Here is a 144,179-nt window from a genome sequence, read left to right on the forward strand (position 1 = left end):
CATGGTCTACAACTTGGCCATAAAGGAAGACTCCAAAGACAAATTGCCTTCTGGATGGGAAATAATTTACATTAAAAATATAGTCATAAATATTTAGAATAAAATTAATATATAGGATCAACAGCATTTATTAGGTGAACACTAGGTCTGAGTAATATTGGAATTTGAGTACATTTAAAGTAAACTAAGAAATGTATTTTTTCACAGGTCTATCATATATGATTTAGTAGCAGTGTGACCATAATATGTCTATAAGTGGTATAAATGCAGCTGATGCCATGTACTAAAGTTAATTTTTTGAGTCATTTTACTTGGGTGACACAGGGGTGGTTCTTACTCTGGTGAATACATGTTTTTCTCTATTACTTATTTCATTTTGGCATTATATTGGGTACTTAGTCAGAGGAGGCCTTACAAATAGCTGAGGGGGAAAAAAAAAAGAAGTGAAAGTCAAAGGAGAAAAGGAAAGATATGTCCATCTGAATGCAAAGTTCAAAAGAATATGAAGAAGAGATAAGAAAGCCTTCCTAAGTGATCAATGCAAAAAAAACAGAGGAAAACAACAGAATGAGAAAGACTAGAGATCTCGTCAAGAAAATTAGAGATACTAAGGGAATATTTCATGCAAAGATGGGCACAATAAAGGACAGAAATTGTATGAACTTAACAGAAGGAGAAGATATTCAGAAGAGGTGGCAAGAATACGCAGAAGAACTATACAGAAAAGATCTTCATGACCCATATAACCATGATAGTGTGATCACTCACCTAGAGCCAGACATCCTGGAATGCCAAGTCAAATGGGTCCAGAAACATCACTACGAACATAGCTAGTGGAGATTATGTAATTCCAGTTGAGCTATTTCAAATCCTAAAAGCTGATGCTGTTAAAGTGCTGGAGTCAATATGCCAGTAAATTTGGAAAACTCAGCAGTGGCCACAGGACCAGAAAAGGTCAGTTTTCATTCCAATCCCACAGAAAAGTGATGCCAAAGATTTGCCCTCATCTCACACACTATCAAGGTAATGCTCAAAATGTTTCAAGCCAGGTTTCAACAGTGCATGAACCATGAACTTCCAGATGTTCAAGCTGGATTTAGAAAAGGCAGAGCAACCAGAGATCAGATTGCCAACATCCATTGGATCATAGAGAAAGCAAGAGAATTCCAGTAAAACGTCTACTTCTACTTTATTGACTGTGCCAAAGCCTTTGACTGTGTGGATCACAACAAACTGTGGGAAATTCTTAAAGAGATGGGAATACCAGAACACCTTACCTGCCTCCTGAGAAATCTGTATGCAGGTCAAGATGCAAGTGTTAGAACCAGACATGGAACAACTGACTGGTTCCAGATGGAGAAAGGAGTATGTCAGGGATGTATATTGTCACCCTGCTTATTTAACTTATATGCAGATTACATCATACAAAATGCCAGACTGGATGAAACACAAAGTAGAATCAAGATTGCAGAGAGAAATATCAATAACCTCAGATATACAGATGATACCACCCTTATGGCAGAAAGCGAAGAGAAACTGAAGAGCCCCTTGATGAAAGAGAAAGAGGAGAATGAAAAACCTGGCTTAAAACTAAACTTTCAAAAAACTAAGATCATGGCATCTGGTCCCATCACTTCACGGCAAATAGATGGGGAAACAATGGAAACAGTTACAGACTTTATTTTTGGGAGCTCCAAAATCACTGCAGATGGTGACTGCAGCTATGAAATTAAAAGACACTTGCTCCTTGAAAGACAAGCTATGACCAACCTAGACTATATATTAAAAAGCAGAGATATTACTTTGCCAAAAAGGTCCACCTAGTCAAAGCTGTGGTTTTTCCAGTAGTCATATGCGGTGTGAGAGTTGGATCATATAGACAGCTGAGCACCGAAGAAATGATGCTTCTGAACTCTGGTGTTGGAGAGGACTCTTGAGAATCCCATGGACAGCAAAGAGATCAAATCAGTCATCCTAAAGGAAATTTTCCTGAATATTCATTGGAAGGACTGATGCTGAAACTAAAACTCCAGTACTTTTTCCACCTGACTCATTGGAAAAGACTGATTCTGGGAAAGACTGAAGGCAGGAGGAGAAGGGGACAACAGAGGCTGAGATGGTTGGATGGCATTACTCACTTGACGGACGTTAAGTTTGAGCAAGCTCTTGGAGTTGGTGATGGACAGGGAAGACTGGCGTGCTTCAGTCCATGGGATTTCAAAGAGTTGGACACGACTGAGCAACTGAACTGAACTGAACTGAACTGATTGAGTGACAAGGCACCAAACACAATGAGATATCAGAACACATATCTTGACTGATTTCATGTGAAGTTTGAAATGTGGGTTCCAGCACTCAAACTGGTCTGTCAGATATCAGATGCAACCACAAGGAAGAGCCATTTTTGCTTAAGAACAACATATTATCTCTCAGAGTCTTGAGAGTGTTGAAGGTATGTGACACCTGAACATCTGACAGTTCAGTTCAGTCGCTCAGTCGTGTCTGAATCTTTGCGACCCCATGAAGCGCGGCACGCCAGGCCTCCCTGTCCATCACCAACTCCCCGAGTTCACCCAAACCCATGTCCATCGAGTCAGTGATGCCATCCAACCATCTCATGCTCTATCGTCCCCTTCTCCTCCTGCCCTCAATCTTTCCCAGCATTATAATGGGTCTTTTCAAATGAGTCAGCTCTTTGCATGAGGTGACCAAAGTATTGGAGTTTTATTTTATATGGTTTCTCACACATAATGACATTTTGAAATTATAAGAGAAGAAGACCAGAGAGTTGGCTTATTCTAGAGACAGCTCGACTGCATCCTCCATGACCATCCATCTAGTGGGGAGAGATCTCACCCTCTAATGCACTATGTATTATTAAGCAACTTCCATGTGACTGCCCTGCAAGGGAAGTTCATGATTGAAGCTGTGATCTCGTTAGAAAAGAGACTTAAAGTTCTAAGGGTCTTGAATCTGCCTATTCTGTAGCTGATAAAACTCAGACCTGCTAAGTCAGGACTACATTAAGTGACAGTTATGGGGAAAAAAAAAATGAGCCTCAGTGGATGTTTCTCTTCAGCTCAGAAGCCATAATCAAAGATACAAAGTAGCTTTTTAAAAGAAGGCCCTCAATATAGCAGATGTCCTTCTTAATCTCTCAGTAAGTGGCAGGCAGTAATTTACATATAGCAGTTGATCTCAAACATTTCCATTTTAAGTATTGTACTGATGTAAAAATTACGAGGAGCTCTCATCCTTAGCCCAGGCTATTCTATTATTTTACTAATATCAGTTGATGACCACCTTCCTTCTGCTTCCTGTTCCCTTCAAGCTACCACCCAATTCCTCCACTTTATATGCAAAATTCCTCAAAAGACACATTTATATTTACTCTCATTCTTTTTGCTTCAGTCAGTTTGTTAGCATCACCATACCATGGAGATATCTGTTGACCTCCTCAGAAACGCTTTTGACCTATGCAGTCTATCAACAGCATTTGATATATTGTTTTGTTTTTCATTTGACACTCAAGACCCGGCTCTTTATTAACTTCTTAAAACTCACTGGACACTTTTTCTCAATATTTTTCTAGTTCTCACAGTATTTCTAAATGGCCTTGTTGGAGAGCTCCAAATTCCCAGGGTCTCTTTTCTTCTTTAATATAAGAAAATACATCCAAAATTAAAGAAATGGGTAAGGTCGTCATAGCTTGAAAATAGAGTGAAGGACCGCACTAGATGAATCATGCTTTGCACACTATCCACAGGTCATCTACTTTTTCTCTCCTTCTGTTTCATATGCCAGCTTTCCTCCTGGCAATGTGGTGATAAGAGTTGAATTTGAGCATGGAGTAAGGAGGCTCAAATGATGGAAGGTACCTGGGACTAACACATATACTGTATTTATCAGAGACAGGCAGGGACACACACACACATGCATTTAATGTAATGGGCCATTTAGCAGGTATTTTGTTTGTGTATCTTGAATAAAAGACACTTCAGGAAAAAAATAGATGCCACCTGGGGAATGATTTTAAACATCAAGTATTAGGAGTACCTCATGTTCCTCATATATAGTGAGTACATGATGAATACTGAGGCTGTGGTGTTTCAGATATACTTAGTGTATAATCAATACAATATACTTTATTAGTTTTTTATTCTCACTGTATCTATGCTCAGCACAAATTCATATTTTACTTACTTTATCTAGTGGACCAGGTCTCAATAGTTACTACTTCATCTTATCTTACATCCTGTATAAATTATTCCAGTAACTCATAAGATACTTGCTTGCTTTAGTTAGGTCCATCTACCCTTTTTACTAATTTTCTTCTCTTCTAAAGAAATTAATATTGCCACAGAAAACAGTAAGTGCATTTTAAATCCAAATTGCATAATTTCTCAGATACAAACAAAATATAATTCCAAGGGTGATGCTTCCTTTTATCTTTCAACTCTTTTTCTATTTCTTTTATTACACTTTTTACATTTAGGAGCAATAGGAATAATTGTTTTGAAGTGCTGTTAATATATTTCAGGCAGTGAGTTTGGCAAAGTAAATATAAATGATGAACATTTCAGGACCCTTAGCACTGTTTTTGCTTTGGGTCCTTATCTTCATTCTTTCTGGAGTTATTTCTCCACTGATCTTCAGTAGCATATCGGGCACCTACCAATGTGGGGAATTCATCTTGCAGTGTCCTATCTTTTGCCTTTTCATATTCTTCATGAAATTCTCAAGGCAAGAAACTGAAATGGTTTGCCATTCTCTTGACAGTGGACCACATTTTGTCAGGACTAAGTGGTCAAACAGGAGATGTAAGAGTGAGCATTGACATTTTAGGAATCAGTAAAGAACAACAGACTGGTTCCAAATAGGAAAAGGAGTACGTCAAGGCTGTATACTGTCACCCTGCTTATTTAACTTACATGCAGAATACATCATGAGAAACGCTGGACTGGAAGAAACACAAGCTGGAATCAAGATTGCCGGAAGAAATATCAATAACCTCAGATATGCAGATGACACCACCCTTATGGCAGAAAGTCAAGAGGAACTCAAAAGCCTCTTGATGAAAGTGAAAGAGGAGAGTGAAAAAGTTGGCTTAAAGCTCAACATTCAGAAAACGAAGATCATGGCATCCGGTCCCATCACTTCATGGGAAATAGATGGGGAAACAGCGGAAATGGTGTCAGACTTTATTTTTTTGGGCTCCAAAATCATTACAGATGGTGACTGCAGCAATGAAATTAAAAGACGCTTACTCCTTGGAAGGAAAGTTATGACCAATCTAGATAGCGTATTGAAAAGCAGAGACATTACTTTGCCAACAAAGGTCCGTCTAGTCAAGGCTATTGTTTTTCCAGTGGTCATGTATGGATGTGAGAGTTGGACTGTGAAGAAGGCTGAGGGCCGAAGAATTGATGCTTTTGAACTGTGGTGTTGGAGAAGACTCTTGCGAGTCCCTTGGACTGCAAGGAGATCCAACCAGTCCATTCTGAAGGAGATCAGCCCTGGGATTTCTTTGGAAGGAATGATGCTAAAGCTGAAAGTCCAGTAGTTTGGCCACCTCATGCGAAGAGTTGACTCATTGGAAAAGACTCTGATGCTGGGAGGGACTGGGGGCAGGAGGAGAAGGGATGATAGAGGATGAGATGGCTGGATGGCATCACTGACTCGACGGACGTGAGTCTGAGTGAACTCTGGGAGTTGGTGATGGACAGGGAGGCCTGGTGTGCTGCGATTCATGGGGTTGCAAAGAGTCAGACACGACTGAGCGACTGAACTAAACTGAAACTAAAATGGATTGAAATGGGTGATTTAATTCAGATAACCATTATATCTCCTATTGTGGGCAAGAACCCCTTAGAAGAAATGGAGTAACCATCATAGTCAACAAAAGAGTCCAAAAATGCAGTACTTGGATGCAAGCTCAAAAATGACAGAATGTTCTCTGTTTGTTTCCAAGGCAAACCATCCCATATCACAGTAATCCAAGTCTATGTCCTGACCAGTAATGAAGAAGCTAAAGTTGAATGGTTCTCTGAAGACCTACAAGACCTTCTAGAACAAACATCCAAAAAAGATGTCCTTTTCCTTATAGGGGACTGGAATGCAAAAGTAGGAAGTCAAGAGCTACCTGGATGAATAGGAAAATTTGGCCTTAGAGTACAAAATGAAGCAGGGCCAAGGCTAACAGAGTTTTGCCAAGAGAATGCACTGGTCATAGCAAACACCCTCTTCCAACACTTAAGAAAATACTCTACACATGAACATCACCAGATCGTCAGTACTGAAATCAGATTGATTATATTCTTTGTGGCTGAAGATGGAGAAGCTCTAAACAGTCAGAAAAAACAACATCAGGAGCTGACTATGGCTCAGAACATGAATTCAATATTGCCACATTCAGACTTAAATTGAAGAAAGTGGGGAAAACCACTAGACCATTCAGATATGACCTAAATCAAATCCCTTATGATTATACAGTGGAAGTGAGAAATAGATTTAAGGGATTAGATCTGATAGACAGTGCCTGAAGAATTATGGACAGAGATTCTTGACATTGTACTGGAGACAGGGACCAAGACTATCCCCAAGAAAAAGAAATGCAAAAGGCAAAATGGTTGTCCAAGGAGACCTTACAAATAGCTGAGAAAAGAAAAGAGATGAAAGGCTAAGGAGAAAAGGAAAAATATGCCCATTTGAATGTAGAGTTCCAAAGAACAGCAGGGAGAGATAAGAAAGCCTTCTTCAGTGATCAATGCAAAGAAATAGAGGAAAACAATAGAGTGGGAAAGACTAGAGATCTCTTCAAGAAAAGTAAAGATACCAAGGGAACATTTCATGCAAAGATGGGCTTGATAAAGGACAGAAATGCTATGGACCTAACAGAAGCAGAAGATATTAAAAAGAGGTGGCAAGAATACACAGAGGAGCTGTACAAAAAAGATCTTCATGACCCAGATAACCATGATGGTGTGATCACTCACCTAGAGCCAGACATCCTGGAATGCAAAGTAAAGTGGGTCTTAGAAAGCATCACTACAAACAAAACTAGTGGAGATGATATAATTCCAGTTGAGCTATTTCAAATCCAAAAAGATGATGCTGTGAAAGTGCTGCACTCAATATGCCAGAAAATTTGGAAAACTCAGAGGTGGCCACAGGACTGGAAAAGGTCAATTTTCATTCCAATCCCAAAGAATGGCAATGCCAAAGAATGCTCAAACTACTGAACAATTGCACTCATCTCATGCACTCATCTCACACGCTAGCAAAGTAATGCTCAAAATTCTCCAAGCCAGAATTCAACAGTACATGAACAGTGAAATTCCAGATGTTCAAGTTAGATATTTAGAAAAGGCAGAGGAACCAGAGATCAAATTGCCAACATCCATTAGATCATAGAAAAAGCAGAAGAATTCCAGAAAAACATTACTTCTGCTTTACTGACTATGCTAAAGCCTCTGACTGTGTGAATCACAGCAAACTGTGGGAAATTCTTCAAGAGATGGGACTACCCAATTGCCTTACCTGCCTCCTGAGAAATCTGTATGCAGGTCAAGATGCAACAGTTAGAACTGGACATGGAACAACAGACTGGTTCCAGATTCGGAAAGGAGTACATCAAGGCTGTACATTGTCATCCTGCTTATTTAACTTATATGAAGAGTACATCATGAAAAATGCTGGGCTGGATGAAGAACAAGCTGGAATCAAGATGCCAGGAGAAATATCAATAACCTCAGCTATGGAGTAGATAGCATATTCAAAAGCAGAGACATTACTTTGCCAACAAAGGTCTGTCTAATCAAGGCTATGGTTTTTCCTGTGGTCATGTATGGATGTGAGAGTTGGACTGTGAAGAAGGCTGAGTGCCGAAGAATTGATGCTTTTGAACTGTGGTGTTGGAGAAGACTCTTGAGAGTCCCTTGGACTGCAAGGAGATCCAACCAGTCCATTCTGAAGGAGATCAGCCCTGGGATTTCTTTGGAAGGAATGATGCTCAAGCTGAAACTCCAGTACTTTGGCCACATCATGCGAAGAGTTGACTCACTGGAAAAGTCTCTGATGCTGGGAGGGATTGGGGGCGGGTGGAGAAGGGGATGACAGAGGATGAGATGGCTGGATGTCATCACTGACTCGACGGACGTGAGTCTGAGTGAACTCCAGGAGTTGGTGATGGACAGGGAGGCCTGGCATGCTGCGATTCATGGGGTCGCAAAGAGTCAGACACAACTGAGCGACTGATCTGATCTGATGGAGTTGACACCACCCTTAAGGCAGAAAGTGAAGAAGAACTTTAGTTCTTGATGTATCTTGAGTAACTTGATGTATCTTGAGTAACTTTAGTTCTTTATGTATCTTGTAACTTTAGTTCTTGGGTATCTTGATGAAAGTGAAAGAGGAGAGTGAAGTAGTTGTCTTAAAACTCAACTTTAAGAAAACTAAGATCATGGCATCCAGTCCCATAACTTCATGGCAAATAGATTGGGAAACAATGGAAACAATGACAGACTTTATTTATTTGTTTTTGGCTCCAAAATCACTGTAGATGGTCAACATCCACATGAAATTAAAAGATGCTTTTTCCTTGTAAGAAAAGCAATGGCCAACCTAGATAGAATATTAAAATGCAGAAACATTACTTTTCAACAAATGTCCACCTAGTCAAAGCTATGGTTTTTTCCAGCAGTCATGTATGGATCTTAGAGTTGGATCATAAAGACAGCTGAGTGCCAAAGAATTGATGCTTTTGAACTGTGGTATTGGAGAAGACTTGAGAGTCCCTTGCACACAAGGGTATCCAACCAGTCCATCCTAAAAGAAATCAGTCCTGAATATTCATTGGAAGGACTGATGTTGAAGCTGAAACTCCAGTACTTTGGCCACCTGATGCGACGAGCTGACTTATTTGAAAAGACTCTGATGCTGGTAACGACTGAAGTGGTAGGAAAAGCAGACAGCAGAGACTAGATGGTTGTATTGCATCACCAACTCAATGGACATGAGTTTGATTCACTCTGGGAGTTGGTAATGGACAGGGAAGCCCGGCATGCTGCAGCCCATGGGGTCACAAAGAGTCTGTTATGACTGGATCCACAGAACTGAACAGAAACTGAGCATTGTAGATACACTGAATCATCCAGTCAACAAATAGCAAGTCCTCCAATCCTAAAATTTGGCCTAGATACTATGGAAGAACGAACAGTGAATTATACATATTCTCCCAGTTCAAGTTTGGGAGAGGTGAATGTGGCCTGAATTAACCACATCATTTCCTCTTCCTAGGAATATAGGAAGTCTTCTTCTTCAATCATATTGAGAACCAAATGACCCAACACTGACCAGTAAGTTTTGAGTGAAAGTGATATAAGCTACTTCCAAGCCTTGACTTAAAAAATATTCTGAAAACATTCATTTTCTTTCTGCCACAAACTTAAGTCAGTGAAGTTTTCCAGAAAGCAGAGATGCAAGACAGAAGCAACCTGGATTCTTCATCTATGCTTGGAGGTGAGCTAAGCTGTGCAAAAGCAAGAAATAAGGCCTCCCATATTTAGAAAAACCTAGTGTAAAATGCAATCACTAATAGATATTGTAATGCAATGATAAAATTGATATGCAATGATTCCTGTTGCTAGAAAATTGGGATCAAGGAGACAGACCTTCAGCATGGGAATCAGATATAGGTACATTAAGAAGGTGTCATTTAGGATTGTATTTGACAGACTTGGACACAGAAATAGGTTAAGAAGCATTGCAGACTGATAACACTATGAATTAAAACATTATGTTGGAATACATGAGGCCTTATATTGAAGTTTCTAGGAGCCCAATTAGGCAATTGCAAGGATATACACATAGAAGTTGAAAATGTAGTATAGAATTCTGGAGAGTATTTTTGTTTAGCATTTTCTAAACATGAATTTTTGCATGGAGAATTTTTGAGAAAAATAGTGAGGATAGAATTTTCATTAGTCAAAATAGTCTAATACCCTCAGAATGATTTTTTTTTTACTTTGTGAGACCCAGTAAAAATGAAACTATTGGGCCTTTTGTTCAAACATTGTTAACAATTTAAAGATGGCTAGAGCAGAGTATTGCATCAAAATATTGCTTAGTCACTCAGTTGTGTCCATTCTGTGACCCTATGGACTGTAGCCCCCCAGGCTCCTCTGTTCATGGGATTTTCCAAGCAAGAATACTGGAGTGGGTTGCCATTTTCTCCTCCAGGGGACCCTCCTGACCCAGGCATCAGACCTGAGTCTCTTGCGTTGCAGGTTGATTCTTTTTTTTTTTTTTTTTTAATTTTATTTTATTTTTAAACTTTACATAACTGTATTAGATTTGCCAAATATCAAAATGAATCCGCCACAGGTATACATGTGTTCCCCATCCTGAACCCTCTTCCCTCCTCCCTCTCCATTCCATCCCTCTGGGTCGTCCCAGTGCACCAGCCCCAAGCATCCAGTATCGTGCATCGAACCTGGACTGGCAACTCATTTCATACATGATATTTTACATGTTTCAATGCCATTCTCCCAAATCTTCCCACCCTCTCCCTCTCCCACAGAGTCCATAAGACTGTTCTATACATCAGTGTCTCTTTTGCTGTCTCGTACACAGGGTTATTGTTACCATCTTTCTAAATACCATATATATGCGTTAGTATACTGTATTGGTGTTTTTCTTTCTGGCTTACTTCACTCTGTATAATAGGCTCCAGTTTCATCCACCTCATTAGAACTGATTCAAATGTATTCTTTTTAATGGCTGAATAATACTCCATTGTGTATATGTACCATAGCTTTCTTATCCATTCATCTGCTGATGGACATCTAGGTTGCTTCCATGTCCTGGCTATTATAAACAGTGCTGCGATGAACACTGGGGTACTCGTGTCTCTTTCCCTTCTGGTTTTCTCAGTGTGTATGCCCAGCAGTGGGATTGCTGGATTATAAGGCATGTCTATTTCCAGTTTTTTAAGGAATCTCCACACTGTTCTCCATAGTGGCTGTACTAGTTTGCATTCCCACCAACAGTGTAAGAGGGTTCCCTTTTCTCCACACCCTCTCCAGCATTTATTACTTGTAGACTTTTGGATTGCAGCCATTCTGACTGGTGTGAAATGGTACCTCATAGTGGTTTTGATTTGCATTTCTCTGATAATGAGTGATGTTGAGCAGGTTGATTCTTTATGACTGAACCACCAGGGAAACCCCTTGCATCGAGTGCAGGGTCCTTCTAAGAAAGGGCCATTGCTCATGAAGCCTTGTCTGTAGTGGATGGGAAAAAGAATATGATGTGTTTGGGTGGAGTTGCAACTAGGGGTAATGCGTTAGATAGACACCACCCACAGTCCTCAGAGAGAGGACAGTGTTTTCAGTAAGAAGTTTTTATAGTCACTGTGAATGGAAGATACGACCATCAGTATAAAGGGCAGTGTCTAAACATGAAAAGTGCTGGTGCAAAATGAAAATTTCTGATCCATGTATATATAGTATCTGTACAGTGGGAATAAAAACCATGGCTTTAGTAAGAGGGAAAAAAGAAGAAAAAAAAATATTCTGCAGGAATAAAATAGAACCTGCAGCTTCAATGTATTTGGGTTTCACATTGAATTACTTAGTTGATTGATTACTGAAATCCATTTCACTACTGTTTCCCATGAGTGTCTCAACTGTGTTCTAGTAAATGGAAATTCTATAGCATTTACAAGCATTCTACAACACTACAAGTTCCTAAAGATAACCCTCTTATATTTTGGATAAAAGCTTCCATTATTATCCCAATAAGGATGAATCTGTGGGGCTAGTCATCCTAACAGACAAAATCCACCATCACTAAGAAAACAAAGTATCGAGACATTAACACACATATCTTTAAGAGTTTCTTTTGGGCTTTACAAGAAAGCATTTAATTCATTATTTTCTGTATTAGTCTTGCCAAATTGTAGTTAGTATTAATAATGCAATAACTTTACAAATATAGCTTGAGGTAAAATAAACATATAGCTCTTCCATATGTCTTCATTCAATCATAAAAACAAATATAAGATTGATCATATAAATTTTTAAATGAACAAAATCAGTTTAGAGGAAGCATGCTTTGGGCAGACAAAAACATTATAAATATTAATATTTGCTATAGCCATATTGAAAAGTCTTACATTAGCATATGGTCCCTTCTTTTTACATTTTAATTCAAAATATACTTACAATACTTTTTGTTTGCTCATCATGACATCTTTCATTCTGTCTCAATCACTAATATAATCTCATTCTTTGATAGTATCATGGGAGAAATCAGAGGAAAAAAAAAAGAAAGGGAAGGACAGAATAATTCTCATGATTTTTTTCCCCCAACACAAAAGTTTATGACATGTAAAAATAAACATCTAATACAATGTAAAAGTAAGCTTTGCATTTTATTAGAATTGGATCCAAGGAACAATAACTGACATGATTTCCCACATCTTGCAAGATTTCTAGATGCAACTTGATAAATTTGCCATAATAGATAATACAGTAGTCATTTCAGTGCTTTAGCTTCGAGTGTGACAAGTCTGCTTACATACAGAAGAGATTCTACTCATGCAGGTGGGTATATTCTCCAACAGCCTCTGAGGGGGCACCTTTATTTCACCAAGTGGGCAGCATAGTATTTTTCTTCTGTCCCTGATATTGAGTCTTTTGTTACTTTGTTTTATTCTTTCAGACTCTTTTTAAGCAATTTCAGGTACTCCCCCAGATATGCAACCTCCATTATCAGCATCCTGAGAGGGGCACACGCGTCCCAATCAATGACCCAACACTGCCACATCCTTATCACCCAAAGTCCATGGCTTACAGCAGCACCCAGCCTCAGTGTTGCACATTCTGAGTTTGGGCAGATGTATAATGAATGACATATGCCTCTCATTATGCAATACTATCATAGGGACTATTTTGGAAAACTTTTTTACCTTCTTAGGGTGAATTAGAAGAAATTATGAAACACAGGACTATTTCTTCCTTAAAGTTTTTAGTCCTTTTGTATTTATAGGGTATAAATTATTTTACTGTGAAAGTTAATTAAGGAAACAAAAAAACACATTGCTTTTTGTTCCTCCTCCACTATTTTATTTTTTAAACTTTTAGGACACTGTTTGCTCAGTGTTTTTATCAATATTTGCAATTAATTATAGCAGTATATTATCTTCTGCCATATTTGGAAGAAGTGAGGACACATTCTTAGCTTAATGTTTCCTTTCCATTTCTAGTGTCTTATTACAGTCTTCTGTAAAAATACAAATCTTCCTGAGAGGATTAATTTTTTTTTAAAGTGAATGAGTTTCTCCTTTAAGGAAAAAGAATATTTTGTTCTCTTTGAGGAAAAAATATACTATACAAAACACTGACGAGCTGGATGAGAGAGATATATTAAAATCCAAGAAATGCTCAGAAAGGAAGTTAGAAAGCAAAGCAATGGCATCTGCTAATAAGTCAAGGCTTCGGATAGACACGAAGCTTGTATTCTTATGCCGGATAGGGTAGAACTTGGATTTAGATTGTCCAGTTAAAAACAAATCCAAACTTAGATTAGGGAAGACTGCATCCAGAAGTATGACTTTTGTCCTAAGGTTGGTTGGTTAGTCATTCAGTTGGGTCTGACACTTGAGGCCCCATGAACTGTAGCCCACCAGCCTCCGCTGTCCATAGGATTCCCCAGGCAAGAACACTGCCGTGGGTTGCCATTTCCTTCTCCAGGGAATCTTCCCTCCCAGTGATTTTCTGCAGTGCCGATGGTCTATTGTAGGGAGCATGCTCCAACTTCAGAAATATGCCCCCGTCTCAAAATCAAACCGATAAACGCTTTTAAAAGACAAAGTTGAACAAGAAGGGATAAGCAAAAATTGACAGATATTTTTCAGGAAAAGTTGGACAGCCACATGGTAATGACCTGTGGAGTCCGACGGGAAACACATCTTACTGTGGTCAGTGGATCTTTAGAAAAAGCTGGAAAGGGAGTGTGCTCCACCCCACTTAAGGAAAAGCTGGTAAGGGGGTGTGCTCCAGAGTCAGCGACCTGTAGGTAGCAGAGGAGTCTGACTGAAGTTTGGTTGAGACAGAGTAGAGGGCAATAAACGGACGGTTGCAAACAGTGACCACCGCTATTTCATCATTTTAACAAAATCACTTTTTTTAAGAAAGAAAATGAGAATTCTTGGAGTTGAAGAGCTATCACTGCTGTGACCCTCTCTCATAGTACCCCTCTCAGCCACCTGTCCAGACCTTTTAATCTCTAGGCCTAAAAAAGGATTGTCGTTTCGAGGGTCTTTCGAACTATTTTACCTGCTAAAATTGTATTGTCTTCAATTGCTTTTATTTCTTTTCTGATATTGATTTTGCACATAATATAATCTATCAAAATAATCATGAATGATGTGTTTTTTAGAGGAAAGTGTTTAAAAAATAATTCCATGCTTTGGTATTTATGATAAGGGCTAGCATTAGCATTTGATGGCAGAGTTCCATACAAAGCTGGTGGGGTCTATTCAAAGAATATTAATGTAAAAGTGCCCCCAAAGTATTTATTACACAATGTAAGAAACTGTATGTGGTAGCTTAGCATTAACCATAGACATAATAGAGGGAAACTGTGTGTAAAGCAATAAGACTGGTTTCAGATCTAAGTACATAAGTATGCCTATTTATTATCATTATTATGTTATTTCTTATCATCCTATTAATCATTATTTATTACCCTTCTGTTGTTATTGCACAGTGTATTAGTCACATATATTATTAACATCTGTATACAGATTTATTGTCTATCTGATAACCTAGTAAAGAGAAACCTTTCGAAAACAAATCACTTGTGTCTGCCACTCACTCTTGCCAACTCAAGCTCATTTCACACTCTTTAATAACCCTCTCAAATCACCCTCTCAACAGTCCCCAAAGGTAATAGTGAAGATGACAGGGACTGTTATTGTACTTCATAAGCTTGAATTATAATTCTATCATTTACTCTGTGTATAATTTTCAGGAAGTTACTTGAGCTCTCTAACCTATAGTCTACTCAATCCTAACATGGGAAAACTGTCTACTTACTGGGGTTGTTATGAAGATTAATTAAAATAATTATGGGAGGAATATATAAGAGTAGTTGAGGTATTAATGAATAAATGTATCTTCCTTATCTGTAGGCTTATATCATGTAGTATATAAATATAGGGAAATTTAAAGTGTTAGGCTTCCAGTAATTTAATCCAGAAATTCAGTCAGTTCAGTTGCTCAGTCATGTCCGACTCTTTGAAATCCCATGGACTCTAGCACACCAGGCTTCCCCATCCATCACCAAATTCTGGAGCTTGCTCAAACTCATGTCCATCGAGTCAGTGATGCCATCCAACCATCTCATCCTTTGTCCTATTCTCCTCCTACCTTCAATCTTTCCCAGAATCAGGGTCTTTTCCAGTGAGTCAATTCTTTGCCACAGGTGACCAAAGTATTGGAGCTTTAGCTTCAACATCAGCTCTTCCAATAAATATTCAGGACTGATTTCCTTTAGGATTGGCTGGTTGGATCTCCTTGCAGTCCAAGGAACTCTCAAGAGTCTTCTCCAACACCACAGTTCAAAAGCATCAATTCTTTGGCACTCAGCTTTCTTTATAATCCAACTCTCACATCCATACATGACTGCTGGAAAAGCCATAGCTTTGACTAGATGGACCTTTGTTGGCAAAGTAATATGGTTGGGCAAAATCTCTTGCAAATAGCAATTATAAATTTTAAAACTAGAATATAAAGCTATAAGTATGTTTCCAATTTTTTTATTGCTTGCACATAAGATATTAAAATATGCAAGTGTGTATGTGTGTGTATATGTTTTAAATGTTTACACTGAAAAAGGTTGAAGGTCTAAAATTAATAATGTAAGTGTCTTACTTTAGAAGGCCCCCTCCTAAAAATGGCAAACCAAATAAATGGAAGCAAAGAATAGTAAATAAGAAAGATGAAAAAGCAATAAATAGAAATAATAAGTAAATCAATAGAAACAAAGCTACTTTTAAGTAGTGAAATTGATAAAACTTTATTTATAATGAGAGAGAGGGATCTAGTCAAATTATCCTTTCCTCAATGACTTTAATGCATTCAGAACTAAGTCAAATACCTCCACATTCTTGTTCTGCCTGTATTTTTATGCTTAACTCTTAACATTTCTCAACATCCACCTTAAGATCCAAGTATGCCAATTTTCTGGAGAAGGCAATGGTGCCCCACTCCAGTACTCTTGCCTGGAAAATCCCATGGATGGAGGAGCCTGGTAGGCTGCAGACCATGGGGTCACGAAGAGTCGGACACGACTGAGCAACTTCACTTTCACTTTTCCCTTTCATGCATTGGAGAAGGAAATGGCAACCCACTCCAGTGTTCTTGCCTGGAGAATCCCAGGGACGGGGGAGCCTGGTGGGCTGCTGTCTATGGGGTTGCACAGAGTCGGACATGACTGAAGCGACTTAGCAGCAGCAGCAGCATGCCAATTTTCTATGCATTCCATTAAGATGACATTCTTTCTCCTCTTCTTGCACATACGGATACCTCCTTGATGTAAGTAGACCTAATTTCTCATCGAGCTCAACATGAGCACCATGCCTTTTGGAAAAGTTTTCCCAACTGCCTCCACACTTTCATCTGTAAAATGTCAGCAGAGTAAGCCACATCCTCCTGTGGTCTGCTGTTATAAAAATATCACAGGATTTATTAAGGTATAAGAAATGCAAGGTTCTTTAATAGATGCCATGATTCTTGCAGGAAAAGGCAGTAGGGTTTTTTTGTTTTGTTTTGTTTTGGTTTTGTTGTTGTTTTCATCTATTTCTAGCCTAGTGCATCACACACAGTAGTACTCAATAAATTCTTTGAATGAATGAAAGCTGTGTATCCACTTGCATTCCTAAATATAAGGCAGTGTGACCAAGTGGAAGAATCTGCATCATTTTTGGCATCAGATAGAAACTTGAGATTTGGCTGCAAAATGTTCTAGTTGCATGACATTTTCAGAGCTTTAGTTTTCTCATGTCTTATATGAGGATGAAGATAATACCAACCAACATATATTATGATGCCTGACAATTGTGTATCACCTAAGAGTCACAGCATCCCTCACCTTACTGCCACTGGAAGGCCTGCCCTGAGAAATTACCATTTGTCACACACAACACCATCTACTCCCTTTGCCAATGATATTAGGCAAGAGATGTGAATCCAAAAAATAAGAGGCTATGGAATCATTGCTGATGTACATAGAATACTTTGACCCCTTAGAAGTTTCAACAGGAAAATAAGAATAGGCCTTTACTCAGTGGAAGTTGAAAATCTGTCACTAAGAGTTTATAGGTGTTAACAATCAGCCATAAACAAGATAAATTATAAATAAGCAGAAATTCTGAGTGAAAGAAACCAATACACAGAGACAGGAGGTTAATGACATAATCTAATATTAATTGGAAAAGGTACAAAGAAAGAGAAAGTAGCCAGGTCATTTCTGGAGACCTATGAACTCCCATCACTGCCATCACCAGATCTATTATAACCCTGCCACGGCTCTTCTTCCCTTATTTCCATAAAAGTCCATTTAACATAACTACAATGAATCACTTTTCCTTACAACCCAAATTGCCTGAGCAATCACTAACTGCTTCGTAAATTTGCTATAATCCAGAGGACACTGAGTTTTACAATAGTTATTAATATGTCTCCCTTTTTCCAGTCATCACCCCTGGCATTCTAATCTCAGCACACAAACTAGATCAAGTCTTTAAAATGTAAGTAAAGTCACATTGTTTCTCATTAAAACTGTCCAATACTTCCTGTTTCATCCTTGTAAAAGCCAAATAACCTGAAACTGCCAGCAAGATCTTTTATACTCTGCCGCCATGTGTACAAGTAAACACACAGGCCACTTGCGATCTTTGTCATCATAATCACCATATCCTTTTCCTTCTCCTTCTCCCCTCGCGCTCCTCTGCCTTCCCACCTCCCCCTTCCCCTCCTTCTCCTGCTTTCCACCTCTCTGCACTGCAGCCACGAAGGATGCCTTGTTGTCCCTTGAGCATTTCCGGCTAACAGTTTTGTTTGACCTAAGCTTTTCTTTGGTTTGATAACTTCAGGGCTCACTCTCTCATCTTAGTGATATATTTCCCCACTATCTCCTCAGTTGGACTTTTTCTGAACATTCTGTATAAAATTTTCTACTTCCTGCCCCATGACAATACTAACTACCCCCCATTCAGTTCAGTTTAGTTCAGTTCAGTCGCTCAGTCGTGTCCGACTCTTTGAGACCCCATGAATCGCAGCACACCAGGCCTCCCTGTCCATCACCTACTCCTGGAGTTCACTCAAACTCATGTCCATCGAGTCAGTGATGCCATCCAGCCATCTCATCCTCTGTCGTCCCCTTCTCCTCCTGCCCACAATCCCTCCCACCACAATCCCAATTTCCAATGAGTCAGCTCTTCGCATCAGGTGGCCAAAGTATTGGAGTTTCAGCTTCAGCATCAGTCCTGCCAATGAACACCCAGGACTGATCTTTCAGATGGACTGGTTGCATCTCCTTGCAGTCCAAGGGACTCTCGAGAGTCTTCTCCAACAAACAAAGTTCAAAAGCATCAATTCTTCGGTGCTCAGTTTTCTTCATAGTCCAACTCTCACATCCATACATGACCACTGGAAAAACCATAGCCTTAACTAGATGGACCTTTGTTGACAAAGTAATGTCTCTGCTTTTTAATATGCTGTCTTGGTTGGTCATAACTTTCCTTCCAAGGAGTAAGCGTCTTTTAATTTCATGGCTGCAGTCACCATCTACAGTGATTTTGGAGACCAAAAATATAAAGTCTGACACTATTTCCCCATCTATTTACCATGAAGTGATGGGACCAGATGTCATGATCTTAGTTTTCTGAATGTTGAGCTTTAAGCCAACTTTTTTCACTCTATTTCACTTTCATCAAGAGGCTTTTTAGTTCTTCTTCACTTTCTGCCATAAAGGTGGTGTCATCTGCATATCTGAGGTTACTGATATTTCTCCCAGCAATCTTGATTCCAGACTGTGCTTCTTCCAGCCCAGCATTTCTCATGATGTACTCTGCATATAAGTTAAATAACCGTGTGACAATACACAGCCTTGACTTACTCCTTTTCCTATTTGGAACCAGTCGGTTGTTGAATGTTCAGTTCTAACTGTTGCTTCCTGACCTGCATATAGGTTTCTCAAGAGGCAAGTCAGGTAGTCTGCTCTGGTATTCCCATCTCTTGAAGAATTTTCCACAGTTTATTGTGATCCACACAGTCAAAGGCTTTGGCATAGTCAATAAAGCAGAAATATGTTTTTTCTGGAACTCTCTTGCTTTTTCGATGATCCAGCAGATGTTGCCAATTTGATCTTTGGTTCCTCTGCCTTTTCTAAAACCAGCTTGAACATCTGGAAGTTCACGGTTCATGTATCGCTGAACTACCCCCCCCCCCCATACCTTCTTTTATTTCTATTTAGCCCTTTTGTTTATCTAGTATACTCTGCTGCTGCTGCTAAGTCGCTTCAGTCGTGTCCAACTCTGTGCGACCTCATAGACGGCAGCCCACGAGGCTCCCCCGTCCCTGGGATTCTCCAGGCAAGAACACTGGAGTGGGTTGCCATTTCCTTCTCCAATGCATGGAAGTGAAAAGTCAAAGTGAAGTCGCTCAGTCATGTCCGACTCTTAGCGATCCCATGGACTGCAGCCTACCAGGCTCCTCTGTCCATGGGATTTTCCAGGCAAGAGTACTGGAGTGGGGTACCATTGCCTTTTCCGCTAGTATACTCTATGTTCTACTAATTTACCTTGTCTATTCACTATGACCCATTACTAGAACATGAACGTCATCCAGATAGAAGCTTCTTTTCCTGGATCATTCCTAATTGTACCTCCAGCACTAAGACAGGTTCCTAAGAAATAGTATATACTCAAAAAATTCAAGGACAAAAAAGGGATAAATAAAGGAAGAAAGGACCCTAGTTTAAGCCCTTATATGGTTAGTTTTATTGCTTTACAAATGATGCTTACTATAACACTACTAAAATTGCTGATCATATTTTTTAAAAGTTTCTTTTAAAAATTGTAAGTTTTCTTCAGTAAAGAGGGAGTGTGTTGTAGTGAGTACAATATAGACTCTGTCATAAAAAAAAATCCTCTGACTATTCAAGACCTTGCTTTGCTATTTGTCTCATGTTTACTCAAATGTAAAGGGAGCTGATGACTACCTGCAGAAGTGTGGTAGGTATTAAATAGCTTCTATCATAGCACAGCCATGTTATGTGTGCTGTAAAATGAAATAACTGCAGCTTTCCATTTCTTCTGCAAAACAGAACCCTCTGAAACTGCCATAATACTCTCTAACATATGAGCACATGTTCCTTTCAACCATGAAAATATATTATTACAAAAAGCCAGCTTTGTTTGTTTGCAAAACTATTTATGCCAGGTTTTCTAATTATTAAAAACATGTATTTACAGAATATAACAAATTAAATGTGTCTAAAAAATAGAAACCATGATTTTTCTATTAAATCTAAGATACATATTCCAGAAAAGATCATCTGTTAAAAAAGATCAGGTGTTTAAAAAGCTGTTGAAGGGTATGAATAAAAGCATTTTTAAAAATAGATATGAAAAATTATAGAAAGCAAGTAGGAAAAATTTATGTCCACATGAAAACCTGTACATGGATGTTTATGGCACTTTATTCATGGTTGCTAAAACTTGGAATCAACCAAGATGTCCTTCAGTGGGTGAAAGGGTAAAGTGTGGAATATTATTCATGAATTAAACAAGTAAGCTATCAAGTCATAAAAAAATCAGATCAGATTAGATTAGTCGCTCATTCGTGTCCAACTCTTTGTGACCCCATGAATCGCAGCACACCAGGCCTCCCTGTCCATCACCAACTCCCAGAGTTCACTCAGACTCACATCCATTGAGTCAGTGATGCCATCCAGCCATCTCATCCTCTGTCATCCCCTTCTCCTCCTGCCCACAATCCCTCCCAGCATCAGAGTCTTTTCCAATGAGTCAACTCTTCACATGAGGTGGCCAAAGTACTGGACTTTCAGCTTGAGCATCATTCCTTCCAAAGAAATCCCAGGGCTGATCTCCTTCAGAATGGACTGGTTGGATCTCCTTGCAGTCCAAGGGACTCGCAAGAGTCTTCTCCAACACCACAGTTCAAAAGCATCAATTCTTTGGCGCTCAGCCTTCTTCACAGTCCAACTCTCACATCTATACATGACCACAGGAAAAACCATAGCCTTGACTAGACGAACCTTTGTTGGCAAAGTAATGTCTCTGCTTTTGAATATGCTGTCTAGGTTGGTCATAACTTCCCTTCCAAGGAGTAAGTGTCTTTTAATTTCATGGCTGCAGTCACTATCTGCAGTGATTTTGGAGCCCAGAAAAATAAAGTCTGACAGTGTTTCCACTGTTTCCCCATCTATTTCCCATAAAGTGGTGGGACCGGAGGCCATGATCTTCATTTTCTGAATGTTGAGCTTTAAGCCAATTTTTTCACTCTCCACTTTCACTTTCATCAAGAGGCTTTTTAGTTCCTCTTCACTTTCTGCCATAAGGGTGGTGTCATCTGCATATCTGAGGTTACTGATATTTCTCCCGGCAATCTTGATTCCAGCTTGTGTTTATAGAGGAATCTTAAATCCATATCATAAGGAAAAGAAGCCAATATGAAAACGCTACCAACTATATGCCATTTTCTAGATCTGTAGGTAAAACTAGAGAAAGAATAAAAAGATCAGTAGTTGCCAGGAATTAAGGGGAAAGGTGGGATGAATAGGCAGAGCACAGAGGATTTTTAGGGCATGAAACTACTCTACATGATACTCTAATGATGGGTACACGTCCAAACATTTGTCCAAGTCAACAGCGTGTAAAGCACCCAAGGGTAAATCCTAATGTAAACTATGAACTTTGGGTGATATTTACATATCCCTGTAGGTTCATCAATTATAACAAATGTTCTACTCTGATGGGGGACGTTTACAGCGGAAGAGGCTCTGTGTGTGGGGGTGGGGGGGGCGGTGAGGAGAATATGGGAACTAGGTGCATTTTCTATTCAATTTCACTGCAAACCTAAAACATCTCCTGAAAACTACACTATATGTTTATTACACAATACACTATATACCAGACACTATATGTCTATTAGACTATATGTCTTCACAAGTTTGTTTAAATTCCTTCTTTATTCTTCAAAAGCAAACTAGGAAACATAGCTACTTGATTAGCATGTTTTATAGAGATGCAGAGATCCATTCTGAGGATAATATAGCAAAAAAAATCCTTAATACTCTAGGGGAAAATATATGTATAAAATTAACATGAATGTATTGGCAGTTGGTCAAAACATTCCTTCAGATTTTCCGTAAGACATTCAGTTTACTTCAGTTCAGTTCAGTCACTCAGTCGTGTCCGACTCTTTGTGAACCCATGAATCGCAGCACACCAGGCTTCCCTGTCCATCACCAACTCCCGGAGTTCACTCAAACTCCCGTCCATCAAGTCGGTGATGCCATCCAGCCATCTCATCCTCTGTCATCCCCTTTTTCTCCTGCCCCAATCCCTCCCAGCATCAGAGTCTTTTCCAATGAGTCAACTCTTTGCATGAGGTGGCCAAAGTACTGGAGTTTCAGCTTGAGCATCATTCCTTCCAAAGAACACCGAGGGCTGATCTGCTTTAGAATGGACTGGTTGGATCTCCTTGCAGTTTAGCTAAAAGTTCATTCAGATGTTTTCATAAGATATTAGGAGAAAATCCAAATGAACTTTTTATGCCAACCTAACATATATTTTCGGAGAAGGCAATGGCAACCCACTCCAGTATTCTTGCCTAGAAAATCCTATGGATGGAAGAGCCTTGTAGGCTGAAGTCCATGGGGTCGCGAAGAGTTGGACACGACTGAGTGACTTCACTTTCACTTTTCACTTTCATGCATTGGAGAAGGAAATGGCCACCCACTCCAGTGTTCTTGCCTGGAGAATCCCGGGGATGGGGGAGCCTGGTGGGCTGCCGTCTATGGGGTTGCACAGAGTTGGAATCGACTGAAGCAACTTAGCAGCAGCAACAACAACATATATTATAAGTAAATAAAAAGTATTTAAATTCTCTTGAGACTTCCTTGTTGTCCAGTGGTTAAGACTCTGTGCTCCCAATGCAGGGGGTCCAAGTTCGACTCCTGGTCAGGGAACTAGATCCTACATACCACAACCAACAATTCACACACTGCAACAAAGAACTGGTGTAGCCAAATAAATAAGTAATTAAAAAAAAAATTTAAGCTGTCTTTTGATAAAAAAACTAACATTTTAGTCAGCCATAGCAATTTATGACCCACAGGTAAGCAAGATAATGTAGTGTAAGATGACTGCTGCTGTGTAGATTTTTGTATATTTGTGTGTGTTTATTCATCTATTGATCAAATACATGTAATTTAATTTTTAAGTAAAATGTCCTATACATATTAATTAAAAACACTACACCACATGAATATAAAGCAGATAATTGTAAACTTTTCCTGTAAATGACAAGGTAGGAAATAGTTTTTATTTTGCAGGTCGAGTCTCTTGCAATTACTCAGTCTGCCTTAAGAACTTGAAAACATCCGCAATTTGGACAATATGTAAACAAGTTAGTATAGTTGTGTTCCAATGAAATTGATTTTTTTTTAAACAGAAAGCTGGATTATTTGACATGTTAAATGTCTTATTTTACATATGTGGATAAAATATCATTGAATTAATATTTAAGCACTATTAATTTTCAATGACTAGTTTTTATTAATTTAAATACATGCCATTTAAGAAGAGTCTTTCTTTGTATGCTCTGTCCTCAGTCACTCACTCAGTCATTCACTTTTGTCTGATTCTTTGTGACCCCATGAACTGTAGCCCACCAGGCTCTTCTGTTCATGAGCTTTTCCAGGCAAGAATACTGGAGTGGGTTGCCATTTCCTCCTCCAGGGGATCTTTCGGACCAAGGAATCGAACCCACGTCTTTCTACAGAAAGAATCTGTAGGCAGATTCTTTCCCACTGAGCTACCTGCGAAGCCCCTTTCTTTATAAAAATATATGAAAAATCTTTCATTAAATGTCCCTCAATTTATACTTGAGGGAACTTAAAGGAAATGGCAACTCACTCCAGTATTCTTGCCTGGAAAATCCTATGGACAGAGGAGTCTGGTGGGCTACAGTCCATGGAGTCGCAAAGAGTCGGCCGGGACTGAGTGACTGAGCACAAACAATAGGCCATCTCCTATGGTGTGGCTCAGTCTGCAAAGAAGTTTTTTTTGTTCTAAAATTCTTTCCTAATCAGCTCTTGATTAAATACATATATCTCACATATCATCCCAGAGTCTCGAAGTTATCATTCCTCTTTTGCAAAGTGATTTTATTGGACTTTCATTTTGTTATATTTCATTTGGTTAAACATCTTGTTTGATGCTTAAAAATGATGTGTGCTTTTTATTTTCAAGAGATGGTTGGTCAGAGTGTTATTTGTCTTTGTATAACTGTAACCTCTAATGAGATGTCTTGCAAAATGAAAGATATGGATGACTGATAGATAAATAGATAGTTCAAGAGCCAGGGTTCAAGGGTGCTAATGTTACATTTTGGGGGTTGTATTTCTGAATTCTGTTATTTTAAATTGTTTATGTATTACCAACTACTAAATATATATATTTTTATTTATGCATTATTCAATCATTTTTCTCTGTCTTGGAGTTTATGTTGTAGTTTAACCAGACAGAATTATTCCTTAGATACAAACCTCCAAAGCAAGGTCTTCCCACAAAAAAAGAAAAAAGTAACAAAACAGAAAATAAAATAATAAAATGTGGGTATTTATGAACAGATACATTTTATTTATTTGTTGGTTTTCTTTTTTATTTAATTAATTTTTATTGGAGTATAGTTGCTTTAAAAAGAACACATTTTAATTGTACCAAACCTATGGCTACTGCAACTAGAATTTAAAAAATAAATCTTCTAAGACTATGCAAAATGTTGCCATATTCAATAGAATGTTTCTTTATTAGCAGCCAAGTTTTCTGTTCAGTTCAGTTCAGTTCAGTCGCTCAGTCGTGTCCAACTCTTTGTGACCCCATGAATCACAGCACGCCAGGCATCCCAGTCCATCTCCAACTCCCTGAGTTCACCCAGACTCACGTCCATCGAGTCAGTGATGCCATCCAGCCATCTCATCCTCTGTCCCATGAAGTGGTGGGACCGGAGGCCATGATCTTCGTTTTCTGAATGTTGAGCTTTAAGCCAACTTATTCACTCTCCTCTTTCACTTTCATCAAGAGGCTTTTTAGTTCCTCTTCACTTTCTGACATAAGGGTGGTGTCATCTGCATATCTGAGGTTATTGATATTTCTCCCGGCAATCTTGATTCCAACTTGTATACTTCCGGTCCAGCGTTTCTCATGATGTACTCTGCATATAAGTTAAATAAGCAGGGTGACAATATACAGCCTTGACGTACCCCTTTCCCTATTTGGAACCAGTCTGTTGTTCCATGTCCAGTTCTAACTGTTGCTTCCTGACCTGTATACAAATTTCTCAAGAGGCTTTAACACAAAAGGATTGATGTTTTTTGAAATATATGGATTAGCTAGTGTTTTAGTGTTTATTTTATCTTCTCTTATTTATCGTTGTGATATATGATCATGATTTTTTTTTTTGAAAAAAGATAAAATACATCAAACTGGACTATTAGAAAAGAATAACATCTAAAGTTCACTCTAGGAAAGAAATTACTTTTATTTTCAGCTTTTTGAAAGGCTATTTTACATATTTGTCTATTGTAAACACTGTTGATTGTCAAACCTGATTCAACAATCTAAATTTTAGTTGTTTGCATTAATCCATTTCTCTACCACGTAGTTCTTCCTCCCACGTGCAGTAATGGCTTTAATGGTTCTAATCTTTTCTCTTTGGCGTAAGTTTTTCAGATATGGACAAAAGATTATATTAGTCAATAAGACAAAAATGAAGTTTTGGGGACACTCTTGGGGTGATAAATTACTCTTAAGCACAAGATGAGAGCAAATGAACTTGAATAACTGATTGCAGGGTGAAACCACTGGCTCCAACTAACCCTAAGCCAACTTCATCTTTTTATGTATGTTCCACATTTCTCCGAGGTTTATTCCCTTCTCTTAACTTTATTTTGTATTGTTGTCTCTATGGCAGCCAAAAAGAATCCTAATTGACACAATGATTGACAGTTAATATATTTTAAAATATTTATATCAATATATATATGAGTTTTTCTAAAACCATTCATGAATATTATTTTTTATATTATAATAGCAATATGTTATTATACATAATAGTGTTCTCCATGACTGCGGTGATCAGGAGGTAGAGCTTTAATTCTGTCGACCAGACCACAGCTGATTGAAGCCTTAACATCTTATTTAAGTCATCTGGATCATCTATGCTGAGATATATGTACAGCTAAACTTTCTGACTGAAGTTTTATCTCCAGGGATTGAGCCTGAATAACATTTGAATTTGTCCTCTGCCTGCTGTTAGGTCTGAACTTCATTAGCTGCTCCATTCTGCAGCTAGTCATTAGATTTACATTTCTTAATTATATTTTTTTAAAAAAGAAATTGGTGGCTCTTCAGAGCATTAATGAATTGTAATATGTTCATTTAAATCTTAGATTAACTCAATTCAACCCTAGTTTGAATTCTTCTGAAACTACACACTCTTTTCAACAGCCTGCTGTCAGATGACATTTGTAGAATTCTCCCGGACTGCATGTGAAAGCTGATGATTGTTTGCTAGAATGTCTCTGTGTACTTATGAAGCAGTATCTGTGTCTCAGGAATGGCCCACCCTCCCTACGTTTGTTCTATGATGTGGAGACCTCCAGTAACCCGTAGTGTACCAGTGGCTCTGTCTCTCCTATGGATAGTGCTGTACTTAATTCTGAGCTCTTCCTTCTGTGTAACAGTCATGTTCCACGCCCTATTTCTTTACTCTCCCACTCCTAGATGTAAGGAAAATGTGGTAGAGGTAATCCGTAAGCTTTTTTGATGGCCAGTCCCATCAGTCCCGTCAAGTCTACATTCTTGGTTGTGATATACAGACTTGCTGGATTCCCCAATGTGGTATTAAGAAACTTTCTTCTTCTAGGGACTATAAACTCTTAGACATTTGGAGCACTTTTTGCCTAGATTAAAAACAAATCTAGTTGGTCACTTTGCATAGGTGTTTTTTAACAGATCTTTAGTTAACGAAATAAAAAATTGCCATTAATGGTATTCTACATAAAACACATAGTTTCAAACTGTTCACTATTTAGAAAGTTTGTTCCTGTCTCAGCAGATTTTCTACAGTCCTGATTGCCCCTTTAGTGGTTTTATAACAATCAGTGTATAAAACGCTGACCCACACTTGCTCTCTTTTGCCTGAAGATAAGCCCTCGGGACATCTTGTTGAATAGGGCTATTGGTTGAAAAAGTATAATTTCAGTTCAGAGTGGAGCTGGAGACTGTATCAATGCAGGAAACTATACCCCATAAAATATTAGATTCGTAGTCCAAAACTGGAATATAGATGAATTGGGAGTTCATTACACAAGTGAAATAAGGCATTCACAGAAGGATATGCTGACTGAGTCCACACACATGAGGTGTCTAAAGTCGTCAAACTCAGAAGCAGGGGGTAGAATGTCAGTTGACAGGGCCAGGGACAGGTGGAAATGGGGAGCTATTGTTCAACAGGTGTAACATTTCAGTTAAACAAGAGGAGCGATTTCTAGAGATCTGCTGTCCAACATCATGACACTAGTTTACAGTCCTGTACCACGCACTTTAAAGAAGTTGTCAAGAGGGTAGCTCCTATGTTAAGTGTTCTCACCACAATTAAAAAAAAAAAAAAGCTAACAGGGGAAAAAAAACATTTTTTGTTTGGTTTTGCTGCATGTTACACAGGCCTTTACATTTCTTTAGTAAATGGTAACCAGAATTGTTTTATATGAACTCAAAAATGAAGTAAGCATGAATCAGATAACCTATATCACATAATCTATATCGTTCTCATTAGCATTGGTTGTAATCCCTTTCCCCCTCTGCTTCCATTGTTATGGTAAAAAGAATGAACATGCATATCCTCCAGATAGTGCAGGATTTGTCTATTTCTCAATTTGAGGCTGTTTCCTGCAATGCTTGCATATGTAAACCATAAAAGTGTTAAAATTTATAGACATCGATCATGGTGTTAAACACTGTTCATATTCTTTAACCTTTCTCTGATTTGGTTCAAAATGATTTTTAATTAAAAATAGCTTGAGTAACAGTATAGAGTGTAAACAGTATAGAGTGTAATATTATATAGTTCACTATAAACAACAGTAACTATTTATAACAAAACCTAACTATAAATTTGATAAAATAAATAAATTTAGGTAGTTCATTTACCAAGGGAAAGAAGAGGATTATAATTTAGACATTGCCCTCTCTTTCTGTATTTTACTTCATTCCTGAATTTAGGAGCAGCCAGAAGTCATAGAGACAGAGTTTAAAAGCTCTTCTCTTTTTAGCAACGTTTGTGCCTGCTTTAAATTGATCATTTGTTTCATCAGCTAATCCTCAAGTAGAGGGCATGTCCTTTCCACTTGCAGAATTCTCTTACATAAGTTGAATTCCCTCCTTATCACCTCAAGCCAATAAGCACTTTATTTTCTTTTTTGTTTGTTGTTAGGAAAAAGAGGGGGAAACAAATCAGCTCATAGCTATTTGCTGGAGCTGTCTGCATTTTAATCACAGACTATGAACGGACATCAGAGTGCCCTTATGATATTTTGCACAAAGGCTCAGTGTTCATGGCTCTACTCAGAGAACCCAAAATAGCATTCAGTAAGCAGTGACATACTGAGGGCTTGGTACTACAAGCACAAGTGCCTGTAACTCGGAGCAATGTGGCACATGTAAGGCTCGAGGAGAAGCCTGTGAAGCAAAATCGGGGCAAACTCTCCTACTATTCTTTATGTGCTTCACGTGAATTTTGAATTTCAGTCTCTTCAGACCTTATTGAAGATATACAGGTAAGAATGTGATCAGCAGGCAAGTATTAATTATATAAGCTAACTCAAAGAAAATAGAGCAAAAAAGTAATTGAAAAACTAATTTCCACTTCATAAGGAAAAAATTTCTAAAAATCTCCAAACTTGGCGTGTACATTGAACATTCTCTAAAACAAAGATCAATTTAGCATCTCTGCCATTCAGATTCAGGAAAATAAAAGTTCTTTATATCTAGAAAATTTAAAACAAGTTTCTTGGGAGGAACGTAGCATCTTTCTCCAGGATTTTGTTTCTTAATTTTTTTAAAAATATTTACCACTCAACTATCAGATGCCATGTCAAGGTTTAAAGTTATAAACCTTAAAGATATGTGGAAATATTTATTTATAGAATAAATATTTTAAATAATAAATTATTTATTTCTTAGTAAATGATATTCATTGTGGAGATTTCCACATATTTGAATAAAATTATATGTTTCTTTGGAGGATAATTTCTTATTAAAGTTGACATATACTTATTTTATTTTCTTTCTTTTTGTCAGGTTTTTTTGGTTATCCAATTTTTCATTGACTTTCAAAAATTCTTAAAGTGAAAAAGCTTAAGTAATTAAGAATGTTACAAAAATAATAATAATAAAAGCAAATTATTGAGCACATTATGAATATAAATACATACATATTCAAACATGTACACATATTAGATTTCAATCTATTATATCCATTACATGAAGGTTAATTCATCAAATATGAAATACACAAAACTAAAAATTAAGAAAATGCAAATTGTGAAAGGGATTTATTATTGTCTCAATTCTGATTTGTTGCAAGCAATTTTAATTGGGTTATTAATTTTAATAAAATATTTCAATGTAAATTTGCCAAAGCATTTAGTAAATCTATAACTAGCATATGAGATAACATATTAAAAAGTTAACAAAATGTATAAGTAGAATGTCAAAGTTTTTCTCAGATTATGTAAATTTATAGTTCAGTTCTATCAATCAGTTTATTTTTTTAATTACTATATCTGGAGAGAAGACTTTTTATTTGCATAAAATATTTGCTAATTTAGAATTATAATTAAGATATATCTATATATTAGATCTATTTGCAATATCAAATAAAGTAATAAAATAGTATACTTTCATATAATATTATTTATTTCAAATTCAAAGTACTTTAAATGTCTAAATATCACTAATATGCAAATAAATATTTATCATTTTAAATTTGAAAATATTTAGATTTAAATATAATCTGAATATTTTTGTTTACCAAATATTTTTAACAAAATATTTAAAAATATTTCCAATAAGAATAAACGTACAAATTGATAGGTCTAGAATTGCTTAAATTTTCAAATAATGAGTTTATGAAATCTAGAAATCATTTGCTCTCATCTTCTTTATATGTGTTTTCTTTTGCAACACTTTTACCGATGACTGAAATGAATCAGATCATTAGGTAAATTATATAAAATTTTTACAGTTTCAATTTAGCATGGTTTTTATTTGTTTCCTTTTTTGGTTAAACACATACACTTTCACACAATTTTTAGAAATCTTAAAGCATAGATTATCTACTTACACATTTTGTTTTATTTTGTTTTCTCTTTTAAAATATTTCTAAGGTACTTATCTCCAGAAAATTTTTAAAAATTATTCAATTAAATTATCATAAATTGAAGTTGCTTTAAACTGACGTGTACAAATTCTTCCCATGCATTCATAAGAAATCTATTGCTAGAAATTTATCATAATATACTACATGTAATTTGATAAATAATAATCAATAACTAATTATGAACTTTTTGTCAGTCATGCTCTTAACATTATTTTATATGTAAAGTGTTACAGTATAGTATTTGACAAGTTATTGAGTAGTAATGCAATAAGAATAAATGCATTACACAGTTTAAAAGAAGATATTAATTTTCATATCCCTTTCTTTAGATTAGGATTTATTGATACTGACCATAATATTTGAGGACTATGCTGATGAACATGAGGAACTGGAACTTTTATATTTTGTTGTCATGATGACTTTCCTTAAAAACTATGATCATCTAATACCTGTATCTTTGTTTTGGTGTAACAGATTAAGGATAAAACACAAATACAGAACTTCATAACCCATATGAATCCTTTCTTTCTCACAGTGCTGATAACAACTCATAATTTGAGAAATGAATGAGTTACTTTTGCCATACTGACCAGAAAGATGTTTGACCTTTCTTTTAAAGGCTCACAGTGTTAGAGTTTTGTTGCCATCACTCAGTTAAGAGAATTCAGCTCAAAAGCTCTAAAAATCTACCTTTTCACAACTTCTAGAAAACCAGTTTCTTTTTGAGACAATGCATGCCCTTTTGAAATAATGCATGACTATTCAGAAGTGATCCAGTCAGACAATTCTTGTTTCAAATTAAAAAAAAAAAAAAAAGTGGCTCTAGAATTAGTAAAGTAGAAATATTTTTGTCAGAAGTTTGTCTCATTAATTAGTACTCAGGAAAAGACATTCAGGATCATCAAAAAATGTCTTACAGTTAAAGGAAAGCATATAATTTTTCAGAGACTCTGCTTTGGCATCTGAAATCAAGTTTGAAATGTTATCATAGAACAGTGACTTATCAACATACAAGATCAGTACATTTACATTTTTTTCTGCTCCTTCCTTCTAAGAACTTACATGATAAATGAATTTCGTAACTTAGTAAGATAGTATATTAAAGTGGGAGTACTCTTGGCACATCAGTTATGGCTAAAAATAACCTAGGTAATTTTCTCTAAGTGCAAAATTTAGAAATGTCATTCCTGTGGAAATGAGGAAATTGTACATAAATCATGGGAAAGGAAAATGCCACCGTTTTTCTGCCTTCAAGTTGAATTATAACTGAATTGTTTTCAAGAGTTTGCCATCTATTTTATTCTTAAAAATCTCTAGTGGAGCATCAGTGCCCTCCTTTTTTAAGAGGTTTGTTTTTTTTGTTTTGGTTTGGTTTTGGCCACGAGGCTCGTGGATTGTTAGGTTTGCTGAACCCAGGCTCTGAGCAGTAAAAGCGCAGAGTCCTAACCACTGGACCCCTAGAGAATTCTCATTACCCCTTTTTTTGTTTGTTTGTTTTGAAGTTAGTTGATTTACAATGTTGTGTTAATTTCTATTGTACAAAAAGTGATTCACACACATTCCCTTCTCTATTCGCTTCTCCAGAAGATCTTCCTGACCCATTCTGTATTGCAGGTGAATTCTTTATTGTCTGAGCCACCAGGAAAGCCCTCTTTTTCATATTATTTCCCCTTAATGGTTTATCAAAGGATATTGAATACAGTTTCCTATATTATACAGGAGGACTTTGTTGTTCACCCATTCTCTGCATGATAGTTCACATCTGCTAATCCCAAACCCCCAATCATCCTTCCCTCACCATCCTCACCTGGCAGTCACAAGTTTCCTCTCTCATATCTCTGAGTCTGCTTCTGTTTCATAGATAAGTTCATTTGTGTTATCTTTTATTTTTTATTGTATTTTTTGAAGCATCTTTACATATCACTCATTTAATTGCCCTACAAATGAGCTCTCACTGTAATTTCTATGTTAAAAATTGTTTATTAATTCCAAATGGGCAGAGACACATATCTGCTTTCCTGTCATTTTCAACTACTTCGAGAGACACATCTACCATTGGAACTCATCTCGACCTTTAGTCACTCTTCAATTCACTCTTTTCTAATTCTTGAGAAGCACTTATAAAATTCTTGAGCTATTCATCACGAGGCACCAGCCTTTGTTTTTTTTTTTTTAATTAATGCAAAGAAGCCAAATCTGGACACTTCAGGTACACATTAGCACTTGTTATGGACTCCTCTGGTGATGAGTTAAAGAAGATATCTATTTTTCATGTTCATTTGTAATACTGATTTTTCTTATTAAATATAACTCACTATCAAACTCTACTTTCTGGATAGCATATAGTTTCTCTACCAAGAAACTATGTAACTATCACTGTCATCAGTTCAGTTCAGTCGCTCAGTCGTGTCCAACTCTTTGCAACCCCATGAATCGCAGCACGCCAGGCCTCCCTGTCCATCACCAACTCCCGGAGTTCACCCAGACTCACATCCATCGAGTCAGTGATGCCATCCAGCCATCTCATCCTCAGTCGTCCCCTTCTCTGTCCAAAACCTCTTTAAACATTGACTGGTTGTATATGTCAAAAATTGTTCAACTAGCTTCAACAATTAGAACTGTCTTTTGGACTCTGTGGGAGAGGGAGAGGGTGGGATGATTTGGGAGAATGGCACTGAAACATGTATAATATCATATATGAAACGAGTCGCCAGTCCAGGTTCAATGCACGATACTGGATGCTTAGGGCTGGTGCACTGGGACAACCCAGAGGGATGGTACGGGGAGGGAGGAGGGAGGAGGGTTCAGGATGGGGAGCATGTGTATAACTGTGGTGGATTCATGTTGATATATGGCAGAACCAATACAATATTGTAAAGTTAAAAAATAAAATAAAATAAAAAAGATCTCCAAAGTTTTTACACAGTAAACAATGCATCACAATAATGCATTGCATTTCTAAATGTCAGTTTATTTCTGTAGGATAGAGTTTTGGACCTGAGTTTAGTAGATTAAACAGTCTGAAATTCTTAACATTCTTGGAAGATATTTTCTAATTTCAAAATATCATTCCAAATTATTTTGCTGGTATGAATAACAACTAATAACAAGAAGCTATGGATTAGGAATTTAGAGGTCACAGGAGATTAGTGCATATCTTTGAAAGATTTATGAGGTAGAATTGACCATAGATGAAACTTGAATATGCATGAGAGGTAAAGGAGGAAAACATTAAACAGGGAATTTTTATTCAACTGAGAGTTTCTGAGTGGAGGCTGGTTTTATTTGGTGAAAGAAACAACATAATCATGATGTGGAGGGCCCACTCCAGTATTCTTGCCAGAAAAATCTCATGGACAGAGGAGCCTGGTGGGCTACTGTCCCCAGGGCCAAAAGAGTCAGACACAACTGAAGTGACTGAGCACACATGCAAGCAATGATATGGAATGAAGAATAAAAGATGATTATTGAGGTGCCTCTTGGAAAATAGGTTTGTAGATTAGGAAATAGATACGTACAGACTATTCAGGAGATTGCTTTGTGATGCTTCAGTATATAAATACTAACTGAAGCTGGAAAACCAAGAGATAAACATGTACTGAATGAGCAAAAAATTTTTTAAGAATGGACCTTCAGAATTTAGGGCAAGAAAATGAGATGGAGATTCTACAGGCAAAAGAGAAACACAAATGTGTACGAAGATTTGCAAACCAAAAAAGGGAGCATTTTTAAAAGGAATGTGGTTATTGTGAAGGCAACAATATGTTATACCACTGTTAAGTTAATCTTACAGTAATAAATAAAAGTGGTTTTTAGATTTTGTTAAAATATAATGGAAAATCCCTTTTTCTGTAGACTGAATGAGAGAACGTGAAGACAGTGAATGGACATTTATTCTGTCATATTTCCCCTCCATTTGCTTTAATATTTACTTTTGGATGTTGTGCCTTTTGAATTAGTGTTCTAATTTCCTGATCTTTTCTATCCAATTTTATATATCTATGCATCAGTATTCTAGTACCTAAGAGATTTTCTCATATTTATCTTTTAACCACCCCTCCCCCCAGCTTTTAAAAACTAGTCACTAGATTCAACTTCATTAGATGGTTTTTTTTTTTTTTTCTGGCAATGACTAAGGTGATTGATTTAGACCTCCCCAAATATCATTCTGGGCTTCCCTGGTGGCTTGGTGGTAAAAATCCTCCTGCCAATGTAAGAAATGCAGTTCGATCCCTGGGTCAGAAAAATTCCCTAGAGAAAGACATGACAACTCACTCCAGTATTTTTGCCTGGCAAATCCTATGGACAGTAAGTTTCTACTCCAAAACCTGACTTTTCACATAATAGAAACTGTGTACATTAGCCTTGGGTGTATAAACCTGCTGTGTGTGCTTAGTGACTCAGTTGTGTCTGACTCTTTGCGACCATTTGGACTGTAGCCCACCAAACTCCTCTGTCATTTGTATGCAGTCTGCAGCAAATACTTCCTATTATTCTTGTTCTGTCTTGGAAGGAGTTCTTTTCTCTACGATTTAAGCAGCATTCATATTGACAGTTAACTCCTTTGATTCTTTATTCCTGTGGTAATGGGGATTTACTACTGATTCTCTTATACACTCTAAGGATGGATTAATTAGAGGGTTCTGAAGAAATCTGGGATTATAAACGTTTAATGGCTTGTTTTGTGGCCTAATACTACCTTTGTTTTGCATTTGGCATGTTCCAGATGCAGTCCCAATTCTTTTTACCTGACTTATCACAACATATACAGAAGTCAGGTATATTATCTCATTTTGCAGTTGGAGAAACTCAATCTGAGAGTGTTTAAGTACCTTAGTTAATGCATGCATGCTGACTTGCTTCAGTCGTGGCCGACTCTTTGTGACCCCAGGGACTGTAGCCTGCCAGGCTCCTCTGTCCATGGGATTCTCTAGATTAGAATACTGGAGTGGGTTGCCATTCCCTTCTCCAGGGAATCTTCCTGACCCAGGGATCCAACCAGTGTCTCTTACATCTCCTGCATTGGCAGGCAGGTTCTTTACAACTAGAGCCAGTTTGGAAGCCATACCTTAGTTAGTACCATGCAACTATTATCTATAGATGTACAAGTCTTTACATTTTATTTAGATTCTTCTTAATAGCATTAATTTAATGTTACTAAATGAGAATTTAAATAAATAATATAATTAAGAAAAAGAATCAGTTGAAAATTACACAGTTGATTTAATTATTTACTTCATGTCATACCTTTGTCTACTATTACACGTTCTCAGTTATTCATAATAACTATCCATTCTAGATATAATTTGGCAACCAGAAGGTTACTGCTACATGATCAGAGCCATACAGTAAAAGTCAAGCTGAGAACTAGAGCAAATCGTTCTCTTGAAGAGAGAGGAAGCAGGATAAGGTGGGAAATGTCTGCTTGGAACATCCACCCAACCACGTAGTGCACCTCTATCCTAAGAACGGTCTCCAGACAGGTGCTTAGATAACACAGGGCATACACAAGACTATCAATCCAGCTGTGGGAAAATATAAGAATTTCTATTTTTGTTGATGCTTTATCTCCTTCTTTTGCATTTCATTTTTCCGTGTGTCTTGTGAAATATCTGTATAGTCATAGAAGTTGTAGAAGTAAATGATTAGTATACACATGCATGGCAAACGCTGGAGTCCACCTGAAGTGTTTTTCTTTTCCTGATAAGAGTGTAAAACATGAAAGTTGGGAAACCACTGCTCTAAAAATAAACCCTGGCCCATATCTACACACATATTTCTTTTCCAAAATATTATCCATATTCCAAAATCCTTCAAGCACATTGGTTAAAGGTACCCACTCAGAAGGAAGCAAGTGCCCTGAGTTTAACTCCAACCCCACCCCACATGGCTAAGCAAAGTTGTTAACCTACATGTGCACATTTTCTTCATTCATAACATAGCATATAGAATGCATACTGTAGAAATGTTGTAAGACAAGTCATTTAAAAAGGGCATAGTATTTGTATAGTTATAAGCATGGATTATGCATTCAATATTAGTTAGATAACATGATGATAATAATGATGAAGGTGATGATGGTGGTGGTACTGTCCTCAGTCTACTTGCCTTAGAATCACCTTTAGAGACTGTTAAAAATACCTCACTGAATCGGAAACTGTGGAATGGAAAATTCACATTTTAAAACAGTTTTCATTTCAAACTAATGTAGAGTAAGTGTGTAAATCATTTCCCTCAGCTAGAGGGAACGAACCAAGCAAGTTACTGTGTACTTTACACACAAAAAGATTAAGGCATTATCTTCATGAGAAGTAAAAATTTTTCAACTAGATAACATGTAATCAGGTCCAACCTAAAATAATAAAAAAATTGTCACATAAGTTCACAGTTTAGTGTAAAAACCATTACTACCATTTTCAAAAAAGTATTTTTGCTTAAATGGTTTTAATATTTCACCCAGTTCACCTGAGTCCAATACTATATGGTTCTATGAAACTATTTTATGAATTTTAAAATTTTGCTTTGATTCTACACACACAGATACACATACACACATAGACACACACACACAAGCAAAAGAGCAGAGTCTATGACTTTAAACTTTCTTTTCATTCACTAAGTTTTGGGTCTTTAAAAAATCCATGTTTATATTATGCCTTTTTCAATAACAAAATCATATTTTCCACACCATTTGGCAGTGGTGCTTACTAAGTATTGCTTTTGATGGTAGAATAAATTTATAGATATTATAGTTATAAAGAAGATGTACTGAAAAAATCGATAATTGAAGAAAAGAACATTTGGTTGATATATTTGACTAGGCTTTATGTAGCTACTAATACAACATCAGCAAAAATTGTCAGAGTACAACTATGTCTTTATTTACTATAGTAAGAAGTGGCTAAAAAAATTTCCAATAAGTGGAAGACAAAATAATATATTTACAATGGAAATTGAGGACTAAATAATAAATGTTGCAATAAATTCTTGAGAGACTAAAATATATTGTTGATAAGAAATAAAATATTTTTTACTTTATCTTGTCTTTGTAGAGATATATAAGTTCAAATCAACAGGTGGTATTTATGTAATGAAAATAATTAGCCAATAATGTCATATAATCACACAAAACAATGTTTTAGGCGAAAAATGCCTCATTTGCATGGTTCTATGATTGTGGAATTCCCAACTCTTTAATTTATGGGCACAAAGCTTTTCATTAAACATTGATGGTAAATAAATAAAGAGAAAACAACTCAAAGCTCCCTCAATAGGCAATGAGTATATAATTGAGATTTCTTCATATGTCAGTATAATCCTAATCAGTGGCAATGAATGGACTGGGTCTACATATATCAATACAGATGAGTCTAACTCATAGATTAAATATTCAATTTGAGATAGGCTTTACATGATATCTCATTCATGAAGATTTTTAAATGCTGAATATATGTTATTTATAAACATCCATAGAGTAGATTGTTTTATCTATAGAAAAAATCTCTTTATATTCAAGATAATAGTTATCTTTTTGGTGGAAAAGGAGGAAGATTCATAATATTTCATTATGTAAATATTAACATTGAAATACAAAAAGTTAATACTTCAAAAGTTTTATAACACTCATTTTGCTCAAAGAAAAAAATACTTATCAAAGTAGACTAATAAGTAATTGCCAAATTTTAGATGGAATTCCAATGTTTTTTAATATGTTTACATGTGTGTATGTATAGATATGTAGTATAATTATGTATACATATTTTAATTACATGAGAATATAATATGTATTATAAATAATATATTATACACATATTGCTTTAATATGTGTGAGTGTGTGTGTTTTGTGTGTGTGTAACAAATTTTTGTGTGTGTAACAAGTTATTGTGTGTGTTTGCATCTTGGGATTTGATATACAATGTATAATTGAGAATAGTTCATGGATAGGTACATTTTCTTTTTGAAAATTTTAGACCCGCCACTATTTTATGAATGTATGAATGTAGATTTATCTTTACTTATATATTTCTTTTTATATATGCTGCTCTCAACTACCTTTTATCTTTGTAATCATACATAAAGTAAAAACAATAGTAAAATATTTAATTATTTATGGTAAAATTTTATGTCTACTTTTCCTGTTTTAAATGTTAATTAATATCATAGAATATAAACAGACAACAAAGAAACATTTTCTGCTTGCCACCTCGAATCATAGGAATCGTACCAGAGGGAACATCAGTCTATCTATCTATATCAAATATAGCTCCAAACAAAAAAATTATTACCTTATTTAAATTATGTCAGAAAGTAAAGATATATATTATACACTCCCCGGGGGTGGAAAGAGGGTGGGGGGAAGACTAAAATCTGTTATTTTCCAGGAAATTCATTATCCTAGCTAACCTTAAGTTTAAAAGTCATTCATTATAACTTTGATGAAATGAAGTTTCCTTTCAAGTTTTTGTTTTTAATGGAATACCCCAAGTTGATTTTAGTATTTCATAGATTGCAGCCATGCATGTAAAATATCCTGGTATTATGTGTTTGAGAGTTGTACCCAAATCAGAATGCACCAGATAGATGAGGAAATACCAAAGAAAAACATACTCAGTATAAAATATTTTAAGCATATGCTTTAAAAATACTGAAGAAATGGCAGAGGAATTAATTCAGGACCTAATATAGTGGAGAAAATATCCCAGAAAAATGCAGACTGAACTGAACTAGAGAAACAAAGATTTGATATAATGCAGAAGAAGTTAACTGAATTATACAGGCTATGGAGATTTGTGGCCCGTTTGACTACGCTTAATATCTTAACTTGGAAATTACTTAACTTGGGCAGCCATTTGAAATAATGTTTTTGAAATTAATATGCAAATACACTTGTCCCTGGGCACATCATATTTCTCTCCATCTCTGACCCTATTCAATTTCTTGTATCCTTTTAGCTTAGGCATTTTTATCTCTTCTGTTACTCTGACAAGTCTTTATTCCAGCTATTATCTATAGCTGGCCTCTGTGACCTCCTTTCTCTCATTACTTTCTATAAGCTCACTTTCATCTTTCTTCTCTTTTTAATGGGAGATAATAATTAGTATCTCATTGAATTAAAGGAATATTAACTGGAAAATACAGGGAGTACTTCCTATGGTGTTAAGAATCTAGTTGGTGATTTTATTGGGGTGCTAAGCTAGGTAACCAAGTTCTCAGCAATCTCATACCACAAATGCTTGAGTCAGTGGGCGGTACAGTCACTCATTGTCTCAAGCTTGATTGAAACTTCATCCTCTCATACTACAGCATCTGGTTGCCTAAGAAAGGAAAGATAAAGACAAGAGAACTATTCAAATGTCTTTTACTGCTTCTGTTCTGAAACACAGATGTATGGTTTCTACTTATATTTCATTAACAAAATAAAATGCATCAGTTCAGTTCAGTTCAGTCGTGTCCGACTCTTTGTGACCCCATGAATCGCAGCACGCCAGGCCTCCCTGTCCATCACCAACTCCTGGAGTTCACTCAAACTCATGTACATCGAGTTGGTGATCCCATCCAGCCATCTCATCTTCTGTGGTCCCCTTCTCCTCCTGCCCCCAATCCCTCCCAGCATCAGGGTCTCTTCGCATGAGGTGGCCAAAATACTGGAGTTTCAGCCTCAGCATGAGTCCTTCCAAAGAACACCCAGGACTGGTCTCCTTTAGGATGGACTGTTGGATCTCCTTGCACTCCAGGGGACTCTCAAGAGTCTTCTCCAACACCACAGTTCAAAAGCATCAATTCTTCGGCACTCAGCTTTCTTCACAGTCTAACTCTCACATCCATACATGGCCACTGGAAAAACAATAGCCTTGACTACACGGACCTTTGTTGGCAAAGTAATGTCTCTGATTTTGAATATGCTATTTAGGTTGGTCATAACTTTCCTTCCAATGAGCAAATGTCTTTTAATTTCATGGTTGTAATCACCATCTGAAGTGATTTTGGAGTCCAAAAAAATAAAGTCTGACACTGTTTCCACTGTTTCCCCATCAATTTCCCATGAAGTGATGGGACCGGATGCCATGATCTTCGTTTTCTGAATGTTGAGCTTTAAGCCAACTTATTCACTCTCCTCTTCCACTTTCATCAAGAGGCTTTTTAGTTCTTCACTTTCTGCCATAAGGGTGGTATCATCTGCATGTCTGAGGTGATTGATATTTCTCCCGGCAATCTTGATTCCAGCTTGTGCTTCTTCCAGCCCAGCATTTTTCATGATGTACTCTACATATAAGTTAAATAAGCAGGGTGACAATATACAGCCTTGATGTACTCCTTTTCCTATTTGGAACCAGTCTGGTGTTCCATGTCCAGTTCTAACTGTTGCTTCCTGACCTGCACACAGATTTCTCAAGAGGCAGGTCAGGTGGTCTGGTATTACCATCTTTTTCAGAATTTCCCACAATTTATTGTGATCCACACAGTCAAAGTCTTTGGCATAGTCAATAAAGCAGAAATAGATGTTTTTCTGGAACTCTTGCTTTTTTGATGATCCAGTGGATGTTGGCAATTTGATCTCTGGTTCCTCTGCCTTTTCTAAAACCAGCTTGAACACCTGGAAGTTCACGGTTCACGTATTGCTGAAGCCTGGCTTGGAGAATTTTAAGCATTACTGTACTAGCGTGTGAGATGAGTGCAATTGTGTGGTAGTTTGAGCATTCTTTGGCATTGCCTTTCTTTGGGATTGGAATGAAAACTGACCTTTTCCAGTCCTGTGGCCACTGCTGAGTTTTCCAAATGTGCTGGCATATTGAGTGTAGCACTTTCACAGCATCATCTTTCAGGATTTGAAATAGCTCAACTGGAATTCCATCACCTCCACTAGCTTTATTCGTAGTGAAGCTTTCTAAGGCCCACTTGACTTCACATTCCAGGATGTCTGGCTCTAGGTCAGTGATCACACCATTGTGATTATCTGAGTTGTGAAGATCTTTTTTGTACCTTTTTTCTGTGTATTCTTGCTACCTCTTCTCAATATTCTACTTCTGTTAGATCCATACCATTTCTGTCCTTTATCAAGCCCATCTGTGCATGAAATGTTCCCTTGGTGTCTCTGATTTTCTTGAAGAGATCCCTAGTCTTTCCCATTCTGTTGTTTTCCTCTATTTCTTTGCATTGATCGCTGAGGAAGGCTTTCTTATCTCTCCTTGCTATTCTTTGGAACTCTGTATTCAGATGCTTATATCTTTCCTTTTCTCCTTTGCTTTTCACTTCTCTTCTTTTCACAGCTATTTGTAAGGCCTCCTCAGACCTTGCTTTCTTGCATTTCTTTTCCATAGGGATGGTCTTGATCCCTGTCTCCTGTACAGTGTTATGAACCTCTGTCCATAGTTCATCAGGCACTCTGTCTATCAGATCTAGTCCCTTAAATCTATTTCTCACTTCCCCTGTATAATCATAAAGGATTTGATTTAGGTCATACCTGAATGATCTAGTGGTTTTCCCTACTTTCTTCAATTTCAGTCTGAATTTGGCAATAAGGAGTTCATGATCTGAGCCACAGTCAGCTCCCGGTCTTGTTTTTGCTGATTGTATAGAGCTTCTCCAATTGTGGTAGGGATATTGGTAAGCTATGATAATGTCTACCATAGCAATCAAAAGATTTTAGTTCCTTTTTTACTCTCTTATTTCACATGCCAGTCACAGCCATTTCTGCTTACTAATTATTTAGATGTTAGAGATGGTTAAGGAAATCCTACAGAACTAAAGGTAGGCTTTTCTTAGAAATAGGATGAAAGGGAAGATACCTTGTGGACAATTACAATGGTCTCTGAGACTGGAATCACCTCATGCTATTCAGAACCTTTGCCTATAATTTTTGCAGAAATCTCAACCTCAGTATTTCCAAACCGACTAATCTCTTTTGAATTCCAGTTAGACATCAAGTTTTGTTAATCCTGTTTCCATATTATTCATTGTGGTCCTCATTCATATTATCTATTTCTGGGAACTGTGATTGACCTGACTGTTGGAATGCACTGAAGCCTTCAATTGGGCAACAAACTGTCACGGTGGATGGGAGAAACAGAACAACCATTTCAAAGTCCTGGAATTGCAGATGCCTTTCAGCACTCTTAGAGAATTAACATTATTTCTTGAAAACTGACCTCATATTACTAATGGTTAAAATAAATAAATATAAATATGAAGGAAGACATTGAGCTGGGAAACAATACAATAGGTAATAATAGAGTCCCCAAGATACTTCAACTGAAATAGTTTAAGAACTTAACACTTTTATATTATTAATATCTTTGATTCTGCATTTAAGTAAGTAGTGGTTGTGGTATAATTTCTGTTGTGACTCCATGGACTGAAACCCTCCAGAGTTCTCTGTCCGTGGGATTTTCCTGGCAAGAATACTGGAGTGGGTTGTCATTTCCTTCTCCAGGGGATCTTCCGACCCAGGGAACAAACCCCAGTCTCCTGCATTGCAGGCAGATTCTTTAATGACTGAGCCACCAGGGAAGCCCATTTAATTAAGTAGAGAAGCTTTTAAATAGATTCACACAAATGCAGAGTATCTTCTGAAATGTATATCGAGGCAGTTCCACAACCTTGGAAAAAATGAACTTCAAGGCACAGTTCAGTAACCTTCTCCCAACCATCCTATAAGGAATGATAAAGTTGCTTATGGAATAAGGGGGGTTGTTAAGAGGCATTCCTTGTTTTTCTTTTATAAAAAGATCTGTCAAATTAAAAAAGAAAAAGGAAAAGGATTTCAAACTACTTCCTCTGTGATAATATTACCATTCACATCCCCCAGAGCCTCATTTTACTGCCTGTCCAGCCCTAAGATTTTATAGAATTTGCTCGCTTCACATCTTTAGATCCTAATATGAAACATTAGACATGCTTCTTTAAATTAATAAAGGGAAATATGTTATTTTATTTTTAAGTAGCATGTTAGAAACTAGGACTTTAAGAGTTTATTTTTTTTTAAGCTTTGGAACTTCCTGACCATTGCAAAGTGTGTCTTTTGGTATGCTATTTTGGCCAAAATTCCTCAGTGATTTTCTGAAGACAGAGACATTGTATTAACTGCATTCTGCTTGTCTCTTTGAGGAGCTGGCTAAGTTGAGCTTAGTTTTAGCTTTACACAAGCCTTTCAGAATACATTATATTTTATAAGTTTTCACAGATGGAATAATTATCTTTATATAACCAGGAAGAGGTCATAGAAAAGACAATTTGTAATTAGATTCAGTAACAAACTGTATAAGTGCATAGATTATCATATTTTTCATCCCTTAAGTCATAATTAGTCTTCTTTGAAAAAGTAATTGTTCTGAGTCACAGTGGGATCATTTTCAGCCCATATATGCCCATCCAATATCACACATTGCTTCAAGCATGACAATGTTTATCTGTCAAGTCACTTAGCATTCTTGGAAAAAAATAACGATATTCAAATCCTTTGAAAATACTTGTAGAACACATACATTAGGACAATGTATCCTACACTATGTTTGCAATAGTCATTTATAAAGATTTTATATGTGCATGAAGTTTGCAGAAATAATAGTAGTTGACTACTTCAAAGTTTAGAAATAAAGAAATCATTAGGTGTTTACTACCCAGGTATAGGTTGCTATTTTTATAGAATTACTTTAAAATACTTACATAACATATAGTGTGCATCAGACAGTATTCTGTGTACATTGACTCATTTAATCAAGATAACAACCCCAAGTGATATGCCTTATTTTCATTGTCATTTTTCATATGACAAAACTGAGGTATGTAGTGTTAGTCGCTCAGTCGTGTGCAACTCTTTGTGATCCCATGGACTGAAGGTCCCCAGGTTCCTCTGCCCATAGGATTTCCCAGGCAAGAATAGCAGAGCAGGTATTGCCCAGTCACACAGCAGTGGGTGGTGGGGCTGATCTTGTCATAGACATCTTTGCTCCACAGGTGACGTTCTTAACCCCATTGAGCGGACTTAGAACATCGCATTTCAACATATTTAGGAGAATCACCTCACTTAGGAAATAGTAAAGTCTTGATCTTCATTATGGTACTACATAACCTTACTTTATGTAAAATAGCTTCATAATTCATTATAAAACTATGTGTATATCTGTATAAACTAAATAAATATTAATACTAAAAAATAGAAATGCATATTCTTTTACTCCATTTATAATTCCTCAATTCAGAGATGATTTCTATTTGCATTTGAGTGCATAGTCTTCCAGGCTTTCTTCTCTGAATTTGTCTACATTTATGGTCAAATTAATGGAATCATTTTCTAAGTAATTTCTTTCTTTCACCTAGCAAAGTGTTGCACCATATTTTCATTTCATTAAGTGCCTTTACAGCATAAGATTTAGTAGCTGAATAGCATTATATTAACATGAATTTCAGGCCTCCCTGGTAGCTCAGTTGGTAAAGAATCTGCCTGAAATGCAGGAGACCCAGGTTTGATTCCTGGGTTGGGAAGATCCCCTGGAGAAGGGAATGGCAACCCACTCCAGTGTTCTTGCCTGGAGAATCCCATGGACAGAGGAGCCTGGCATGACCTCACAAAAGTTAGACACAACTTAGCAACTAAACCACCACCAACACGAATTTTGAAACTTATTTTTTATTCACTTGTTTCTTTGTCATCTATGAGAGAAATTTTTTATATCTTCTCCAAATAATTAGATACAAGGTATTCAGGGATTTTTCCAGTGTTTTGAAATTACACAATGATAGAAAAATATAGAGAAAAATATATGAGTTTATCTTCCAAAATACTGTATTAGAATATCTTTTTAGGTATTAGAAATAGAACACTGTTTTATTCATCTATATTACATGTTTTCATGAGAATGTTATATGAAAAAAATTTTTCAGAAAATAAAGTTTTTTGACAGTAGTCACACAAGAAAATACATATGAGAAGTAGCTGGTGGACCTGCAATGGCTAAATTAAAATTAGATTACAAAATTCATAAAGACATAGTTAAGTTTTGTACATATTAATTGCATTGGCAACATGTAGTGAAGAATATAGTCCAAAAGGAGTTCAGGTGAACCTTCAGTAGAGAGTTATACAAAGATTTAGCCTTGAAGTTATAAGAATGAATCCCATTTTGGAAGCTTGTGGAAGGGAAAGAAAAGGTGGGATACCAGATTTTTTTAAATGAGATTTTGCCAATGTGTATTTCATCAACTGAAATCTGTATGTATTTGCCCATTGTGGAATATTTTGCATGGGCATTTTCAATCTTATCAATGTACAGCCTTCACATGGGGCTCACTAATCCACAGCCCTCCCTGAAAGTGAGTGAAAGTCGCTCAGCTGTGTCTGACTCTTTGTGACCCCATGGACTCCCCTCCCTGCTGCTCCAAAACAGAGCTCACAACAGCCAGCCCAGGAATGAATTGACTCTACATTTTAGGATACCGCACAAGTAGTGTTGGAGAAGGCTATAATGTCAAGAGGGCTTAGGCGATTTCAGCCACAACATTGCTTCATCTGTAGCATACACTCTCAATTCCACAGTAAATGAGTAAAATATAAGTCTAATGAGAATTCATAAACAGACCAAAGAAAAAGGTCTTTTACATCTAACTCTCTTAAGAAAGAGTTAACACGTGCTTAATTATAATTTTTGGTTCAAAAATTGTCTTCCTTCTCACTTATATCTGCAAGCTATATCCACTCATTTCTTATTATATTCCTATTAGCAGTTCTGAGAAAGCCATTTAAAAGCCTTTATTTATAATGTCACTCTAAGAGACTGCCAAGTTTCCCTTGATTTTTAAGAGATCACAAATAGGATTAAGTTTCTATATTTATCTGATCCACACTTCCCCAGCTCCAACTTTTATCTTTCCCCACACAGCCACCAAATCCATCATTCTGACTTATTCTTTCTTTGCTTTGTGACCTCAAGAATCTTTAGAGTAAGAGGGAAAATGTTGGTCTAAAAGGAGATAATAGAAAACATTTTATTATGTCTAGTTTCAAGACTGGTCCAAAAGTTAAAATGCAATTTAGAGAACTTTATTCAGCTTTAATAACATGAACTACCCAAGACAGATGTCATACACAATGTTAGAAAGCTATGCATTTCCTTTCTTCTATTCAGGAAAACGCAAAGTATATTGTAGACTCTATGACCTTAAAATTAGATATACAATCCTACCTCTATTTGCTATTATGTAGATCACTTAAAATTTCTCAATAGACATCCCTTCATATGTGAATATAATATATTATATGAAATATACTTTTCTATATTAAAATCATGTGATTCTACTTGGATATATTATATTGATGCTTATAATGTTATTCAAATATATTAATAACTTTATTAGATAATATTGTGTTAATGGCAATGCCACCTTATTTTAATATATTATATATTTTGAAAAATACTATACTATACTCTACATTTTATTTAATATTTATACATATATCTAGATACTGGCACTGATATTAAATCCAAACAAGCTAACATGATTCAGAGTAATGGCATGTTTTTCTCTATATTGACATATTATGCATGGGGGATAATATAAGTATATGTATATAGTGTATAATATATACAGTATTTATACTGTATATAGTATAATTATACTAATATATAATTATTATATAAATATAATAATAATTATATACATATAATATAGTGTATGTATATACTGTATATAAAGGGGGATAGATGTAAGTATATGTATACTTATAGCTGATACATTAACAACACAACACTATAAAGCAGTTATCCTCCAATCAGAAATAAAAATTTAACAAAGATAGAAATATTATACAGATTCATATCCCTGTATTCACCTGATTGGAAAATAAAACCAGGATTGCCGAAGTAGGTCAGAAATGTCACTGGTTATTTCTCTAGGGCCCATTTCAGACATATTAATTGATAACAGTTTTCCTTATTAGCCTGAACTCAGCTCTGGGTATCTCTCTTCTGACACCTCTGACAGCTGCCAACACTCTTCAATCAAAAAAGGACCATTATTTGCAACAATTTTTCCATTCTCCTGAAATTATGACCACTATAGAAAATTTGGAATATGGAAGATAGCAAACAAAGCCACAATAGTTCATCATTCAAATATGCTTACTGCCACCATTTCATTCTATTTTTATACTGAGTTTCAAACGACAGGGTATTGTATTCCTATCTGTTTTGTTATGATACAGATGCATGAAATAGTGATAACTTAACTTTTAAATATTTCTGTCATATGCTTAAGCTGAAAAAATAACATAAGGTAGAACAGTCATTCAAGTTTAATAGATATTATGCTTTGATAGCTTTAGGTTGTATCAGAGGAGAAAAATGCCACAGATATTTCTAAACTTCAACTTAAACCGGTTTCTCTTTCTCCTATCATCTTAACTATCATAATAAATTCTGTGTATTATTTTTCTTTTCCTAGACTTAGTTTAGAAAGCCAATTTATGAGAATAATTTATAATGTATCATCTTATAATTTTGAAACATTTGGTAGCATATGGTCCCTTAATTTGAACTTCAATTTTTTATACATTTTTTCCTACATAATTCGGTTTATATTTACCTCTAAGTGGACAAATTTAAAATTTTTTTGAGATATAAAGTGGTAAAGAAAATAGCTGTTAGTTTATAGATTAAACTAGCTTTTAAATATATACTAAATTTGGACAAATTATCACCACCATGTCCATGTATGTGCTCAGTTGTGTCCGATTCTTCGTGACCCTGGGGACTGTAGTCTACCAGGGTCCTCTGTCCATGGAATTTTCCAGGCAAGAATATTGGAGAAGGTTGCCATTTCCTTCTCTAGGAAATCTTCCCAATGAAGAGATCAAAGCAGAGTCTTTTGTGTCTCCTGCACTGCAGGTGAATTCTTTACCTTTGAGCCATCTGGTATGCCCATTTAGTGGTTGCCCAAATTTTTAATTTCATTAACTTATTATGGAGTTCTGTTTTTTGTATATTTTCATCAACTGCTGGTACTAAAATATTTAATACTTTCTGTGCATCATATTGATTTCACAAATATAAAATAAATCATTGTTATTTTTAGTGTTGAAAATATGTTTTAAATACAGTTGAAAATGCAGTGCAAATACTCATTAACCAATTTCAAGAATATTAATTATCAGGAGGACCAAAAATTATCAGTTGACCAGGAAAACGATGACTAGCAAAATTAGCAATGTTTTTATCACCTAGTAACCAATTCATATTAAATATTACAGATTCATAAAAATGTAAGGATAAGAATGTGTTTTACAAATCAAGGTCTACACAATGTCCTCACTTTACACTTGTTCTTGTATCTTTTAATCTAGCACAATATCTTCTTTAAAACCCCACACTTTTTTTGTCAAACTACTAACATGTTGAAGCCTCCCCAGTCCCATCCCTCTACATTGTCACAGAGCACACAGGCTTTGGGTTCCCTGCATCATATAACAAATTCCCACTGGCACTTTACATGTGGTAATGCATATATTTCAATGCAAAAGGACAGACTTTTGGACACAGTGGGGGAAGGGGAGAGTGGGGATCTTCCCCAACCAGGGATTGAACCTGGGTCTCCTGCATTGCTTGTTTATTCTTTACTGTCTGAGCCAGCTGCTGCTTCTACGTCGCTTCAGTCGTGTCCGACTCTGTGTGACCCCATAGATGGCAGCCCACCAGGCTCCCGTGTCCCTGGGATTCTCCAGGCAAGAACACCGGAGTGGGTTGCCATTTCCTTCTCCAATGCATGAAAGTGAAAAGAGAAAAGTGAAGTCGCTCAGTCGTGTCCGACTCTTAGCGACCCCATGAACTGCAGCCTACCAGGCTCCTCCATCCATGGGATTTTCCAGGCAAGAGTACTGGAGTGGGGTGCCATTGCCTTCTCCGGGAAGCCTAATGCATATGTTTGAGTGCAAAAGAACAGACTTTTGGATGCAGTGGTCGGGAGGAAAACGTAGGAAGATTTGAGAGAGTAGCAATGAAATCATATTTTTTTAGCAGCAGTAATAAGATCCCCTGGAGAAGGAAATGGCAGCCCACTCCAGTATTCTTGCCTGGAAAATCCCATGGACCGCGGAGCCTGGTAGGCTACCGTCCAGGGGGTCGCAAAGAGTCGGACACGACTGAGCGGCTTCACTTTCACTTTCACTTTCAATGAGGGATAACTGACAGAACAAACCACACATATTCAAATTGATGTGGGTTTCTTTGGCATATTTATACTCTGTGAGACCATCATCACAGTCAAGATAATAAACAAAGCCATCACCTCTTGATTTTCTCTTACGCTATGCTAAGTCACTTCAGTCGTGTCCGACTCTGTGTGACCCCATAGACGGCAGCCATCAGGCTCCCCCGTCCCTGGGATTCTCCAGGCAAGAACACTGGAGTGGGTTGCCATTTCCTTCTCTAATGCATGAAAGTGAAAAGTGAAAGCGAAGTCGCTCAGTCGTGTCCCACTCTTAGCGACCCCATGGACTGCAGCCCACCAGGCTCCTCCATCCGTGAGATTCTCCAGGCAAAAGTACTGGAGTGGGGTGCCATTGCCTTCTCCGGATTTTCTCTTAAGACTCTTGGTATTCCCTCCTTCTTCTCCTCCAGCTCCATGATCTCTCAAGAACTTATCTGTTTTCTGTCATTGTAATAGGTTTGAATTTTCTAGAATTATATACAGATGGAAACATGCAATCTGAATTATCTTTTGTCAAGCTTCTTTCATTCAGCATAACTATTGGGGATGTTACTTTGTGCATCAATAGTTCATTTATTTTTACTACTGAGCACGATTACACCCCATGGATGTACCACACTTAATACATTGAACTGTTGCTAGGCATTTGATTTGTAGTCAGTTGGGCTATTTTAAATAAAGCTGCTTTAAACATTCTGATAAATATCTTTGCATGGATGTGTAATTTTATTCATCTGGGGCAAATACCTGAGAATAGAATTGCTGGGTCATATGGCTGGTGTATATTTAAGTTTTAACTTAAAAACCTGTTTTCTACACCGGTTGCGCCAGCTTCCATTCTCACCAGCAGTGCATGAAAACTATATCCCATTTGGTACTGCAATCTATAGTATTAATTATTTTATGTTGATTGACTGTGCTTTTAATTTTTTTTTTTAATTTTCAGGGATTTTTATTGTTCAATTTGCATTTCAATAGAGGAGACCAGTGTTAACTACTCCACAATTAAAACTATTTACTTCTCCTTAGTTCTATTGATATTTGCTTCATGTATTCCAAAGCTCTGATATTAAATTCACTTATGTTCGGGAATGTTAGGCCTATTTGATAAATTTCCTTTTATAATCTTTATAAATGCTCTTGTTATGTCAGATGATATACCTCTTATCTTGAGGTCTTGTTTCTGAGATACTGATACATCATTTCAGCTAACATGATTATTATTTTATGGTACATTTTTCTCCTCCTTGTCCTTACAACCTATCTGTGTATTTATAATTACATGATTTGTTTAGTACATTGTTGGGTTAAGTTTTTAAATTCCAAACTGACAAACACTGCATGTTATTTGTAGTGTTTTATTAATCTCATTTTACTGCAGTGACTTATTTGGTTGAATTTGCTATACAATCTTGAGTTTACTTCTTCTCCTGCATTCTCCTGTTTATTCTTGCACTAATAAAAAATTTCTAGAATCTTACTTTTCCCTTTCTTGGTCACATGATACAGCATTTTGTTTATTTTTAGTAATTGCTCTGGTGAATTTGGTGTGCATCCATCATTTCTCACAGCAGCCTGCTTGAGCAATTGCTACATCACTTTATCTATAATGTAAGAAGTTGAATAATAGATAGTGTAATTTCCCACATCCCTTTATTTTCATCATTATCAGCATTGATTTTATTCTACATGTTATATACCCTGTAATATTGTTATTAATTTCTAAATAGATATTTTTTAAAGTATTAATAAAAATACAAAATAGCCTTTTATATTTACTATACATATTTAATATTTCCTTCTAACTCGTTATTTTATGTTGGTCCACGTGTCCTTCATTCTGAAGAGTTTCCAGTTAATAGTTTTACAGTGCAGTTGTGCTGTTGGTTAATTCTAATGTGTTTTATTTACCTTGATTTTGAAGGATATATAATTATAGGTTGAAAGGTTTTCTCTCAGAACTTTATATGTGTCACTCTCTTTTCATCAGTTATTTCTGATGAGCATTTAATGGACATTCTCATTGTTTCCCTTTTTATTCTAAATTTTAATTTTTAATAATTTTACAATAACATGATTTTTCTCTTACTTGTTTGTTGAGTGTCTTTTTAAATGTGATATTGTTCTGCACATTTAAAAAACCATTGGTTATTATTATTTTCTCTCCTTTCTCTTTTGGACTCCAATTATATAGATGTTATACTACTTGAAATTGTCCCATAGTTATTGAAATTCTCTTTATTGTTAAAAATAATTTTTTCTGCTGCTGCTATTATCTCTCTAATTTGAATAATTTAAAAAATAATCTTTAAAATCAATGGTATTTTCTTCTATAATGTTTGATCTTTTGATATAACCATTTTGGTTTTAAATATTATATCATTCAGTTCTAGGAGTTTCTTTTTTTTTCTTTCTTTGTTGTGTTTCATTATGTGATCACTAAAATATTTGATTTAGACAGTTATCATCAATAACTGGCAAAACTTTAAAAGGAAGAGTGATGAGGAAATTCATAATAAATAATTCAAGTGCCAGTACATGAAGCTAAAAATGAAACTTAGGAACAAGAACACATCAAGACTGGAAATAAAATGTGACAAAAGTAAGAAATGTTTGCCTTAAGATATGAAGCAATATGAAATGTAGAGTATCAGTTATGAGTATTGTTGACAAATATGTAAAATTGCATCTAATCAAGATATATACTAATTTAAAGTAAATTAAGAAACACATTAAACCACACTGTGGGGATGCAGTCAGAAAAATCCATAATGTGCGAAAATCCATAAGATCAATAACTTTTCTCAACACATAAATGGAAAGAAAAGTTAAATTTAGAGTGATGAGACTTGTGGATTAACTGAGATGTAACAAATGTCTCAACAAACTACATGGTGTGGAAATAGCTGAATCTTGACTCAAAGATGTTTAAATAATTTTACTTTGAGTATTGTTTGAATATTTGATTGTATTGAAGACATTCTTAATTTTTAGTAGTCAACTTTGATTTTTAAAAAGGGTACATACATACACACACACACATATATATATATATGCCATGTGTGTCCAAGTTTGCTTGTGTGTGTAATGAATCATTAAAATGATAGGACATTTCAAATTTTTTTTCTTTCTTTTTTTTTAAATTTTATTTTATTTTTAAAATTTACAAGATTGTATTAGTTTTGCCAAATATCAAAATGAATCCGCCAAAGGTATACATGTGTTCCCCATCCTGAACCCTCCTCCCTCCTCCCTCCCCATACCATCCCTCTGGGTCATCCCAGCGCACTAGCCCCAAGCATCCAGGAAATAGGTGTGTATACAGATTAAGCAAGACTGATCATGTCTTGATAATTTTGAACCTAAATGATGGTGTTCGTTATACTATTCTATGCTTAAATGTATGAAGATATCATAATATAAAGTTAACTTTGATGGTATTTACCTGACATTTTATTTTTTTAATTTTTTTATTATTTTTTTTTACTTTACAATATTGTATTGGTTTTGCCATACATCAACATGCATCCGCCACGGGTGTACACGTGTTCCCCATCCTGAACCCCACTCCCTCCTCCCTCCCCATACCATCCCTCTGGGTCATCCAAGTACACCAGCCCCAAGCTTCCTGTATCCTGCCTCCAACCTGGACTGGCGATTCGTTTCTTATATGATATTATACATGTTTTAATGCCATTCTCCCAAATCACCCCCCTCCCCTCTCCCACAGAGTCCAAAAGACTGTTCTATACATCTGTGTCTCTTTTGCTGTCTCGCATACAGGGTTGTCGTTACCATCTTTCTAAATTCCATATATATGCGTTACTATACTGTATTGGTGTTTTTCTTTCTGGCTTACTTCACTCTGTATAATAGGCTCCAGTTTCATCCACCTCATTGTAATACATATCCCTGCTAGTGATAGTTTTCCAAATTTATTCAAAATATCTTTTCATAAAGAAAACTGTACTTGTTCCAAATGTTTTCATTTTTCATTGCTATCAGAAATATGCGTTTTATCCATTTCTAAGCAACAGACATAATTAAAATTTCAAATATTGAACATAAAGGTAAAATTAATCTTTAATTTTTACCTCAGGTGAATTTTTTCTTGATTTTCATTAAATAAACATAACAAAGAATATATCTTCTTAAAGGAATTAGAGAGGAACCATGGAATTCCCATTAACAACAGTATGTTGTTTGTTAATTAGCCTTTTTTAACAACTCTTACTAACAGGAGTCAAAGACCTAAGAAATCTGTCAGGAACAATCACAGATATGTGGAGAAAATTCAAACAAGGTCATATGAAAAACTCCTAACTGAAAAAGATTTTATGACTTTTCTGTTGATTAGGGCATTGTTAAATCTGACAAAACTATTTTTTTTTTCTTGAAAGTGAAAGTGAAGTCGCTCAGTCATGTCCAGATTTGTGTGAGCCCGTGGACTGTAGCCTACCAGGCTCCTTTCTCCATGGGAGTGGGTTGCCATTTCCTTCTCCAGGGATTTTTCTTCCTTAATCCCAAACAACAGACTGGTTCCAAATAGGAAAAGGAGTAGATCAAGGCTGTATACTGTCACCCTGGTTATTTAGCTTCTATGTAGAGTACATCATGAGAAATGCTGGGCTGGAAGAAGCACAAGCTGGAATCAAGATTGCTGGAAGAAATATCAATAACCTCAGATATGCAGATGACACCATCCTTATGTCAGAAAGTGAAGAGGAACCAAAAAGCCTCTTGATGAAAGTGAAAGAGGAGAGTGAAAAGGTTGGCTTAAAACTCAACATTCAGAAAACGAAGATCATGGCATCTGGTCCCATCACTTCATGGGAAATAGATGGGGAAACTGTGGAAACAGTGTCAGACTTTATTTTTTTGGGCTCCAAAATCACTGCAGATGGTGACTGCAGCCAGGAAATTAAAAGATGCTTACTCCTTGGAAGGAAAGTTATGACCAACCTAGATAGCATATTCAAAAGCAGAGACACTACTTTGCCAACAAAGGTCCATCTAGTCAAGGCTATGGTTTTTCCAGTGGTCATGTATGGATGTTAGAGTTGGACTGTGAAGAAAGCTGAGCGCCAAAGAATTGATGCTTTTGAACTGTTGTGCTGGAGAAAATTCTTGAAAGTCCCTTGGACTGCAAGGAGATCCAACCAGTCCATTCTGAAGGAGATCAGCCCTGGATTTCTTTGGAAGGAACGATGCTAAAGCTGAAACTCTAGTACTCTGGCCATCTTATGTGAAGAGTTGACTCATTGGAAAAGACCCTGATGCTGGGAGGGATTGGGGGCAGGAGGAAAAGGGGACGATAGAGGATGAGATGGCTGGATGGCATCACTGACTCGATGGACATAAGTTTGAGTGAACTCCGGGAGCTGGTGATGGACAGGGAGGCCTGGTGTGCTGCGATTCATGGGGTCGCAAAGAGTCGGACATGACTGAGTGACTGAACTGAACTGAACTGAACTGAATCCCAAACAAATCCAATTTGGTTATATGGAGACTATTTAAATATGGGAAATGCAAAATTATTCTGTTTCATTTAAAGGTGAGAATTACCAATCATGTCATGGAGAGTTGGTATGAACAGTATCAGGTAAATGGAAAGTTCTTAATGGAAAAGTCTCTAGCTTGTTTGTGTGTGTGTGTCTTAAATTATTTTATTCATTTTTTAAAATTTATTTATTTTAGTTGGAGGCTAATTACTTTACAATATTTATTGGTTTTTGCCATATAGATACGTGAATCAGCCATGGGTGTACACGTGTTCCCCATCCTGAACCTCCTCCTACCTCCCTCCCCATCCCATCCCTCTGCGTCATCCCAATGCACCCCGCCCTGAGCACCCTGTCTCATGCATCGAACCTGGACTGGTGATCTGTTTCACATATGATAATATACATGTTTCAATGCTATTCTCTCAAATCATCCCACCCTCACCTTCTATTTAAATACTGAAAAATAGCTTTCATCTCCATTTTACTTATTATAAACATTCAGCCATGTTACCCAAGCACTGTAATTTTTATTTTATTTTCTATAAATGGTTTTGTTTCTTTGTTAAGATGAAAAACATTTCTTTGGTATATATTTGCAATATAAAAATATCTTAGAGTTTCTATTCACAAAGTATTTCATAACATCAATATTATGAATCAGTATAAAATTTTAAGTCCCCCAGGTCTTAAGCTGAATTTTCTCTTTTTTTTCTATTTAATTAGCTATGTAAAGTATTATAATTTGAGAAATTGAATGAGAAAACATTTCTATTGAAAAAGAGAAATGTCACATTTCACCTGGTTTGATAGTTGATGTAATAGAGTTTGAGTTTTACTGAAATAGAAAAAAGTAAGCGAGTTAAACTTTTAAAAATTTATCAGTGCCGGTTATCCGTCAAGGAGATTGGTAGGGCAACTTTTCCACCTTCAGGCAGATTTATGACAATAACTAAGCAGAAATTTGTAATTGTTCCTTTCAAATTATTTCTACAAAATATGATTAACTAGCTTACCCGGAAAATAAATGCATATTTTGTCCCATTTTTACAGATGCAAAAGTTTTATCCTGCCTTCAATAATTCTGTGAGAAAGTGTTTGTTTTGTTTTTAGGTGATTCAGGAGAATTTATTTATTTATTTACTTATTTTAATTGGAGGCTAATTACTTTACAATATTGTAATAGTTTTTGCCCTACATTGATATGAATCAGCCATGGGTGTACACATGTTCCCCATCCTGAACCCCCCTCCCAAATCTCTCAGGGTCATCCCAGTGCACCAGCCCTGAGAGCCCTGCCTCATGCATTGAGCCTGGCTGGACTGGCAATCCATTTCACATATGATAATATACATGCTTCAAAGCTATTCTCTCATATCATCCCACCCTCACTTTCTCCCACAGAGTCAAAGTGTTATTTTTTAAATGTCAAAATATTGTTTTATTCTGTTCTCTAGGAATATGGAAGATACGAAAGAGTCGAAAATATTGCAAGAGAGCTTAAGAGTTTTGTTTGCAGCACACTAGTTCCCCTGAAGAGTACCAGTTGGAATCCAGAGCAAAATGAATTGTTGGTTATTGCTGCCTTTTATGTTGGGAATTCCTCTCCTATGGCCTTGCATTATAGCAGCAGAAAACTCTAAAACAGAGGAGGTGAGGCACCCAGCGGGATCTCATTTGAGAATCAGGCGTGGCTGGATGTGGAACCAGTTTTTTGTACCAGAGGAAATGAATAAGACCAGACATCACATTGGCCAGGTACTGATTTTCTGAAAGTGCTACTGGAAATAACCTTGTAAATCTAATCGAATGAGTTGAGGAGGCTTCAGTATTTGATGAATTTTTCATTTTCTCAGTGGAACTATTAGAAAGGCTCAAACAACAGCATAACTGATTGTTTCATATTTGCAAACACCTGAAATATTCTCAAAACTTGAAGAAGAAGGAAAGCTCTGCTTTTCAAATTTCACTTTAGTCTCTCATGTGAAAAAGCAGCATTTATCAACATCTGGAAATCTGATGGTGTTATTTTTGGTAATGGATCAAAGCAACAGTAATGTTTACCAACAGTATTTAGCTGAATTTTCCATTATGCTAAGTGGGTGTTGATTTACCGCTCATTAATTTTTAATGAAATAGATTAATACCAAATCCTTTTACAGTCATGTAGCTTCAAGAACCTACACACTTCATTTGATTAGTGAAGTGAAGTAAAATGAATAATTATTTCCTTCTCTCTATAAAAACATTTTAAGAAAATGCCCTTAATGACACAAAACATTTCCTATTCATGTTTTCAGTTTTTATTCTTATTTGATTTTCTTTAAACAGAGGTAATTATAATATCATGTCCTTCTTCTCTGTAAGGCTCTTTCTCTGGATGAATGAACTCAAATAAGTTTAACCGCTAATTAACTAGCACTAAAATTTAATTGGGCCCAAAGGGTGAAGCACTCAAAATTCATTAACTCCCTCCTTCTAGCCCTTTCAGGAGAACTTCTGTGTTAGTGTGTTGTCTGGATTCCGCATGAGTTCATCTAGCCCATCAGCCAAATATATGAGTACATTCAACCAATGACCTCGGTTAGGATTTTAGGCCAGTTTCAGTCATTGGGGTGTGTGTGTGTATCTGGTATAAGGAATATTTCTCATGCCTTTTTTGACTTTTAGTGGTAAGGCTCTAAGGGAAGTGCTACAGTGCAATCAGAATGAGGACTAGTGATGTGATTAATTCACACTTTCTTGTTTCTTTTTTAGCTTCTGCTCACTACAGATAATTATTTCCTCCTTTCATATAGCATTTAGCTTTGTTTTTCATTCTGTAAAAATATTTATGAAAATATTCTAACAGATATCTTTCCTCTAAACAACCTCATTGGGCTTAAACAGCATACAGGTAACTGTTTAAAAGAGAGTAATAGTGAATATTTACAGGTTTGTAGTGACAGAGCTGGTAAAAAGACAATGTAGCTGATATGTCCAAAATCACTTTGTTTTTGATCAATTTGTTAAAAGCAGTTAAAATTTGGAAGCACAATTATGTAAAGATTTCGTCATATTGATTTGCCAAATTGATAGTAAATACATAATTGAAAAAATGGTTTTGAATGGAAATATAGAAAATGTATACTCATGAAAATGAAATGTGTTTAACATGCATTTTGTGACATAAATAGGAAGATGTTGAAATTATGGTTTTTTAAATTAAATCTGAATCCTAAAAAGATGAAGCTCACTAATCTATGACAATTAAACTGAATATACTAGAAATACATTTATTCATAACTAACTCTGACTTTCCTTCATCCTGATATTCAAAGTATATTGAAACGATATTGGAAACCAGGGGCTGTGATTCTTCTCACTTCTAATACTTATTTTAGAAAATACACTTGTTTTCCTTAATTTCTTATCATCAGGGCATGTGGACTTCATTTTTATGAATAATTAAGGACTTTCAAAATTTAAAAGCTGTAATTGTTTTTTCATTATTTCCAATTTGTTTCTTTTATTGTAAAACAATGATTCAAGACAACATTATAATATTAAATTGTTGATTTTGATATCTTGAGATATTCTCCCCACATAGAAAAATGTAAAAATAATGACACATTGTACCTTGAGCTGTCAGAAAAATTATGAAATTAAGCTTGTGTCTATTGGTTAACTGTATAAATTTTCAGAGAAGCTCTTATTTTGAAGAAGGGCATATTCATAAATAGTGCTCCCCAGCTGGCACAGTGGTAAAGAATCCACCTGACAATGCAGTAGATGTGAGTTCTATCCCTGGGTCAGGAAGATCCCCTGGAGGAGGAAATAGCAAACCACACCAGTATACTTGCCTGGAAAATTCCATGTACAGAGGAGAACATGCACGCACCAGTATTCTTGCCTGGAATAAGATGGACAGAGGAACCTGCTGGGCTATATTCCATGAGGTCACAAGGAGTCATACATGACTGAGCACACACACATATTCATAAATTGGAATATGAATAAGGAATCAAGAAAACCATGGATTCACAATAATTAGGAGGTTCCTGTCTAGTGCTTCTTCTCTTTATGTAAAATAAGTTAGATATGAAAAAATCATGTAGTATTATCTATATCATAACCCTTTTTAATATATAAAATTCAAAATTCCATTAACATTATGATGAATAAGCTATTTAGTGAGAGCCAAAAAATAAGTATATTTGAGAATTAAGTGGACTATATTGGAAAGAAAGAATTAGATCTAATTTGGCTTAAATTTGAGGACTAAAAGACCATGTTACATAGTGATTTGTAAGAGGGGAGGGGCTGTGTAGGCGAGGGTCTGGGGTCAAACAGGGCTTTGGTCCAAATCATAATTCGACCCCCAAACCATACAACTCTGTGAAAGTTTTTATATTTTTAAATCTCACTTCTCTTCTCTATTCAAAGCATTTATTAAATCAACAATATGTATTTCACAATATTAGTATGAGGATTAATTGAAAAAACTAATATAAAGCAATTTTCAGATTTTATGGATGATTGAGATTATTATCATAGTCTCAACATGCTCCCTAATTCTCTTACTAATATTTCCATGTCTTCTATGTGTTTTTAGCCTAGAGATAGAACATCACTATTTAAATTTATGTAAGTCATTATCTCTTTAACTGTCTCTAGATCCCGATCTAATATAAATATTTGAGAGTATGATTTTAATGACTAAAAATGTAATCATCTGAGTAAACATGAACCGACTGTGTTGTGCATAATGTATAAAAGAGACTTTGTTTTTCAATCATTATAGTTTCTAATTGGAATCATCTATTTAGAGTAATAAAATTTGTATATTGCTTTACAGTGAAATTTCAGAGTCATCTTCCTGGTGATAGATTTTAATCTTAAATTTAACATTTCACTTCATTTAATACAATATGGGAATTATATGAAGTTATTAGTTTGGAGAATAATTAACAAACATGAAAATGAAACAGTTAAAATATATCTATTTTAACATATGTAGATAGTAAATTATCTCTCTTTGCACTTGCAGCTAAGATCTGATGTAGACAATGGAAACAACTCTTTCCAGTACAAGCTCTTGGGAGTTGGAGCTGAAAGTCTTTTTGTTATTGATGAAAGAACAGGTGACATTTATGCTGTACAGAAGCTTGATAGAGAGGAACGGTCCCTCTACACTCTCAGAGCCCAGGTAATCGACACCACTACTGGAAGGGCTGTGGAACCTGAGTCTGAGTTTGTCATCAGAGTGTCGGATATCAATGACAATGAACCAAAATTCCTAGATGAACCTTATGAGGCCATTGTACCAGAGATGTCTCCAGAAGGTATTGCATATTAATTTACATCAAAGATGTACCTGTTAACAATGAAAACAGATTTAAAATTTCAAGCATATGTTTTGAACATGAATTATTTAAAGTTCTACCTGGGTACTTCCTTCTGCAAATCTGTTAAGTAAAATATTTGAAAAATTTGACTATACAGTAAAATTTTATAAGCAATGATACTATTTACTATTAGGTAATTTGTCTTGTTAAAATATAATTTCAGTCTTCAATAAAAAATGGTTAAACATGTTTCAGTGATACATGAAATTCTTTAACTTGTTCACTTATTACTTTCTTCAATACAAGAATTTACTTTCCAAAATAAACTATACTTTTGAATTTCAAAAAAACATATAAGATCATCTCCATTTAAAAACAGGAGAAACCATTTTATAAGACAAAACAATCTATATTCATCCAAACAAGGGATCATGAAAACTAAAAACAAAACAGTTGAAGATCTCTGTGTAGCCTCATTCATTTTTAATTTCTTTTTCAAACCCAATATCACTTTAATAAATACTTTAAGTATAAATACTTGTAAAGGAAAATGCTTTCCATGAGATATAATAATTGACTGCCTTGGAAATCAGACTTGTTTCCAATACGGGGAAAATTATCATACAATCATACAAAATATATCCAATCTTTCTTTGTCATAAAATTGTAACAAAACAACCAATAGTATATAAATTTTACTTCATAAAATGTATTTAATTGTGATAAACTTGAATTTATGTGTGATTCAATAATGATGATTTTTAAATTATGCTAAGGTGCTTTAAAACTGCCTTATCTGAACATTTGATTCATTATCCAGCTTGTCTAAAAATGTAAATTCCATAATATACTTTCCTGATTCTTCACCCTTTAACAACTAGCAATTTAAAGACCCATTTCTACATGTATTCAGAACATAGATTTTTAACACCAGCATAAACTAATTTAGCTGTGTAATATACATCAAGGCCAATTATCCTTAGATATAAATGATGAATTAATATTGTCCTGTCTGATCACTAGGCAGTGATATATTTCTTTTTTCCTTCCATCCTTCTCATCCTCCTCCTCCTTTTCCTCCTAGCTCTTTTCTTTTCCTTCTTCAGCAAACATATGTTATAGATCTAACATGTTCTAGGAATTTTTTGTGAGACTAGGGATTTGGTTGTAAAGGAAACATATGAAGTAATTGCTAGTTAACAGAGCTTATATTTTAATTATAGCATAAAAACTGTAAGCAACTATTTTAAAGAAGCCAGGTAATATTTGACCTTATATGCTATTAAACTGTTAAGTATGAGCAAAATACGATGATGGCTAATTGACTGGACAAAGTGGGGTCATTTAGGAGGTAATATTTAAAGAAAATGATCCAAAGAGGCCAGCCATGCCATGTTCTGGGAAAAAAATTCCCATGGCACAGTGAGGAGAGCTGCAGAGGGCATGGCAATGGATAAGATCTCCTTGGTGAAGAATGTAGCTAGGGAAAAGGAAAAGATACAGGGTGACTGAACTGCTAGATATAAAGGAGTTGACTGGTGAAGGAGAATCAGTGGAATTAGACAGTCATGTAAGAAAAGAAAGACATGAGAAGCGATGTTGCAAAAGAAGAGATCCTCCAACTGCATGGAAGCTGCTGTGAGGTTGAATAAAATCAACAGAGAAGAGTGATTTTTTTTCAAGCATTTGAACAAGTTTACATGTAAGTTTACATACACAAAATAAGTTTTTGCAAGACGATATGTCTGATAAAGTGGGCAAAGTCAAATATCATCTTAAATTTTATTTTCATAAAGTCCTTTGCAAAAACTACCTTTAAGATTAAGAGGCTATTCAGAACAACAAAGTTGATTTAAATTTTCCATATTTGAGAAAATCTCTAAAGGATAATATAGGAAAACAACATCAACTATCAATGTAATGGATAGAATGCAGACTTACTATATTAAATATTTTATTGTTATAAACTGTGCTTCCCAGGTGGCATAGTGGTAAAGAACCTTCCTGCCAATGCTGGAGACATAAGAGACACAGGTTATTGTATTACATGCTACGTTGTAAGTTTATTAAAGGAAGAAGTAAACTGAGAAATTGCTCTTATTAAAATCTAAGAAAATGATTTTTTGTAATTATGCTTTCTTCGCATAAGAGGATAGATAAAAATCAATTTAAGAGTTCTTTAGACTTCAAGAGTCCAATCATTGGCTCTTTGCATTTACAAATAGTTTGGTCATCTGTGACCAAGCTGTGGTGACAGAAATTCAGTGACCTTTAGCTCTGTCAGTCACCAGGTGAAGGCTTTCCCTCTCTCTGGTATACATTCCTTGCTAATTGAACTTTAAGAAGTTATTCAATTTAATTTTTTAAGAGTTGCCATAAATTACCCAATTCTAATTACAGGATGGTGTCATAAGATGGAATAATAGGAACTAAGGGTGAGAGAATTCAGTGTACACATATACAGGTTTTTGGGTTATTGCTCCTTCCCTTAGCACAAAATTTTCATGATCATTCTGCATTGTCATAGTGGTTCTAAGCAGGGTAATCAGCTCTCCAGTTCTACCAAGGACCATCCTACCCAAACCTATATATATATTTGCAACTTGTACTAGAAGCATTTGTCATTGATTTTTAATTTTTTAAAAAATATTAATTCTTGTATTACAATAAGCCAGAGTGAATTTTGTAGACATCTATTGTTTTACTTCCAGTTTCTTTCATAATGTGTGAGACATATGGGCAGTGAATGCAGTTCTTTTTAAGACATGATTAAATCTGAATGGGGGCTATATGATAAAACACAATTAATCTGAGAAACTGATCAAAGGATGCAAATGTGGACAAAGGATATCCTGATGATACACTTCAGGTTAAAATAGTCTCCGTAAGATATCTTTCATTAATGTACATATAGGTCATTTATCCTTTAGAAATATATTTCTTTCTAATATAATTTAGAGAGAATTTAATTTTTGACCTATTAATGTTGTAGAGTCAACGTTATCAGTTTTAGTGAGAGTACATTAAAATGATCAATAGAATAAATAGAGGCTAAACAGGTTAGATTATATATATGACATATACCATGCTTCATACACTGATTGACTAATACAAATTAAAGATGATACTCAACCACCAAGTGTCTGTTATCTATCTTTACTGGTATTATAAGGAAAGGGACTCTTGAAACAATCATTGATTGTTTCCATGAAAGACACATCATTGGCCTCGTGATGATTTTGTCAACATTCTATGTACTGTATAACATTCCTAACTGCAAGCTCTTCATGACCCAGATAACCACGATGGTGTGATCACTCAACTAGAGCCAGACATCCTGGAATACAAAGTCAAGTGGGCCTTAGGAAGCATCACTAGGAACAAAGCTAGTGGAGGTGATAGAATTCCAGTTGAGCTATTTCAAAACCTAAAAGATGATGCTATGAAAGCACTGCACTCAATAGGCCAGCAAATTTGGAAAATGTACCAGTGGCCACAGGACTGGAAAATGTCAGTTTTCACTCCAATCCCAAAGAAAGGTAATGCCAAAGAATGTTCAAACCACTACACAATTGCACTCATCTCATTCGCTAGCAAAGTAATACTCAAAATTCTCCAAGCCAGGATACAACAGAATGTGAGCCATGAGCTTCCAGATGTTCAAGCTGGATTTAGAAAAGGCAGTGGAACCAGAGATCAAATTGCCAACATCTGCTGGATCATCAAAAAAGCAAGAGAGTTCCAGAAAAACATCTACTTTTGCTTTATTGACTACAGCAAAACATTTGACTGTGTGAATCACAACAAACTGTGGAAAATTCTTCAGGAGATGGGAATGCCAGACCACCTGACCTGCCTCCTGAGAAATCTGTATGCAGGTCAAGAAGCAACAGTTAAAACTGGACATGGAACAATAGACTGGTTCCAAATAGGGAAAGGAGTACGTCAAAGCTGTATATTTTTCCCCTGCTTATTTAAATTATATGCAGAGTACATCATGCAAAATGCTGGGCTGGATGAAGCACAAGCTAGAATCAGGATTGCCAGGAGAAATACCAATAACCTCATATATGCAGATGATACCACCCTTATGGCAGAAAGCGAAGAAGAACTAAAGAGCCTCTTGCTGAAAGTGAAAGAGGAGGGTGAAAAGTTGGCTTAAAACTTAACATTCAGAAAACTAAGATCATGGCATGCAGTCCCATCACTTCATGACTAATAGATGGGGAAACAATGCCAACAGTAACAAACTATATTTTGGGGGGGCTCCAAAATCACTGCAGGGTGACAATATACAGCCTTGACGAACTCCTTTTCCGATTTGGTACCAGTCTGTTGTTCCATGTCCAGTTCTAACTGTTGCTTCCTGACCTGCATACAAATTTCTCAAGAGGCAGATCAGGTGGTCTGGTATTCCCATCTCTTTCAGAATTTTCCACAGTTTGTTGTGATCCACACAGTCAAAGGCTTTGGCATAATCAATAAAGCAGAAATAGATATTTTTCTGGAACTCTCTTGCTTTTTCCATGATCCAGCAGATGTTGGCAATTTGATCTCTGGTTCCTCTGCCTTTTCTAAAACCAGCTTGAACATCTGGAAGTTCACAGTTCATGTATTGCTGAAGCCTGGCTTGGAGAATTTTGAGCATTACTTTACTAGTATGTGAGATGAGTGCAATTGTGCAGTAGCTTGAGCATTCTTTGGCATTGCCTTTCTGTGGGATTGGAATGAAAACTGACCTTTTCCAGTCCTGTGGCCACTGCTAAGTTTTCCAAATTTGCTGGCATATTGAGTGCAGCACTTTCACAGCATCATCTTTCAAGATTTGAAATAGCTCAACTGGAATTCCATCACATCCACTAGGATGTCTGGCTCTAGGTGAGTGATCGCACCATCGTGATTATCTTGGTCATGAAGATCTTTTTTGTACAATTCTTCTGTGTATTCTTGCCACCTCTTCTTAATATCTTCTGCTTCTGTTAAATATCTTCTGCTTCTGCTTCTGTTAAAAAGCCTCTTAATGAAAGTGAAAGTGGAGAGTGAAAAAGTTGGCTTAAACCTCAACATTCAGAAAATGAAGATCATGGCATCTGGTCCCATCACTTCATGGGAAATAGATGGGGAAACTGTGGAAACAGTGTCAGACTTTATTTTTTTTGGCTCCAAAATCACTGCAGATGGTGACTGCAGCCATGAAATGAAAAGATGCTTACTCCTTGGAAGGAAAGTTATGACCAACCTAGGTAGCATATTGAAAAACAGAGACATTACTTTGCCAACAAAGGTCCGTCTAGTCAAGGCTATGGTTTTTCCAGTGGTCATGTATGGATGCGAGAGTTGAACTGTGAAGAAAGCAGAGTGCCGAAGAATTGATGCTTTTGAACTGTGGTGTTGGAGAAGACTCTTGAGAGTCCCTTGGACTGCAAGGAGATCCAACCAGTCCATTCTGAAGGAGATCAGCCCTCGGTGTTCTTTGGAAGTAATGATGCTAAAGCTGAAACTCCAGTACTTTGGCCACCTCATGCGAAGAGTTGACTCATTGGAAAAGACTCTGATGCTGGGAGGGATTGGGGGCAGGAGGAGAAGGGGACGAAAGAGGATGAGATGGCTGGATGGCATCACTGACTCGATGGACGTGAGTCTGAGTGAACTCCGGGAGTTGGTGATGGACAGGGAGGCCTGGTGTGCTGCGATTCATGGGGTTGCAAAGAGTCGGGCATGACTGAGCAACTGAAATGAACTGAAAATCACTGCAGATGGTGATTGCAGCCATGAAATTAAAAGACTCTTGCTCCTTGGAAGGAAAGTTATGACCAACCTAGACAGCATATTAAAAAGCAGAGACATCACTTTGCCAACAAAGATCTGTCAAGTCAAAGCTATGGTTCTTCCAGCAGTCATGTATGGATGTACAAGTTGGACTGTAAAGAAAGCTGAGTGCCGAAGAATTGATACTTTTGAACTGTGATGTTGGAGAAGAGTCTTGAGAGTCCCTTGGACAGCAAGGAGATCCAACCAGCCAATTCTAAAGGAAATCAGTCTTGAATATTCATTGGAAGGACTGATGCTGAAGCTGATGCTCCAGTACTTTCGGCACCTGATGCGAAGTATGAACTCATTGGAAAAGACCCTGATGCTGGGGAAGATTGAGGGCAGGAGGAGAAGGGGACGACAGAGGATGAGACGGTTGGATGGCATCATCGACACGATGGGCATAAGTTTGAGTAGGCTCCAGGAGTTGGTGATGGACAGGAAAGCCTGGCGAGGTGCAGTCCATTGGGTCTCAAGAGTCGGACACGACTGAGCGACTGAACTGAACTTTGAGTCAATGTACAATTTCTCTTATACATGACAATTCCTCACAGAAAACATAAATGTACAAAATATTATCAAATGATTTGTATTTCTTAATTGCTTCAGTGGGGGAAAGCAATGGCACCCCACTCCAGTACTTTTGCCTGAAGAATTCCATGGACAGAGGAGCCTGGTAGGCTGCAGTCCATGGGGTCACTAAGAGTCGGACACGACTGAGTGACTTCGCTTTCACTTTTCACTTTCATGCATTGGAGAAGGAAATGGCAACCCACTCCAATGTTCTTGCCTGGAGAATCCCAGAGACGGCGGAGCCTGGTAGGCTGCTGTCTATGGGGTCGCACAGATCGGACTTGAATGAAGCGACTTAGCAGCAGCAGCAGCAGCAATTTCTTCAGTGCTTATTTAATATTACTATTTATGTTACTTTACTATTTTTGAAGATTTCTACAGTTTTTAAATTACTGATTAAGAACGTATACAGGCTTACTTCTCTTCACTGACTTTTTTAGAAAAAAATTTAGAAAATATTTAAAGGTTTAAAGTTAATTAATCTGTATTTAATGAAATGTTATGTCAATAAAACTGAAACAGGAAAAAAGAAAGACAGAAACTGAAGAAAATAAAATCAGATAATTAAAGTGATGTTAGCATTGACCATTCCTAAAGTCCTTCTAAGTTTTATAGCTGATATTTACAAATTATGAGTAAGAGTAAAGCAAGACTTTATGAAATTTATTTTAGAAGTTCTGCCTCAAATTTGAATCATCTTAATTTATTTTACATTTATTATTTTCATGGTAAAAACACAGAACATAGAGCTACAAAAATATGTGTTTTCAACAAGACTCATAATGCTAGATTCCATATTTACATAAAAATCCTTAGAAAGCACAATTAAATAAAGATATTTAATTTCACCATTGATTTTAAACATACAAGTATTTATTTCCCATGAATTTTATTGATTGTTACTAAATTAGATTAAGAATGGTTACCTTATCAAGCTGGTAGATTTTTACATTGCACTTTAAAAGAAAATTCATTAAAGTAGGCATTTTGTTAAAGGGAATGATGTTAGCCAAATCTGCTTATTTTCAGCTTGACACTATGTCAAAATTATTTTAATAACATTTATTAATATTTTTAATTCTATAATTTTTTGAAGAACTGGTTACAACATGGTTTTTGAAGAAAAACTGCTTTTAAATCTCCCTTTGATTACTCCACTAATGGAGTATTATTTGAATAATCCTTAATTATATATTTTATTAGGTTATTTAATATGTAGGTTGCATTAGATCTACACATTTAAAATTCTATATCGTATTTGGGAATAAGGGCTATTTTTTATAAGGTTATATTTTCTTGTCTAAACAAAAGTATATTTGTTTCATAATTCAGGAAAAGGAGGGCAGGTCTTTCTTGCTAAAGAAAGAATCTTAGAGAACTAGGATCCATTTCTCAAAAAGACCAGAGCCTTAATTTCTTGTAACTATTTATGTTCTCTTCAGGAACATTAGTAATCCAGGTGACAGCAAGTGATGCTGATGACCCTTCAAGTGGCAATAATGCTCGTCTTGTGTACAGCTTACTACAAGGCCAACCATATTTCTCCATTGAACCAACAACAGGTATTCCTGGATGAAATAACGTGCAATTCAACATGATTCTAAGTTGGCAAACATCAGAGCAAAAATTCCCTACCTACAAATGTGTTGTAAAGTGGACCAAATGTTTCCATAAACAAGGAAGTTGTAATGTAATCTTAAGCATTTAATTAGTTTTAATTTTTAGCTGATTTTTCTAAGGTTGGGAGATTAGATTTTTAACATCCATACCACAAATGATTTGTGTATGGGCTATAAAGCATACCTAAGGATTATTAGGTATTTATTTCCCATATTTTAAAAATATGGGAAAGAGACATTTACAAACAATTGACAAAAAAGTTGGTACAAAGATAGCCTGCAAGCATATTAAAATTGTGCAAGATTACTAGTCATCATGGAAATGTAAATTAAAATCACAGAGTTCCACCTGTACACCCAGCCAGAGTGAGGTTAATTCTGACTTTATGGCTGGGTGTGGGAACTTAAAAATAATAACTCTGTATTTTATGTACTTTTGATTTACATGAATATAGCATTTGATTTTTCTACCCTTGCTTCTTCAATTTCTGTTAATCAATTGAATACTTTATAAAATAAATAAAACAAAAATTTCTCTATATCTACTGAACATATAAGAATTAAATAACATTGGTCATTTAACAAGTATGATTTCTTTGGTCCCTGCAAAGATTAAATACACATAAAGAAGCTTATAGTCTCTAAAGATGAAAAAAAGAAATACCTAACTAACCACCCAAAAATATGGCAAGTGCCAAAAGGAGTAAAATTCTATGGTTGTTAATGAGACAAGTATTATATCCATCTCGATGACATGAAAAGCTTTAAGCAATTAAAGCATGTGTTGGGTCTTTAAGCATTTTTTATTGATTCATTCATTTAGCAAATACTAAATGTCTCAGCTTTTATCAATCAGGTCTCTTGTGAGAATCAGATTTTGAAAAGTATGATTTGAGTGACTATATTCTTAATTCTCCCAGAATAATACCTAGTTTTTATTATCCTGAATGTACAAGTTAAAGTTATTTTAATACATGCAATGAATAGATGCCTTAAGACATTAGGTTTTCATTCTCTTACATGATCTTGGTTGAGAAGGGTCGAATATGTAACAGCTGTTGTGTTTACAACATACTGTGTTTACAGCAGTACAACATGGCAATATTTAAAAAAAAACAATAACAAAAAGGAAGCAACAGGAATTCTTATCTCTTGGAATTTAAATATAAATTTTAAACATTGGCATATTGATAAATACATGCATTCAGTTTGTGTATATCATGAAGTAAAATAAACAAGGTTCAATAGAAGAAACTAAGCACTATTTCATATTGTCTGGCAAGGCAGAATGCACTGAAAACAGGATGCTGAGCTGAGCCTGCAATCAAAGTGAGGAGAGGAAGGCATTCCAGGTTATAGGAAGAATGTACAGGAAATCCCTGAGAAGGGGAACTGTTGAAGCTCTTAGACTACCCAGGCACCAGGGTGAGAAAACAGAAGAGGAGGAAAGCAGAACGTGGGTTTTCTGTGAAGGAAACGTGTGCCGGGTGGCACTCGATCTTCTTGGCCATTTCGAGCCTTGTCTTTTTCCCTCCTACTCCTCTCTGGCTTCCTAATTATTATATATTGAACAAATCTGCTAAAGCAATTAATTTCATTAGCGGAGGAGCAGTAGAGTGAGCAGCAAGGCAAGTGAAAGCCAAAACACAGAAGAGGTAAGTTTTGGAGTGTGTAAGAGGATCTAGGAATATATTTAAATTTGTTCATTTTGAAGGTGAGAAGAAAAGAAAAGGAAGTAGGCAGGGTTAGTTGAAGCCTCCACACATGGGAAGTGAAGGTCTTTGTGTTCCTCTCAGTCTCTACACCTTTGGATATATAATTCAGAAGGTCTAATACTATTCACCTTTGCTAATAGCAAACACAATTCTTTGTTGAGTCACATCTAGGGAAGACGGTAGGAGCATCTGTTTCATATATTCTATGGATTCCATATTGATTACGTATCAGATCAGATCAGTCGCTTAGTCGTGTCCGACTCTTTGCGACCCCATGAATCGCAGCACGCCAGGCCTCCCTATCCATATACTAGAATATAATTGTGAAACACCGGTCCACAGTTAAAATATCATGAGAGTGCGGTCCAATTTATCCTTCTTTTATTTTTGTTCAGGTATCACAGTTTTAAATAAATACCTTTGCCCAGATATTGTTGAAGATTAGCCATTCCCTTTCTTATATTTGTATTATGTGTTCCCCAATCTTTAGGATTGCATTTCACCCTCCTATGCACCATCTTAAGTTTCTCCTAGGTTTCCTCAATGATGAATAACTTTTTATTGAATAATTTTATAGAAAGTGAACACTTAACACAACAATTTCATGGTCAAGTGTGGGTTTGAATATCTCTGTTGGTGGATTATGAGTAACTGGTAATCAAAAATCAGCCCTTCTTCACATGTTATGACTCAAAATAGATTTTAATATCACAGGTGCACAGTATTTTTTGCATAAATTTAGCATTTTAATTTACACATGTATCTATAGTAAATCAACTCCTTCCAAGTTTAGGGGAACAGATAATTGTAGCACCCTAGTATCAGGTGAGAAAAGAAAGCAGAAAAATAAGACTTTCTTTTTCTCTCCCTGTGGTTTATCTTAACATAGTGTTTTATTAAGGATATACTACTATTAGTATTGTGATGACTAAACTCTAGGCAGAGTTGGTAAATAGTTTATTTTCATATTTTAATCTCCGGGGCAGCATCTGGCACGTTATAATGATTCAAAATGTGTCAAACAAATGATCTTATGTTCAAATTCTTAAGAAATTAACTAGGGAGAAGCCATGGTTAATCATGAAATAATAATTGTATTTTGTTACATTTTTAAAGGAAAAATAAGAATATCTTCTAAAATGGATAGAGAACTGCAAGATGAGTACTGGGTGATTATTCAAGCCAAAGACATGATTGGTCTGCCTGGAGCACTGTCTGGAACAACAAGTGTATTAATCAAACTTTCTGATGTCAATGACAATAAACCCATATTTAAAGACAGTAAGTAAGAAGTACCCTAACAAATGATTTTTGAAAGTATGGGAAACAGCACAGACTAAGTCTTGATTTGGCAATGTATTAAAGCATCTGCTTTCAGATTTAGGATAGTGTCACTCTCTCCTCAAGAGTAATTTGTTGGCAATTTTTAATTTGTGCAATCGAATAAATGATTCTTTTAACTTCCCCACAATGACAGATACATGGTAGCACACTTAAAGTCTTACTTCCTGAAAACAGCGAAATATTACCAATTTTAAAGTGACATTTCTCCCACTTAAAAATAGAGAAAGATCTCACAAGGCAGTCTATGTAGTGACTTGCTATGTGCTTCTAAGGAAATCAAGAATCCCTTTAAAGAAAAATTATATTGAATGTGCTCCTTTTTTAAATTTTAAGATTTATTCTTTAGGATGTTATCATTCCTGATGATTTTTTTACATTTCAACATAAATTACAAATGATATATGAGTGACTAATTTTAATAAGTTTTATGCAAGTTACTTCTGAAAAGTAAAGAAAGGAAGCTTATTTATTTTTATTTGTGTCAATGTATTTCAAATATAACTGCCATTATATAAAAAGAATAGAGTCATCTGATGCCAGCATGGTTTTTCACAACCAACCAACTATTGCAGCTCCATCATTTGTTTCTTTTAAAATTATTTTATTGATGTATATTTTGGGCTTCCCTGGTGGCTCAGATAGTAGAGAATCCGCTTGCAATGCAGGAGACCTGAAATCAATCCCTGAGTTAGGAAAATCCCCTGGAGAAGGGAATGGCTACCCACTCCAGTATTCTGGCCTAGAGAATGACATGGACAGAGGAGCCTGGTGGGTTACAGTCATGGGGTTGCAAAGAGTTGGACATGACTTAGTGACTTTCACTTTCATAACTGATTTACAATGTTGTGTTAATATCTACTATACAGCGAAGTGATTCAGTTATGCACATATATACATTCTTTTTCATATTCTTTTCCTTTATTATTTATCACAGGGTATTGGATATAGTTCCCTGTGCTCTACAGTAGAACTTGTTTATCCATTGTCTGTATAATAGTTTTCACCTGTTAGTTCTGAACTTCTAATCCATCCTTTCCCCCACTCCCCATCCCTCTCAGCAACCACAAGTCTGTTCTCCATATCAGTAAGTCTGTTTTTGTTTTGTAGATAAGTTCATTTGTGTCATATTTTAGATTCCACATATAAGTTATAGCATATGGTATCTGTCTTTCTCTTTCCAACATACTTAACTTAGTATAATGATCTATATGTCCATCCATGTTGCTGCAAATGTTCTTATTTCATTCTTTTTTATGGCGGCATACTTCACATCTTTCTGTTTCATTTCAACTATGGTTAATGCAATCCAAGTTCATATTCTCTTAAATCAAACTGCTACACTTAGAACTCAAATATTTGCTTTTAGATGCTGCTGCTGCTGCTGCTGCTAAGTCGCTTCAGTCATGTCCGACTCTGTGCGACCCCATAGACGGCAGCCCACCAGGCTTCCCTGTCCCTGGGATTCTCCAGGCAAGAATACTGGAGTGGGTTGCCATTTCCTTCAGATGCTACTATCTTTAATTCATACTTATATTTATTGGTAATTTTAGGTATCAGAGAATGCCTGAGTAATATTGAAAACCTTTGTATCAAATATAATTTGGCACTGTTGAAAGATACAACAGAAACTAAATCCATGAATAGTGAGAAGGTATGAGTATGAATGGGCTTCCCTGTTAGCTCAGACAATAAAGAAGCTGCCTGCAATGCAAGATACCAGGGTTTCATCCTTAGGTCAGGAAGATCCCCTGGAGAAGGAAATGTCTATCAATTTCCCTGGAGAATCCCATAGACAGAGGAGCCTGGCAGGCTATAGCCCATGGGGTCAAAAAGAGTTGGACATGATTGAGTAGCTAACACACACACACTGTGCACACACACACACACACACACACAAATGTGTATAGAAATTTGGAAATTATATGTAGTGGTGAAAGAACTTTCTAAGATATATTTAAAGAGAAAATAATAGATATTAAAAAAGGTATGAGGGAAATGTTTAGACTGCAAAATATAAAGGGAGAGAGAGAGAGGTGTATTTAGAATAAGCAATTAGTGAGAGTGGGTATGTTTTTTTCTGACAGCGTATTAAATAAAAGGAGGGTGCTATATTTGGAAGTTCTTTATGTTAATTATCTGTGCAAAATATCCTGAATTTTGTTTTTGAAGGTTTATACCGCTTGACTGTCTCTGAATCTGCACCTGTTGGGACATCTATAGGAAAAATCATGGCATATGATAGAGACATAGGAGAGAATGCAGAAATGGACTACAGCATTGAAGACGATTCAAGAACATTTGACGTCATTACCAATAATGAGACCCAAGAAGGAATAATTATACTAAAAAAGGTAGATGCATTATTTTTTTTGCTTTGCATAATAATGCAAAATCAAATCAGAAATACATATAATTATTTTGTGTAACCACTTAGTGTTTGTTTCAATTAAGTAATTAAATTAAGATCTTGTGATTTATAGTTTACAGAAAAAAGGAAAGATATGTGTGCTTTTAAAAAAATTCTAAGATGTTTAATTTTTTAGAATATTAACATATATTGCCTACATTTTAGCATAAATTACAAAGCATAATTTTAAAATAGCTAATTATCAGTTTTGTGCAAGATACTTCTGAAACAATTAAGAAAAAGTTCAGTTTTTTATATTTCTATCTATATATTTCAGATATAGCTGATGAGAGAGTTGTTAGAGAGCTCCTTGAATTACACTGTAGGAGAGTTTTTGAAAAATATTTTAAAACAGAGGACAAACTTTTCAAAAATATCTTAAATAACAGGAAATTAATTCTCAACTCCCTAAGATATTTATACTCAGAAAAGTATGGTTTTAATCCTAAAAAAACTAGTTATTAACCAAAAACATTTTGTAATAGTTGTAAATAACAAAATACACATAACATAGGGATTTTCTTCACAACTACTATATTTAATGACAATCTCATAGGGATCCAAGAACATAAATAGTAAAAACCTAACTGGAAAGCACCTGAGACTTAATTTATCAACAAAACCTTTTTTTTCCCCCTAAGTAATTCCTTGGGTTTTCTGTGTACACTGTATTACTTTGCAGAAAGTGAACTTTGAGGACCAGAACCACTATCGTATTAGAGCAAAAGTTAAAAACCCCCAAGTTGATGAGCAACTCAGGGAATACCACACTGAAGCTTCCACCACTGTCATCAAGATCCAGGTGGAAGATGTTGATGAGCCTCCTGTTTTCCTCCTCCCATATTACATCTTTGAAATCTTTGAAGAATGCCCTCATGGATCCTCTGTAGGCACGGTCTCTGCCACTGATCCTGATCAGAGGAAATCTCCAATTGGGTATGTCTGGAAGCCCAGCTTTGCATTGATAAATGAGGGAACACAGATTAGCTTGAAAATAAAATTTTTTATAAGTGGAACAAGGATATATCCAGACCTATATTTCTCTCTATGGTCACTTATAAAATTTGCAAAAGTTTAAACAAATCAAAACAGGAAACCTCACTATTGGTTAAGATGCAAAGAAGTAAGCTCTTGCAAACATGGACAAGAGAGAGGCTGTGCACCAAAACTCGATGCAATCAACTCTATTAATTGGGATAGGGATGTTAGGGAAAAGAAACCCTTGATTATGCCAAGTGAGAGGAGAAACAAAGTTGATGACATTGTGGTTCATACAAATACTATTTGATTAAGTTAAAGTAAAAGTCACTCAGTCGTGTCTGACACTTTGCGAACCCATGGACTTATATACAGTCCATGGAATTCTCCAGGCCAGAATACTGGAGTGGGTAGCTGTTCCCTTCTCCAGGGGATCTTCCCAGCCCAAAGGTTGAACCCAGGTCTTCCACATTGTGAGCTGTTCTTTACCAGTTGTGCCACCAGGGGATGATATTCAAAAGTTAACCAAGCTTTTATAAGGTACCATTAAAGGCATAAAAATGAGTCCAATCGGTTAGAAATAAGTTTTTTTGTTGCGATTAAACTATATTTACCATCCATTAAATTAGTCTGTTACATTCGGGTAATATATTTTCTGCCTTTTTTAAAAAAAATTTTTATTCTCCTTGTATTTCTTATTAAAGATAAAAGCAAAAGCTGTTATTATATTTGGCTGTGGTCACATTATTCTCATATATGTTACATAATATTTTGCATATAATCATCAATTTTAATGCTTTTGTATTTTTTTAAATGTCATATTTTCAGCTATGTTTTTACTCATCATTATTTCTGATAGCTCAGTTGGTTAAGAATCTGTCTGCAATGCAGGAGACCCTGGTTCAATTCCTAAGTCAGAAGATCTGCTGGAGAAGGGATAGGCTACCCACTCTAGTATTCTTGAACTTTCCTGGTGTTTCAGACAGTAAAGAATCCTCCCTCAATGTGGGAGACCTAAGTTCGATCCCTGAGTTAGGAAGACCCCCTGGAGAAGGAACAGCTACCCACTCCAGTATTCTTGCCTGGAGAATTCCTTGGACAGAAGAGCCTGGCAGGCTACAGTCCATGGAGTCGCAAAGAGTTTGACATGGACTGAGCGACTTTCATGAAGCATTCATCATTCATTGCCTTATTTACACAAATGAGATTAGATATTTAAATTGTTTCTACAATTTGTCATTATAAATGATAGCATGATGAAAACTTTAATCATGAAAGTATTTATTAAGTTATGTGTTCTTTACTATTGTCAGAAAAACTAGTAGGTTAATAGACATGCTATTTAAAATTTAAACAATGTATTGTGCTTTGATTATATACACACACACTTATATTGGAAGTCTCCCTGGTGGCTCAGACAGTAAAGAATCTGCCTGCGATACAGGAGACCCAGGTTGGATCCCTGGGTTGGGAAGATCCCCTGGAGAAGGGAATGGCAACCCACTCCAGTATTCTTGCCTGGAGAATCCCATGGACAGAGGAGTCTGGCGGGCTACAGTCCATGGAGTCGCAAAGAGTCCGACACGACTGGGCAACTGATGCGCACACACACACACACACATATACTACATATATACTTATATTCATTACTAAGTTTACTGCTAATAAATAGGAACTATATCTACATGTTAGAAGACATCATTTTGTGATTAGGAATTACAGTGGGAAACTGGAGCATCGTCTGTCTTAAAAATTTAAAGATGCTTCTTCTATATCAGTAGCCCTTCCAAAGAGCAAAGCAATACCCAGCATCTTAGTATATGGAAGCCTGTGTAATTCTCTGGACTATAAATATGGAAAATAGATGAATAAGGGAAGGTGGTGGCATAAACATGTATTAATAGTTGTTTTAAGGAGTCTAGTGTGCTAGGAATTAGAACCTCAAAATTATCTGTAATAAAAACCCCATCATAAAGTTATAAGAAACTGCACAAGAAATCTTCCCAAAGTTTTTCATCTTATCCCCATTCTCTATATTACTGCATTGTTTAGATGACAGATAGAGGGAATAAATTCTTTTGCCACTACTGTGGATGATTTATTCCTTGGACATTTTTAAAATTTCCTTTCTAACTAAAGCTAGAGTCAAATTTTATAATTTTTATAAATATGGGAATGGCACTAAAATCTTTTCTGTTATTAAAAAAAGAAAGAAAATGAAAAACTTTAGAATAGAAGCTGTGAAATTGAAAATAGAGATATACAATGGAATGATAGCTGGTTCTTCCAAAACACCAGTAGAAGTTATCCATCTAACCAGACTACCAAGGGGAAAAAAAGAAGAGGCAAAAATTACCATTATCAGAAATGAAGGAGGAAATGCAATTATTTAATTGAACCTGTAGACATTAAACAGTATTATAAGGAGATACTAAGAATAACTCTATGTCTATGAATTCAGATCAATTCCTTGAAAGAGAAAAACTGCCTGCATTCACAGCAAAAGATAAATAATCTGAGTAATCAGACTTGTGGGAAAGAGTCTAGCCACTAGCTAGAAGCAGGTTTGTGTTTCGTTCAAGACAAGGATTTCTTTCACCAGTGGAAGAAGCTGCCTTTAAACACCTTTCACCTAATCACAGACTTAGAGAATAGACTTGTAGTCCCCAGGGGGAAAGTTGGAGGAAAGGGATAGTTAGGGAATTTGGGATGGACATGTACACACTGCTATATTTAAAGTGGATAACCAACAGGGAGCCACTGTATAGCACCACTCTCCATGGGATTCTCCAGGCAAGAATTCTGGAGTGGGTTGCCATTTCTTTTCCCAGGGAATCTTCCCAACCCAGGGATTGAATCCAGGTCTCTTGCATTGGAGGCAGATTCTTTACTGCTAGAGCCACCAGGGAAGCCCCATAGCACAGGGAACACTGCTCAATGTTATGTGACAGCCTGTATGGGAGGGGAGTTTGGGGGAGCAAGGGTACATGTATATATATATGGCTGAGTTGTTTCCCTCTTCACCTGAAATGATCACAACATTCTTTGTTAATTGGCTATACCCCAATAGAAACTTAAAAAAAAAATCAAATCCTCTATTACTTGTGCATAAAAGCATACTTAAAAGCATCCTTGAAAGATCTAGTGGAGTTGCACCTACTTGGGAAGATTTAGCCTTTGTTATGGGCTTGGCTTTTATGTGTCTCGGTTCTTCTTCTGGGAGACAGGAATAGTACTTTTGTAGAAGTGTATGAAGATTAAGAACAGACTATAAAGGCATCCATATATGCATGGAGAAATCATTTGTTTATATCATTCTGTCAGGAACCCTTAGCAGTGAGAAAACGCCACACAACCACATTCTATTCACTCAGCATTTTTAGTGGAATGAAGAATCTTTAAAAAGGAATTGCAAAGCAAACCAGAGATTAATCTGAACATCTAAACTTTACATTTTAGGCTTTTTAGTCCATGCTCTTTATAAAATATATTACACATTTATTTCTTAAATGGTGAAGTGAAGTGAAAGTTGCTCAGTTGTGTCCGATTCTTTGTGGTGTTGGAGAAGACTGTTGAAAGTCCCTTCTGCAAGGAGATCCAACCAGTCAATCCTAAAGGAAATCAACCCTGAGTATTCACTGGAAGGACTGATGCTGAAACTGAGGCTCCAATATTTTGGCCACCTGATGCAAAGAGCTGACTCATTAGGAAAGATCCTGATGCTGGGAAAGATTGAAGGCAGGAGGAAAAGGGGATGACAGAGGATAAGATGGTTGGGTGGCATTACCAATTTAGTGAACATGAGTTTGAGCAAGCTCTGGGAAATGGTGAAGGACAGGGAAGCTTGGCATGCTGAAATCCATGGGGTTACAAAGAGTCAAACACAACTAAGCAACTGAACAACAACTGTTTCATTTTGTCAAAAATATTTAAGTAGGAAATGTGACCACTTGTTCATATGTAAGCAAATTGCTTATTAAGATTTAACAATGAGCAGAGCTTAAACTCGGAGAAGGCAATGGCACCCCACTCCACTACTCTTGCCTGGAAAATCCAATGGATGGAGGAGCCTGGTAGGCTGTGGTCCATGGGGTCACTAAGAGTCGGACAGGACTGAGCGACTTCACTTTCACTTTCACTTTTCACTTTCATGCATTGGAGAAGGAGATGGCAACCCACTCCAGTGTTTTTGCCTGGAGAATCCCAGGGACCAGGGAGCCTGGTAGGCTGCCGTCTATGGGGTCACACAGAGTCGGACATGACTGAAGTGACTTAGCAGCAGCAGCAGCGCTAAAATGGAATTTCCTTAAAGCTTAATTCTCTGTAGTTTCTATTTTAATTTTCCCCGACACCAACCTACAAATTAGTGTGATATTTTTTAGAATTTTGTTAAAATTCTCTCTTGCGAATGAGAATGAGTGGCATGTCCAGATTTAGCACACATTATTTGAAAACTAGAGTTTGTTTCAGGTTTTTATCCTCTATTTCCATCGAGTTGAATTGTAAATGTAGAAATTATCTTTTTGAAAATTTTCAGCATTATACTAGCTCTGTAGAATGTGGATTTGATATCTTTTTGCTTAACAAGAATAATGTATACACTTTAAAGTTGTACAGAGAAAATAATACTTTAAAGGAATTATTTGTGTCTGTGTGTGCAGATATTCTATTACCAGAAGTGAAGTGTTCAGTGTTGATGACAATGGCACAATCTTCACAACTAACCCACTTGATCGAGAGACTAGTGCTTGGTACAACCTAAGTGTTACAGCCACGGAAAAATGTAAGTATTCATTTGAGAACCATATATTGGTTCACCATGTTTTTTAGCCATTCAACAATCTCTAAACATAGGGACAAAGGGTAGCTTAAAGTGTTGCTGAAATTATAATTAAATGGCATTTTATATATCAAGTGTATATCATTTATTTATCATGTAAATCATTTATATATCGTGTTTATATATACAAGTGTATATCATTTATTATTTAAAAGTTAACCATCTGTTCATTCTTACTACAGCTTATTTATATACTTACCACAAAATATCTCTATTTTATTATGGCAATATATAATGTTTAATATAAGAAATGAATCAAAAAATTCAGAAAAACATAAGAAATAAACCCAAATTACTTGAAATTTTAAAATCTTTATTTATTATATGCTCTTACAATATTGTTCATGAATACATTTTTAAGTCAATTTTTAAACATTGAAAATAAATTTTGCAAGTTTTTTTTTTTTCAAATTGGACATGTAAGTATTGCCCAGTGAAATTTGCTCAAATAAAACTCATGTCAGTTGTGCTAATGGTCACATCTTCAATAATCAGTAGTAACCAGGTATTTTTCCATTTGCAGGTTTCAAAACATAGATAAAATTATCCAGTTTACCAGTTAGTTTGTGTCTTTAAAATTTCAATTAATCAGTTATTAAATCAATCAAGCTCAAAAGAATAGAGAGAACAGAATGGAAAAGACTATCAAAATCATCACTATTATAGTCAATGGATTTCATATAATACAGTAAAGGATTCAGTTTGTGAATTTGAAATTTATCAGAATGCATCCTTTCCAAACTGATTTTGCATAGAATTTTAATAATCGTGTTTACCTACTTGGCTTGTTCTTTGAAAGTCTTTAAACACATGTCTTACTCCTCACCTTATTGAGCAGTTTGCTGATGAGATGCTGGAGTAGAAGCATCACTTACATATTTTTTGTTATACACTGAGTGGCTCTTGGGCACCCAGGAAGATTGGGGCTGAGTCTTGAATTTTCTATTTAAACACTAAATGGATGGGGAGCAAATGTTTCAAGGGAATAAATGTCTGCTGCACAGAAGAAATTCCAAAGCTTTTGTTGTCAGAAAATACAAGGATGTTTAGCCTAAAAGCAAGAAGCTTTTATTCACTGGATATTTTCAAGAAAAAAATTTATTGCTGTTTCCAAAGAATTGAAGAAAGAATTTAAATCAATTCAAAGGATGAGTGAACATCTTTGAAAAATGTGTTTCTCCATGAAGTAGTTCTCAACTTTTAAAAGAGCATGTTTTAATGAAATGTATGTAAATAATTATCCACTATAATTTTATTTTATATATAAGGAGAACTTAAGTAAGAATATTTCATTAACTTCTGCTAAATTAGAAGCACAACAATTTAAGTTATTAAAAAGCAGTGGCTTTAAAATTGATTATGTGTATTCTAAAACACAAATACTGTAAAAAATTATAAAACAATTTATAAATAAAAGATTAAAAATATGGTCGAGGAAATAATGCCTGTGAAAGGCAAATTGAAAATAAACAATATATTTATATTATGTGAAATTTATTACTGAGAATGTAATCACTGTTCCAGAAATAAGTGATTAGAAATGTTATAAAGTTTAGAAATTACACATTTCTTGCTGATCTGCTTCTTGTGCTATAAAATTCATTTTCTTAGAGTAAAAAAAAAAAAAAACCTCATTTAAACTCATCTTTGAAGATATATTTTGTAAAATATCTGTTTCATTTTAAGATTTTAAGGGAAATTGCTTAGGAAGAACTTATATTACACCAAGCATCCAATTTGCAAGCATTTTTCCTTCTATCTCTTGATTCATTTTTAATCCACATTATTAATTTCACTTTAGAACAACTTTGGAGAAAATAATTGCAAGTGCCAATTTTTTATTATGGTAATATTGATATCAAACATACTTTTTGACCCATTTCAATCACTTAAGACATATTAATATAAACAAAAACACTCAGATAGTGGAAAGCAGGGCTTCATATAAAATTGTTACATAAAGCACTTGCTGCATGTGTTAAGTATCTGGAAGGTTGTGACATATCAGTTATGTTGATTATGGGAAAGACATGCTCCAAATTAACATGTGTTTTCCCAGCAAATGAAGTTCACTGTGTGCTTAGTCTTTTTCCTGGAAAGTTTCCCAAATTAAGCATCAAGCTATTTATCAACATGACAGCTAAGTGAATTGTCGGGGGAGTTTGTAATTTCCTCAGTTCTGTCTTACCGCAGCAGAAATTTGAAGCAATGAACAGACTATTGTTACAGCTCAGTATATTTTGGCAAGCAAAGGAAAGCACATCCTCCAGGAGTAAGGGTGGGCCACGTAAAATACAGGAAGAGAAGAGAGGCCCCCCACCCCGCCCGGGCTCAATTTTGGCTCCTCTTTTTGTATGTTAGTTTCTCCACCTAATGAACCTACCTTATGTAAATTGGGCTAGGCAGGGGGGCTGTTTGTTTTACCTGAGGTTCTCACTCTGGTCCTTGGACCTTCCTTTGTTTTATTTTCACGGGCTTTTTCCTTTTAGCCACTACCATTCTGGACTCCTTTTCCTATTCTAACTATATAACTAACTACTTTAAACAAGCTGCAAAGATATGGGTATGCTTTGTATAGTCATGTCAAAGGTTTAATTTGAACTTAATTTTTTTATTTTATTTTTATTTTATTTTAATTTTTTATTTTCTAATTGAAGAATAATTGCTTTACAGAAAAATGTGGTTTTCTGTCATACATCAACGAGAATCAGCCATAGGTATACCCATGTTCCCTCCATCCAAGACCTCCCTCCCATCTTTCTTTCCACCTCACCCTTCAGCCTGTTGCAGAGCCCCTGTTTGAGTTCCCTGAGTCTTACAGCAAATTCCCATTGGCTATCTGTTTTACACATGGTATTATAAATTTCTATGTTACTCTCCATACATCCCCCCTCTCCCTCCTCTCCTCCCACCTTGACAACAGTTCTGTTCTCTATGTCTGTTTCTCCATTGCCGCCCTGAAAATAAATTAATCAGTGCCATCTCTTCAGATTCCATATATATGTGTTGGTATACGATATTTATATTTCTCTTTCTGACTTACATCACTCTGTATAATGGATTCTAGTTTTGTCCACCTCATTAAAATAGATCCAAATGTGATCTTTTTATGGCTGAGTAGTATTCAATCATATATATATATATATATATATATATATACACCACAACTTCTTTATCCATTCATCTGTCGATGGACATCTAGGTTGTTTCTATGTTCTACCTATTGTAAATAGAGCTGCAGTAAACATTGGGGTACATGTGTTTTTTTCAGTTTTGATTTCCTCAGGGTATGTGCCTAGGAGTGGGATTGCTGGGTCATATGGTGGTTTTATTTCTAGCTTTTTAAGGAGTCTCCATACAGTCTTCCATAGTGACTTTATCAGTTTACATTCCCACCAGCAATGCAAGAGTGTTCCCTTTTCTCCACACCCTCTTCAGCATTTATTGCTTGTAGACTTTTTGATCATGGCCATTCTGACTGGTGTGAGGGGGTATTTCATTGTAGTTTTGATTTGCATTTCTCTGATAATGAGTGATATTTATCATCTTTTCATGAGCTTGTTAGCTATCTGCATGTCTTTGTGGAAATGTCTGTTTAGGTCTTTTTCCCACTTTTTGATTGGGTTGTTTGTATTTTCTGGGACTGAGTTGTATAAGCTGCTTGTATACTTTGGAAATTAATTCTTTATTGGTTGTTTTTTTTTGCTATTATTATCTCCCATTCTGAGGGTTGTCTTTTCACTTTGTAGATTCCTTTGTTGTGCAAAAGCTTTTAAATTTAATTAGGTCCCACTTGTTTATTTTTGTTTTTGTTTACATTACTCTAGGAGGTGGATCATGGAAGATCTTGCTTTGATTTATGTCATTGAGTGTTCTCCTCTAAGAGTTTCATAGTTTCAGGTCTTACATTTAGGTCTTTAATCCATTTTGAGTTTATCTTTGTGTATGGCATTTGGTAGTGAACTAATTTCATTCTTTTGCATGTAGTTGTCCAGTTTTCCCAGCACCACTTATTGAAGAGGCTGGCTTTGCCCCATTGCATATTCTTTTCTCCTTGTCAAAAATAAGGTACCCATAGTGAGTGGGTTTATCTCTGGGTTCTCTATCTTGTTCCATTGGTCTATATATTTCTGCTTTTGTGCCAGTACCATACTGTCTTGATGACTGCAACTTTGTAGTAGTCTGAAGTCAGAAAGTTTGATTTCTCCAGCTTCATTCGTCTTTCTCAAGACTGCTTTGTTTATCCAGGATCTTTTGTGTTTCCATATGAATTGTGAAATTTTTTGTTCTAGTTCTGTGAAAAAAGCCATTGGTAATTTGATAGGGATTGCATTGAATCTATAGATTGCATTTGGTAGTACAGTCATTTTCACAGTATTGATTCTTCCCACCTAGAAACATGGAATATCTCTTCATCTGTTTATGTTGTCTTTTATTTCTTTCATCAGTCTCTTACAGTTTTCCGTATACAGGTCTTTTGTTTCCTTAGATAGGTTTATTCCTAGATATTTTATTCTATTTGTTGCAATGGTGCATAGTATTGATTCCTTAATTTCTCTTTATAATTTTTCATTGTTAGTATATAAGAGTGCAAGTGATTTCTGTGTATTGACCTTGTAACCTGCAACTTTGCTGAATTTGCTCATTAGTAATTTTCTGATACTTTCTTTTGGGTTTTCTATGTTTAGTATCTTGTCATCTGCAAATAGTGAGAGTTTTACTTCTTCTTTTCTGATCTGGATTCCTTTCATTTCTTTTTCTTCTCTAATTGCTGTAGCTAGGACTTCCAAAACTATGTTGAATGATAGTGGTGAGAGTGGACACCTTTGTCTTGTTCCTGATCTTAGAGGGAAAGCTTTTAGTCTTCACCATTGAGAATGTTTGCTGTGGGCTTTGCATTATGGCCTTTACTATGTTGAAGTAGATTCCTTCTGTGCCCATTTTTGAAGTGTTTTTATCATATATTGATGCTGGATTTTATCGAAGGCCTTTTCTGCATCTATCGAGATGATCATATGGTTTTTATCTTTCAATTTGATGTTATGGTATATCACGTTGATTGATTTCTGTATATTGAAGAATCCTTGCATCCCTGGAATAAACCTGACTTGAAAATGGTGCATGAACTTTTTTTTTTTTTTGGTGCTTCAATTTTATTTTATTTTATTTTTAACACTTGGGGGTCATTTATTTTTTAATTTTTTTTAATTTAAATTTATTTATTTTAATTGGAGGCTAATTACTACTTTACAATACTGTATTGGTTCTGCCACATATCAACATAATGTGTTGTTGGATTCTGTTTGCTAGAATTTTGCTGAGGATTTTTGCATCTATGTTCATGAGAGATAGTGGCCTGTAATTTTCTTTTTTCATGTTGTCTTTTCCTGGTTTTGGTTTCAGGGATTGTGGCCTCATAGAATGAGTTTGAAAGTGTTCCTTCCTCTGCAATTTTTTTGGAAGAGTTTCAGAAAAATAGGCACTAGCTCTTCTCTGAATGTTTGACAGAATTCCCCTGTGAAGCAAACTGGCTCTGGGCTTTTGTTTTAGGGGAGATTTTTTTATCACTGTTTCAAGTTCAATGTTTGTAATTAGGCTGTTCATAATTTCTATTTCTTCCTGGTTCAGTCTTGGGAGGCTGATTTTTTTCTAAGTATCTGTACATTTCCTCTAGGTTGTCCATTTTGTTAGCATGTAGTTATTCATAATATTCTCTTATGATCCTTTATATTTCTGTGTTGTCTGTTGTAACCTCTCCTTTTTCATTTTATTGACTTGATTTTTCTCCCTTTTTTTCTTGATGAATCCAGCTAGTGGTTTGTCAATTTTATTAATCTTCTCAAAGAACCAGCTTTTAGTTTTATTAACCTTTGACATTGTTTCCTTCATTTCTCTTTCATTTATTTCTGCTCTGATTTTTATGATCTCCTTCCTTCTGCTGACTTTGGGGGTTTTGTGTTCTTCTTTTTCCAGATTCTTTAGATGTAGAGTAGGCTATCTATTCAATGCTTTTCCTGCTTCTTGAGATATGATTGTATCGCTATAAACCTTGCTCTTAGAACTGCTTTGCTGAGTCCCATAGGTTTTGGGTCATTGTATTTTCTTTGTCATTTGTTTCTAGGAATCTTTTGATTGCTTTTTTTATTTCTTCAGTAACCTCTTTGTTATTTAGTAATGTATTATTTAATCTCCATGAGTTTGTGTTTTTTGCTGTTTCATTCCTGTAGTTGATATCTAGTCTCATAGTGTTGTGGAGAAAAGATACTTGACACAATTTCAATTTTCTTAAATTTACTGAGGCTTGATTTGTGGCCCAAGATATGGCCTATCCTGGAGAATGTTCCATGTGCACTTGAGAAGAAAGTGTATTCTTCTGCATTTGGATGGAAAGTCGTGAAGATATCAATTAGGTCCATTTGGTCTAATGTTTCATTTAAGGCTTGTGTTTCCTTATTGATTCTATGTTTTGATGATCTGTCCATTGATGACAGTGGGGTGTTAAAGTCCCCCACTATTATTGTGTTGCTGTCAATTTCTCTTCTTATTCCTGTTACTGTTTGCCTTATGTATTGAGGTGCTCCTAAGTTGGGTGCATAGACATTTACAATTGTTATGTCTTCTTCTTGGAGTGATCCCTTGATCATTATGTCGTGTCCTTCTTTGTGTCTTATGATATAAAGTCTACTATGGATTGCCACTCCAGCTTTCTTTTGGTTTCCAGTTTCATGGAATATCTTTTTTCATTCTTTGACTTTCAATCTGTATGTGTCTCTAGGTCTGAAGTGGGTCTCCTGTAGGCAGCATATATATGGGTCTTGTTTTTGTATCCATTCAGTCAGTCTGTATCTTTTCGTTGGTGCACTTAACCCATTTACATTTAATGTAATTATTGATACATATATCCCTATTCGTACTTTTTGATTGTTTTGGGTTTGTTTTTATAGGTTTTTCCTTTCTCTTGTGTTTACTGGCTATGTAAGTCCCTTTAGTATTTGTTGTAAGGCTGATTTGATGGTGCTGAATTCTCTTAATTTCTGCTTGTCCATAAAGCTTTTGATTTCTCCATAAATTTTGAATGAGATCTTTGCTGGGTGTAGTAATTGTGGTTGTAGGTTTTTCTCTTTCAGTATTTTAAATATATCCTGCCATACTCATCTGGCCTGTTGGGTTTCTGCTGAAAGATCTGCTGTTAATCATATGGGTTTTCCCTTGCATGCTACTTGTTGCTTTTCCCTTGCTTCTTTTAATATTCTGTCTGTTTAATCTCTGTTAGCTTGATGAATATGTGTCTTGATGAGTTTCTCCTTGGGTTTAACCTGTAGAAGACTCTCTGTACTTTTTGGATTTGATTGACTATTTCCTTCCTATGTTGGGGAAGTTATCAACTATATTTTCTTCAAAACTTTTCTCAGTGCCTTTCTTTTTTTCTTCTTCCTCTGGGACCCCTATAATTCAAATATTGGCACATTTAATATTGTCCCAAAGGTCTCTGAGGCTTTTCTCAATTCTTTTCATTCCTTTCCCTTTATTCTGCTCTTCAGCAATTATTTCTACCATTCTATCCTCCAGTGCACTAATCCATTCCACTGCCTCAGTTATTCTGCTATTGGCTCCTTCTAGAATATTTTTAATTTCAACAATTGTGTGATTTATCTCTGTTTTCTTATTATTTCTTCTATGTCCTTGGTGATTGTATTAACTGTGTTAAATACTTCTTGCATTTTCTCCATTCTATTTTCAAGTCTTAGGAGCATCTTTACTATCATTATTATGAATTCTCTTTCAGGGAGATTACTTATTTCCTCTTTGTTTACTTGGTCTTGTGAGTTTCAACCTTACACTTTCATTTGTGTTGTATTTCTCTGCCTTTTCATCTTTTTTTTTTTGGTTTGTTTTTTAAATTACTCCATTCCCAGGCTTTAGGGTTGTATTACTTCTTCCTTTTGATGTTTTGACCTTGGAGGGAAATGTTGGCTGCATGGTTTGTGTTGATTTCTTGTTGGGGGTGACTTGTGTCTGTGTTCTAGTGGGAGAAGGTCAAGTAGGTAATTACAGAAACACTGGGACATATACACACACACTTCCACACATACAGTTATAATCAAAGTATTCTAAAGAAAAGAGGGAGGTTGACTTGGTGAGCAAGGGAAACCAGAGGTGATATCCACCAACTGAAAGAAGAGTTAGCTAATGCTCAATCTGGAAATCTGAGTATGAGCAGAAGGCCAACTGGGGAATATAGCATAGAGAACTCAAACAACTTAACTTACTTGGTTAAAGAAGAAAGAGTGATGGAAAAATGACAGAATAAAAAAAAAGAGAGATAAAAGAAAGAGGAGAAGGGAGGGAAAAGAGAAAAGGAAGGGGTGGAGAAGAGGATTTAAAAATTTAAAAAGAAGGAGAAAAATAGAAAAACAAAAATAAATAGATGTGTGTGGGAAAGATTTATATATATTCATGAATAGCTACACCTGGTAAAGCACAGTAGGAAAAGCGGTTGAATACATCCAAAACAAAATCCAAAAAAAATTCATCAAGGGGGAAAAAAAAGTGAGAAGGAGAAAAAAGAAACAACCTAAAATGAATGATTTTCCTGCATTTTTTGACAGGAAACACAAAGCACTGCAAAAGGCTAATATTGAGATGGAAATATGTAGGGGGAATAAACCGTGTGATTTATAAAAAAAAAAAAAAGAGAAAAAATTCTTAAATTGATTTTTTTTAACAAGAAAAACAAAGAAAACTCCACAGCACCACAGAAAGCTAATGTTATGATGGAAATATGTTGGGCAATAAGCAGTGTGGTTTATAAGAAGAAAGAATCTTAAAATGATTTTTTTTTAATAACAAGAAAAACAAAGAGGAAAACTCCACAGCACCAATAAATGCTAGTGTCAGATGGAGATATGTTGGTGGAATAAACTGTGATTTATAAGAGGAAGAAAGAAAGAAAGAAAAAGAAAAAGAAAATGAAACAGGAAAAAAAAGGATTTTCAAGATCATAGCTCTTGGTTGTGGAGTCTGCCCCTGTGGATGGGGTTGGGTTAGTGTCCTGTGATGTTTTTCCTGGTTGGCGGAGCTTGTGCCTGTGTTCTGGTGGATGGAACTGGATCTCACCTCTCTGAAGGGCAGTGCAGTGTCCAGGAGTAGGTTTTGGAGTGTCTATGGGTTCAGTACGGAGAAGGCAATGGCAACCCACTCCAGTACTCTTGCCTGGAAAATCCAATGGACAGAGGAGCCTGGTAGGCTGCACTCTATGGGATCGCAAAGAGTCGGACACGACTGAGCGACTTCACTTTCACTTTTCACTTTCATGCATTGGAGAAGGAAATGGCAACCCACTCAAGTGTTCTTGCCTGCAGAATCCCAGGGAGGGCGGCGCCTGGTAGGTTGCCGTCTACGGGGTCGCACAGAGTCAGACACGACTGAAGCGACTTAGTAGTAGTAGTATGGGTTCAGTATGCCTTTGGGCAGTTGTAGCTTTCAAGGTGTTGCTGCTGCTAAGTCACTTCAGTCGTGTCCACTCTTAGCGACCCCATAGACAGCAGCCCACCAGGCTCCTCCATCCATGGGATTTTCCAGGCAAGAGTACTGGAGTGGGTGGCCACTGCCTTCTGGCGCGTCTATTTCCACAGCTGCTTCAAAGTGGCTCTCAGCATAACTGCAGTGCCACCAGTCCCCTACTTGTCCCTGGGATCATTGCCGGTGCTTCTGTTGCCCTGTCCCGCCTTGTGCTTTTGGCCGAAGCTGTTAGGTAGGTGTTTGTGCGGATCCTTCTACGTCCTGGCGATTTGTGTGGGCTTCCCTCACCTTCCTGAGCTCACCCTCTGTGTCGCAGGGCTGTGTGCATTTGACTCTCAGTTTCAGTGGTCCACTTTATGCATCGCGGGCATTGTGTGCACTTGTCTCAGCTCCCTGGGCGTGCACTCTGCGTCACGAGGCTTGTGTAGACTTGTCTCAGCTCCCTGGGCGTCCACTCTGCGTCACTGGGCTAGTGTGGCCTTGTTTCGGCTCACTGTGCCCACCCTCTACGTCGCGGGGTTTATGTGCACTTGTTTCCTCTCACTGCCTGCACTCTTTGTTGCCGGGGGTTATTTGTTCTTCTTAAGGCTGTGCCGGGAGGGTTGTGTGCACTGCCCAAGTTTGTATGCCTCCCCTCTGTCGGCACCTCGGTCCTGCGCTTTGCGCGGGTTGTGTTTGCGTCCTCTGTACTACAAGGGTTGTGTGCACTGGCTGGGTTTGTCTGCTGCACCACTCTCGGTTCCCCTGAGCGCGCCCGTCTGTTTGGGGTCACAGTCCATGGCCTGTTAATGGACTGAGAAGTTCAGCTTTCTCTGTTTACGGCCCTCCAAGTCCCTGCTTTGCCTGATTTTGCAATACTCCACAGCTCCCCCTTGGGCCCGCCTGTGAGGGAGATTCCCAGGGCACGGGAACTCCTGTTTAAGGGCTCCCTCCTTCCCTTGGGGCACAAGCTCCTGCCCAGAAATTCCCTGTCTTTTCCCTTTCTATGTCTCTCTCTTCTCTCCTACCTCATTTCAGAGAGCTTAGCCTGTCTCCGGGAGGCCTGGGGTCTTCTTCTGTCACCTAAAGGTTGCTTTGTAGGAGTCGTTCCATATCTTGATGAGTTTTTTATGTATTTTGGGGGAAGGCTGGCAATGTCCCCATCTTACTCTTCATCCATCCTCTCTGATTACTGGACTTTATTTTAAATAGCTTTTTCAGGAAAAAAAAATGATAAAGATTTTAAATGATTTTTTAAAACTAATTTTCTTAAATTTATTTGTAACATATACTTTTTCCATTTTACTTAGGCAGAAAGTTGTTCTACAGTGATGTATAGTTAAACCATAAAATATGAATCTTAAGTTTTGAATAATTTCATCTTGAAATTTCTAGAAATATCTTTTCATATTTTAATGTTTTCAATCTATTTGATCTTGAAAATAGTACAATTGAGTCACCAAATAATAATTCTTAGTGGTTTATGTATTTCCTAAAGGCCATGGGTTTCTTTTATATGCAATAAAAACTGCAAGTTTTAATTTTAACTGATTGATTATGTATTGGTTAAAATAATTACATGCAATATCTCATCCCAACCTGGAAAATCTCTTCACAAGGTGAAACAGATATGAACAGTTTTATAATTAAAAAGCATTAAACCAGAATTTAATGTTCATCATAGTTGGAAAGAAACTGCCAAGTCAGAAAGAAACCTCAGGCCTTTTACATAGTCAACCAAACAGGATCTGCTGCAGGCATGTCTCAAAATAATGGAGTGGGTAGCCATTCCCTTCTCCAGGTGACCTTCCAGACCTAGGGATTGAGCTCAGTTGTCCTGCCTTGCAGGCAGATTCTTTACCACTGAGCCACCAGGAATCCCAGATAAACAACTACTGGTATTAAAGTAGGAGCACTTATCACCACCACGTGTTATACAATTTATCCTAAGTCCACTAAGTAGTTGGAGTGACCATTTGTGTTTGCTAGCTGGCTTTATTCATATGAAAACTAAACTTTGTATATGTTTATGACAAGAAATAGTTCTGTATCTTGGTCAAGGTTTTTGCTGAAGTTAGGTGCCTACCCTCCCACAGAAAATGGGAGAAAATATGCTATTAATATCTTCCTTGATGATTAATTACATTCCAAAGAATTGGCTCCCAGCATTGAAAAAAGACAAGCTTGGGTTGTAAAGTTGGCAAGAGATTTGTCTCAGTTTTAAAAGGTTAATATACATTTCAAAGAGATAGATAGAAAAATAATTTACAAGCTTTTCTAAAGTAAATACTCTAAGAAGGGGAAGAAAGGAAAGACTTTTCCCTAATTTTCAACAGAACTAATTCTTTCTCTTTTTAAAAAATTGTGCTTTGCCTTTACACATTACAATTTCAAATATAATGCTTTTTGATTAAAAAAAAAAAAGCATGCAAGATTATAAAGACACTGAGACAAAGGAAACTCCTCCCCACTCTTGAATGTATGTACCTTCCAGTGGCTTTTTAAATGAAGAAAGAAATATTTAAAATAATGATATGCAAATATGCAATACCATTGCCTGATGGCTCAGTTGGTAAAAAATCTGTCTGCAATGCAGGAGCGGAGAAGGCAATGGCACCCCACTCTGGTACTCTTGCCTGGGAAATCCCATGGACGGAGGAGCCTGGTAGGCTACAGTCCATGGGGTCGTGAAGAGTTGGACACTTTGAGAAACTTCACTTTTACTTTTCACTTTCATGCACTGGAGCAGGAAATGGCAACCCACTCCAGTGTTCTTGCCTGGAGAATCCCAGGAACAGAGGAGCCTGGTGGGCTGCTGTCTATGGGGTCACACAGAGTTGGACACGACTGATGCGACTTAGCAGCAGCAGCAGCAGCAGCAGTGCAGGAGACCCGGGATCCATCCCTACGTCAGGAAAATCCCCTGGAGAAGGGAATGGCAACCCACTTCAGTATTCTTGCCTGGAGAATCCCGTGGACAGAGGACCCTGGCAGGCTACAGTCCATGGGGTCACAAAAAGTCAGACACGACTGAGTGACTAGCACTTTCTTTCAACAGGTCACAAGTGTGGACATTTATGCCTCCTAGTACCTTCAGACCACATCTGAAGACAATTTAGATCATCACAAGTAGAGTGGACAATGCTACTGGCCTTTAGTTAGTAGAGGCCAGGGATAATACAAATATGTTTGACAGTTCCTGGATTAAAAAAAAAAAAAAATGTTCATATACCTGACTATCTTCTTTACTTTTACGGCTTTTCCTCATCAGCTTCCTACAGTCCATGGCAGGTACAAGGCACTCGATAAATACTGATTGAGCTGAATGTTCTGAGAACATTTTTTGTAGGCTATATTGTTGTATATGAAATATATAATGATCCTGTCCTTGGCTTTTATTCATGTGAAATAAAAATATACCACATAGCCTCTAATGCAATTTTCATGACTATGTTACCCCTAAAAACAGCACTATTCTTTATTTTCATTCTGTTTACTCAATTTGCAGACAATATAGCACAGATTTCTTCAGTCCCCGTCTATGTACAAGTTCTCAATATCAATGATCATGCTCCTGAGTTTTCCGAATACTATGAGACTTACGTTTGTGAAAATGCAGTCTCTGGTCAGGTAAGAATCCATCATAAATTGTCAATATCTAAACAGTACTTTGTATTATACAGAATAGCATTTTCTATGTATTCCTCCATCTTTGAAATGATATTAATAAAAATAACCTTTATTTAGCTATATTAATTATAGGCTTTAATGTTGTAAGTTACATATAATTTAAATTTCTTTCTTTCAAAAAATATGTAAACTTCAAATTTTCTATTTCCAAATTCCTCACATTTGAAAAATCTGCTAACCCCTAGAATTTAATAGTAAATCATTTGTACTTTGTCTCTAAAGAAATTATTTTTTGTGATTCTGTAAATAATTTTAATTAATTTTTATTATTCCATCCATCATGCAAATAAGGATAAAATGATATATAAAATACATCAGACATCAACAGATGAAATTCAATTTGAAATGAATTATTAAATATATAAAGACTTAAGAAAGCATACTCTTTTTGAAATACATTATCATTACTTCACAGTTTTTTCACACATTTTCTTATATGGGGCTTACCTTTTTACATTTGTAAAATGTAGAATTTAAATTAGATTCTCCTTTGAGTATCTCAGTTCCAATCACAATAACTATACATTCTTAGTTATCCTATTAAATGTTATAAAACATTCAAAAAAAACCTACTTTTTAAAATACTGAATAAGTATTGCTGTTGTTTAGTCTCTAAGTCATGTCGGCCTCTCTGCAACTCCATGAACTGCAGCACGCCAGGCTTCCCTGTCTTTCACTATCTCCCTGAGTTTGCTCAAACTCCTGTCCACTGTGTCAGTGATGCTATCCAACCATTTCATCCTGTTTTCTACTTCTCCTCTTGCCCTCAATCTTTCCTAGCATCCAGTTCTTTTCCAATGAATCAGCTCTTCATATCAGGTGGCCAAAATATTGGAGCTTCAGTTTCAGCATCAGTTCTTCCAATGAATATTCAGGGTTGATTTCCTTTAGGATTGACTAGTTTGATCTCCTGACTGTCCAAAGAACTCTCAGGAGTCTTCTCTAACAACACAATTCGAAAGCATCAAAAAAAAAAAAAAAGAATCAAGTACTTACAAAACTATAAAACAAAAATTGAAGGTTACAAAAACCAATATAAATGTATTACTGGTATTGGTTTTGTTTTTATTGGAGGTTTTTTTACTTAGATTCTTGATTTATTCTGGTTGGTCTGAAATATATTATGTTGTTTTTTAACTCAATAAATTTCATTTTTCTTTCTTAAAGAAAATAACTCAATACATTTCATTTTTCTTTCTTAAAGTAAGTTAATACTTTTTAATTTATCAGATTATTTTATTTTGAAATTATTATTTGAAAGACAATGAAATGATACCTTTGAGTATGCATATCAAGAAAAAGAAAGAAAAATTGGGTACATTATAAAAATTAAATCCCTATTTTGTAATATGATATTTGTGTGTTCTAATAATTTGAAAATCTGAATGATGTAAACAGTGTTGGGAAGATGATACATAAATATATTAAAATTCTCCAGTCTTTTCAACAAATTTTGCTGTAACAAATGGATAAGAAGGAAACAGGGAGGAAATGGAAATTCCATCTAAACCTCATACTTTATACAAAGATTATTTTATAATGTATCATAGATTTAAACATAAACCTAAAGCTAGAGATAAGCAGAGGAGAAAATATTATTTTATGGCTAGGCAAAGATTTCTTAAATATAACACCAAAATACCAGTCCATAAGAGAAAACATGTATTAATTTGATGTAATCAAAATTAAGCCAGTGAAAGTCCCTGTTAAAAGAATAAAAAAGACAATCTACAGAGTGGCAGAAAATATTTGAAAGTAAGCATGAAATGATATAACTGGTACTCAGTCTAGTAGTCAAAATCTCCCTTAATACTGAAACACATTTGGTAGTATATTTTAAAATAATAATGAGAATAAAATCTCTGCTTTCCATACTATTAATTCATAGTGTTCCTAAGCGTAGGTCCATGCAATAATACATATAATTCATACAAAGCAAAGTTACCAAAAAGAAGAAAATATATTTGAGAACATAAAATTATCTAGTCAAGTGAGTAAAGTGCTGACAAATAAATAAGATAGAATTTTAATTTTTCTGAAAGCATTAAAAAAAGAGAGAGGAGATTGCTCTTCAACAGGCATAATGTTTGCATTAAGCTGGGTGAATAAGCCTGTGACATTGTCACTATGGTTAAAACTGTGTTAAGAGGGTGGATCTCATGCTAAGTGCTTTTGCCACAAAGTTTTTAAAATGTACAAGAGAAAGAGGTAAAATTAATTTTAATGTTTGTTTGACAGAATATGATGATTTTCACATGTAATAAAAATATAGGGAAATATTTTATGTATTTTTCTCATACTATGAAAATCACTCTTGTTTCATGTCCCACAGGCTCAGACAGCTGGACAAAATGGTGTGTTAAAAGGTCTCCAGTATCTATCTGCTTTGGGTAGATAATACAATCCCTGTAGGAAACCAGAATGCCAGAACAGTGCACTGTATTCTGAAGGAAATCAGACCTTCCCTTAATGACCTATGTGGCTAAGCAGAAGTTTTATTTCTGTTCTTTATGTGCAAATAACCAGGATGGGGCAGAGAGGAAGAGTAAAACTTTTCAGGGTTTTGCAAAATATGAATATAATAAATGAGTTGACATTAGGGCAATTTGCCTTTTGTTTGGTGTAAATAGTTATCATTTTTCAAATTAATGATTCCCATTATCTTGACTGATACCAAATATCTTTTCCAGAAGTCAAGTAGAATAGCAGTAATTTTTAGATTCCTTCATACCAATACACTGTCTAATGTAAAGACAGTTACATTGTCTCCATGTAAAAATTTTCTCTTGCCTAAATTTCCTGGTTTTCTCTTCATCTTCCTTTCTCCCTCCTATCCCTTACTTTTTATTTTTTTCAGACTCACTCTGTTATCCACAAAAATGTCTCAATTACAGTCATATGCAAATGACTTCTAGATCTTTATGCCAGTTCTTTCTTATATTTAATGCGGTAAGTCCAAATAATTAGAGAAAATGTCTACCTCTATTCTGCTGCAATGTAAACAGTGGTGATAGAGACACTCTTGGCCCCAGCCACCATGGGACACCCAGACCTGAGATGACTTGACATGTTCCAAATGCCAATGAAACATTTGTTAAATGGATACCCTTGGGCTATTCATTATATACATTCATAGTTTAAATTTATATGTGATGATTTTCTTTGTACTTTTATAAAGAATTTTATAAAGAATTACAAAAGTAATTTATCAAAGGAAAATGAGAAAATATATATTGAGATAAAATCTAAGACTATTTCATTTTTAACAGAATAAATGTATATCTATACAAGTTAATGGCAAAACATTACATTTAATGTAATTTAAATACATCTAATAAAATTTTGTGAAAACTTTTTTTTGAAACAGTAGTTCTGCCTCTGTCTACTATCAAAATGTTACGATATCATGAGCTTCTCAATATTTTTTCCTTCAAAACATTCTAAACAAAAAAAGAAAACAGACTATAGACTCAATTTTCTTGTAGCTCTATTATTTGATTAGCACTTTGACCTTTAGAACAGATGTTCACAACCTTTTTGAATACTAAACGTATATCCTAAAAATAAATAAAAATAATCCTAAAAATTTATATCTCCATATTTAAAAAAAATTATTGGAGTATAGTTGATTTACAGTGTTGTGTTAGTCTTAGGTTTACAGCAAAGTGAACCAGTTGGCGCCCCAGTGGTTAAGAATTTAGGCTTCCATTGCAGAGGGCACGGATCTGATCCATGGTGTGCATGCATGCTAAGTCGCTTCAGTTATGTCCGACTCTTTTTGATCCTATGGACTATAGCCTGCCAGGCTCCTCTGTCCACGGGATTCTCCAGGCAAGAATACTGGAGTAGGTTGCCATGCCCTCCTCCAGGGGATCATCCCAACTCAGGGATCAAACCCGTGTTTCTTACGTCTTCTGCAATGGCAGGTGGATTCTTTACCGTTAGTGCCACCATCCCGGGAACCAAGACCCCACTTGCCGTGCAGTGTGGCCAATAAATAAATGTTTCTCCAAATTTTAAACTGAGAACATTAAGTGGGAAAGACAGAATTCAGAATATTAGACTTCCAAGCCCATATCCTTCATCCTGGCTATACAAAATCTTGTAATAACTCGAAAGCATTATCCTGATACATTGCACATTTATTATTGTAGGCATGGATTGAATAAAAATGTTTTATTTTACTAGATTATTTAATTAATACTCCATGATTGTGATTTAATTAGGAACGTGTTGTAAGGGAAAAGATAAATCAATGTAGAGAAATAATGTACAAACTGTATTAGTTTCACAAGGTTCTTCATGCATGTGTAGAGATATCCTTTGAAATATAAGATTATAAATCATATCTGTCATCTTGCAACTAAGGATATTTTTGTTTGACACATGGTTAAAAGCAATTTAATTCTAGAAAATTCAAAACAATAACGTCTATAGTCAATTTACTTTAATTTCCAGAAGTAATCACGGTCTCACTATTTGATCTTGACAGCACATCTCTTTTTTGACAATAATTAACTACTCGACTGACACTTTCACGTCTTGAAAGCAAAGGACTAATTGTGAACTGATTTTTTCCTAGTTGCATTATTTCACTTTTTTATAATCTGAGAGAGAGGAATTTACTTGACATGGAACACTTTTGCTCTAATCTTCTGGGTGAAAGGAAGTCATGTACATCACCCCTAAGCTTTAAATACACTACTCTTAAAATCAATTTATAACCTTATTACTTTAACAAATACTCAGGTAAGACAATAAACTTTATTACAGTTATGTCTCCAATATATGCAGGAACTATTTAATTTCAGCAAACCGTAGTGGTTAGTATTCAGATAAGAAAGAGAGAAGGAGAAAAGGACAGAAAGGAGCAATCCAGGCAGGAAGGATCGGAGGATGTTTTCTGACAAGCTTACCTTACGGAAATCATCTCGTCCATTAACAAGAATTTACTTTCTATGTAATATCAAAACATTCTTCTGAAAGGAGCAAGTAAACATGTTTTTAACCTCAGAAAATATTTTCATATTTTCCACCAATTTTGAGATATCCTCTGGAATATCCATAAAGATTTTGGTAAAACAATTTTAATAGAAGCTAATAATAATCAGAATATTATAAAGAGAATGATCAAAATGTATCCCTATTTTTTTTCCTAGGTGATTCAGACCATCAGTGCAGTGGATAGAGATGAATCCATAGAACATCACCATTTTTATTTCAATCTATCTGTGGAAGAAAATAACTCGAGTTTTGCAATCATAGATAATCAAGGTAATGCCATTCACTTATAATAGCTTTCTATTCATTCTTTGAGATCTTGTTTAATTTTAAGAAAATTCATAGCATTACTTTTTATACTGTTCCTGCAATATGATACGGTTGAGAAATTATTCAAGAAGTGGCAATGGAAATGGGAAACAAAATCCAAAGTAGTGTTCTGGGAATACTAGCTTCATTTCCCACTGGATTTCTTTACATTGGAAGCACTTTTTCAAGTAATTATTGGCTATAAGCCCTTGCAAACTCTGAATGACCTTGAAAATATAATTGCAGTTTCTCTCATGTCTTCATATCTGGAGAAGAAAATGATATATACTTCCCTGGTAGCTCAGACAGTAAAGAATCTGCCTGCAATGAGGGTGAGTCGAGTTCAGTCCTGGGTTGGGAAGATCCCCTGAAAAAGGGAATGGCAACTCACTCCAGTACTCTTGTCTGGAGAATTTCATGGACAGAGGAGCCTGTTGGACTACAGTCCTTGGGGTCCCAAAGAATTGGACACAACTGAGCAACTAACACTTTCACTTTTCATAGTCACTTGATTGATTCAAAGATATTTGGAATCATTAGTTAGAAGCTATAAATATATGAAAAGGCTGTTCTTTTCCCTTCAAAACAAAATAGTTGTATCAGCCTAAGAACAAAATGTTCTAAAGGATTTTGTATGGAGAGATGGAGTTCCTTTTCCTTTCATACAGAAGTAGATTAACTTTGTATATAGCTGCAGTGTTCTTTTTTCCTTCAGTAAAATATTTTTTGTCATCATATATGTTTCTATTCTAATTTTGCTTCATATCACAAAGATATGCAGCACTGTAGGATTCATTATTCAGGCATCTATAATCAAACACCCGTGGCTGTTCTTCCTTACACCTGAGTTTAAGCTCCCATCAAGGGGAGATCTTTTATGGAAGGATAAATGCAGACACATTCTTTCCCCTTTGCCTTTGTCAAATTCCCTAGTGAAAGAAACTCAAATAGATTTAAGATTTAAAAAAAAGCCACATCAAAATAAGAAATATGCTATAGATTTTTTTTATATTAATATAAAATAAATTAGTGGGACAAAATAAATATATTGAAACATAAAAGGAACAATTTAATATTGGTTTAATATTTGTGATTATAAGTAATTTAAGAAAATACATACCAAAAAGTATAAACTTTCTCACCTGTTTGATCTGTCTAGTGAATAAAATCACAGAAGGTTTATAGACTTCAAGAGCATGGGAGAGTTTGTTTTTAAAAGGAGATTTGGGTAAAGTGATAAGTAGGCATACATTTCAAAAGACTTCCATATTTTTTATTTATCTATTTCAAAGACTTCCATTTATCTATCTCCTCTTATTTGTTTGTGTCTTCTAAAATTTGTTTGATTGCTACAGAATATATTTCAAGGAATGCCAATACAAAAAAAAAAAAGTGTCTGGGGGAAACATATTGTGTATCATAGACTGATACACAGTAAAGTGCACTGGAAAAGACCACTTAGCATTTTTGGGGATTCAAGCAAAAAAATTAAATATGTTGAAGTATACATGATTTATTTTTGTTAACTATTTGAGTGTTCTAGCCAGGTGAATTAATCAGTACTATTAAGGTTTAACGATTCTCTGAAATAGAAGTAGAAAATAGGTTAATGATGTCAAGGTGAAATAAAATGTTCTAAAAGAAACTTTAACTTCAAGTAAAGTTAATTCTTTTGCCTTATTAATAAATACATTATTTGAGATCACTACTGTGACACAGAGATGACTTTGAAAATCTCAGGTTATTTATACTATTTGTGAAAGTAATGAGTTTCTATTAGAAAAATGAGTCATGAGTACTTAATTCAAATGAAACTGATGTGTCTTTATACATTTAATTCTGCTGCTGCTGCTGCTAAGTCACTTCAGTCGTGTCCAACTCTGTGAGACCCCATAGACAGCAGCCCACCAGGCTCCCCCATCCCTGGGATTCTCCAGGCAAGAACACTGGGGCGGGTTGCCATTTCCTTCTCCAATGCATGAAATGAAAAGTGAAAGTGAAGTCGCTCAGTCGTGTCTGATTCTTCGCGACCCCATGGACTGCAGCCTACCAGGCTCCTCTGTCCATGGGATTTTCCAGGCAAGAGTACTGGAGTGGGGTGCCATTGCCTTCTCTACATTTAATTCTAGTACCCCCATATACTGTCAATGGCTAATTAAAAAGCAATTTCTTTTCTGTGTTCCATATGTATGTTTCCTATCTTTACCAAAAAAAAAAAAAAAAAAGATTTTAGAACTGATTCATATAATTCATCTAATTTTGTAATTGGGATTTAGGCAAAGTCGAAATCAGTAATGACTTTTTGAATTGATCTTTTAATTTTCTTTTTCATCAGAAATGTACTCTTTCTTATTTGAGCTTATTTAATCTCTGCATTCCTGCCTCTTCTACACTTAGTGGCTATGAATTTCTTTTGCATTATTAAAAAAATTATGCCTGTGGATTTTTGTTTTAGATAACACAGCTGTAATTTTGACCGATAGAACTGGCTTTAGCCTTCAAGAAGAGCCTGTTTTCTACATATCCATCCTAATTGCTGACAATGGAATCCCATCGCTCACAAGTACAAACACCCTTACCGTACACGTGTGTGACTGTGGTGATGCAGACAACACGCAGGCCTGCAGTCACAAGGACTTTATGCTTTCCATGGGATTCAGGGCAGAAGTCGTAACTGCTATTCTGATATGCATTATGATAATATTTGGTAAGGCATGTGAACTGAGCATTTATTCATTTATTGACAACAATGTGATACATACAGAAAAGAGTTAATCCCATTATGATGATATAATGTGGACTTGTGTGTGTGTCTGCCTGTTTGTGTGTGTTTAATTGCCCTTCTGAATGTGTTACAATTCTTAACTCAAGTGGAGTCAATGAAAAATAGACTGAATATGCACTTCAAGTTGAAAATTGATGACCCCTGAATTTGATGAGTGTGTGAGTACACACGTGCACGTCCTTTTAGGAGTGGTTTTGACACACACACTGCAACATATATAGTAATATAAAAATTAGTAATAATAACGGTGAAATTCGGTTGCACGCTTATTATACTCCAGGAGACTGTCTTAAGTGATTTGCAGAAATTGTGCAGTTTACTCCTCAAGATAACCTCAAGAAGTAGCAACTGTTATCGCCCGTATTGTACGGATGAAGAAGTGAAAGTCAAAGAGTTACCTAATTTACAAAGGGTCCTGTAGCTAGTAAATGAAGTGCTGAGGTTCCATAACCATAACACACCTCCATCCAACTCTTTCCTGCAGCACACTGAAGCCTAGGAGCATTGGGGAGTAAATGTTAGGATGAAAAAAAATGTAAACGAGAAGTAACAAGGATCTACTGTAGAGCTCAGGGAACGTGTCAATACTCTGTACTGGCCTATGTGGGAAAAAGTCTAAAAAAGAGTAGATATGTACACATGCATGACTGATTCACTTTGCTGTACACTTAAAACTAACACAACATTGTAAATCAACTCTACTCCAAAAAAAAAAGGAAATTCCAACTGATCAGGACGCACATAGTTCTGTCGGTCACATGCATCTCAGGGTTTCCAACTTTCCAGCATATATCATGAGGAACTAACAGAAAGTTTCCTGCTTTAAAAAAAAAATATCACTTGTTTGTGATGGGTAATTATGCTTAAGCTAGCTTTGTAGTTAAAAATAAACATAGTTTTCATTCTAAACATGTAAAAGAGAGAGTCTTACTTAAAGTGTTAAACACAAAAGAAATCTCAGTAAAATAGCTCCACTTGTTTTCATCTGTTTTATTGTTGTTGCTGTTGTTTTCACAAGGAAATAAGTTACAGTCATTTTACAGATGAGGCAAATGAGGTTCCAAATGTTTTAGCTAAGCTTTCAAAACTACACATTATGCATCAAGCACAACTTTTCTTAACATACCAGTCCATATAGTCTAAACCCTTCTGTTGCTTCCCTCATCACTTCACATCAAAGCCAACAAAACTGTATTGAATGTTGACAGCAACCGTATGAGCCATGGGTTATGAAATCCCAAACTCACTGCTCAAACTGACATACAAAATGTTTCAGGATTTGCTTTACCTTCACTCTTCTCATCGTTCTCAAAGCTTTAAAAACCAGGCATTTCTCTTTTACCAAAGTTACCCGTCTTTTCTACCTAGCTTCAGTTTTTCAAATTATTTTTGATGATCTTTTATCATAAATCTGAATTTAGAGCTATATAACTAGATATCAGAAGCAAGAAGCAGTAGAAACAGTATAATGTTTGCAGGTTGCAAGTACAAAATTACTCACTGGTACAGACCCAAACCGAGTCCCGAGACCCTGCAAGTGAACCAAGGGCAACCTCACGGTCAAGGGCACGAGTCATATTGAAAACGTGGAATGTCAGGTTCAACAATAGTCAGCAGTTTCCTGTGAAAGTTTCATGAATATGTGCTTCAATTCATAGATTGAAAAATTATTTATTAGATCCCTTTCTATTTCAACCATATATCTCAGCTGTATTAAATTCCTGTACCTGGATTCAGGCACAGTGAGCTTATTTCAGGAACACTATTTCAATTTATTTAAATGTAAGATTTACCTAAAATGTTGCCTAATGTATTTCTCTTTTGATAATATTAATAACATTACTTCCTGTTTGTTTCAGTCTCTGTAGATGAAATTCTGAACAGACACATAAGATCTGAAATTGTGTAAGGGTTGACTATGCATGAAACACACACAATTTTCTCCAAAAATTTTTTAAAAAGCATTCTGAAATTGTTCTATTTCTACACAACGTTAAAACTATTTCATATTAATACAGTTGATTGATGTGAACATACCAGTGTTATGACTCAAAAACCTGATAAGTTTTGAATTTCTGAAATTAATATGGTATAGCAAAGCACAGATTGTGAACCAACTTTCTGGTTTTGAATGCCAGCTTTTTGTTTCCTGGGCGTGTGATTTAATCTCTCAGCACTTCATTTCATCTTTACTAGAGCACTATAATAAAATATAGGTATCACAGCAAATCAATGAATATATGTAGAGCTTTTAGAAAAATGACTGGTATACACTTTGTAGTCAATAAATACTAACTTAGAAAGAAATTATGCCACAGAATGTGTCTCAGTGGTAAAAATCAAACCATCTCAGTGTGCTTAACTTCCTCTAACACGGATCACTGGTTCCTGAGATTGACAGAGGCACGTAGATTGGAAAATCTTTTTCTCATCTTTGTTCTATTTTCAATAAAGAAAAAAAATAAAATTTTGTCATAAATTGATCATCATATAAAGTTCACTATATTTCTCTGATGTTTTTCCACTCTAAATCATCAACCAGTTAAGACTTCTATACTGCCTTATCTTTCTGCAAGTCCCTTTGGTGAATTTTCAGTGACAAATATATCTTTGCTTTATAATCAGAAAACTGAAGCTTTTGTCTTGAGCTTGTAACAAAAACAAGAATGTATACCTTATTATAAATAACATGCTATTTAACAATATTTTATAATGTAAATAGATAACAGTATATATTTATAGTATGCATTAATATTATAAATGTAACAATATTTGATAATGTGTTTCAGTACAAATAGATTTAATATATAACATTAGATATAACATTAGTATAACATTATTAGGCATTATTGTTTATTTATAATATAGTAATACAAATATAAACATGCATTATATTTAAGGAGTAATATTAAGCCTTAATATTTATAATATTGTATTTGCGTTAATGTTCTGATACGCTTTGCTTAACAGGATTTATTTTTCTGAACCTCGGTCTGAAACAACGGAGGAAACAAACTCTGTTTCCTGAGAAAAGTGAAGAATTCAGAGAGAATATATTCAGATACGATGATGAAGGTGGAGGAGAGGCGGACACTGAGGCCTTTGACATCGCGCAGCTGCGGGGCAGCGCGGTAATGCGGGGCCGGAAGCCCCGCAGACCCGCCAGGGCGGAGATGCGCAGCCTGTACAGGCAGTCTCTGCAGGTCGGCCCGGACAGCGCGGTGTTCCGGAAGTTCATTCTAGAAAAGCTGGAAGAGGCTGACACTGACCCCTGCGCCCCACCTTTCGACTCCCTCCAGACCTATGCTTTTGAGGGAACAGGGTCCTCAGCTGGATCCCTGAGCTCCTTAGACTCCGCAGTCTCTGATCACAATGAAAATTATGATTATCTTAACGAACTGGGACCTCGCTTTAAAAGATTAGCGTTCATGTTTGGTTCCGCTATGCAGTCAAAGAATTAGGGCTTTTTTTCATTAATACATTTTTTTAAAAAATGCTAATGTATGTTTGGGCAAACTGGTAGTCGCTTGGTGAAAAGTTGTCTACTTCAGTTCTCTGGGAAAAGAAAGAGACGCAACTTAACACTATTCTCTGATTTTCTTGGAGTAAATATCCCATATCGTCCCTGACAGCAGATAAGGGAAGTGAAGCTAACTGCAGACTCCCTCTAGCAGGCCCCTGAGATACTCTTTCAGACGTTTTTTGTTTGTTTGTTTGTTTTTTAATGCCGAATACAAATTCTCAAAATTTTTGACTGTTTAATGTGAAAAGGGGAATGAACTAGATCGTCTTACTTTTACTTCATTTATTCACTTTGTAAATCTTGCAAAGTAAGAGTAAAGTGTTTCTGTGTGTTAACTTCCTGATACTCTACTGAGAAAAACATATAGGAGAATGTGGGTGGTTATATACAACTTTGAAAAACTCTTTTCTGTGAATATGCAAGCTTATGACTGAGAGTCTATGATTCATTCCAGTTTGATATTTTAAAATTGTCTTCAACACCACATTTTAAAACTGATTTCAAATTTAGACAGATGCTTGGTATTTGTTTATGAATCAAAGATATAGTGTAAATTTATATTCTCTTGGATATTACAGCTTTATAGAAAAAAGGGCATAGACTATGTTTAGGAGATTTTCATAAGTTATTTTCTTATGTATTCAAAATACTTCTTTATCATGTCACAATGCAATCACAAAGTACATATCAATATTTCCTCAAGATTAAATTAAAACTTTTTAAAAATAATTGAAAGTGTGAAATTTTTTCATTTTAATTTTTAATTTTATTGCTACCAAAATGATAGAAGTAAGTGAAATTAGTACTGGGTTCAAACTGGAATTAGTATTCATCCTAAATATTATGACCAACTGCGCTGCTCTTACTGTGCATAAAATCAAACATGATAAAATTCTCAGCATTTCCTTTTTTATCGATGCTTAGACTGTAACTGATTCTTCCATGTCATTTTTTTATTATTCAGTATAAAATTAGGTGCCAGAGTTACTTTTATTGTAACATTATGGAGGAAATATGCTAAGCTGCTGGACATAAAGCTTGAAGGTAACATTAGATAGTGAGATAATAAAACACTTTGATTTTAATCAGCCTTGTAAAAATGATTCTTATTATTCTATCCAAATCAAAGTGAAATTCGAAATTCACAGTTTGAACAGAAACTAGTGAATACTGTGTGCTCAAAATTGCTATATGCATTCAGTTTTTATTAATAGGGTGTGAAACTGAACTGAACCAACTTGATCATATATGTTCAAATCAAATATTTCAAATAATTTTGAGCTGAAGTTGGAACAGTTGAATACCTACAATCTCTCTCTCTGTATTTTGAGACATAAACTTCCATACCATGTAATAGAAGATAATTTTTCATCAATATCAATCAGGTATCATTGATATCATTTTGTGTCAGCAACACAGATATAATTTTACAAAAGCCTGAGAAAATCAGACTTGAAATACAACAATTTTGGAAGATATTAAAAGTAGTTGGAGAGGACATAAACTGTAGTAAATCCTTGTACATGCATATCATTAGTTACTTAGGGAAAAGTAAGAACAGTAAACAAAAGAAACTTCCAGAAGAGCAAAAGCTTGGAAGTAAAAAAGAAATGTATGGGTTGAGAGAACGTTTATATTCCTATCATATTGACATAAAAATTTAAAAAGTATAGTTAGGGAAATTTTCATGAATCATGCCATGAAGGACTGCTCCCTGTATTTAGAAAATAGTGTATATAATCTTGGTTAAAGAAATTGAAAGTGTGATAATAGCAGGTGAAGCAATCTATGGAAAATAGATTAGAAAAAAAAAATAGAATCTTTGGGGCTCACAGTCAGTTCTGTCATGGATGGAAGCCTTATAAACAGCTTATCAACTTGGACGAACACCTTATAAAAATGCACATTGATGCAATATCGGCATCAATAAGGTTTAATGTTTGAGTCCAGTGGCATTAAGCAGATGTGTTAACATAAATTCTGGTTTAATTAATGATAGGATTGTCATTCATAGCGTACATAGGAAAAGAGATTCAGGGATAGATACCTATATGTTAGTCTAAAAAGTGTTCTTTTTAAATTACATATAAAAAATACTATCAGATTCTAGTAGATAAGTTGCAATTTTCTAGAAAATATATTCTGTAATATTTCAAAAACTATTAACATTTTTTTTCTAGTCACACGGGTGTTGCAAGAATACAGCTGTATCCCAAGCGAAAGACATGACATTAAGATCTCATTTTTGTAAATTTTAATAAAGGTAAATCAGTGTGGATACTTTTGAAACAGCACAGCTTCACATTATTACCTGCACTACAGTGTTCTTGCCTGGAGAATCCCATGGACGGAGCGGCCTGATGGGCTACAGTCTATGGGGTTGCAAAGAGTCAGACACGACTAAGCAACTAACACATACAGACTTAAATGTCACTCTTCATTAACTTACAGGTTGATGCCTAAGTCTTAAACTACTGGTGGTTGACACAGGAAGACGTTAAAAGCCTTTATAGGGATCAGAAAATATTAGCCATATTTATTCACTAAGCCCAAGGCTTGAGCCTGTTAGATCTGAGTTTGCATTATTTCGCTTTCATTTAGGTAACTGGGTTAACTTTGTCGAACGGAATAATCTTTCCACGTCTGAGGTTGTGATCGCTAAAATGAGGTCCAATCTACCTATTTCACACAATTGTTGTGAAGAATAAGCAAAACAGGAGAGTGTGCAGTACCAGACAAAACGCAAGAGCTCAATAAATGACAGCCCATCATCACAAAGGCCGACACGGCTCTGCTGGAACGCACAGATCCCTTTCTTTTCAAACACTGAACGATCCCAAGGGCTTCACAGCACATTTGAAATATAAGTCAACGTTCTGACCTGACATACAAGGTCCTGTATCCTCCTGTGTTCTGCTTATCCTGTGTGCTCTCCACTCTTCCAATGTCATGCTCAAGGCCTGAAACAACCTTTCTCCAAACATTTCTATTTTTCATTCCTTCACTTCATTCAAGTCCATCATCAATGCTGACTTCCTCAGAAAAACCTACTGGGCCACTCTTCCCTAAATGTGGGTCACTTGCTTTGCTTTCTTTCCATCAGGTCACTGTTTCTTGGTATTTCATTGTACATACAGTACTTGTTATTGTCTTTATCCTTTTGTTACAATGTAAACCCTAATTGGGCAAGGAATTGTCTGACTTTTTCACTTGTTCTTGTCTGAAATAGCTTCTGGCAAACAGTATGTGACCAATAAATATTTCTTGAATGAATGCAGTAATGAATTCCAATCTATTTTTCTTGGTCATGTATTATAGAAGCAACCTTAACTTTGTTGAATATTAATATGGAATTAAAGTATTTGACAAACGAGGTCGGCACTGGGTAGTTCTGGGATACAAATAATATCCCAGAACTTTGAAAATACCCCAGATTTTCAAAATCTTTTTGTAAATTATAAGAGTTTGTTATTTTAACTTGTTTGTACTTAATTATATCACTTCCTATTGTGGGGAGGGATAATGGCAGTTACCCTGTTTGGTCGAAACACATCCTTTGATGATTGCTGTAGAAATTCTCATATGAATAAGGTCCCATGAAGTGTGATGTGCAGGAAAACATTTGTGATGCATGGGAATTCTGCTTCACATGTTAGAAAACATCTGAGAACAAATGTATTGTTAAGTTCGCAGGGCTACACAAAACCTTCAAGGTAGCTTCATATTCTTTTTTATGATATAAATAGGCATTAGATATCAAAGACACTAAAAGCTGGGAGACACATTAGCGAGAGAAATGTAGGAAAGGATTATGTGGCTTTTTTTTTCCTTTTTTATTTTTTTATTTTTTGGCCACAATGAGCAGCATGTGGGATTTTAGCAACCTGACCAGGATTGAACCCACGCCCCTTGCAGTGGAAGCCCAGAGTCCTAAACACTGCACTGCCAGGCCAGTATTGTATGTGGTTTTTTATATATCTAATTATGTCTGTCTTCCATATCTGCATACCCATCCAACCACATATCTATCTATCATCTATCACCTGACTATTATCTATCTCCTCCTCCAGGAAATTGTAATTTCACAATTACACTTGAGGTTAGCATCTCGATCACAGGTTAGATCCTTGGAACCTGTTAGCACTCGTTGTTGTCTTCTCTTCCTAGAGAGCTCTGAGGATGGGAAGCCGCCTGGTATGAAACGGCAGGGAGAGAAGGCAAGAACTGGGCAAAATGCAGTTCCTACCCTTTGACAAGGCAAAACTGTGTAATTTCCCAAAGATTAAGTCATTGCACCTGTAGATATTTTGCACAGAAGGGAGAAGCTTCGGGAGCTTAAATCAGTCATTCAAAGACTGTGTGACACAGACTAAGGAAAAACAGAGACCTCTGGTCCTTTAAACGTCTCCGAATCCCCCCTGCATGAGATCCAGGACGGAGGGGCAGCCGTCAGGCGCCGGTCATTACTCAGGACCCTGGCTGTGAAGTTGTGAAGACCTGATAGTGCCGGTCCTTTGTCTTTCACCTTTCCATCCCCACCCAGAAACCAGAGGTCCTGACGCACAGAGTACGCGGAAGAGGAAGAGGGAGCCATCTTGGCAAGGTGGGCATAACAGAGATCAATGGAAATGTCTCTTAAAAACTGAATAAAATAAAGCATGTTCATGATGTTTCTTTCACGTTGCAAACTGATCAGTAAAGTGGATACATTAAAGTATCAAATCCATTTGGCATTTCATGTAGTTTGAATAATTTGAAATTCACCTTGCTAGTGTGAAGCATTAGGAAAATACAAAAAGTAAATACAATTGATAATTTTCTTAGGCCACTTGAAAGCATATTAAAATAGTTTGCACAACTTTATTTTATCCTATTTCTTTGTGCTTATTCATTTTAATATTTAAATTGTGATCTGTTCTTTGGGTTTTGCAGTGCTAAGTGGTTTATCTCAGCCAAACATACGGCTGGACGTGGAAATGACCATATATTCACAATGACACAGAGGTACAAATCTGTAGAATGTTTTGCCCTAAAAAAGGGGGTACAGATGATACAGGGAAATCGCATGTTTATGTAATATTGCTTCATTTACATGGTAAAGAGAGTAAGTGGTGTATGAAGTACATTTCATATTGTTTTCCAGTTGCTAATGTTTCTTTCTTGTGTAAACTTTGGAAGTTACTTAAAACATTGTCTTTTGGTAGCTCCATCTGTACAGTGGTAACATTAAGGATATATACCTCATAATATTATTAGAGGAAGTAACTGAAATAATACATATAAAATTAACTGAGCTTAATGTATAGGAAACATGACATTTTAACTTGTTGTGATTGTTAAAAATAATAATTATTATAATTATATGAAGTGAATCTTTAGGAATGCTCATGGACTCATCTTACTCTAGAAATATTATGGGCAAAAGAAAATGAAGTGGAAATGAGTGAAGATGGCTGAAAGCTATCTACAAACTTTCGTTTATAAAATAAGTCCTGAGAATGAAATGCACAGTATGTTGACTATAGTTAATAATACAAAAAAAGGTGAGAAGAATATGAATTAATTTAGGACAATAATTAGCTTGCTGTTACTTCCTGCCTGCCCACTTTGACCCTTCCATGGTAATGTGCTGTTACTACCAAAGGAAAAATTAATTGCTCGAGTTATACATTATGTATGAGATGTTCTGATTGAACATCCCTCCTCTGTGACATTTACTTGGAAAAAGCTCTGCTAAATTAAGTAGTAACCACACTTGGTGGCGACTTTTTCTAGGTTTATTTGTTTTAGGAAAAAAAACTATGAAAAAAGAAAGGGTTGATTTTGCTCACTTTTGTAACTGATGGAAAGTGAACTTATTTCTATGTTATGTTAATATTGGAACTACATGGAAAACAAAGTAAATGGGCTAAGGGCTCCAAGAAAAAGCTTTCATGCCTTTTGTAATATCTAAGGTCTGATACCCAGGGTTCTAATTTTATACTAAGAATTTAAAGTACAAAGCAGATTGTTCTCATCACCTCTGAAGATACAAAATGAAAAGCTGCACCTTGGCTTCTCTCTGTATTCCACTGTCCTTTCTCATTAAAAAATAAAATAATGACATGTTGCCATATATTCTCTGATGAGAACGTTTTGTCATCTTTTTCTCTTCTATCTATTCTTAGGGCTCAGACAAGTTCTAGGCAATTATCCGGCTCATACTGACACCTCAGTTTTCAGAAACTTCTTTCTCATCCCAGAAGACCTCTGCATTATTCTGGAAGCTTCCTTTGCAGAGCTAATTATCTAAGTTTAACTCTCTTTAAAACTTAACACATACCTGCACTTGACAAATTCAATTTACATAGAATTTCATCTGATCACTTGAAAATGTCAAGTTTCAGGGACTATATAAATAAAATTAGAAGTTCATAAATCTTATATTTATTCATACTCACCCATCACCATATATCATTAAAATAATTTGTCCAAATAGTACAGTGTTTAAGAACAAATATTTCTACCCCTTTGTATTCTACAGTCACATTACTTTATCTTTTTAAGTAAGGACTTGAAATTGAAACCTGTACCGAAGAACATGCTGGGAAAATGTGTTAACTGTGCAAATCCTATGTATTTCTCACTCTTGTGTTCATTCACCTTCTGTAAATAAATAGCAAACATCAAAGACTTTATCCACTAGTATCATCTACTGAACACCACCACGTTGAGTGCTGAGCAGTGAATCCTGATTGGAATCCTAACAAACGCTATATGTGTGTCCTCACCTGAAAAATAATGATGAGCAACACACTGAGGTTGAGTTGAGGTTGAGCTGACTGTGACTTGGGTGTCAGGCTGGCACCCAGGTGAGATAAGGTGCTGAGTCAGTTCCCTCTGTGCTTCAAAAAGGAGCCACTGCCTCTCACTGATCTTCATTCAGTTACGCTTCTGGCCAAAACCAAGAAAGTATTCATGATGAGATTTGTATTTCAAATGTTTCTGGATATGACAAACAAAGCTGTTCCTTTAAATCTCACTCACTCTTTTTTTGTTTATTTTAATTGCAGTTGCATTTCCAGGTGTTATTCTAAGGGTTGCTTTAAGTGTTATCTCATTTAAATCTCTATTAGCAAAGTAAGGTACTGATATTATTCCTAGCATACTAATAAGGAAACCAGGACAAAGAAAAACTGATTTGCCTAAAGTCATACACAAGATCAAGTTAGTTCTAGATTCCAAGGTTTAATCCATCATACCATATTAGCTCCTAAATCTGCGTCACCTCCTTAGGTTATTAATCTGGGGCTTTTTCATTTGGTTACTGATGATTTGTTACTTTAGATGATATGGTAATATTTATAAGTACACATGGGTAGAATAAAGAGCTGATTAGTATTCTTTTTTCAAAACATCCTTATCCATTTTTATGTTGTTATTACTGAAACTGAGTTTCTATCAAAATTAAATGGCAAACACTCTTCTTTTCCTATTATTATTACATATCATTCCTTATTGCTACTAATCAACCATAGAAATGACACATTCAAAACATATGTGAGAACAGAAAGAACCTTGATTATTTAAGGATATGCATTCTTAAATTATTGTTATATTAAACTGGCATAAAAATGCAGTATATTAATTTACTTAATATGATACATTTTTCCCTCTGCATATTAATGATCATCCACAAAGGGCATACAAATAAATAATTGTGTATATGTTGTCATGAATAGCAAGTATGTAATGAGCAAAAGAAGAAAGGAAATTAGGCAAGAATATGAAAAAGCACTAAATTCACATTGAGGAATTCAGAGAAACTACTTTTCAATTGCATTGCTTGTTGTTACATCCCCCTGCTCCTTTCTTGGCTGCTTTTTTTTTTTTCCCCTATGTGAGCGTTTTCTGTATCTTTTAAAACTTATAATAGAATGCATTTGATTTTTTTCATAATTTAATCCTCAACCAGAGAGAGGGATTAGCTATTTTTAAGCAATGACTTTTGAGATTCACAGAGACAGAGAACTGAACCCAAGCCTCACAGGATTGTTGAATTATTCTGATATGTTTGGGTAACACAAAGAAAGCTTTCATAAATAAACACACATGGTTCCCTGATGCATTTTTCAGCAAAATGATCTCTGCCCTAGGAACAAAAGAAAGATAATAAGCCTGACATGTTCTTTTAATTCTCCTCTTCTGATATCAGAGTTCATGGTCTGTATTATATCAAAGAATGTAGGTCTCCTTGATTAAAGGAGACAGCAACTGACCAAGGGATGACCTGAAATACCGAGATAATAGCCACCGTCGCTACTGGGCACCAGGTCATCGACTGATTTCTCTAGCGCACACCCACTTCACTGAGGATAAAACAAAATAGAAGTTTCTATTTTATCTACAGTGACTGTTCTCCATGTTCTCTTTCTATTCTACTTATGGAAAGAAAGTAACTTAAAATCCTTCTTCTTAATATTTTTAGAGTAAATATTAAAGCATGGTGGGCAGTTATTAACATTGAATCATTACTGAATCATTGCCAAATAGTTAAAATGCCTGTTTCTATTGATGAAATAAAGCTTGACTGATCTGGCAAAGGCAAAGTAGATATGAGATCCATAAAATCTGCCCCGGGAGGAGGTGCATTCTACCCACTTTTTAGGTTGAATGGGTAGAATTAAATTAAGACTATGGGCCTTTCTGTATTTTTGTGCCAAAGCAAAGATTATCATTATTGGCTCAGAGAAAGAGAATATAATTGAATATGTATGAGTAAGTAGCACCAACCCACACAGAATTTTATATTACGTTAAAATCTTAAATTTTTCTTGTGATTTTCAGCTTTAAAATGTTTGGTTTGCAACATTAATAAAAACTACCAGAGCTATTAAAACACATAGATAACTAGAGCTAGAAGTCATTTCTTAGGGTTCGATGAGTGAGCCAACTTAGTGTATTTAACATTCGGGTGGCAGAAGGGTTTCCGCCCTTATAAATCATTTGCTGCCTTATAATGTATTCTTTTTTCTAATTAAATTGATTGCACAAAGCTTGTGGAACCTTGGGATTTGAACTCAAAAAACCTTGCAGGGGAAGAGCAATTCATTTCCATGCTGAGTTTTCTTTTGCCACATGCCTTACACTTCTAAAAGCAAAATGTTACGTTTTGTGGCATTTATGCTAATCCCTGAGGCAGGTTGCAGCTCATAGTTTCCCTTCCCTAATCACTTTCATTGACTTTCATACTGTCTACAACATTAAGTTAATCAGAGTATTCCATCATGACCTCTAATTGCTTTTCTGAAAGGTAGGATACTTAAATGTATCAAATATGTTAAACATGGCATCAGTCCCACTGAGAGACTGGGAATCTCAGCAACATCAAACCTTTATAAAGCAACCCAAGGTGCCTCTCTTCTTCCAGACAGTCCTTTTATTCAAGCAGAACTGATCTGAGATGTGGCTTTTACAATTAGCTTTTGACTTAAGACATTGCCCCAGGTGAGAGAGGATCAGAACAAGTGAAAGAGGATCAGTATAACAATGAATTTTAAAATGACATACCTGTACTGCTTTGCATTAGTAATAAAAGAATCAAGAAATATTGGCTTCAAGTATTTAGTAGGTATTCTTTAGGGAAAAGTACTATGTAGTTAACATTGTTAATCTTTTCAAAAGTTAAATCTCATACAGTTAAACCACTAGTAAACTACTTTTAAGACACAATGACACTTAAGTCCCAAAAATGTCATTCACTACTAAAAGTAGGAGGAAAATGTGAAAATGCATATGTTAAAAGATTTTGTTACTTAGTAATTATTTTCTTCAAAAGATCCATTTGAATAATACTATTAAATGTGATAGTTACATGATCCCTATATTGTTACTTTTTTGGGGATGATTTGGTTCTAGTTTACCTGGTGTCATGCACTGAAAAATTATTGTTGTTGTTTAGTCACTAAGTCATGTCCAACTCTTTTGCAATGCCTCTGTAGCCCACCAGGCTCCTCTGTCCATGGGATTTGCTAGGCAAGAATACTGGAGTAGGTTGCCATTTCCTTCTCTAGGGGATCTTCTTAGCCTAGGGATCAAACCTGCATCTCCTACATTGGCAGGTAGATTGCATACCACTGAGCCATTAGGGAAGCCCAGCAATGAAAAGTACCATTATATATATATATATATATATATATATATATATATATATATACATACACACACACACACACATATACAAACTATAGCAACTCATAGTAACATACATCGTAAGGGGCAGAAGTCACATCATAAGATAGTGAGAATCCAGTTTGCTGTTCTCATCCTTGGTTCTTTCTAATTACATATAGACAACATATTTATTCAATTTTCCCTTTTAAATCCTAATCAGTAAGTATTTATTGAGCACTGATTACATGCCTAAGTGTCTTTAAAATCAGAGAGAATGACACAAGGTCTCTTAAGACCCCGAATATACTCTAAACAAGAGAGAGCCATGCAGCTCCAGTTCTCATAATCTCAAAGCAGTCCCCAGGAGGGGATGGGGCAGGGAGATGTGGTAAGAAAACTTTCTCTAAGCAGGTGATATTTGAACTGGGCTTGAAAAAGATTGATAAGGAGGTGGTTGTTTATATGATGTTTGCAGATCATGTGAACACACGTACCTACAACACAGTGGAATTTCTTCAGACGTTAGAAACTTCCGGTGACACCCTTTAGCTTGCAGATACATAAGAACTGCCTCAAAGCTAGTACATAAGTAGTGAATACCAAGTGTGGTGCAAATGCAAACACTAGGTAGAGAGCCTAACTATGCAGTAGAGAAGGAACATGGTTGCATAACTCTGCAGGTGCTATTTATTTGCAAGCAATGTTGCAATAGAATTTGACTCATGTGGCAACTTTGGCCACAAATGTCTCTCTCCAAAGAACACTGTGAATGTCTCTAATTTTTAAACAATTTTAGATTTATGTTTGTTATATTGCTTTTAGATTTACATTTTATTTTTTGAGTATTAATTACCTATGTTTTAGGACTTTCCTGGTGGCTCAGCTGGTAAAGCATCTGCCTACAATGAGGGAGACCTAGGTTCAATCCCTGAGTTGGGAGCTCTGTGACTATCTTCTGGTGAATGATACTAGAAATGAAGATTTGGGCAGTAAGAGTGTTTATTGCTACTGAGATAATGATTTTTCTTTTCTTTTTTTTTTTTTTTCCTTTTAGGCTCTTATCTGTAAGAGCAGGGAAACATACATGTGTTTATGGCCATGTGTCGGAGAAGGCAATGGCACCCCACTCCAGTACTCTTGCCTGGAAATTCCCATGGACGGAGGAGCCTGGTAGGCTGCAGTCCATGGGGTAGCTAAGGGTTGGACATGACTGAGCAACTTCACTTTCACTTTCATGCATTGGAGAAGGAAATGGCAACCCACTCCAGTGTTCTTGCCTGAGAATCCCAGGGACTGGGGAGCCTGGTAAGCTGCCGTCTATGGAGTCCCAGAGAGTCGGACACGACTGAAGCAACTTAGCAGCAGCAGCAGCGTGGCCATGTGTGGATTCATGTATCTTACTCATACCATAAAAATTTCCATATAAAACCATCTGTATTAAGCAAAATTGTTCTTCAGTCACTCAGTTGTGTCTGACTCTTTGCGAGCCCATGGATTGCAGCACGTCAGGTTTCCCTGTCCGCCATCACCTCCTGGAGCATGCTCAAACTCATATATTAAGCAAAATATGAGCTCATATCTTTGTTTCCAATATTAATCCATTAGCTAGTGCATCATGTTAGCCTTTTATACTTGCTTATATCTAAACTGTGACCCAACAGTGAGAAACCTGGTTTCTAGTAACTGCCATTCATTTACTTAATTATTCAGTTCTAACAAAGATCTAGAGCAGTAACAGAAATGTTAACAAGTACCCCTGTGGGAGGAAACTTTGTATGCATGGGTTCTGTTGTGGTTAAACAGAGTATTCTAGGAATGCCCATTTGATTGCATGACAATGATGGTCAGGTACTTATATCATTACTAATCTTCTGCCTGCTTGAACTGTCAGTTACTGAGAGGGTGTTGAAGTCTCAAACTAAAGAAGAGACTTGTTTATGCTTTAAGTTCTTTAAGTTTTGCCTCATGTGTTGGTGCTCTTTCGTTAGATAACACAATAAGGACTGTCACCAGTTATATTTTCAGAGGGAATTGACTCTCTCCACTGCGATCTGTTGGGGTTCCCTCATAGCTCAGTTGATAGAGAATCTACCTGCAATGCAGGAGACCAGGGTTCCATTCCTGGGTTGGGAAGATCCCCTCGAGATGGAAATGGAAACCCACTCCAGTTTTCTTGCCTGAAGAATTCATGGACAGAGGAGCCTGGCAGACTACTGCCTATGGATCTCAAAGAGTCAGAAATGACAGCAACTAAACCAGCACCACCACATCGCTATCTATTTCTGTCTATAATCTACATAATATTCTTCGTTATAAATGATCATTTTATCTTTCCTAAAGACCATTACTTGTGAAATTTATATACTTACTCAAGTTTTTTTTTTTTAATATTAGCATAGTACATTTTCCCCACCCCTTTGCTTTTAACTTATTTGAATCTTTACATTAAAAGTGGATTCCATATATCCAACACATACTGAGTTATTTTTATATCCAGTCTCTCTTTTTTAATGATTATACCATTCATATTTAAAGTTACAATATATATATAGATATATCTATAGATATCTATATATAGATATCTATAGATATATCTATATATAGATATATATATATATATATATAGATAGATAGATATCTACATATATATATATGGGATTCCCTGGTTATTCAGTTGGTAATGAATCTGCCTACAATGCAGGAGATCTGAGATCCATCCCTAGGTGGGGATCCCTGGGTGGTGGCCAAGAGATGCCCTGGATCAGGGAATGGCAACCCACTCTAGTCTTCTTGCCTGGAGAATTCCAGGGACAGAGGAGCCTGAAGGGCTACAGTTCATGGGGTTGCAAAGATTCAGACACAACTGAACATGTCTAATACTAATGCTTTCTTACTTTATAAATAAATATATATATATATATATATATATAGCTTCAAATTCCCCTAGTGTTCTTTTCTTTGTCTCCTGACATGAAGTCCCTGCCTTGTGATTATTTCATTAATGCTTACTCACTAAGTGCTCATTCACTAAATTGTATTTGACTCTTTGCGACCCCAAAGGCTGTAGCCTGCCAGGCTCCTCTGTTGGTGGGATTTCCAAGGCAAGAATACTGGAGTGAGTTGCCATTTCCTTCTCCAATTTCATTTATAAGCCACTCTTATTTACTGGAGCTCTGATGATATGGTAATACTGTGAGGGAGGGAAAGCATTCTATAACATTATGGTTAAATCTCAGTTTATGGTTAATTTCATTTACTGACCCTCTGTTCCTGTGCTTTGACCTTCACAAGTTTTTTTAGCTCTCTCCAGCCCTGAAGTGAGGCAGGGAGGAGTGGGAGCTACACTCAGATAAAAAATGGCCTTGTCTCTAGGTAGGTGTGTCTCTGATGAGGTCTTTTTCCTTGGAGGGTAGGCCACAGCGATAGCATTCCATAGGCCCAACAAGAATATCCTGGACATATTTTCACAATGGTTATTTTTCTTTTCCTACTGCTATAAATATAAGGAATCTTCTCGATGACCTTTTCTTTCCTTTCTTCTTTATCTTCTTCCCTCCTTTCTCTCTTCTCTATTTTCTTTCCTTTTGTAGGGATAGGCAGAGGCTCTTTTTCTTAAAAGCTCCTGGAATTCCAGAGGGGGAGTCCACCAAACACTGACGCTTTTAGGAGTTTCTTGCTCTCGTGCTAGTCCACACTCTGTCCCCAGCAACTGGTTCAAATGACCAATTAATGACTCCAGGGTCTGAGACCGACTGGATTCACCTGTCTTTCCAAAGTTCAGTGTAGCAGTTTTGCCCTGCAATAATGAACTGCTCTATTGATTCTCTGATAGGTTTAAGAAAGTCAGTTTCAGTTTGAATTTCAGTGTGTTTCAGTTTGTGCTGTGAACTCATAGCACAAACTGGGGGTGACATCTTCCAAGCTCTTTATCCACTGTTGCTCATAACAGAAACCTCTCCCCCAGATTTGCAAGGAAGAGGGAAAGCATGAAGATAAGCCCATGAGCTGGACAAGACAGAAAGGAGTACAAAGGTGGCACTGTCTGGAGACAAGAAGAAAAATAAAAGACACAGCCAGGGTCTCTCTGTGGAGTTTATCCCAGTGACCTCTGACCCTCAGAGCAATGCCTTAAGGTTAACAACTTGACTTCCTTCATATCAAGTTTGGGTGCTTTTCACAGAGCTGCTTTTGTGCTGGACCCCAGGGTGAGGTTTTTTCTTTGGCTGTGCTGGGTCTTCGTTGCTGCATTGACTTTCTCTCGTTGCTGAGAATTGGGGGCTACTGTCTAGTCGCTGCTGCTGCTGCTAAGCCGCTTCTGTCGTGTCTGACTCTGTGTGACCCCATAGACAGCAGCCCACCAGGCTCCCCCATTCCTGGGGTTCTCCAGGCAAGAACACTGGAGTGGGTTGCCATTTCCTTCACCAACGCAGGAAAGTGAAAAGTGAAAGTGAAGTCACTCAGTCGTGTCCGACTCTTCTCGACCCCATGGACTGCAGCCTACCAGGCTCCTCCATCCATGGGATTTTCCAGGCAAGAGTAGTGGAGTGGGGTGCCATCGCCTTCTCCAGGGATCTACCCAGACCAGGGACCAAACCCCTGTCCCCTGCATTGGCAAGCGGATTCTTTACCACTGGATCACCAGACAGGTCCAAGGGTGAGCCTTTTAAGTGCAGTTTCTCAATTCGCTCTTGAGTATTGCCATCACGAGTCCCTAGCTGTCTTAGTTTTTCAAGCTGAGTGTTTTGGGGGCTCATCTCTTGGGTGTCTCAATGGGTGCTCAACCCACTGAGTAAGTCGGATGCTCCCTGTAGGGGGTTAGAACCATTTGCTTCTCTGGGAGAAGCTACCGTTTTGAGTTTCCCCTTGATTGTGGGTTGAGTTCTCCCTACTGTTGTGTTGTCATTTGAAATTGTTCGTGGCCCTTCTGAATTCCAGTAAGTGGGCAGCAAATCTTTCTTAAAGGCTCAGAGGGTAAATATTTTAGCCTTGCTCTACATATAGTGTTTATTGTAACTTCTCAATGTTTGCTTTTATAGAGTAAAAGAGTCACAGATGATACATAAATTAGTGGCACAACTAAGTTCCAATAAAATATTATTTGTAAAATCAGGCAGCAAGCCCACAAGCCCTAGTTTTCTAACCCTTGTTTTAAGATATTTGCAAATCCAATCCAATTCCAGCTTTATGTTAGTACTTTAGTGCTTTAAGTAATGATTTTTCTCCCAGTGTCCTATGAATTAAGCAATCTGGTGTGGAATTTGCCTGGATTATGCATAAAGAACAGCTTTTATGTAGATTCTATCATATATTGGCAAGTAATTATAGTTTCCTACTTCAGCTTTTTCATGTGAAAAAGTCAAATATAGCAATATGTCTATGACAAAGGAGGACAGAGTTGAGGAAAACAAATGAAATTGTCCTACCTTCCCTATGCCTATTTTGATACTTTGTAGGAGTATTAAATACGCCTGCTTTATACACTTGGTCAATTTTTGAAGATCAAATTAGAAAATGTATCTGAAAATACATAGTACAGGATGTGATACTCGATATTTAAGGGTTATTATAAACACAAATCAGAAAAGGCAATGGCACCCCACTCCAGTACTCTTGCCTGAAAAATCCCGTGGACGGAGGAGCCTGGTAGGCTGCAGTCCATGGTGTCACTAAGAGTCAGACACGACTGAGCAACTTCACTTTCACTTTTCACTTTCATGCATTGAAGAAGGAAATGGCAACCCACTCCAGTGTTCTTGCCTGGAGAATCCCAGGGACGGGGAAGCCTGGTGGGCTGCTGTCTATGGGGTTGCACAAAGTCAGACACGAAGGAAGCGACTTAGCAGCAGCAGCAGCATAAACACAAATAGTAAACATATTTTGTTGTTTATAGCCAGGTACATATTTTATAGGGCTTCCCTGGTGGCTCCGTGATAAAGAATCCTCCTCCTGATGCAGGACAAGCGGGTTCCAACCCTGGTTTGAGAAGATTCCCTGGAGAAGGAAATGGCAATCTACTCTAAGATTCTTGCCTGGAGAAGCCCATGCACCGAAGAGCCTGGAGGGCTACAGGGCATGGAGTCGCAGAGAGTCAGACATGAACTAGCAATTGAGCAAAATATTATTTAAGCTTCCAACTGGACATATTCCTGTGGACTGAAACACTATCCAATCAATTAAGCAATTGATCAGTGATTACTTTTTTATCCCTTGTCCTCTGCTGTTAAAGGAGGTGCTTTAGCTTAGGTTAAACGAGATGCTTATAGCATAGCTTTTGTCGTTCAGCTCTGTTTTAACCTGCATGCTTCAGAGAAGATTGTATGACTTTGAAATAACCTAGATTTTCAGCATTTAACTCTACAATTCATCCATAATCTCTCCCAATGCAGCCATTCCTTTGAATGGACACTTTTCCTAAAGTGATTATCATATACAGTACTTCTCATAAGATACAGATCTTGTTTAAGTAGTGGCCATCCCTGTCATTTCTTTAAAACAGAAGCCTGTAGATCATTTTTTCTTATATAATTTAACAGTGAAGTAGGTTTAATGCTTTGCTTAAGAATTATGGAAAATTCTCTAAAACATGAATTTGTCAGGGTGGAACTACAATATCTTTATGGGCAATTTTATTTTGAAACATAGTCTAGTGTGGATCAGCCTTCTTGATTTCAAAATTAATACCAGCAGAGTATATTCTGAAATAGTTTTAAAGCACTACCCTCTCCATCCACCGTCACTTTTTGAGAAACTTGTAAGTGCAGAGAGAAGCACGTTTAGAAAACGAACTAAATGTAAGTCACTTCATTTGTAAAGTCCCATAGCGACACTTTAAAGAACATAGGAAGATGGAGTGGTCACTTATCTTTTTATCTCTAGTTAGCTTAGAATCTAAAATTCTTATCTGTTACTCCTCTCTGAATTGATCCTAATTTATCATGCCAGAAGGTTATCTCTTTAATAATCACAGAGCATAGTACAGAGTTGCCTGCTTAATAGGTCATCAATGAAATCATAAATTAGACTCTTAAGATAGGTATAAATTATCTTTACAAAATTTATTTATCCAAAAAGAGAAATAGTTAGAGTTGGGCTGAGAGAAATGATTGCTCTTTTGGGGTCATAACAGCTTCCTATTTCAAGTTAATAAGAATTAAATGAACTGCTGCAGCCTGCATGCTACTGTGCATTTATATTGCATGACTTTGCATAAATGTTATTTTTATATGGTCTCATGTCAAACATGGGAACAAATGCCAAGCAGGTGAAAGAGCTCCTGTGACTTCTTTCTTATAAGTTAAAGATTTGGATTGGACAAATGTCAAAATAAACTTAAGCAGCAAACTGACTAAAATCACAAGCCAAAGAGAATTTTCAACAGTATCCAATTTGTTCTTTGAATCTCTCAGCTTTATTGAATCTGATAAAATGATACAATGTCTCCTGTTTTTTAATTGAAGGCTCAAACCAATGTTTTGAGAGCTTAAATTTCACTGTTAACCTACAAAAGATTATTAGTATTGTACTTTAAGGTACCAATTCTGGTGAGATACCCTCACTAACATATATATATATATATATTCTGAAAAGAACTATCACAAAATCTGCATTACTCAGAGGTATCAGTAAAATAATAATAAGACAGAATTTCAAGTTTGTTGTTAAGATCCAAATGTGTTTTTTTTTCCCTGAATTTATGTCCTAATCTTGCATTTGCAAAGCATCGTTTATAGGTCTGAGTATGTGCCTACTGAAGTTTGATTTTTATCACTCTACATAAGTCAAAAGGTTTAAAGTAATTGAAGGAATTAAATATATAAAAATTATTGGAAGATTTGATTTACAATAGTCTAGTAGAACATTTTCTAGGAGAGGTTTTAGGAAATGAAAAAGTCATCAAACTAGCAGGAAAATGCCCATGATCATAGATGCCTATAGCAGAGGACAGGAAATTCGCAGAAAAAATTTATTAAAGCCTGAAGAGTTGGCAATATATTACTTCCTCAGAAACCTGTGGGTCCTGCCCACCCTGAATGGAATAATTGCCTTTATTTTTCTCTTTCATTTTCAGGTCTCACACAACTACTTCTAATCAGTAGATTTAAACCCGAAATAATGCAGACTGGGGGGAGGTTCAGCACATTTCTCATATCAGGCACAGTTGGGCCAGAATCATACAGAAAAATAGAAACCTGCCTTTTGTACAGGTAGGTGTTTAATACAAGAAATGATACCCTTAAAATTGTGTTAAAGTGCTGGAGGAGTCAAGGCCTGGAAAATTATTACTAACTCTTCAATTTCATTCTTAGAATTTAGAAAATCAGTTTTTCAGAAACACAAGGAAAGTTCAGACAATAAAAGGACCTGCCTGTAAGAGCAGACAGGAAAATTTTCAAGGAAACACTAGGAGAGCTACGTAACTTCATGTCTTCCAAAGCCCAAGCTTACACCTGAAAACTCTGCAGGAGACACAAATGGTTTCTGCTTCTGTTCTGCCTTCCAAACTGGCTTTGCTTTCCTCCTTTTCAAAGTTTCGCGTTGGTGAAACCTCAACCACAAATTTGCTATCAGTATTTCCTGCCCATAATTCAGCAAGGGCCAGAAGATGGTGATGATTAGTAGTTGAAATAGGTAGTTTTCCCCAGTTCTTACTCACTCATATCCAAACTCTCATCAAGTTATGTGGATTTTACTTGTTATACAGATCTCGAATGTATTCACTTATCTCCACCTTTGTCCTTATCCTCCTGTTGTGTGTGTGCTCAGTCAACTCACTTGTGTCTGAGACTTTATGACCCTATGGACTGTGTAGCATGCCAACATCTCTGTCCATGGGATTTCCTAGACAAGAATACTGGAGTAGGTTGCCAATTCCTCCTCCAGTGGACCTTCCTAACCTAGGGACAGAATGCATGTCTCTTGTGTTACCTACATGTGTTTCCTACATGTATATTTCCTACATTCCTGCATTTGCTACACTGGCAGATTTTTTTTTTTTTTTTACTACTGAGCTACCTCGGAAGTCACTATCCTCCTATTTCATGCCATTGTTCTTTCTCACCTGGACTATCACAATGAAAATTAACTGGCTTCTTCAATTCAGTCAATAAGCCGTGTCTAATTCTTTGTGACCCCATGGAATTCAGCCCACCAGGCCTCTCTGTCCATCACCAACTCCCGGAGTTTACCCAAACCCTTCTCCATTGAGTCAGTGATGCCATCTAACCATCTCATCCTCTGTCATCCCCTTCTCCTTCTGCCTTCAATCTTTACCAGTATCAGGGTCTTTTCTAATGAGTCAGTTCTTTGCATCAGGTGGTCAAAGTATTGGAGTTTCAGTTTCAGCATCAGTCCTTCCAATGAATATTCAAGACTGATTTCCTTTAGGATGGACTGGTTGAATCTCCTTGCTGTCTAAGGGACTCTCAAGAGTCTTCAACACCACAGTTCAAAAGCATCAGTTCTTCAGCGATCAGCTTTCTTTATAGTCCAACTCTCACATCCATACACAACAATTGGAAAAACCATAGCTTGACTAAATGGAACATTGTTGGTAAAGTAATGCTTCTGCTTTTTAACATGCTGTCTAGGTTGGTGATAGCTTTTCTTCCAAGGACCAAGCATCTTTTAATTTCATGGTTGTAGTCACAATCTGCAGTGATTTTGGAGCCCACTCCCCGCCAAAAAAAAATAATAATAAAGTCTGTCACTGTTTCTATTATTTCCCCATCTATTTGCCATGAAGTGATGGGGCCGGATGCCATGATCTTAGTTTTCTGAATGTTGAGTTTTAAGCCAACTTTTTCACTCTCCTCTTTCACTTTCATCAAGAGGCTCTTTAGTTCTTTGCTTTCTGCCAAAAGGGTGGTGTCATCTACGTATCTGAGGTTATTGATATTTCTCCCAGTAATCTTGTTTCCAGCTCTTGTGTTTCATCCAGCCTGGCATTTCACATGATGTACTCTGCATTTAAGTTAAATAAGCAGATGACAATATACAGATGATGTACTCCTTTCCTGATCTGCAAACAGTCTGTTGTTCCATGTCCATTTCTAACTGTTGCTTCTTGACCTGCATACAGATTTCTCAGGAGGAAGTTCAGGGGGTCTACTATTCCCATCTCTTTAAGAATTTTCCACAGTTTGTTCTGATCCACAAAGTCAAAAGCTTTGGTGTAATCAATAAAGCAGAAGTACATATTTTTTTCTGGAATTCTTGCTTTTTCAATGATCCAGCAAATATTGGCAATTTGATCTCTGGTTTCTCTAAAACCAGCTTGAACATCTGGATGTTCACCACTCATGTACTGTTGAAGCATGTTTTGGAGAATTTTGAGCACTACTTTGCTAGCATTTGAGATGGTAGTTTGAACATTCTTTGGCATTGCCTTTCTTTGGGATTAGAATGAAAACTTATGTTTTCCAGTCCTGTGGCCACTGCTGAGTTTTCCAAATTTCCTGGCATATTGAGTGCACCACTTTTACAGCATCATCTTTTAGGATCTGAAATAGCTCAATTGTAATTCCATCAATTCACTAGCTTTGTTCCTAGTGATGCTTCCTAAGGCCCACTTGACTTGGCATTCCAAGATGTCTGGCTCTAGGTGAGTGATCACACCATCGTGGTTATATGGGTCATGAAGATCTTTTTTGTATAGTTCTTCTGTGTATTCTTGACACCTCTTCTTAATATCTTCTGCTTCTGTTGGGTCCATACAATTTCTGTCCTTTATTGTGCCCATCTGTGCATGAAATGTTCCCTTAGTATCTCTAATTTTCTTGAAGAGTTATCTAGTCCTTCCCATTCTATTGCTTTCCTCTATTTCTTTGCATTGATCACTGAGGAAAGCTTTCTTATCTCTCCTTGATATTTTTTGTAACTCTTCATTCAAATGAGTTTATCTTTCCTTTTCTCCTTTGCCTTTAGCTTCTCTTCTTTTCTCAACTCTTTTTAAGGCCTCATCAGACAAACTTTTTGCATTTTGTTTTCTTGGGGAGTCTTGATCACTGCCTCCTGTACAATGTCAGGAACCTCCATCCATAGTTCTTCAGACACTCTGTCTATTAGATCTAATCCCTTGAATCTATTAGTCACTTCTGCTGTATAATCAATCATAAGGGATTTGATTTAGGTCATAACTGAATGGTCTAGTAGTTTTCCCTACTTTCTTCAATTTAAGTCTGAATTTGGCAATAAGGAGTTCATGATCTGAGCCACAGTCAGCTCCCTGTCTTGTTTTTGCTGACTGTATAGAGATTGTGCATCTTTGACTGCAAATAATATAATCAATCTGATTTCAGTATTGACCATCTGGTGATGTTCATGTTTAGAGTCTTCACTTGTGTTGCTGGAAAAGGATGTTTGCTATGACCAGTGCATTCTCTTAGCAAAACTCTTTTAGCCTTTGCCTTGCTTCCTTCTGTACTCCAAGACCAAATTTGCCTGTTTTCTGGGTAGATCCTGACTTCCTACTTTTGCATTCCAGTCCCTATAATGAAGAGGACATCTTTTTATGGGTGTTAGTTCTAGAAATTTTTGTAGGTCTTCATAGAACCATTCAACTTCAGCTTCTTCAGCATTACTGGTCCACAACCTCATCTAATCTATGACTCTGAAGATTCTGTGTACAGCCTCAAAAACTACCTTTTGTTTTAATTTTTCGGGAGAATGTTGTTCATATCTTTTCACATCAAAGTTAACCTTTTACCACCAGTCAAGTGAAGTCTCATTGTCAGAAATAATGGGATGTCAAGGTGTATTACTATTACATTTATTCCATGTCAGTAAGGGAGATACACATAAGTTAAAATGGATAACAAAAGAATAGCATGACTGATTTACCATATTTTGAAAATATTTTATTTCAACATAGTACTTAAATCAAAATATTCTTGTAGTCATTCCTTCACTCAGCATATATTTTAATTACTATTTGTTGTTGTTCAGTCACTCAGTTGTGTCCTACTCTTTGTGACTCCATGGCCTGCAGAATGCCAGGTTTCCTTGTCCTCCAGCATGTCCTGGAGCTTGCTCAAACTCATGCCCATTGAGCCGGTGATGCCATCCAACCATCTCATCCTCTGTCATCTGCTTCTCCTCCTCCCTTTAATCTTTCCCAGCATCAGGGTCTTTTCTAATGAGTCAGCTCTTCGCATCAGGTGGCCAAAGTATTAGAGCTTCAGCTTCAGCATCAGTCCTTCTAATGAATATTCAGGACTGATTTCCTTTAGGATTGCCTGGTTTGATTTCTTTGCAGTCCAAGGGACTCTCAAGAGTCTTCTCCAACACCACTGCTCAAAAGCATCAATTCTTTGGCGATCAGCTTTCTTTATTGTCCAACTCTCACATCTGTACATGAGTACTGGAAAAACCAGTACATTGACTAGATGGACCTTTGTTGGAAAAGTAATGTCTCTGGTTTTTAATACTCTGTCTAATTTTGTCATAGATTTTCTTCCAAGTGGCAAGGATCCTTTAATCTCATGGCTGCAGTCATCATCAGAAGTGACTTTGGAGCCCAAGAAAATAAAGTCTCTCACTGTTTACATTATTTCCCCATTTATTTGCCACAAAGTGATGGCTTTTAAATTAAACTTTTAAACTCCTACCTTTCTTTATCTTGGTAATTTTTAGATAGCTTTTTTAAATAAATTTTTAAAATAAAAATGTATTTACTCATTGGCACTAGAAATGCATTTTCAGGGCTTTATGTGAAAGATGTAAATGTACTGTATGAAATGATATGAATGTGTATGAAATGTATATGCTCATATTATTTCCAGATTTTATGCATTGCTATATTCTCAATTCTGTCTATACGGTATGACACCATACCTCTGAGTAACTTGTCAGTATTCTTTCCACTACTCATATTCAGTATAATATTCATAGTTAATACAAACTTATTTAAATGTGCACATTATGTAAGTGTAATTTATTATTCAACTACACATCTTATTTCTTTGCTTTTTCCTTTCTGTCTCTGATGATTAATTTTGTGTATCACCTTGACTAGGCTATGTTATTCAGTTGTTATATCAGAGACAAGACTAAGGTGTTGCCATGAAGATATTTTTCAAATGTGATTAACATTTAGATCAATCTGCATAAAGCAGATTGTTAAGTCACTTCAGTTGTGTCTCACTCTGCAACCCCATGGACTATAGCCCATGAGACCCCTCTGTCCAGGGGATTTCCCCAGGTAAGAATACTGGAGTGGGTTACCTTTTCCTACTCCATGGGGTCTTCCCAACCCAGTTTCTTATGTCTCCTGCTTTGGCAGGTGGTTTCTTTACCACTAACTCAATTTAATCCAATCAGTTTAAGGTCTTTAAGGGCAAAGACTGGGGTTACTCAAAGAAGGGATGTGGACTCAAGATTAAGACATCAACTGTGCCCTGAATGCTAGCCTGCCAGAACTGTCCTACAGATTTTGAACTTATCAAATCCCAAGTTCCTTAAAATAAATCTATTTATCTACCTATTATCTCATATTGATTCCATTTCTCTGGAGAACTTTGACTAATACAATGTTCTTTCTGGTTTCAAGTGTACTTCTTAGTGGGGGCATGATAAAAAATTCAGGAATAAAAGCAGAGCTAGTTCATGAAGCATGCATGTTGTAGTGAAAAATTTTGAGGAGTTTCTCTAGAGCTGTCTAAGTTACAATGAGATAATTTTGACAATTGTATTTAGCTTTTAGAACTATTATTTCAACTGTACTCTACAAAATGTGCTGCATTTTTAAAGGTGGATTTCTGGCAGGTGAATTAGATTGAAAATCTCTTAGAAAAGAGTAGATGGTGTTTATCACAGGAAAGTTATATAGTGGTTTCAGAAAATGGGATGTCTAAATTTCCTTTTTATTTAAGAATCAATTATTTATGTTGACAGGATTCAAGGTATGATCCTGAGAGTGGGTGGGTAAAGAAGAGAGGATGAATCATCCTTATTATATATTATATCTTATATTATAAGATTGATTATAAGATTATAGATATTTATACTGAAGGTAAGATTTGGATAGAGAGAAAGATGTGATGTTAAATGGAGGAAAATGACCAGAAAGGTGGTAGACAGCAGTGATAGGAAGGGTGAGGGTTCTATGGAGTGAATTCCTGGTATAGAGCAGGGTTACAGGGAGTAAGCAGCATATGTTATAGGAGACACACACCTCAGGGACAAGGCTGGGAGAGGGAAGCGTTTCTGAACAGTTTGATAATTTAGTTGCTTTTTCTATGAAACAGAGATTAAAAGGAGACTGTGGACTCTGTTGATGATTTAAATATTCCACATCTTTGGTCATCATTATTGATAAAAGGGGTATGAGTTTCAAAGTTAAAAGTAAAAGTGTTAGTTACTCAGTCATGTACAACTCTTTGTGCCTCCATGGACTGTAGCCCGCCAGGCTCCTCCATCCATGGGATTCTCCAGGCAATACCGGAGTGGGTTGCTATTTCCTTCTCCAGGCGATCTTCCTGACTCAGGGATTGAACCTGGATCTCCCACATTGATGCCAAATAAATGTTGGATAAATGAATAAATCAATGAACTTACTGCCACGTGTTTATCTCTTTTAATCTAATAATTTAAGTTTATTCCTTTTGATCTAAAATTGCATATAGTGGCTTCACTGATACTTGAAAAGTTCTTATAAATGGTATTAAGAATTCTTATTGTACACATTATGGAAAGCACTTGAAAGCAATCTGACTTTGGAAACCCTCTAAAAGTGGTTCAGTTCAGTTGCTCAATCATGTCCGACACTTTGCAACCGCATGGACTGCAGCACGCCAGGCTTCCCTGTCCATCACCAACTCCAGGAGTTTGCTCAAGCTCATGTCCATTGAGTCAGTGATGCCATCCAACCATCTCATCCTCTGTCATCCCCTTCTCCTCCCACCTTAAATCTTTCCCAGCATTAAAAGTGGTACCCAGTTTGTATAGCAAAATATTGCCTATTAATATTTAAATTGGGATTTCAATTTGAAGTTTGAATTTAATCACAAATATGAAAGGAAGATTAATGATAATTTCTTGAATTATTTATCAGAATTAAGGGATATAGTATGGATACTCAAGCAATTTACAATAGTGAATAGCTGTTCGTGTTTGCAGTGAAATAGAAAAAAATGCCTCAGTTAAAACATGGAGCTGATCTTTATATAAAATTCTCACATTCAAATCCTTTGTGATGAGAATTTCAATTTTAATTACATAAAATGAATTCCATAAAATACAAAATGAACAAACATATTTTTAATTTTAATAAGAAGCATTATAACATGATGGGAATTGAAATTACTTTCTAGGGAAAACTATCACCTCATAGACTGAGTATGAAACCAGCCAAGCTTTATCCAGCTTGAACAAGTTTCTCTATGCCTTGTTTTCTCATAGGTAGAATATAACTAATAATAAACCTATAACCATTTAGTGACTTAAAGTACGTTAAGCAATTCACATAGTTCTTGAGAAAAATAGTTTTATGAGCATTAGTTGTTTGATGGAGTCTTGAAAATGAATTATGCTTAAATTCACCTAAATTATTACTTTATCTATATATGTTAATTGATCGTTGTGTATAAGGCACTATTCACCCCAAATTTAGTCAATCATGGTGTTTATTTCATAAATCTGATCAGATTAATTTAATCTAAATATAAATGAAGAGTAAGAACTTGAAAGAACACTCAATTTTTCCCCTTTTTTATTTTAAAAATTTGCTATTTGAAGTATGCTTGATTTACTATTAATATATTAGTTTCAGTTGTACAGCATAGTGTGGAGGAGGAAATGTCCACCCACTCCAGTACTCTTGGCTGGAAAATCCCATGGACGGAGGAGCCTGGCGGGCTAAAGTTGACGGGGTCGCGAAGAGTCGGACACGACTGAGTGACTTCACTTTCTCTTTTCACTTTTATGCACTGGAGAAGGAAATGGCAACCCACTCCAGTGTTCTTGCCTGGAGAATCCCAGGGACGGCAGAGACTGGTGGGCATCTATGGGGTCGCACAGAGTCGGACACGACTGAAGCTACTTTAGCAGCAGCAGCATAGTGATTCAGTATTTTTATAATTATATTCCATTTAATTATTACAAAATGTGTGTGTGTTAGTCGCTCAGTCCTGTCTGACTCTTTGCAACCCCGTGGACTTTACTCCACCAGGCCGCTCTGTCCATGGGATTCTCCAGGCAAGAATACTGGAGTGGGTTGCCATTTCTTTCTCCATATTACAAGATAGTACCTGTAATTGTCTGTGGTATATGATAAATCCTTGTTGCTTACCTATTTTATGTATAGTAGTATGTATCTCTTATCCTCATACCCCTAACTAGTCCCTTCCTGCTTTCCTCTCTCCACTGATAACAATTAGTTTGTTTTGGGGGCAGGAGGAGAAGGGGACGACAGAGGATGAGATGGCTGGATGGCATCACCGACTCGATGGACGTGAGTCTGAGTGAACTCCGGGAGTTGGTGATGGACAGGGAGGCCTGGCATGCTGCAATTCATGGGGTCACAAAGAGTCGGACACGACTGAGCGACTGATCTGATCTGATCTGATCTTGCGGTGAGTGTGTTTCCATTTTGCCATATACATTTGTGTATTGTTTAGATTCCATGTATTAGTGATGTCATATATATATATATTTTTTTCTTTTTCCCTATGTCTGAGTTATTTGACTAAGCATAGTATTGCCTCGGTCCATTCACATTGCTACAAATGGCAATATTTCATTGAAAAATAATTCAGTTTTAATCATCTGCAATACTTAAAGAGAGAAAAATGTAAACCTCCCTTAAAACTGACAAGTCACTTTTCTAGTGAAAAAAAAGCTATTTCTTTCAGTTATATAGAATATTTAATGTAAAAATTTAAGAACTTAGGTTCGTAGAAAAATCATCAAATAAAGAGAACAAAGAACAACTTTTAAAAAGTGAATTTACTATCTATTTTATATAAAAATTTAATTGTGTTCTGCTGTGAAAATAATGTCTAGATAAGCACAAATCCCATTCCTCTGAATGTGATAAATTTCAGTAGTGTTATTCAAGCATTTCTAATAAAAACTGGTAAATAATTCATGGTACAAACACTGCCAACTTGCAATAATTTTTATTTATCTCAAATTTATTTACCAAGAAGTTGAAAAGTTTTAACTTGCCAAAAGTAAATTAGAGAAATAGCAATATTAATGATCCTCTCTCTTCTAGTAGTGAAAAGTAGAGCCAAAACATTGTCACCAGGACTAATGTGTGAAGTATGAATTTGGGATTTTTCTGTAGTGGGTTAATAATGGGCCAAATACCATCATATTGAAACTTTGAAGGCAAGTGAATTAATAAAACCCATTCCCCCATGATTTGCTGAAAGGCACACAAAGCCAAGTAGATGGGATGGGAGTACAAGTTTTCCATGTGTAGGCCCTTCAGATATCAGGAGCCATTACCAGCTGTTACATGAAAATATTTTTCTGTGCTCTCATTTTTTTGTTGTAAGTCTTCTCTCATCACCATATTGGATTTGCTGCCAGGAGATAATACCATGAATTTAAACCGGAAAAATCTCTCATCCTAAATTAATCTTCTTTGAAATAAATTGATAACTTAGATGTTGGTTCAATAAGTCTGTTCCTTCCTTGGGTTCCTTAACACCATCTAACTTGGTAAAATAGAATAAATGAAACTGCATTCATGTGAATCACACTTAATCTGGGCTCGCCCCAGTAAATGTATTTCCAATTTTTGACATCTGCATAAGGACCACATCTTTCTCCACATTTTGATATACCTTTAGTTCCAATAATATGCAGTGTACACTGAGGAAGTTTCAGAATTTTCCTTTTCTCTCTCTGTTTTATATTTCCTCATTCTTCACCTTCCTGACTGTTATTTAAACTTTTGATCTTTCTCAGAATTAAACTCATTCTCTGTGTGTGTGTGTGTGTGTGTGTGTGAGAGAGATAATCTGTAATCTATATAAGCAGAAGCATTCATGAAGTTTTACTTTTCTTCTCAAGCAGGGTGATTGCATTCCAACAGCATAAACAAAATCTATGTTTGCCTTTGGTAGTGACAATTGGCTTCCCAATGGCTTCAGGTCATGAAACAGACATTTAAATATTTTAGCTCATGGTGTAAAAAGGTGAAAGAGCACTGCTTTGTGTATACTTGGCTGATTTCTTTCACCCAAAATTCTAATACTAATTGAAACTAATTGAACTAATACTAGTTGAAATTCTAATTCAACTTCCCTGATTATTAGTTCAATATTTATATATCTCTGCTTTTTCTGTTACCTTCCCTCCTCCAAATTAACAACAAAAAACATCTTTTGCTGAGAGAAAATTACCAGGCAATTACTAACACTAGTTCCTCAATGCACCTACTTGATTGCATCCCACACAGGAAACTAATGGAAAGTTGAAGAAATGTTTATACATTAGTAAAACATTGTATAATTTTTAGTCACAGAGTTTATTATTTAGAAGCTAAAGTTTAACATTATTCAGCAGGATAAATACTTCAAATGACAGAATTTACATTGACTTACTCATCTTTACATTCCCTCAAATTATAATATTAATTATAGCAATAGTGTATTTTGCTTGTTGAAGGTTCAGCTTTTGCACCTCTTTCCATAAAGTGACTGGGAAAAAAAGCTTTAAAATGTTGTCTTAAGGCAAGTCATTTTCAATGTATTTTATGCCTTCCAGGAATTAAATTATGTTTATTTAGTTAGTGTATGTTCAGACCACCTGTACCAATTTTTCTTTCAACAGTCTACATATGGGGAAGAGAAAACTGACAGTATTGGGAGTAGCAGGTGATTAGCGTGGCATAAATATTTTGGGCCTTTTTTTTTTTTTTAATTCTGCTATTTTTTTGCTTTGATCATGTGTTTGGATTGAGCTGAATTTGACATTATCATATTTGTATATGTGATTAATAGAATATGACTGGAGAAACAAACTGCTTTTGAAAGAAACCTCTTCAGGCAGGTAATGTCATGCAGATTGCAGTTGAAATATCATCCCATCCATTCTAGCAGTTTTCTGCCCTTATATCCACATTCATGATTTCCTTGTTAAGTTTTTCTCTTTTAGTGCTCAACACCTCAAGGATATGGGCAAAAAATAGCTCATACTATAATCATGTTCTTTTCAAAACCCTATGATCAATTCATGTAGAATCATTGAAATGAGTATATGAATTACATCCCTTGCCACAAAAATCCCCTTAAAATGACAATACTAGGATTCTTAAGAGATGATTCCAAAAAAAGAGAATATGAATGAAGAAAACAACAGCAAAATACCAAAGTTAGAGGACCTGCAAAGGTGATAAGCGACTTAGCAGATACAAGTAAGAAGAATCATAAAGTGGGGGCAGAGAAAGTCAAGATGCTCCCTGATTTTCCTGGAGAAAACTTGCAAAATGCTTAGGAACTTGCAAAATGCTTAGGAATTCGTAGGCTTCAGATTTCCCTAAAAGTGAGGCATAATTCAGGGATAAGATGAATATCTATAAGAGAAGTGCCTATTCTGTACCATGAAGTCATTTCTCTGTACACTGTCTGAAGTCTTGTTGTTGTTTACTTGCTAAGTCCTGTTAGACTCTTTGTGACCGCCTTGACTGGAGGCCACCAGGCTCCTTTGTCCATGGGATTCTCTGGGCAAGAATATTGGAGTGGGTTGCCATTTCTTTCTCCAGGGGATCTTCCCAACCCGTGATCGAACCCACATCTCCTGCATTGGCAGGAAGATTCTTTACCACTGGTTCACCTGGGCAGCCTACCAAGATTCCTGAAAACTAGCAGAGTTCTCTTTTTGTAGGAAGAAAAAAGTGTCTTTGGATCCGAGGCTGCCAGGACTGAACGAGGGCAGTGTTATTATACTGCATGGAAGGCAGCGAGTGGGTTTCTGTCAGGACAGAGTTACATGTGTGCAGTCTGTATACCCTGCAGAAGAGAAAAAGAATGGCTAAAATCATGGAATTTGCTATGGTCTGAATATTTGTGTCCTCCCAAAAGTCTTGTGTTGAAATCTGAAGCCTGAGGTGACAGTATTTGAAGATGGGGCTTTGGGGAGATGATTAGGTCATGGGGGTGGTATCCTCATGAATGGGATAAGTGTCCTTTGTTAAAGACACCAAAGAGTGTCTTGATCATTCCACCAAACAGCACAGTCTATGAATGGAGAATCAGTCCTCACCAGAAACCACACTGAATCTGCCAGCATTATGATCTTGGACTTCCCTATCTATAGAACTATAAGAAATAAACATTGTATTTAAGCCACCTTGTTTGTGATAGTTTTTATAGCAACTCAGGCAGACTAAGACTCCATACCCTATTCCTTCACCCGTAGAGCTATGTCTACACAGACATGGTGTCCTATGTTTAATTCATATAATATGCAGTATAAGGTTGTTATATTATTGAAAAGCGTACAGTAAACATCTACATCTTATATTCTCATTCCCCACATTGCCTCCAAAACAAATGCAAAGACTTAAATTTGTAAATCCAGGAAGAAGTGTGAAAGGATTTTCTCAAGGTACACTATTTTATTCAAAAAATTTTTTAAAAGAACAACCAAACAAAAAACATTTTTTTCCTTAAAAATATACATACTTATCATCTGGGTAAAAATAAGACATCAGTAATCAACAATTGTTTAAACACAGTCTCTCAGCATTAAGACTGTTCATACTTGAACTATGCTGCTGCTGCTGCTGCTAAGTCGCTTCAGTTGTGTCCGACTCTGTGCAACCCCATAACTATACATGAACCCAAATTAATGAAGGAACACAGCCTTTAGTTTATTAATGGCTCCAGTTTCATTCTTTGGATTTTGTAGAATTTTCCTGCTCTCACAGAAGTTATTCATACATGGTATCCTGGAGACTAACAAAAAAAAAGTTGAATGGAAATCAGAGATATAGTCTTAATAATTTTTATTATATTGCTGCCTTTGTTCATTTGAGCTGCTATTGCAAAATGCCACAGGCCAAGTAGCTTGTAAGCAACAGAAACTAATTTCTTACTGTTCTGGAGGCTGAAAGTCCCAGATCAAGATGCTAGCACGATTGGGTGAGGTTCCACTCCCAGGTGGCAGGGTTCTCATAGTGTCCTCACATGTTAGAAGGGGCTCCAGAGCTAGGTGGGATCACTGTCTCTCTCTTTTTCATAATTTTATTTCTATTTATACCCAATTTTTCAGGTTTATTGAGCTGTAATTGACATATAACATGTGTAAGTTTAATGAGCACAAGGGGTTGATTTGATACACTTAATATAGTGCAGTGTGATTACTTAACACCACCATCATGTCACATAATGCCATTTATTTTCTGTGGTGAGAACCTTTAAGAATATACAACTATAAGGTCGACTGTATTCACAATGCTGTGAATCTAGTCCTTAGAACTTTATCGTCTTGTAGTTGGAAGTTGCAGCATTTTGGAGAAGGAAACGGCAATCCACTCCAGTATTCATGCCTGGAAAATCCCATGGACCAAGGAGCCTGGTGGGCTACAATCCATGGGGTCACAAGGAGTCGGACACGACTGAGCGACTTCTGTGTGTGTGACCAATAGGATTCTGACTTGTGAGTTTATAATATAAAGAGGCCACGACCATATGTCACATTATTGCTTCTTTTTACAATTAATAGAATTTTAATTTTTTTAACACTTCTGAGCTTATTTCCATTTTCACTAAACAGGAAGAATTAGATTACCAATCCTATTAGACTGTTGTGAGGATTAAGCAGGATGATGGAAATTTAGAACAGTACCTGGCACAGAGCAACTCTCCAGCATGTGAATGAAAGCCTTGCCCATTGGTGAGAGCTGGGTTACAGTGACATTTAGCATCAGGAAGGTAAGTTCTTGCTTCGGCCACAGACAAACTAAAATTGAGACAGTTCAGAAAATCAGGAAGCTGTGGCAAATAATCCACCTGCCGAGGTAGGAGACGCAGTAGATGCGAGTTCTATCCCTGGGTCGGGAAGATCCCCTGGAGTAGGAAATGGCAACCCATTCCAGGTGCAGAGGAACCTGATGGGTTCATGGCATTGCAAAGAGTCCGACATGACTGAACACTATCCAAACACACAGAGAATCAGAAAGGTGAGGACTAGACCCTACATCCCCGACTTTCTAGCTGTGTGATCTCTGAAAAAAATCCCTTAACCATCTTAACTCAATTTTTTCATGTGTCAAACTGACATCACAGGTACTTGTTGAAGAAGTTCAATTTTTAAAAATATAGTTTATACAGAAAATATTATATTACTTCCAAGTATTAGAAATAGATGTATTATATTAAATCTTTTTTTGATCTATACCGTCATTGAATTTCAAAAATGTAGTTAGTCTTAAGGGGTTATCTTTAGTTTCTTGTGGGATTGCTTGATAATAATTTTCATTGATATTCTTAAGTGATATTGGCCTAATGTATTGCTTTATCATTCACATTAATTACACTTCAGTATAACTCCAAACAAATTGAAAAAACTTTTTTCTGAAACAGTTTACATGTGAATTTACTCTCTCTGATCTTTAAAAATTGGGTACAATTTCCCTCAGAAAAAGATCACAAGTCTAGGGTATTTTACTGGGAATTTCTTTTAAATTGTTTATACTCTCTGTATCTTCTGGCTGCAATTTTTGTATGCTATATTTTCTCCAAAGCATACATTTCATCTGAATTTCCAAATTTTTAAGAGAGATATATTTTTAGTTGTTCCTCTTTTTTAAAATTTCTTTGTTCTGTGAGTTTCACTTGCCTTTTCTTAATTTTATATTTGTATGCTTTTAAACCCTTGTTGAATATTCAATTAGCTAGAGTGTGTCTAGTTTGTCTGTCTTTATTTTCATTTTAAAAATAATTATTTTCAGCATAAGTGTAATTATTCTATATTGTAATTGTTCTTTCATTTTTCCAAATTATTTTATTCACATTTTATGGTACTTTATAGTTTTGTGACTAAATAGCATATGTAAATATTTTATATTTTTAAATTTCTAGATACTTATCCTTAAGATTTGTCAACTTTTCTAATTCAAAAAATTCAGAAATAATAAGAATTGACTGTCCAAGATAAATTATGGATAATTCAATCTATTTCTAAGAAATTATTAATTCTGTGAAAATAGTGATAAAATATGTAATTTTGTCAATATGCATAAGTCAAAGAACATGTTTATTATTACAAACATGAAATTTGTGATCTCTTCTTATTTGTTCATATCTTCAGCCATTCAAAAATCTTTACTGAGGACTTATCCATTATCTTATATTGTTATATGGTTTTTAAAAGCCTGGCAAAATAACAATATTCATTAAAAAGTCAGTTTTACAGCACTCCCTGAGCCATCACTCAGTATGCAGCCAACTCATCTTCTCCAATATGCAGTTAGCTTTTTTATACAAAAATTGATTTATGGTTAGATTTTCCATTATCTGGAATGTGTCCTTTTGAAGCAAATTTTCCTAAGCACAAAAAATTCTGAGACCTGGACTTCAGATTGCTTTGAAAAAATATTTATCCTCTTGTCCTTGTATTAAAAAAACAAAAAAAGAAGTATCGCATTATCATAGGAATGTTGTGTGACTTTTTATAAAGTATTTCTTTGAAACAAACTCAATGTGTCTTCACAGATGCAGATTATTTTCTTGAGAATGAACATTTCTTCTTTTCCTTTTTTATTTCCATCAAGGCGATAGAAACAAATAAGAAAATGACAGACATATCGTGCAACTCATTATACAGTAAATAGAGTCCAATCATGCAAATGCAATTCACTGGTCCACCTTACTTGATAGAGGGACAGGGAGGCCTTCTGAAGACTCTCAGTGTCAGCTAAATAATAATACAAGTGGGACCAGGGACATGTTCAAAATTCTGTATATACTCTTTTTTTTTTTAAATTTTATTTTATCTTTAAACTTTACATAATTGTATTAGTTTTGCCAAATATCAAAATGAATCTGCCACAGGTATACATGTGTTCCCCATCCTGAACCCTCCTCCCCCCTCCCTCCCCATACCATCCATCCCTCTGGGTCGTCCCAGTGCACCAGCCCCAAGCATCCAATATCGTGCATCGAACCTGGACTGGCAACTCGTTTCATACATGATATTTTACATGTTTCAATGCCATTCTCCCAAATCTTCCCACCCTCTCCCTCTCCCACAGAGTCCATAAGACTGTTCTATACATCAGTGTCTCTTTTGCTGTCTCGTACACAGGGTTATTGTTACCATCTTTCTAAATTCCATATATATGCGTTAGTATACTGTATTGATGTTTTTCTTTCTGGCTTACTTCACTCTGTATAATAGGCTCCAGTTTCATCCACCTCATTAGAACTGATTCAAATGTATTCTTTTTAATGGCTGAGTAATACTCCATTGTGTATATGTACCACTGCTTTCTTATCCATTCATCTGCTGATGGACATCTAGGTTGCTTCCATGTCCTGGCTATTATAAACAGTGCTGCAATGAACATTGGGGTACACGTGTCTCTTTCCTTTCTGGTTTCCTCAGTGTTGTATGCCCAGCAGTGGGATTGCTGGATCATAAGGCAGGTCTATTTCCAGTTTTTTAAGGAATCTCCACACTGTTCTCCATAGTGGCTGTACTAGTTTGCATTCCCACCAACAGTGTAAGAGAGTTCCCTTTTCTCCACACCCTCTCCAGCATTTATTGCTTGTAGACTTTTGGATCGCAGCCATTCTGATTGGTGTGGAATGGTACCTCATAGTGTTTTTGATTTGCATTTCTCTGATAATGAGTGATGTTGAGCATCTTTTCATGTGTTTGTTAGCCATCTGTATGTCTTCTTTGGAGAAATGTCTATTTAGTTCTTTGGCCCATTTTTTGATTGGGTCATTTATTTTTCTGGAGTTGAGCTGTAGGAGTTGCTTGTATATTTTTGAGATTAGTTGTTTGTCAGTTGCTTCATTCTGTATATACTCTTAACCAGTGTTCAAATATGTTGCTGCTTTTCCCATATCCAGGATTATAAATTCAGGAATCAAGAGTGGAAATGGGAGTGGCTGACTCATACTGATGCCTACAGACCTACAAGTGAATCATTTGCTTCCTATCCCTGTAAACTTAGGCTCTCCTAGCTTCAGTTCAGTTCAGTTCAGTTGCTGAGTCATGTCTGACTATTTGTGACCCCATGAACTGCAGCACTCCAAGTTTCTCTGTCCTTCACCATCTCTCAGAACTTGCTCAAACTCATGCCCATTGAGTTGGTGATGCTATCCAAGCATCTTGTCCTCTATCGTCTCCTTCTTCTCCTGTCTTCAATCTTTCCCTGCATCAGGATCTTTTCCAGTGAGTCAGTTCTTTGCATCAGGTGGCCAAAGTATTGGAGCTTCAGCTTCAGCATCAGTCCTTCCAATGAATATTCAGGACTGATTTCCTTTAGGAATGACTTGTTTGATCTCCTTGCAGTCCAAGGGACTCTCAAGAGTCTTCTCCAGCACCACATTTCAAAAGCATCAGTTCTTCAGAGCTCAGCTTTCTTTATGGTTCAACTCTCACATCCATACATGCCCACTGGAAAAAAACCATAGCTCTGACTAGACAGACTTTGTCTGCAAAGTAATGTCTCTGCTTTTTAATATGTGGTCTAGGTTGGTGATAGCTTTTCTTCCAAAGAGCAAGTCTTAATTTCATGGCTGCAGTCACCATCTGCAGTGATTTGGAGCAACCCCCTCCCCCCTCCAAAAAAAAAATCTCACTGTTTCCATTGTTTCCCCATCTATTTGCCATGAAGTGACGGGACAAGATGCCATGATCTTTCTTTTTTAAATGTTGAGTTTTAGGCCAGCTTTTTCACTCTCCTCTTTCACTTTCATCAAAAGGCTCCTCAATTCCTCTTCACTTTCTGCCATAAGGGTGGTGTTATCTGCATATGTGAGGTTATTGATATTTCTCCTGGCAATCTTGCTTCTAGTTTGTGCTTCATCCAGCCCGGCATTTCTCATGATGTATTCTGCTAGTTTAGAGACTTCCAAAGGAAGGAATGGCGCTTGCCACTGGTATAGTGGTAAAAGAATCTGCCTTCCAAAGCAGGAAATGCAAGAGACATGGGTTTGATTCTGGGTTGGGAGTAGGAAATGGCAACCCACTTCAGTATTCTTGCCTGGAAAACTCCATGGACGGAGGAGCCAGGCAGGCTACAGTCCATGGGGTCACAAAGAGTTGGACATGACTCAGCATGCATGCTGGCAAAGGAATGAATGCTTCCTTCAAAGAGACAAAATGTCTCCACTAGTAAGAGATTACTACTGCCTCTATCCATTTTGACCTCCTCATGGCTCTGATTAAGGCAAAGAAGGGAATTAATTTACTGGGTGGGATATGAACCTGATTATTGAGGGGAAATTGAGCTGCCTATAAAACTTTATTCACTATTATACCCAGCAAAGCCAAGTTTCACAAAAACAAAACAAAATGAATAATGCTGGTTTAGTTTAAGTTGCATTAACATTGATTAATAACAGTAGAAAAGTAAACTTGTAATAAATAAAGGTAAAATGAAATATCATAACCATGACTTTCAGTAGTACTGTGTGAGAAAGCACTATAACATTTCACACATAATTTTATAAATGAATCCTTACCTCTAGGCTGTTTTGAATTTGTCAGTAATCATTTATTTTTTCCCAATGAAAATGGTATATGTATTATGGTACAAAGCTTTATAATAAACAAAAGAGACACTGATGTATAGAACAGTCTTATGGACTCTGTGGGAGAGGGAGAGGGTGGGAAGATTTGGGAGAATGGCATTGAAACATGTAAAATATCATGTATGAAATGAGTTGCCAGTCCAGATTCGATGCACGATATTGGATGCTTGGGGCTGGTGCACTGGGATGACCCAGAGGGATGGTATGGGGAGGGAGGGGGGAGGAGGGTTCAGGATGGGGAACACATGTATACCTGTGGCGGATTCATTTTGATATTTGGCAAAACTAATACAATTATGTAAAGTTTAAAAATAAAATAAAATTAAAAACAAACAAACAAACAAACAAAAACCAAATGCATATTATGCATATTAATGTCTATTAATACTCATATTATGTATATTAATTCTGCCACTGGGTATTCCATTAAATATAATCATGAATTAATTATAACTTATTGTGGGACTAGGATCTCATAATCAAAAATAATTACTTAGCATATTGTCCTGAAGAGCACAAATTCATTCAACATATTGGGCAAATGCACATCCCACTCTGCTTAAAATATCCATGGAGGTAAGAATAAGCCCATTCTAGAGAAATTTTAGTCCATTTTTTCATAGTTGTTTATAGAATATTGTCAGCTTGATACAGAATCTTCCTCAGCATAATTTCTATCCATTATTTTTATTATACTTCTCTCATCTGGGGTTTTATTTTATACATCTAATTCCTCTTACAAGGGTGTCCTTTTATTAACTTAAAGACAATATTCATCCCCCCACCGATTTTTTCCTTCCACAGGCAAATTTAATTTCACATACATAAACTTTTCTTTTCCTCAAAATCCTGTTCTTCCTCTTTGGGAGGCATTCTATGTTAGATCATCACTTATTTCAAGTCTAACATTCAGATTGCATCTGAGAATTCCAGCAATGAGTTAATGCTTATCTCTTTCATATATTATATATATTTTATATTTTGCATGTGTGTGTGTATATATATATGTGTGTGTGTGTGTATATATATATATATATATATATATATATATATTACATGCACATTTTGATTTAAGAACCAGATCTGGAGAGGTTCCTATTATGGCCAAAATTAACGTGTCTGCTAAAAGGTAGAATTGGGGGACTGAGGGAGAATTTTGGGTTGACATATCACAGTATCTATCCACGTTTTCCTCACTGGGCTTCCCAGGTGGCTCAGTGGTAAAGAAATCCCTCTGCTAAAATGCCGGAGAATCCCACTGACAGAGGAACCTGGTGGGCTACAGTTCATAGGGTTGCAAAGAGTTGGAGATGACCGAGTGACTAGACAACATTACAGTATTGATTCCTATCCAGATTTTCCTCACTGGCTATATCACTTCTACCCTAAAATTATGAGACAGATGAATTGCAAGATGGTACTTACCTCTTCTGCCCATAAGTCCAGTCATGAGGTCAAATTTCTGCTTGACTGAGAAAGCTGTTTGAGAAATAGAAGATGCCAAATTGTATCACTTAAACTTTAGAGGCAAGGTGGATTTAATTACTGTAAAGATGGAACAGTAATCAGAAGTTATTAAATTTGGTATTCTATGGGGCAAAATAGATGAAAATGGTTTAAGGAATTAAAGAGGTTTTTTGTTTTTTTTTTTGTATAACATAAGTATTTTCTTGCTTGAAAACCTTATATCTGTTTTGACTGCCTACTGCAGTATGACAGAGTTACAGCCAGGCCAATACTAAAATTAAATCTACAATGAAGACTGAAGAGCAAATCTGATAGAGAAACTAAACACATCTGATGGAATTGCTCAGTATTATTAAGACAGTGTAGATCACTACTTGCAGAGATAAGATGTGAATATTATTGTAAAGTTTGTGAAAAATTATCTGAAGGAATTTAGTGATGCATGCATGGGATATGTAGGCATAATTGCTGAGGAAATATGTATCAGGCAGATGAAGAAAATAAAACCTACAGATGAAGAACTGCATCAACATAACACTTTCACCAGAGTGAAAGGGCAACCCATAAAATGGGAGAAAATATCTGCAAAAGAATTAATATCAGAAATACATAAAGACTTCCTGCTGCTGCTGCTAAGTCACTTCAGTCATGTCCGACTCTGTGTGACCCCATGGACAGCAGCCTACCAGGCTCCCCTCGCCCTTGGATTCTCCAGGCAAGAACACTGGAGTGGCTTGCCATTTCCTTCTCCAATGCATGAAAGTGAAAAGTAAAAGTGAAGTCCCTCAGTCATGTCTGACTCTTAGCGACCCCATGAATTGCAGCCTACCAGGCTCCTCTGTCCATGGGATTTTCCAGGCAAGATAAGAACAAAATCAATTTTAAAAAAAAGAGAAAGGACTTGAATGGGCATTTCCCCAAAGAAAACAATATATATGGCTAATAAACACATGAAACA

At 36.1% G+C, this 144,179-nt stretch overlaps 1 protein-coding gene and 1 non-coding gene across 3 annotated transcripts; both read left to right on the top strand.

The window, feature by feature from the left end:
* Positions 1-29,026: 29,026 nt before the first annotated feature.
* On the top strand, positions 29,027-106,158 carry CDH19 (cadherin 19). Of its 2 annotated transcripts, XM_055559000.1 has the most exons (12): positions 29,027-29,157; positions 56,917-57,217; positions 60,489-60,783; positions 68,613-68,732; positions 71,621-71,785; positions 74,018-74,199; positions 74,938-75,191; positions 79,895-80,016; positions 93,083-93,204; positions 98,424-98,538; positions 101,030-101,281; positions 104,330-106,158. In XM_055559000.1, exons 2-12 carry the CDS (start codon positions 57,023-57,025, stop codon positions 104,818-104,820), a joined length of 2,313 nt encoding a protein of 770 aa, XP_055414975.1. In that variant the 5' UTR covers positions 29,027-29,157; positions 56,917-57,022; the 3' UTR covers positions 104,821-106,158. The 2 variants fall into 2 exon arrangements, with proteins under 2 accessions (XP_055414975.1, XP_055414976.1); XM_055559001.1 differs by lacking the exon at positions 101,030-101,281.
* TRNAF-GAA (transfer RNA phenylalanine (anticodon GAA)) lies at positions 45,171-45,242 on the top strand. Its single transcript has one exon. It is a non-coding gene; the product is annotated as a tRNA-Phe (tRNA).
* Positions 106,159-144,179: the final 38,021 nt, after the last annotated feature.

Source organism: Bubalus kerabau, chromosome 21 (genome assembly GCF_029407905.1).
Source record: "Bubalus kerabau isolate K-KA32 ecotype Philippines breed swamp buffalo chromosome 21, PCC_UOA_SB_1v2, whole genome shotgun sequence".
NCBI lineage: Eukaryota > Metazoa > Chordata > Mammalia > Artiodactyla > Bovidae > Bubalus > Bubalus kerabau.

Excerpts from the sequence above, each read along its gene's own strand:
- CDH19 (XM_055559000.1), top strand. The coding sequence starts at position 57,023 with ATGAATTGTTGGTTATTGCTGCCTTTTATGTTGGGAATTCCTCTCCTA. Across the intron at positions 71,786-74,017 it reads TAAACCCATATTTAAAGACA|GTTTATACCGCTTGACTGTC; the intron begins GTAAGTAAGAAG and ends TTGTTTTTGAAG. Across the intron at positions 93,205-98,423 it reads AAAATGCAGTCTCTGGTCAG|GTGATTCAGACCATCAGTGC; the intron begins GTAAGAATCCAT and ends TTTTTTTCCTAG.